Raw genomic sequence first — 144179 nt, forward strand, 5'->3', positions numbered from 1 at the left:
TGACACATTCTACGTAAAGATAAAAGTGTGAACAACTCTTAAGATCGAAGAGGGGAGATTGAGATCATCAACTTACCAATAAGTGACTAAGGAACGATCGATCACAGGATCCACAGTAGGCTCCGAAATTTGAGTATAGGACAACATTTTAGAGGGCGTTGCAGTCGCTACAACATGATCCAATAGAAAAAGAAGAATAAGAAGAAAATGTAAATTACTTATATTTTTTTTATATATATGTGAACTATTTTGAATGGTGAAAACTCATTAGTCAAAAATTTCCACACCTTTGTGTATCTTTTGTATTCAATTCCTTTCTTTTATCATATAAATAATTTTACCATTGGATAGAATGTAGTTATTAGAAAACCATCTTTGGTAAATCCACCATAAATGGTTAGGTAGCTAATGTTTAACATATTATATATTTGAGAAGTATTTTGGAATTTAACTAATCTTCTCACATAAATAGTGTGGTTATTCTTTAGCATTTTTGTATTTAGGTATAGATCCTTCATGATTATATGTACATGATTTTTCTATACTAAAATTGAAATTTTAACATTCATTTATATATAAATATTTATGATAACGAAAACATATTGAGTTAATTGATTTGTTTTAAAAATTTATTTTTATATTTAAAAATGTTTATAAGAAAATTATCTTTATAATTTTAATGAATTATGAGGTTAAGAAGTTCCCTTTGTAAGCTCCTCTTTCCTTGCCTTCAAGTTGTTTACAAATTTGGGGATGGAATCCATTTGGTTTCAACAGTTTTTGGAAATTTTGGTTTTGGGGGTCCTTATCCTTAGCCCATGGTCACATGGGATGATAAGGAAGTTGTGAAAATTAGCTAGTTGAAATTGCCTTAAGCTCGGGAGGAGGGGAGGTTTAATGTCTGGGTATTAGGATACGCTACCAACAACATCCATCTCAAACTCTTGATACTAACAAACTTGAGAAGATCCAATGTCTAATGGTGAGTTTTGTCATCCTTTAACTACAATGCATCGACCTATCGACATGTTGATTATCAGAGAATCATGAGTCGGGTATCAAGGAAATAATTTAAACAACTACAAATGTGAATCCCCAATACTAATAGATCTCGATAATGGTTGTCAGTTGAAGAAGAACCTCTCGTTGGATGGCCATTAAGGGAATTTTGAGATATAAAATGGGCCTCTAAGAAAATAATAAAATAAGTGTTATAGGCCATTTTTTCGCATCTGGTCAATAGGCTTGAAAACTGGATCAATCAATATCCATGAACACTTTGTCATCATCCCTTCACAAATCCCTAATCATCACCTCTCCAAAAGGTTTGAGTCTCTAGGACAATTAGCTCAAAAACACTATTTTTAGCCCCAACACACCTTATCTCCTTATATTCCTATATTCAACGCATGTTGTGCGCTTGTCCACCTTCGTTGACCAACACTTGTTGTTCCCTTTTGCAGGTGTGCTGATTTTAGAAATTGGGGAAAATAAAAATAAAAAAATTTCAGAAGCTTCCAAGGTAGTTTAACCATTTACCATGGATAGAGAATTTGAATCGTATCTTGGAGACCTCATCTCTTATACCTTGAGCTCATCGTCCCATCATAAGTGGATCTTAAGCCTAGATTGGTAATTCGATAAGGATTCCTAAATTGCCACACTTCTACTATAAATTTATTGCCTCCCATAAGGTATGGGTTCACTTTTGGAGATTGATAGCACCCTTATGTTTTTGCTTTGATTCTAAAGGGGTCATCATATTCATGCATGGGGGTTGATATTGAGGTGTGTTTTATGAAAAGGAAGGACACGTCAACTTGAGGAGACATCTACAAAGTCAACTTCTATTTATGGTTGTAAACTCTCTCCTATTTATATTAATACAAAGAGTATTTTGCTTTCATATATTTGTTGTGTTATATTTGCACTAATGTATTTCAATGCCATGTTGATTCATTGAATATAGACTTTACAATATGCTACATTGATGTTGTGGATCCTTTGCTTGTTTTAGTCATGTGTGTGAGTTCTAATTATAGCACTTGGAGCTACAATTGGAGCTTACAAGCAAGGAGGAAAGAAAGGCTTGCTTTCGATTCCAAGTAGGATTCTTTCCCATTCTCTAATTTCTCTAAGTAAAAATTCATAATTTTTGTATTCTACTATTCTAGGTTAGACCACTAGACCTAGGGAATTCACCTTTGTCACAATCGTGAAAATTTAATTCTGCATAACAATAAGACATGAATTTTTAAAGAAAAAGAAAGGGAACTACTTATTTTTTATTATATTTTTGGCTTATTTCCTTATAGGTTTACTCAAATGTCAAGTGTAGACACCCCTTTAATCTGGAATTAAATTCCACATCTAGAAAGTACCCACTCTACATACTTCTGAGAAGACCCACACCGAAAAAAGTTGAAGATACATTAAAAAATCATGTTAACATTCTTTCTAAGTTACTTATTCTAATGAATATCTATGATCTTCCAACCTTGGTTGATTTGCAATGTTCTAGCATATCATCATTTGAATATATGGCTCCTCCTAAGAGAAGAGCTGGGAAAGACCCTACAGAGGAAGAATTTGAGTACATTCTTATCGCATCGATACCTCCCTATGCTGATACTAGGTGTTATATTGATAAGTAATTTTTTTTGGAATGATCATAACTCTACCATTTGTTTGCAAGGAAACAATACATGAATGGGGAGAAAGACATCAGGGTGTACCATAATGTCAGGAAGTCATGGATGCATAAAATGGCTTCTCATCTGATGATATTTCCATGTGGTGAGACCATAGAATGGGTAGTCAAGTGTATTGATACAAGATATATGACTATTAGAAATAGTCATGGAAATGAAATTGTTGCGCTTACATATCCTCATATAATTTATTATTACAACTTACCAAAACATCATATTGTATTCTCAATGGTTTGGTACAACATGTTTAATTTGAATAGCAAGGACATCCTAAGAAGTTGGTGGCAATACCTCAACAAGTATAGAAGTAACCCAAACAAGAGATATGTTGGCTTAGGGGGTCTTGACCCAGGTTCAGAGTTAGTTGTGCCAAACAAAACCCTACACTACTGGCCCTATCGGCATCAACTTGCGTAGCATGGACTGAAGTCTCACCCGAAGCAGTATGTGGGGATGCTGGAACCAAGTTTCTGCACCCAGATATCAGTGTGATGTCCTTTTATGTCCTAGATTTGCCTTCGCACAAATCTCTAAAACCTCAGGGCTTGGCGTTGTAATTTCCTTCAATTGGCCCCTAGACCTCTGCGAAGGTCTACGATCGGATTTTGTGGACCTTTAACAGATAGATTATCTACTTACGCACATCATAGACTAGCCTTAGATCGTTGTTAGGTAAACTTGACTCAGGATAGAGTCAAAGTTGACCAGGTTAAACAATGATGGTTTGGGGCACATGGTATTGTGCACCCATAGTATTCTACCCATGGTATTATATGTAATGGAGCTTATAAAAGACTAGAAGGACTTCATTGTAATGCAAGACCTGGAGGTGAGCGGTGAAGGCTCACTTGGTCGAATTGGCCAGGGTTTTGGCCAATGCTAATGAGATCTTATTAGGTTGGGTTTTTCCCCGGATTTAGGGTTTTCCCGGATAAACATTTGTGTTTATGTGTTTATGGTTGTTGCTAGTTATTTTCTTATATATATTCTTCTCAGTAATTATTTAGGTTATGCAGTGAATTTTTTAACATCTGGTATCAGAGCCAAGTTTTGGCTTCAAAGGGATTCTTTGATGCGAGGGGTTTATAGTGCCTGATGAGATCAATGCAACCTTTTAATAGATTTGGATCTGGAAAATAATGGTGGAACAATCGTACACGGAAGAACCTCGAGGAGAATGTGCAGAAGATAGTGCTGTAACTGCCAGGGATCGCAGTGCATTTGTGATATTTACCGATTTGGAACATGCTAATGAATTGTTTGGGATTCATGCGGCTATTTAAAGAAGGTCAGCAGAAGAAAAATTTTCATGCGGCTTCGTAAATTGTTCATTTTCTACTACGTGAGGCCATCGGTGCTGGAATCTACGAGGTTCTCGAGCTGGCAGTTGGAGCGGTTTGATAGAAGTTTTTGAGCAAATCAAATTGACAAAGGATGGAATCGCAGCAGCAATAAACAAAAAAAAAAATAATGAAGTCAAAATTATTGCATGTAAATGGGCATACTACTGTAATACCTGGTAAGGCATGTGTACCCCTCAGTGATCACCGGTAAAGTCTGGGTTAGACCTAGGTGATAGGGGGGATGTCGGGTTAACAATACCCCGGGTAAAAACTCTGAGGGTGGTAAGGGCTAGAGTGAGCAGATTGTCTCACTTAGCAGGTTTGGCTGGAGTTAGTCAAGGAACCCCAAGTCAAGTTTAAGGGGGAATTGTTAGGTAAACTTGACTCGGGATAGAGTCAAAGTTGACCAGGTTAAACAGTGATGGTTTTGGGGCACACGGTATTGTGCACCCATAGTATTCTACCCGTGGTATTATATGTAATGGAGCTTATAAAAGGCTGGAAGGACTTCATTGTAATGCAAGACCTGGAGGTGAGCGGTGAAGGCTCACTTGGTCGGATTTGCCAGGGTTTTGGCCAATGCTAATGAGATCTTATTAGGTTGGGTTTTTCCTCGGATTTGGGGTTTTCCCGAATAAACATTTATGTTTATGTGTTTATGGTTATTGCTGGTTATTTTCTTATATATATTCCTCTCAGTAATTATTTATGTTATGCAGTAAATTCTTTAACAATCAGAATCCATGCATATTAGCTTAAGTTCTTAATAAACATAATAGGAAGTATTATAACCTTTGCGTAAATACTTAACATGTATTGCGTTCAATTAACAAGACTTATCCAGTAGATTCATGCATCAATACATTATTATTTCATAAAGGCATTCTTTCACCATAGCATAAGTTGCAAACATAAATAACAGAAGTAAACAAGTAAACACATGAATTTCTCCAACAGTCTTCTTTATTGATCTTCAATGTAAGGTTACAGAGTCAAAACTTCCCTACGCACTCAGATGCAAGGGTCCATGCGCTCAGCTACGGAATCTACTCTAGGCCTCTACATACTTAGTTGCAGATCCTTTTCCTCCTCTAAGACTTCCCTCTTTGTGCTAACTCTCTAAGACTCCATTCGTCGTACCCATAGACAAAGACATAGATCTGCCTTAGACTCATTAAGGCACACATATTTATACAATCCTATGGTCCGTGAACCATGGGTAGATCTCAAAAAATGACTCAACTTTACATAAACGAGGGTAAAAAAACCTTTTTGACTCCTAGCTAACTACGCGCTTCACATCCACATTTCGTGGAGACTTTACATCTTTTTATCAAACTTTGCATCAAAACTTGGGCTTTTACCCCAAAACTGACCCAGGGGACCCCATCCCAACGAGATATAAAATGAATTCACTTAGGAAATCATATTAGAGGGTCACAACTATGTGTTGTAGGCTATATGGCAAAGCAACAATAGAATTCTTCGAGGAAAGTTGGGTCCCACTCATGTACACGCACTCATGGTGGGGTCAATTGGGCTAAAATTATTGTTTCATCTATCCAAGCCAATGTGACAAATTCTTAAAGTCTGGTAGAATGGAAGCAACCTGTGTTTTACATGGCTTCTGACCTACTTGATGGCATATGTGCTAGATGTGAGTTTGAGATGATGGGGTGGAGGTGGACTCTAACTCCAGAAATTTAGCCCATGCATATTTACTGTAGGAATTTGTGGGAGAGACAATATACAATATCATATATAAATATAGTTGAAGGCTTCATTTCACCACTCTTCCATATCTTATTTGATCACGATTCACCATGCATGTTTGATCATGCTAAGGAAGTAATTCAAGAAGTTGTTGACTAGTTCAACCCACTAGATTCATCATATATCAGAGCATTTGGCTCATGGAAACCACCACACCAACTCCCACTATTTGTAATTGATAAGATAATTTTATAGGAAATTGCATATTAGGTGACCACAAGTGTTGGTGGCATGCTAGCATGACTAAAGAAGGAACCATGGCCTACATATCCCTTTTATGTAGGTATGTACAGTGTGAAGAACTATAAAGAAGCATAAGTAGAAGTTGTTGACTTGGATCATTTTAAATTTGGAGAACTGGACTTCCACATGTATGACCCAAGGGGTGTAGTCTTAGCACATTATTCCAAATATAAGTGCAAGTGGTCTTACTTGTCACCAATAAACAAAGACGAAGAAAGAATTAAAAAATCTCACAATTTTATAGAAGCCTTAGGAAGAATGAATGACTCTAATCTTGCATCAGAAGATCCTTCCAAAGAAAAGAATGCTAAAGAAAAGAAAATTGCACAGAAAAGGGTAGTGAAAAAGGAAGGTATAAAGAAAGAAAAATAGGAGAAATTAAAAGATCTTAAGTTAAAGAAGGATAAAGAGAAAATATAAAAGGAGAGGGAAAAAAATGGCAAAGGAAGAAAGATAAAGACTGCAAAAATGAGGAGCAACAAAGAAAATAGGAAGATGCCCAAGAAAAGGCAAGGAGAAGAACATCTTGAAAGAGAACAGTTGGAAAAACAAACCCAAGAGGAAGCATGGTTGAAAGAACAACAAGGACAAGAATCCCAAAATGGAAACAATGATAGTTTTCCTAGAATGGACATTGATCTAAAAGCTTTAGATTCCATACCATTGGCAGGCACCCATTTTTTGATTGGTGAGATGGGAATCACTTTAAGAAATGATAATGGGGTTATGAACTTGGAAAAATTATACTTTGATAGGGACACTATTTGGATTGTCCAAGAGAGGAGGAAATATTTGGCTTGAGAAATGAGAAATCCCATCTCAGTGACCATGGAAAGAAATATAGTGTCTAACACTTCATATAATTCATTAGTCATAGCCTCTGTGAAGACTAGTTTTTCCTCAACAACAGAAAGGAATTTTGAGCATTTGATGGAAAAGGTAAAAGAGCAAGATAAGAGCTTAAAGAAATCCCACCAAGAAATTGAAAGGTTGTGGAATGAAAACTAAGTTTTATCAGCAAGCTCTTATGATAAGAATTATTAGAGTGCAACAGCAGAGATAAATAAATTCCTAGAGGACATCCTCGAGAAATTACGAAGAACTCAGGAAACTCCAAAAGGTGGCTTCTATACTCATTTCAATACAAAATGTGTTTAAACGAGAAGGTGTGCAACTCAAAGACACCTTGTTGACCATCGATCAAATGCATGCATGGAGTATGGAACACCTTGATTCACCAAAGCTATAGTTGATAAAATATGAGCTCTATCAGGAAAGAGATAAGGTTGCAATCAGAATCACTATCCAAGCACATGAAAAGCTTGAAAAGTATGTGATAAGAACCATGAACATCTATCAACATCATCACATTATTATGGGGAGACTAGTACAAGGTCATGGGTTAGTCTCCATCGGATCTCAAGGAGAGGTGAGACCTGAGGAGGATATTCAACTTGAAATATAGGCAATGATTCTTGCATGACAATAGCATTCATGAAAAATGATATAAATCCAACCAAAGAAGCATTGACGCAAACTCTAACGAAGCCCACTAAGCTGCATACCATGCTCACTTCGTTATTTCACACGATACAAATTTACTTGAAGACAATAATATCAAATACATGTGATTATGAGGTTACAAATAAAATTTATCATCGAGAAAAGTTAATTTTATTGCAACAAATTATAAGGCTTGGCACACTCATGTGACCCAAGAGTTACAAATCCAAGTGCAAGCCTTATCAATTTTGGGGTTGGGCTCAAGTTAGATGTTTATTTTATTCAAAAAGTTATTTTGGAATTTTGATGTAATTATGAAAAGTAAAACAAAATTAGAAAATAAAGTGAATTAAAAATTAGAGATGAGGGTAGGTGAAAAGTCATGGAAGGTGAAGAACCACCTCACTTTTATATAAATATAATTTTCTAGTAAGGAGGAAAGGGGGAGCTTAGTTTTTTTTACTCTTGGAGAACTCTTGAAAGGGAAAAACTTGTAATCACCTCGAGGATTAGTTTTCAACTTTATTCATTCCCACTATTGGGATTTTTGAAGACACTTTATGATTTGGCTTCGAATTTTTAGTTATAATATTTAGAAGCCTAGAGGGCCACAACAATGACTTTCTTATTATGTTTTGTCGACTGTTATACGACTTTTATTTATTATTGTTTATTAATATATGATTGTTGTATTTTTGTGGCAAGTTAATGAACTGTGTTTTAGTTGTAAACTCTTATTATTCTAAGATGTTAGTTGTAAACTCTTATTATTCTAAGAATTTCTTATTGATCTTTGCATATGTTTATGTTGGTTATTGATTGTAAACTATTTCACAATTAATAACTAGTATACTTTTAGTTGTCATGTATCTTAATTAGATATTTCTATCACTCTTTCTTTGAGATACATGCTTATTATAAATATTTTGTAGCGCTCCTTGTATAGATTCATTTAAAGTATTTTCAATGAAGCTAATTTTACTTTCTTTCCATCAAGGACTTACTTTAGGTTTCCTTTTCATAGCTCATTCATCCAAAAATCTAACATTTGTAAAAGTATAAAATGGCAACCATGCCGAAAAACTAGATGGGGCTCTCATCCAAAATGGTGTGAAGCCTAGTTAGGGCCTCATACCAGAGAGATCCCCTTAAGACTGTAAGAAGTGCATTTAGCCTCGTTAACACATAGTTATTAAAGATTGTGATCCAACATAAAAAGAAAAATGAGAAGCTAGAGGTTGACTATGGTTGGTTTTATAAATTGGTCCTAGGTCTAGCTAAGAGCTCTTAATTTAAGTATCATATACAAGGATGTCAATTAGGCATGTCGTTGACAAGGAAAGATGTGAAGAAAATCCAACAAGCAATAGGGGATTTGGGAATGGAACATGTGAATCAAGAGGTCAAAACCTCAACAAAACCCTGCAACAAGCCTACAATGGGTATGCTTTTCTCTAGTTTTAGGTTTATCTATGCCTTTTAAAATAGCTTTCATTTTAATCCAGTTTTATAGAATTTATACTAGGAGGTCTCTATCTTATGCTTATGTAATAGTTAGAGCAGTTAAGTCTCTTAGAACTGATTTTAAATTTTGGGCAATATTTAAAAGACTAACTTCGCAAACACTCTTTTATCTCTATATTATATATTATATAAGGTAGCCACATTATTTTTTTTAATACATCTCATTTAGCTTTTAAAAATTAGAAATTGTTGTTGTGCTTAACATCAAATAACTTGTGGCTTGATAACCAATTGTTGATATACTAGAGATTGATGATATTCCCTATTGGTTGACAGTTATCATCAAGGTTTATTAGTATCAAGGATTCACATTGGTAACTAGTTGAAGTATTTCCCAACTCTTTCAAAGCCAACATTTTGATAGGGTGGTGTGTCACAATTAATGGATGGAAAAAATCCCCGTTAGTTGACGAATGTCGTTGGTGTTTATTAGCATCGAGAGTTTGAATTTTTTGTTGTTGGTAGTGTTGCCCGATACCAATAGCCCAATAACTCAACATTATACCTCTCGTACTCCCAAGTTTAAGCCCCTTTTTGATAGCTCTTGCTCACAACTCCCTTATCAGCCCATGTGACCATGGCTCGAGGCTAAGGACCTCCAACGCCACATTTCTAAACAATCTGAAAATCAAGGAGAATCAATCCCCAAGTTTTTCCAAGGTAAAGCATGCTTGCAAAGGGAATTCCTTAGCATGTCCCAAACATTGACAGAGACTTTGATAGCACAATGGACTACCTAAAATACTTTAGAAATTGTAAGTTCCTCACTAGCCATGAAGGCATCCCAAAATCCTTCATCTCACTGTCATTAAGAGCCTTTCACAACTAACTAGCCATCCTTGCTACCTAAGAGATTCACAGGTTAATCTCCCCTGTCTTCTCAACTATAACTTCCTACTTGATAAAGGCCCATAACAACCATAAACATTCACAATAACCAAGACTAAGAATCTATCAATCCCATGCTCAAGTGAATTGTATTGCCTGACACACAATTACTCGATAGTTGATAGCATAATAATTTACCACTCAACTACTCTTGATCCTCTTGTCTTTGTTACTGATAGATATGTTGGGATTTATTAGTGTTGGGGGTAAGACCCAAGATCAGGTAACTTGATTCTCGATGCTTGATTTCTTGAAAGCATAACATTTAATAACTTATGGCCTGATAGTTGATAGTCAATATAACGTAGATTCATGATGGGAAAGTTCCATGTTAATTAATAGTTATTGGCGTGACTCATTAGTGTTGGGATTCACATTGAAAACCTGTTGAAGTATTCCTCAACACATGACTCTCAACTCTTCGATACTCGATATTCCAATAGGTAAGTGCACCATAGTTTTTTTTATAACAAAGTCGATCACTAGTTTTATATACCAAAAAAAAGACAAGGAGGGAGACAAGCTCCCATTACATCAAGCCAAAATGGGTGAGGGCATCCTGGAAGAGAAAAAGAGGACCAACAATCCTTTTCTTCCAAACTCCTCCCCTTTAGTTTCTGAGAATACAAAATGCACTATCCTTATAAATACTTACATACTGATTCAACAACAATTTACACCTACAAAACATAAAGAGCTAGTAGCAGAAAGACTTAACAATACTGAAATGAATGAGGCGTTTACAATTACTTTTTGTTGACTGAGGGTTCTTGAGGCCAATTCTTGCTGCTCTGAACGTTGGAGTTTTCTCCGATCTAAGTAATAAGTAAGCTCTTCAGATAATTGATCGTTTCCTCCAAATTCCTGCATTTGTGTTTTAACGCATACATTTCTTTCCTATGTTATTCTATTTGTCTCATTAGGAAGGAATTCTCAGATTTTGCTTCAAATTTGTAGTCTTTGATCGTTTCTCTAACCAGCTCGATCATGAATTTGTTAGCTCAACAAACTGCCAGTTTTCGCACTTTGGTACATGTGCAAGCGGGTTCAGTTCCATATTTCCTGAAGGGAGAGGGCAATCAGTCAAACATATTAGAGATGTGAAAATAGGAAACAAAGAGAAGAGATGAAAGTAGTCACTAGATAGTCCTGCGAAGACACACAACTGTCGGACGAAAGCAGTAGTGGCAAGAGCTGCGAAAGCAGAAGAAACTGAGATGCAACAGGAGCTCCTCGGTGTTGGGGGCTACAGGAGTTGTGTGGAGGTGGGGGCAACAAGAGCTGTGCAGTAGCGGGGGCACTAGAGCTGTGTGAAGGAAAAAAGATTGTAGATGCCTCCAGAGCTGCATGAAGGCTAGAGCAGTGCAGAGGCTAATGGAACAGGGAAATACCCACCAGAGTTGCACAAAGTAATAAGGCAAGGAGAGATCAGAGCAGATAAGCTCAGTCCCCAAAGGGGTGCAGCTATGACTATTTGAAAAGAGAAGGTTACTACTGAGACTGAGGGGAAGGAGAGGGAGCATGAAGATGGCATAGGTAGGATAAGATGAACTGAGGGGGAGAATATATAGTTGCGCAACTTGCCTCCACAGAGATGAGAATATATGCATTTCACGGGAAGCTTGAGAAGCTTCCAGACGCTTGTTAGCCGTAGACTGACTGTCATGGCTATTCTTGGGGATTTCCTTTGATTTCCTGATCTTCAAATATCTACTCATTCGAGTCAAAGTGATTGTTGCCCAACTTGATGTTCCTTCTTTGATTTTTATTCTCTGCACATTGTGGCAGGAGTTCCTCTGGAACCAATTTCTAAGCCATCGCATTATCAATTCTAGATTCTCCCATGGGAGGGTTGACATTCAGATTTACCTTCATGTCAACGATACGATTATTTTCTCTAAGAATATGCTTGAAGGTGACTTCACCTAGAAACAAAAAGTTCTTTTCCACTCTTTTTGTTACTTGTTTCACGGCCTTGTTCTTGGGGATTCTTCTTTCCACCATCGATTGGATTATTATTGAAGAGTCCCCCATTATGACCGGATTCTTCATACTGCATTGCCTTAGGATTACTGTTTCCAACAGGAGGCCATATGCTTTTGCTCTATTATTGGATAGTTCTCCTAATCCCCATTCAAAAGTAATAGTATTTTTCCCTCCTGGGTCAAGAAGAACACCTCCCACTCTAGGCTTTCCTAGGTTGGACTTTGAAGCACCATGAAACAGTAAGTAGGGCCTATTTAAATTTTCAATCCATGTTTTGAATTCCTCTTGTTTCATTCCTATTTTCCAGTTCTGCATATTACTAGGAGATTTGCTTATGTATATTTTTTGTTGCTTGCTCATCGCGAATTCAACCCAGACTCTTTCCTCATGCTACAGTTGTTGCACATCTATTACTTTAACTCCTTTAGAGTTGATGAAATCAGATGACATGCTCCATGTTTGGCCATGATTGTTTTGGTATTTGGAGTGTGAACTTTAAAGATCCTCTGATTTCTTGCTATCCAAACTTGCTAACACATAAATGAGGGCAAACTCAGCCAATGTCTTTAACCGTTTCTTTGTTTTTGAAGGAATATGGATATATTTTTCCCCAGGTTGAAAGAAGCTCATGATAAGGTAGCAAATGTTGGATGCTAACCTCCAAGGGGCTAACAAGCCCTTTCCAGCAATCCCTAACAAAGGGGAATTCCGTGAAGAGATGTTGGATATTTTCTTCACTTCCATGACACATAGCACAACATGATGGGCCTTCATATAATTTCTTTTTAAGATTATCAGCGGTTAGTATTTTTCCTTTGAGAAACATCCACATGAATACTTTGATTTTTGGCAGTGTTTCAATTTTCCATGCCACCCTCCAGAATCTCTAGTCTCGATTTTCTTGCTGATGTAAAGCGACATACCCTGATTTGACTGGAAAATCTCCTCCATCAAGATCCCAATGGAAGGAATCTTTTGAATCTATACTTAGCGGAGCAACCCCCTTAAGATTTGAGATAAGGGACTTCCATTGAGGGACAAGGCCATGAGGGAGGATGGGGATCCTCCAATCCCCCCATTCTCCATCTCTCCAAAGAGATATATCATCCAGCGTAGTGATTCCTTTTGTTTTCATCCATCTTCTTAGATCCTGAAGATTTTCTTGGCAGGCTATGGGCTGATTTCCCATTATTCTATCCTTCCATATTTTTATGGATTTACCATTACCAGGTATCTTAGAAGAGTTTTCTTTAATGAGGGAAATGGTTTTTTTTATCAGATTCCATACCTGGGAGCAGGGCCTGATTGGATAACCTTTTCTCAATAAGAGGTTTCTATTGTGGTTCATGTATTTTGCTTCTAGGATTTGCTTCCACCAGCTGCTCTCTCTTGTTATTAGTCTCCATGTTATTTTTTCTCCTAGAGCCAAGTTCATTATTCCTGGTAGTCTTATTGCCAACCCACCTTTCTCATAGGGTTGAGTTACTTCATCCCATTTCACAAGGTTGTGCTTCTTTGTCTCCACTTTACCTCCTTGCCATAAGAACCCCCTGATTACAAGCTCAATTTGTTTGTGTATACTTGTCGGGGCTAGTATAGCAACATACTGATAGATTGGGAGAGTTGTGAGTAGGGCCTTTATTAATACCACCCTTCCTGCCATATTGAGCCAGATCATGCCCTAATTCTGCACTTTTTGTTTCATTTTCTCAATGTACTTATTCCATATGTTGGTCTTCAAATTTTCTTTTGAGATCGGGAGTCCAAGATATTGGAAGTGGCTCCACTTCTCTTGAAATGGAATTTCCAAAATTTCTGATATTTTTTGGAGAGTGCGAGATGAAGTGTTCCATCCATAGATTCTGCATTTCTGATTATTTAGAAGCCCCTCGAAGGCTTCCATAAAATTGTTTAGTACCTTTTTTATTCTTCTTGCCATTATGCAGGAGGCCCCTCCCATAATCAAAGTGTCATCTGCAAATAGGGAGTGGTTTATACTTTTTACTTCGGGAGAGATTGAGAATCCTGTGATAGTCCTCTCTTGTCTACATTTCTCAAGACTTCTGCTCAGGGAGTCCACCATTATAATGTATAAGAAAGGAGAGAGAGGACAACCTTGTCGTAGCCCCCTTGAACTCTGAAAATATTCACTTGGTCTTCCATTGACCAATGGAGCAATCCAAGGACCCACAATACAGGCTTTTATTATATCTATTGCCTTTTTGGAGAAACCAAATCTCTGTAGGATAGCCGCGAGAAAACCCAGGTTGACCCTATCAAAATCATTAGCCATGTCCAGCTTGACAATCATTCCTTTTTATTTTTTCATTAGGCTAGAGTGCAAATCTTCCTGCACTATTAGAATGTTGTCCAGAATTTGTCTTTTAGGGACAAATCCTCCTTGGTTTTCTGATATTATTTCTGGAAGCAATACTTTGATTCTGTTTTCCAGGATTTTTGTTGTGATTTTGTAGGAGGAGTTACACAGAGAAATAGGCTTGAATCTACTAAAGGAGTTAGCATTTGACTCTTTTGGAACAAGAGCTAGGAAGGAAGAGTTTGTGAATCCTCCAACCTTGAATTTCCCAAAAACATTTCTTATCATTCTTATCAAATCTTTTTTAATAATGGTCCAGTTGTTTTTTTAGAAGAAAATGGGGAACCCATCTGGACTAGGAGCCTTATCTAGATGCAAATCCTAAACAACATCTGCTACTTCCTTTTCTTCAATTATTCTTGTCAGTTCATTATTTTCTGCTTCACTGATTTTCCTGGGTATGTGCTGAAGAAATTCTTCATACTCGTTATTTGATGTTGGGGATGATAATAGATTTTTATAGTATTTGTAAGCCTCCTTCTTTATTTCCTCTTGTCCTTTGACTACTTTGCCTTCATTACTTTTTATGTTGTCTATTTGATTTTGGTTTCTTCTTATCTAGGTCGTATTATGAAAGAAAGTTGTGTTCTTGTCTCCTGCTTTGAGCCATAGACTTCACGATTTTATATGCCACTCTTCTTCTTCCTTTTTGTTTTGTCTATACATCTCCCAATATGCTTCTTTTTCCTGCCATATGCTCTCTTGTGTTTCCTCTTGCTGCTCCTTTTCCATTTGGATTCTGTCTATTTTTTCTGCTATTTCTAACTTTCTTTTTTGTGTTTCTATATTGTTGATCCTTGCCCAATGTTTTAGCTCTCTCCTCAGGGCTTTTAGTTTAGTTTCCCAAACATAGCTAGGTGAGCCATTAATTGGTGTTGTCCACACTTCAGTTATGATTTTTTTGACTTCTTCTCTGTCGTTCCATGTGGAGTTGAATCTAAAAGGAATTGGGCCAAGATTATCTAACTTCCCGAGGGTGATAGCCACTGGTTTGTGATTTGATGCTATATTGTGGATGATTTTGGATTTTATTGCATTGAACTCATTGGCAATTTTGTCTTGTATTAGGAATCTGTCCAATCTTTCCTTGATGTTATTTTTCCCAATTGTTTTGTTGCTCCGTGTGTACTTTCCATTGCTAGGAGGCATGTCCATCAATTTGCAAGCTTCAATAATAGATTCTAACATTTGCCTATAAGGGTCAGCGTTGTATTTTCCCCAGAATTTTTCCTCTGTTCTCAATACCAAATTAAGATCTCCTCCTATGATTATACGTCTATTTTGGTCTTATATGAGATGATTTTTAGGGTGGACAAGCAGACTTCTCTTTTGTTTTTTTGTTTTCCATTTCTATTTTTATCCAATGCAGCTCTTTTTTTGTTGAATGAGCTCCTAATTTTCGGTTTTCCATAGTGTGCATATTCCTCCTGAGGCTTCGGTCGCTGGGATTGAGGTTCCTTGATAATTTTTGGTTTTTTGTATCATTGTTTCCATTTCCTTTTCATTTTCCTTTGTCTCCTGGAGCATAAATATATCAGGTTTCTCTAAAGTTATGATATCTTTCATTGCCTTAATTTTTGGCATACTTCCCATTCCTCTGCAATTCCAGGAGACTATAATCATTATCACTTGATGTTAAGGGTTGAGGGACCTTTCCCTTTGTTAGGGTGGGCAATTTTCTCCTTATTTTTTTCCAGGAAAGTGTCCATAGGTTGTTGGGTGCCCAGAGCCATTTCTTTTGCCGTTGCTTCATCTCTAATTTCTCTGTTAGTTTTTTTGCCTGCCTTTTTAGGGTGGTCGTGAGAGGAGAGGAGCTCTTTGGAAAGGGTGTGAGTGATTATGCGATCGAAGGAGGAGGGGTGAGGGATTTGGGAGGGGATAGGCGAGGAAGGGGAGGGATTAGAGGGGAAGGGAAGAAGAGGGGGGGAGGAAGGGAGAGGGGAGGGGAGATCATGGTTCGCAAGAGATCCAAAGGGATTAGAGACCAATAGATCCAATAAGGGGGGAGGGATAGAAGACGGAGGGAGGGGAGCTGAGGGAGAGGGGGGGTCTTGAGATGAAATAGGCCTGGAAGGGAAGGATGGGGGGGAGGGACAAGGAAGGGGGGAAGGTAGCTGAAGAGGGAGGAAGATTGGAAACATAAGAGGTTTTGGGTTTGGTTGCTGACTTTTTCTTCTTGACCTGCTCCCATTTTGGTTCCTGGTTTTCTATTTCTTCTATTTCCTAATTTTTAGTACATCTATTTACAAAATGACCATATTCATGACATACCTTACATTTGAATATTATTTGTTCATAGTCCAGCTATTGGATGTGAATCTAGTTATCCACTTTAATCTCGATTGCTTTCGGAAGTCCTTTCCCTAGATCTACTTCTACACATATTCTCGCGTAGACATGCATGTTTTCCTTTGGCTCACTTCTATCAATATATTTCCCCACAACATTCCCTATTTCTTTAATAGATTCATCTCCCCAACAATGAAGAGGAAGATGAGGGAGCCTCACCCATAATGACACTACATTTGGCACATCTAGCTCTGGATCGAAGTCCGGAGTCCATCTATTGAGATAAAGCCCTCTTGAATCCATGAAATATGGCCCGTTTCTGAAGATTAAGTCTCTATCCTCTTTCGTTTCAAAATGGAAGGTAAAGTATCCCCTTTCACAAAATCCGATGGAGATTTTCCCATGATAGATGAGGCCCAATTTCTTTCTACCCATTTGAGGACTGAACGGGGAGAGGGCTAGAGACCAGTGAACTGTCCCACCAAACCTCACTCAGAGAGAGATAGAGCTGTGTGGCGAGGAAGAGTAGGAGGAAGGTTTATTTCAGGCATTTCATCGATCTTCTTAACAAACTTTGATATGGACGGTCTGGGACGAGACGGTCCCAAGGAGGAGAGCAGTGAAGCGAAGGCTTCCACATTTTCTCCCAGCTGTGCTGAAGTTCCAACAGATGGGATAGGGATCGAAGCACCCTTAGGAGGAGGCTCCGCTTGATCCATCACGAACCAGGCGAGGGCTGAAAGCCCCAGGAGCAGGAGGCCCCGGGAGCCAAAGGAGGACGTTCACAGAGTTTGAAAGCTACTGGGTGGGAGCAGAGTGCGCTCAAAAATCCACTCTAGGTCAGTGCACCATAGTTAATGGACAAGAGAACTCCCCATTAGTCGAAGAATGTTATGAAGATCTAAATCATAATAGAATGAAAAATAATTGAATAGGGCAACAAAATGCAAAAGTGCATATGTGGAATTTTGAAAAGAATGGAGTTTTTGAAAAGAGTTGGAATGGCTGCAAGAGGACATGTTGGGGTATCATTAAAGGATGCAGTACCAATGTATGCCTTATAGACAATTTTAGGTGTAGCGCGTAATCTAATTGACTCCCAAAATGGAGGAGAAATAAAGGAAACAAATCATTGGAATGAAAAAAAAGAATCATAGATCATGAAATCATAATTAATTATGTTATGGTACAAATTAATTAAGTTATTTAAAGCATAAGTATAGAATCCTATGGTCATTATTTAGTAATTTTTAGGTTTTATTTTTTAAATTCATTTTATTTATTTGACAAATATATTTTAAATTAGTAAAATTAGTTAAATGACCATCTTTATCTAATAAGAAAATAAAGTATAAAAATATAAAAATAAAAATAAAATAATATTTTTAAAATCTCTCAATATTTAATTTTGTAATATAATTTTTTCTATTTAAATCAATTAATTGAAAGTGAAAACAATTTGACTAAATGACATGGGTCATATGGAAAGTTCGTCACCAAGGGATTTTCAAGGGTCTTATTGTTAATACTTCTAGTATCCTTCCATAGATTCTAGGCATCTTCTTTGAATATATCACATCTATGAAGCTTAAGAAGTCTCATTACATTTTCAAGGGTCTTATTGTTAATACTCCTAGTATCCTTCCATAGATTCCAAGCATCTTCTTTGAATACAGCACAAGCTTAAGAAGTCTCATCACTTTTTCAAAGGTCTTATTGTTAACACTTCTAGTATCCGTCCATAGATTCCAGGTATCTTCTTTGAATATATCACATCTCTGAAGCTTAAGAAGTCTAATCACTTTTCTTATCCCTCGATCTTACAATCCAGCAATGTGACTTTTTTTATGGTGCCCAACAAGATGGTATCTATGGAGTTGGGGTCTCTTGCTTCTCCAAGAGAATCACTAGTATCATATTTGACTAAATATTGGCACTAGTACCAAAAAAAAAAAAGCCTTGTATAATATTTAGCTGAATATTGATCCTAATACCAACACAAAAATAGAAATCCTTATTTATTAGGCCCTTCTTCATTTAAGAAAACCATTTCCATACTCTCTTTTTTTAACACATGAATGTAATCATGTGACAAACTCTCTTTCTAAAAAAGCCCTCCCTGACAAGGAAGGCTATATATTTTTGAAGAGAGTCAGGGCATCCAACTTTTGAGGAGAGGGAGACTCCTTATCCCCTATGACACTTTTACTGGTTTTTTTTTGGTATTATTGTGTCACTACAGATATGTAATCTAACTTTTTTTTTGTTTTGAATATTATGTTTTTTTTGCTTGATTGGCTTTGTTATATAGGTTAATATTTTCAGTAGATAATGTATTAAGTTGCTGTTTATATTGTTTTTGATTAATAGTCTCTCTGTCTATCTGTAAATATATATAGAAGTCTCATATATTTTTTTTGGTGACACACTGTACTCTTTTTGATTTAATTAAAAAGATGAGCTTCCTTTACAACGAAAAAAGGTCAAAAAAAGAAGAGGAGGAAGTATCCAAAGTCAAAAGATTTTTTTTTTTTTTTGTAAGCTAGTGCGGTACTCGATTTCCATTACTATAAAAACATTGGACAAATACATAATATGGACAGGTCATCGCCCGCCCTTAAGGGAAACCAGGCTAACCATATGAAATGTTTGAAAGCCATCCAAAAACAAAAGATAACCAATCTTTCTATCCATGCGATATAAACAGCTAAGCTTACTACTAAGTCAGAGTCCTTGTCTTTCAGCATATATATAAACAAAACAGGAAAGAACCAACCAGATTAAAAAACTGCTGCACTACTGCAAACATGGCTGTTAATACTGGGTCTACTGCAACGAAACCTCTTTCTCCTTCGTCGGCAACCTCTCCTTCTCCAGCTTAACCCCCAAACCGCCCGTCTGTAACAGCGCCACAATGTCATCCATTTTCTTTTCTTGCATCATAAGAATAATCTGAATATTTTTCAACTCTTTCTTCATGGTGGGAATGCCCTGAATCAACTCCGCCATCTCAAGAGCCACCTGTTCCATGGCTTTAGCTAGTAACCTCTTCATCCCCCAGTACACGTGCAACGACTGTTTGTAAAGTGACCGTCTGCCACGGGTATGCCCAGGATCAGGTAAGTATTGTTCCCAATCGCCCATCTCAGGCTCTGAATAACCCTGCAAAGCTTCATCTTCCATTTGTTCAATCATCGTGCGGATATCCGGATGAGTATCTGTGACATACGCAGCTTCTGCCTCCTGCAGTCGATGCCTGATATCCTTCTTGCCCCGTTTATATCGTCGGCCCTCAGTGGCAGCCCCCTCGCCAAGATCATCCAACTGAGTTGCGCTTCTACGTCCCCCACCACCACGACCTGCTGGGCGACCTCTCCCTCGCTGTGACCCTCTTCCTCGCATTACCCCACGACACCCTCGTTCAACATCACTCCACTCTTGACTGTCATCCTCACTATTCTCCACAGTACACATCGGTGGCCTCCGAATACCCACTTTCCCTTTCCCTCCGCCGCGAGGAGCAGCCTCTGCAGAAACCCTCGGCTTCTCCAATTCCTCATCCGAATCCCCCTGAATATCAATAAACGCCTTCTTCATGGTATCCCCCACAGGGCTTTTGCCCTTCTCCATGAAGTTGGTCGTTTGACTACGCGTAAGCCTACCTCCGCGCCCCTGATACTCCATCACCTTAAAGACGCCGGGCTGATAGAATTGAACTATGAAATGGCTATCAGTTATACAATGCAGAGGAAAGTTAAAGAGACTGCATGCAATGGTAGAGGGCCCGAGATCCTGCCACCTTGCTAAACAAGCCCACCACGATCGATCTAAATCATTAATTGCTCTGCCTAAAACACCACCATCAAACAAGGATAATGGGGATACTTCGCCGTCATAATATGCACGTCGTCTTGGTACCCTAACCCAATGGCCGCTTGGGAATCGCAATCTCCCTCTTGGTGGCATGCTCTCCTTAGTACTGTCATTAACCATATTAAATCGAAAGGCTGGATAATATGATCTTGTCTTGAATGCTCTGTCCTTCCGTCTACAAATTAACCTGCCCGTATGTGTGATGGCACCTGTGGGAGGTCGTTGTAACATCATATTCGATGGAGAGTGAAATCATTGCGTTGAGCGCCTCTGCCAGGCAACCGCATCAGCATGATCTTGATGCAGGATGTTATGTAAGTCATGCCAGCTGGGGTCATTTTGTACCGATGCCCAGCTGCAATCCATTCGTCTATTTGGCCCTCCACCCCCCCAATTAGCCAATAACTAAGAAAGCACGAGAAAGAATTACTACATATCTGAAGTAGACGAGGTATAAAAACATAAACTTTCACTTCTCATAGTAAAACTAAAATCTCGTTGGATCTATCTAAAAAGATGACTCGGTACTAACGTTGACTATGGCCATGTGCCGTAACTTTAGACCTTTCAAGGTCTTCAACTCCCTTTTCTTGTCACATCGTTGGAGTTTTCCTTCTTTGTTGTTCAGGGATCTAGCTGGGTTCCTTCCGTTTGCTGGGGATAGTCCGACGCTCATTGGGTGCGTTAGAAAGGAAATTTCAGCCCTCAAATCGAAGATTACTGTGATGTCAATCAACCGGCAGCAGCGGATCATGTAATCTACTCCACTGCAGAGCTTGAATTTTTTTTTTTTTAGCTGCATGTGGCTGTTCTCTTTAAATTTTTCTGTGTTTCAAACTTGAAATTAGTTTGCGTTAATTTTGAACGGATTTGTAGGTGAAGGATTGATTTTTAAGCGAAATTGTTTTACAAGAATACGTTTGAGGTTTTGTAGCAAGGATTGATTTTTAAGCGAAATTGTTTTACAAGAGTACGTTTGAGGTTTTGTAGCAAGTTAAAGGTAGGTTTAGAAGAATTTTGGATTTTAACAGTGATTAAACAGAGCATTTTTGGAGGTTTGATGGAATTTTGCCGAGATTAAATAAACAAGGAAAAAAAGAGTGTTTTTGGGTGAAGTTTTCTTTATTTATGGTGTGAATCTTGATGGGTTTTGATTCACGCTGCTTCTGTAGTCCTGGCCAGCCACATTCATAACATTGGTGCCCAATAAGCATAGAGTCCTTCACCCACTCTAAATTATTTTTCTTTCGCCTTTGCAAGGATTGTAGGATCTATTCCATTTGAACTGAGCAGTCTAAGAATAGAAGTCTAGATGTTAGTGTATACCGAAGACAAACAAATTGGATTTTTAAGTGGACTAGCCTCTCTATGTATGTTGCTTGTTTCTGAAAGTGATAAAATGATGGCATTACTTTGTAATTTTGAATGGGGTTGTTTTGATTCAGTCCAATCATGGTAGATCCAACAATCTGGTCTTTGACCTGGAGCTTTTAGCAAGCTAAGTGGTTTCAGGGTTATAGAACATCAGTTATCCAATTTAAAAGCTAGTTGTGTGCATGTATAATCTTATAAAATGCCTTTTCTGTATTAATTTTTCTTATCTCTTAGTCTCAGGTAATGTGGTACGTTTTTTTAAATCTGCTGATCTCCTCCGTATCTCTTGATCTATGCAAAACTGATGTTTGATGTACACAAATATAACTTGAGGAGTCAAAGATCACTTGTCCATATCTCCAGATTTGCACAATTCTGCGAATTTCCCATACTTAATGCAGACAATTCTCATTGAGAGTAGTCCATTCTTACGTGCCCTTATGGTGCTAGTTTACAGAATGTTGCAGGTGTTGGTTAGGAAATTGCAACGTTCGTTGTTTCATGTGGTATATTGTCTGTTATCTCTCAATCTCTCCGTACAAAGAAAAGTCCTAACCTTGTCCAGGCAGAACCTAAGTTAACTATAAAGCAAATCACCTACTGTCACTTTGGTGATTTGTTCCTCTTTAGATTAAGAAAAAATTAACGAACGGGAATCTCTGTATCAACCTAAACTTAGTCGTTGGTATAAACCTAAACTTAATCGTTGGTATAAGGGGAAAAGTAACTCAGGAACCTCACTTAATCAATTAACTCACTTTGAGGATGGAATCTCCAAATGTGTATGTGTAAGAAAACTTCCTATGGTTCAAGGGTCATGTGTATGTGTAAGAAAACTCCCTATGGCTCAAGGGTCACAAGAAGCTCAGCAATGCTAGTCCAAGTTGCCCAATTTGGGTAGGTTGAAGTAGAAAAGTGAGCAAATCGTGAGGTGGTTCAAAACCCAATATTCTCACAGGTAGCTTGTGAAAGGTGAACATTACAAGCCGAAGAGTTGAAATGGAGTTAAATGTTAATACCAAACAATACCAAATCTTTAGCATTGTGAATTTAAGAAATGTGATTAAGAATTCCCCAAAAGTAAATGCTAATGCTTAAGATGTTGGAAAAGTGCCAAATAAATAGTAGTTCTGAAATTGAAATGACCATTGACCATGAAATTTGTTACAGGTTTGCATTCATATTTAAGCATCATCCCATTCAACACATGAAAATTCAAAAGAGTATTGAGAATGACCCTTTGCAAAAGAAAGAAATGAGAACTTCGGAAAGTGGAAAGAAATGAGAGACTTCGGAAAGAAATATCATGAAATGCTTGACCAAATAGGTGTCCAAAATGAATATCATGAAATGCTTGACCAAATAGGTGTCCAAAATGAAGCTTGTTGTTAAACTTATGAATTCTTCAACAATGAAAATAATTATCAGATTTTTACCCAAATGAATTTTTACCAGAATTCAAGCTCATCTGTGAGTTTAGCAAGTTAGTGTTGAGTGATTAGACCATTAACCTTTCAGATTGCCATCTTAGGGGCCTCGACAGCTCAGAAATATACTTAAAAAAAATATGCAGTGAATTAGATTCACAAATGTATATGTCATGAAGGTAACAAAACAATTTTCAGTGTTAAGACTTTGTGTATTAATGTTGCAAGATAAATAAATCCATGATTGATAACCCAAATGTTTAGTCACCAGACAAAAGAAATGACCAGTCAATTATATTACTTCTGTGAGAGCATTTACCATGATTGTTTCAAATTATTTGTGCACAATATACTTTTGATAGTGCCCTTTATTGGGTGAAAAATCGTGAGAGCAGTGAAAATGTCGTCATCCATGTATCTCAATTATGTTTTGGAGAAAACCCACAATGTTTATGCCATTTAACTCAAGGAAAAACTCTGTTGTTCCCAAAAGTAACTCAGTAAAATTGCAAATGTCCCTAGCAAACGATGTGTTAGATTAGGGTCACCATCTGACTCCAGGGTTTCTTATCCATTCTATTAAAGAAAAGACAGCAATCCAGAAGATTTAATATTTATTTACAGTGGGCGTAGACTCCTTCCACAAACTCCTGCTTAATATCTGTTCCAAGTCAAATTAAATAAATGAACATTAAACTCCTGTATCACAACAAAGTCATAAAACATTTCCATCTTTACCATAGATTTTCAGAATGAAAGAGCTGTAAGTTACCTATTCGATTCATTCGATTCACCCAAAACAAGCAGGTCAAATTAAATGAATGAACATTAAATCCCTATATCACAACAAAGTCATAAAACATTTCATCTTTACCATAGAATTGCAGAATGAAAGAGCTGTAAATTACCTATTGGATTCACCCAAAACAAGCAGGTCATACCACCTCGCAAGCCATTGATTTAATGTTTTATGTCTTGGAAACACAGGAATTTGGAACGCTGAGTTAATATTCAGATTTAGTTCAGGAAAAGAGATCTGTTTTCCATGTGTATTCAGATTTAATCTTACGTTTAAAGCTGAATGGAAACCTGAGCAAGTGAGTAAGTTAGATTCAAGTGAAGATTTAGGTGCCAGAGTTATGTGAGATTAAAATTGAAATAAAATCCCAAAGGAACTTTAAAAAAGTCGACCTTCTTCAGAAAAATCAGGTAGATTCAAGTTGCTCTTTACTTAAAACTCAAGTTATAAAATATTTAAGCGAAGGTCAGTAACAATACTTGAGTGGAATGATCTGTATCAGAAATTTATCTTGAAATGAAACCCCAGGTCACCCTAGAAAAATCTGAAAAATGAAAAGAAATTAAAGAATGGTGGAAGAAGTAGTGAATAGTGGTCCTTACCATCGGGCTATGGATTCTTGAAGTTGCTTAATAATCTCCAGATTATTCAAGTGTTTGAAGTCCTACAACATTCGTAGAAGAATTGGAAGAGCATCACACTAAAGCCATAGAACTTCACGGTTCAAAGGAGGGAAATTAGGTATTACTAAAACTAAACCCTAGGCATTAGAAGGAAAATTAGATCAGATTTATTAGTGGTCCTTACCATCGGGCTATGGATTCTTGAAGTTGCTTAATAATCTCCAGATTAGTCAAGTGTTTGAAGTCCTTCAACATTCGTAGAAGAATTGGAAGAGCATCACACTAAAGCCATAGAACTTCACGGTTCAAAGGAGGGAAATTAGGTATTACTAAAACTAAACCCTAGGCATTAGAAGGAAAATTAGATCAGATTTATTCTTATTGGTGATAACCTTTTTCCTCTTCATTTTCCACAACCAGTCTTATTGGTGATAACCTTCTTCCCTTTATTTCCCACAACCAAAATGAGAAGAACCACCTCCTTTGATAAGAATAGAAACCTCGTAAACCAGCACTACAATACCATGCCCTAGATGACAGAGTGTGCTTTATACAAGAGGAAATCATAACTAACTTTTAACTAATTCACATGTGTGTGGACATGCATGAAGGCCAAGTGGTGCCCTCTCCCCACAATGAGTAGAAAGATAACTTGTTTCACATGTGTGGGAGTCAAATAGGTCAAATAATAGATAGATGGAAACACAGTAATTATGGATATATATCGAACATTACGAAAGTGACGAGGCAGCCCATGGTCTGTACTCGGTCCAACCTTTGAGATTGGTAATTTCATCGTACAAAGATTGATGGTATAAATTTTAGATTGGTGGGTGATTCACGATATTCCATTAAATTTATTATAAATAAGTGCATATATATTTTAGGTCTCCATAATGCAAGATAAAGCGTCCATTTTGGAAACGGATTGGTTTTTTGTTTTCAAATGAAAAGACACGACCTAACCAAGTCAATGTGATAACTTGGCTGAGTCATCAGTGGTAAAGATTATTTTTTTTTCAAAAGGAAAAATATAAGAATAAGAAAATAAATTAATAATAATAATTTGTTTAGGTTATTTGATTTATTAAAAAGCCTTGAAATAAAGTCAATAACCAACTTGCAATGAAAAGTATATTAATATAATTAAATTTATGTAGCTTATAAATGCAAATAAATATGAAAACTAAAATTAAAAATTAATATTTTTATTATTATTAATTATAAAAAAATTAATGTAAAAATTAAATTTATGTACATTTAAAAAACTATATAATATATATTATATACTAAGATAAAAAGTTTTGAAATAACATTACTTTTAATATAATATAATAGTATATTATATAGTGTATGAATATTAAGTTTGAAAATTATGGATATTAATATTATATTATATAATAAAGTGAGGGGGAGGGAGAGAGATGGAGGAAGAAAAAAGGGAAGGGAGAGAGATGGAGGAAGAAAAAAGGGAAGGAAGAGAGACATCTAGAAAGGTGGTGAGAGAAAGGGAGTTAAAGGGAGAGATGGAGAGAGAGTGAGGGAGATTGATGTTAAAATTTGAATTTCTCTTAGAAGAAATCATATCTTTCAGGTTTGTTTGAACCACCATTAATAAAATTTAATTTTTGACAATTATAATATGACTTTCCAAAAATAGTAAGTCACATATCAATTTGGAAGTGATCTTCCAAAAATAGAAATTCATGTCAAAATGATCAAGGATGATCTCGACATATGGAATCCACTTTAAAATCAAATCAATCATGATTATACTAGTCAAGAATTAATATTTTTATCCTTATTATTATTATTATTATTATGATACTATTATTTATAAAATAGCCTAAAGTCATTCACCTTTAATAGATTAATAAAAACGAATTCTCTCATGGAATAAGTCAATTAAATTGAAAATCTCTTACTTAGAAAATCGAACCTCTCTCTTGGAATAAAATAGTAACTCCACATTTAAAGATAATGTAACTCTTTCTCACTAATTCAATGTATGACAAAAGTGTAACTCCTTCTCATTTAATGCTCTTGTAACTCCCTCATTCAATTTGATTTTCAACTTTCATCAAATATTCTCACTTGTCTAAGTGTAACTCTCTCTCTCCCTAATTCGAATTGTAACTCCTCAAGACAAATGTACATCTCTCTCTATTCTTGGGATGAGTTACACTTCTCCTCAAGTACCTGCTTCAACATGGAATTCGATTATCCTATTATTGGCTCAAGGAATGAATTCATTTCATAACTCTTCTCTTTTCTCATTTATTTAAGCAAGAGCAAGTGAGAGTTGAGAGCAACATGTTCATTGTGAAGAAGAAGAGTTAGTGTTAAGTGTGTGCAAGAGAAGTGTGAAAGCAAGTGAAGAGTAAGGGCAAGGGAAGAGTTGAAGCAAGTGTGAAGGACAAGATCTGATCAAGAGAAGGAAGAGATCTTCAAGCAAAGAGCAAGAGCACTTCAGTTGCAAGTTGATCAGACATTGATGACTTTATTTATTATCATTCTCTATCTCTCTCTGTACTCTGCTGAATAATTGAAGAAATCTAATAGAAGAAGAATCATTTGGGTTTTCCCTTTGTGGGTTTTGCCCTGGTTATTGGACCTAACTCTTAGTGTCCCATATTTGTGTTTGGTTATATTCATATAATCCTTAAGTTTATGTTCTATCTACAACTGCTGATTTGAAAAGTTGTGAAGAAGAAATCCGCATTCTAAGTAATTATAACAACATAGAACATTCAATTTTCTGACATTCAATTTTCTCCGAAGTACATTCAACTTTTTGCAAAGTACATTTAGTTTCATTGAATTTTCTGTAAAATATATTCAATTTTGCAAGTACATATAGTTTTATGCATAAAACTTTCAAGCTTTTGCAAATTTTTTAAAAATTTATGCATAGAACTTTTAGATTTTAACATGGTATCAAAGTCTTGGTGAAGACATGTCCAAGGAGACCAGAGATTACCTGAAGAGACCCCACTTGCTACAAAAATTTATGATTAAGATGACTTAGTCCTATTTCAAAATAGAGAAAAAGTTGAATGATGCTTCAAACTTTGGTCCATGGAAAACAAGGCTAGATATCGCACTCGAAAAACACGAAGTTTTGGAGTATGTTGAAGACACAATAGCTGATCCATTAGACAATTCAAGTACTACTGTCAAATCCAAATATAAAAAGGGGTAAAATCAAAGTTAAAAAATTATCCTTGATTCTCTTAGTGATCATCTTATTACTTATGTTTCTGATTTGAAGAAAGCTAAATAAATATATGACAAACTAACTGGTATATTTGTAATTAGTAATTTGAACTAGATTATTGCCTTGAAGAATCAGCTGAAAGACATTAAAATGAACAGAGGAGAGACTATTCAAGCATTCTTCCTGAGAATGACCAAAATCAAGAATCAACTATTAACAGTTGGTGAAGTTGTACCTGACAAAGAAATGGTGTTGATTATGCTTGGAGGCCTTTATCCTGTTTGGGAGACTTTTATCACCACCATCAACAATATCAACATTATTCCCACATTTTATGAGGTCCTGGGAAAGTGTATCGAAGAGGAAGCTAGAATGATCTCTAGAGGGAGAATTTCACATCATGAAGAAGAATAACCTACTGGATTTTCACCCTATGATAAGAGAAAGAAAGGTAATAAAAAAAATATGCTTTCAAATCAAATAAACGGAATCTAGACATGTCAAAAGTTAGATGATTTGTAGAATTCCTGTAGAAACTTCGATAGATCTAGAATTCTAGTTAAATTAAACACAAGTAATTTGCTGATATTCAAGAGAGGAGAGAAAGAATTTGCTCCATAAAATCAATGTATTAAATTAATGAACAATAGTAATACATGAGCAACCAAACCTCTAATCCCAAAGGGAGGTGGTTATATAGAAATTGCCGAATTTAGAAAACTAAGAAAAAACTAGTAAAAAACTAAAAAAGGCTAAGAAAAGCTAAAAGGAGTACTAAAATAGCAACAATGACTCAAGACAACCTATGCCAACTATCAGCCACGAGGAAAACATGAAGAGGGGCACATTTCCCAAGGAAGGCAATTTTAAAACATGCTAAAATGGTCCGGGGGACCAAATCCCTTGATTTAAGGGGTAATCTTCATGTGCGGCACTAATCCTCAAATAAATCAAGTGGATGAGGTGTGGTTAGTTGTGAACATGCACTTAGATTTCTAAATGGTTTACGAAAGTGGTTGGACCAATATTTCCATAATATTAAGCCTTTAAAGGTAAAAAACAAGGGAAAGTTGGTCCATCGAGCTAGTTTACCAAAAGTCAAGTGTGAACATGATTTTCAGTGCATGTGGCTAAGTCAAGGATTTTTAGGCTAAAAAATAAATGTAGATGTTAGGATTATATTCCAACACCCCCCCTTCATCCTAACTCACTTATCTAAACTGAGTCCCGACCAAGATGCCATGTTAGGTACTCAGGTACAATAAATAAAAGATCCTCATAAAATGAAGAAAGAGGGAAAACCTCGTGGGAACCCCCCCCCAAAAAAAGAGGGAAAACCTCGTGGGAACCCCCCCCCAAAAAAAAGAGGAAAAAAGGGCTAAGTGGCCAGAAGGGCCTACTCAACTGTCTCCACCACTCCAAGCATAGCTCTCAGTTCTGAAAATTTCTTTTCAGTGAAAGACTTGGTGAAGATGTCTGCAACCTGCTGCTCAGTGGGGCAGTACTGTAGTGATATGACTCGGTCACAGATCAGCTCGTGGATGTAATGCATGTGAATCTTGATGTGCTTGGTCCTCTGCCTCTGAAATGGATTAGTCAATATCTGAATGGACCTCTGATTGGCACAAAATATGACAGTCAGAAGTGGATACTGAATACCAAACTCGAAGAGAAGCCCCTGCAACCAAATAGCCTGTGTAGTTGCATTCACTGCACCTCTATACTCTGCCTCAGCTATAGATAAAGCAATCGTGGATTGCTTCTTGCTAGACCAACAAAAAGGCCCTGAACCAAAGCTAAAAACATAAATAGAGGTGGACTTGCGGTCTGTACCATCGCCAGCCCAATCAGAATCTGTGTACCCAATCAGTGAAAGTGGGCAATCTGCAGCATAAAAAATACCAAAACTGGAAGTACCTTTCACATATCTAAGGATTCTCTTTGCAGCTTTCCAGTGAAGCTCATGGTGCTCCTGCATATATCTGGAACAAACTCCTATTGCAAAAGATATATCAGGTCGGGTGTGAGTAAGATACAACAAACTCCTGACCAACTATCGGTACAGTGTACTGTCCACCAAAGGTGTAATACCCGCATCCTCAAATCTGATCCCCGAAAGAAAGGGATATACTGCTGGCTTGCATTCTATCATCTCAAAGTGGACAAGTAGATCTGGTGCATACTTAGACTGTGCCAACTTGATCCCTGAAGTAGACTGAGAAACTTTAAGACCAAGAAAGTAGTGCAACTGTCCCAAATCTATCATGGAAAATTGATCGTGCAATGTTGATTTTGCCGAATCAGTAGCTGAGGTAAGGTTCCCTGTCATCAGTAAATCATCAACATAAAGTACTATCAGCAAAAGAGAATCATCATGTTGCAGCAAATAAACATTCGGATCAAATTTGCATCGAATGAATCCAATGGAAAGCAGGAAAGAATCCATCTTTGCATACCAGGCTCTCAGAGCCTGTTTTAGGCCATACAAAGATTTCTTTAATCTGCAAATGAGGGAAGAGTTTTGTATGTATCCATGTGGCTGCTCCATATATCTCCTCCTTGAGATCTCCATGAAGAAATGCACTCTTCACATCTGCGAGAAGCAGCAATGGCTAAAACTAGTCAAACGAAGTCCATTTTTGCAACAGGTGCAAATGTCTCTATGTAGTCTATGCCATGTACCTGTGAGTATGCTTTTGCAACAAGTCGAGCTTTGTACTCTCTGATCTCACCATCTGTAGCAATCTTTGTTCGATATATCCATCGACAACAAACAAGCTTTCTTCCTTTCGGAAGTGGAACCAAGTCCCATGTGTTGTTTTCCATGAGAGCAAAGTACTCTTCATCCATGGCAGCCTCCCAAAGCGGGTTTCCAGCAGCCTCAGAGTGTGACTGTGGATCTGAACCAAGTTTCATATAGCAATGTATGGGAAGCAATGATTTGGTGGCAGCTAGGGCTTGAGGAGCCCCAAAAAATTGTGATCTAGTCCTTCTCGCATCCGCAGGATCACTGACTAGTTCACCTGCATCTTGCAGGGTTTTCTCTGCCCAAGTTGGCAGCTGAGTTGGAGCAGCCATGACTTGCTCCTCATCCTCTGAATCAGACCCAAGAGGCTTCTCCGATGGCTGCTCTGAAGTGCTCAAAGAAGTTTCATACTCCTCATCAGGAGGCGCAGCAAGCTGCAATGGATCATCTCTCTTAGCCCACAAAACTCGTTATAAATCCTTTCAATTACTTCGAATGGAAGACAGAAATCAGCTTTACATGGTAACAATGGGAACGGACACTGAATCGACTTCTGCAGTGGAGAAGATCAAGTATTTCAATAAATTAGATGAAGCAATTGGGCTGATATGTCTATCAATTTCCAGATAACTCCTCTTTCATGTCAGCGGAGCCACTACTCCTGATGCAGTATGGACCATATTGGAAGGACTATTCGGCAATCAGGATGAAATGAGAGTGCATCAACTGGAGAATGAACTCATATCCCTTAGTCCAACTCATTTCAGCAACATGCAAGAATATTTCACCAAGTTTAAATCCCTACTCGTTGAACTTGATGCATGTGGTGTCAAGAAAGAGGAAGATCAACTCATCCTTTCGATTCTCTCAGAATTCCTGTAGAAACTCCGATAGATCTAGACCTGCAAATAAAACTGTGTATAATCCACTAGATTCAAACTAGCTCTGATACCATGTAGAATTCCTGCAAAAACTCCTATAGATCTAGAATTCTAGTTAAATTAAATACAAGTAAGTTGCTGATATTCAAGAGAGGAGAGAAAGAATTTGCTTCATAAAATCGATGTATTAAATTAATGAATAATAGTAATACATGAGCAACCAAACCTCTAATCCCAAAGGGAGGTGGTTATATAGAAATTGCTGAATCTAGAAAAGTAAGAAAAAACAAGTAAAAAACTAGAAAAGGCTAAGAAAAGCTAAAGGGAGGCCTAAAATAACAAAAATGACTCAAGACAACCTATGCCAATTATCAGCCACGAGGAAATCATGAGGAGGGGTGCATTTCCTAAGGAAGACAACTTTAAAACATGCTAAAATGGTATGGGGGACCAAATCTCTTGATTTAAGGGGGAATCTTCATGTGGGGTGCCAATCCTCAAATAATTCAAGTGGATGAAGTGTGGTTAGGTGTGAACATGCACTTAGATGTCTAAATGGTTTAGGAAAGTGGTTGGACCAATATTTCCATAATATTAAGCCTTTAAAGGAAAAAAACAAGGGAAAGTTGGTCCATCGAGCTAGTTTACCAAAAGTCAAGTGTGAACATGATTTTTAGTGCATGTGGCTAAGTCAAGGATACTTAGGCTAAAACATAAATGTAGATGCTAGGATTATATTCCAACATGTTTTAACTCTCAAAAGCATGGTGACTTTGCTCATGACTGTAAAGAAAGAAGAAGAGAACCTAGATTCAAAAAACAAATTTGATTATAGAAAATACACTTTTGAAAAAAAAAAGAAAAAAAGACCATCCTAGGAAAACAAGAAATCTAAGGTATAAAAATATTGCAACGGAAACTCAATCAAAATATTTTCTTGTTTTTTCTCTTTCCAGTTCTTTTTCTGCAGATTCATTTGATAGTTGGTTAGTTGATAGTGGTGCGTCCAAATACTTCACTAGTTACAAAGAAACACTCTTTAATCTATTTGAGAGGGAGACTAATTTAAATGTTATCTTCGGAGATAATTCTACTCACCAAGTTAATGGTTATGGTTCAGTTTCATTTCAGTTAGATGATGACAAATCTATTTTTTCTGCAAGAAGTTTTGTATGTATCTGGTTTGAAAAAGAATCTTGTATCCATATCTTCTTTAGAAGATAAAGGAATGAAATTTGCTTTTATAAATGGAAAAGTTTTAACTTGGACATTGAAGTCAAGTATGAGAAAAGCCTTCACTCTCAGATCAAGATGTGAAGGAATTTACAAAGTCAATGGTAAACCCATTCATGCACTGGTTCATGATACCATTCTTTAGTGTGAGATATGGCACATAAGATTTGTTGGAATGCCTAAGATCAAAATGTATCATGAAGGAGTTTTCTTAGGATGTGCAAGTGGAAAGCATATAAAGGGACCATTCACTTCAAGTAGAACAAAAACTAGTCAGGTACTTCAACTCATACATTTTGATTTATGTGGACCTATGCCTAGTGCTTCTCTTGGTGGCTACTTGTATTTCATGATTTTTGTTGATGATTTTTCTTGCAAGACATGGATATTTTTTTTGAAAAACAAAGGGGAAACATCTGACATGTTCAGATATTTCAAGGCTTTGATTGAAAATCAAACTAGAAAGCTAGTCAAAGCTTTCAGATCTAATAATGAGAGAGAGTTTATCTCCAATGATTTTAATGATATTTGCAAAGGCGCTAGAATAAATAAAGAAACCATTGTGTTGTACAATCCACAACAAAATGGTGTGGCTAAGAGGAAGAATAAAACCATTATGGAAGCAGTTAGAGCCATGTTGCATGATTAAAAGTTACTAAAGTTTCTATGGAGAGAAGCTACAAATATTGTTGTTTATGTGCAAAACAAAACTCTTCATTAGGCCTTAAACAATAAGACTCTTTAAGAAGTTTTCACTAGTAAAAGGTTTGAGGTGAGTCATTTGAGAATCTTTGTCTGTCATGTGTACTTCCATGTGCCAAACAAGAAAAAGAACAAACTAGAAGCTTCAGGTAAGAAAGGTACATTTGTTGGTTATTGTGATAATTAAAAATCTTATAGAATTTATGTACCTCGTCAAAGAACCATAGAGTTTAGCAGAGACGTAACATTTGATGAAGATGCAACTCTTAGAAAAGTGAGAGACTCTCCTCCTCCTACCATTGTTGAAAGACCAGTTGTTAATTAAAAAGAGCGTGCATCTGAGTCTGGACCGGAACCTGAGAATGAACTTGCTAATAATCCAATGGGTTCAATGGATCCTCTAGATCCTCCACCACATCATTCTCCTATCAGAAAAAGACCACTATGGCTGCGAGATACCTTGCAAGATACTAAATAACATGTTGCCCCAAGAGGAACATTAAGAGAAAGTAAGAAGCCAAGTTGGTTTCAAGGGTATGTTGCTGCCATGAGAAACATCATTCAGGCATAACCATGCACCTTTGAAGAAGCTGCAAAAGAACAAGTCTGGAAAGATGCCATGACTGAAGAATACAAGTCCATCATCTAGAATGATGTCTAAGAAGTGGTTCCTAGACCTCAAGGTAAATCTATTGTCACTTCCAAATGGTTGTTTAAGATTAAACATGGTGCAGATGGTAGTATTGAAAAATATAAGGCTATATTTGTAGCTAGAGGTTTCTCTCAGAAAGAGGGAATAGATTACGATAATATTTTTCATCCGTAGCTCGATATACTACTGTTCGATCTGTTGTTGCCTTAGCTTTTAGCCAAGGATGGTCTCTTCATCAAAAACTGCTTTTTTGCATGGCTTCCTCAAGGAAGAGGGATTTGTGGAACAACCACAAGGCTTTGAAGAGCATGACAAGGAATTCATGTATGCAGACTGAAGAAAGCCTTATATGGGTTGCAGCGAGCTCCAAGAGCTTGGTATGCTCACGTTGATAGCTACTTGATAAAACTTGGTTTCACAAGAAGCAGTGCAGACCTAAACCTCTACTTCAAGACAATCCAAGGTATACCTTTCATTTTGGTAATGTATGCTGATGATTTATTCTCGATAGGAGGAGAACCTCTTATCTTTCAGCGTAAGAGGGAGTTAGCTTTTGAATTTGAAATGAAATACCTTGGTTTGATGCATTACTTTCGAGGTCTAGAGGTTTGCAAAGACTTGGTGAAATTTATCTTTCTCAAGGAAAATATGTTGTTAAGCTTCTTAAAAGATTTGCTATGGTAGAATGCAATTCCATGCATACTCCTATGGAAATGAACTTTAAGAAATTATGTGGCAAAGCTGCAGGACCTAGTCTGGCAAATCTAACATAGTATAGACAACTCATTGGTGTTTTGATGTTTTTGGTAAACACTAGGCCTAACATATGCTTCGCTGTAAACACTTTAAGTCAATATATGATTGATCCATTTCGTGCCCACTGGATCGCTGCAAAACATGTACTCAGATACTTGCATTGAACTATCAATATAGGATTGAAATACACTGCTAAAAATGTAAGACTCCATGGATATACTGATGCTAATTGGGCTGGTAACTCTGTTGATAGAAATAGTACATTTGGGTGTTTCTTTAGCTCGAGATCTGCCAGGATCTCTTGGATGAATAGAAAGTCGAAGTTTGTTGCATTGAGTACAATTGAAGCCGAGTAAATTGCTGCTAGCGTGGATAGCTGTGAGGTAGTTTCGCTGAGGAAGCTTTTTGGGGAACTATTTGAGCAAGTTCTAGACACAATAGTGATATATTGTGACAATAAGAGTGGGATTCTTCTTGCAGAAAATCCTGTGTTTCATTACAAGTCCAAGCATATGGAGATCAAGTATCATTATATCCGGGATATGGTGCAGAGAGGAGCAGTGAGACTCCATCGCATCTCCACAGATGATCAGATAGCTGACATTCTTACCAAGCCTTTACTGTAAGGAAAGTTCTTGGTTTTTAGAGAGTAGGTTGGACTTATGGATGTGACCCTTTCTGGAAGTGGTCACAGTTGATTGAGAACACTGAGCTGCCTTTCCCCCCGCTAGAACTCATAAGATTAGTGAAAGATGCCAAAAAGCACCTGAGGATGAGGGACCTCTTGTGTAGTGGGTGCCACAAGAGTAGGCCTTAGTATGCATCGGACCCATAGTTTGGATTGTGGGAAGAGGCACCTATCTGGCCAATAGGTGTAGTGAGACGAGTCTATGTGACTTGTCTAGGATGCAGGCGTTCCACCACTTGACAAAACTTGGTTGTGTTTGATTTGTGTATGTGTGACTCGTTTGACTCTTGTTGATGTGATGCAAGTGTTCTATCACTGAATTTTTGAGATGAAAATTGGTTGAGTGTAATCCATGTCTATGTGAAATGTGATATCGTTTCCTTTCCAAATTTGTGTCAAGTGGATGGTTCTTCTTTAAATTGTGACTTCATTGTTACAAATGTTACAAAGCAGAGTTGAACTGAGATGAATGAAAGAGATCAGAGGAAGCAAGGATCTTTGATGCAAAAAGAAATTCCTCCCTCGCTGAAAGAGAGTATTAAAATTTGGGAGCTCAATGATAAATTTCTCCTAGAAGAAATTATATTTTTCAATTCTGTTTGAACCACCTATAATAAAATTTCATTTCTGACAATTCTAATATGACTTTCCAAAAATAGGAAAGTCACATCTCAATTTGGAAGTGACTTTCTAAAAATAGAAAGTCATGTCTAAATGATCAAGGATGATCTCGACATATGGAATCCACTTTAAAATCAAATCAATCATGATTATACAAGCTAAGAATTAATATTTTTATCCTTACTAGTATTATTATTATTATACTATTATTTATGAAATAATCTAAAGCCATTCGCCTTTAAGGTATTAATAAAAACGAATTCTCTCATGGAATAAGTAAATTAAATTGAGAATATCTTACTTGGAAAATTGAACCTCTCTTGTAATAAAATAGTAACTCCACACTTAAGAGAATGTAACTCTCCCTCACTAATTTAATGTATGACAAAAGTGTAACTCCTCATTAAATGCACTTGTAACTCCCTCATTCAATTTGATTTGCAACTCTCACCAAATATTTTCTCATGTCTATGTGTAACTCTCTTTCTCCCTAATTCGAATTGTAACTCTTTAAGACAAATGTACCTCTCTCTCTATTCTTGGGATGAGTTACAACTCTCTTCAATTAATTCCTCCCTCATGGAATTTGGTTATCTTATTATTGAAATAAGGAATGAATTCACTTTGTAACTCTTCCTTTCTCATCTATTTAAACAAGAGAAAATGAGTTGAGAGCATCATGTTCATTGTGAAGAAGGAGTGTTAGTGTTGAGTGTGTGTAAGAGAAGTGTGAGAGAAAATGAAGAGTAAGAGCAAGGGAACAAATAGAGCAAGTGCGAAGGACAAGGTTTGATCAAGAGAAGGAGGAAATCTTTCAACAAAGAGCACGAGCACTTCAATTGCAATTTGATCAGACATTAGTGACTTTGTTCATTCTCGTTCTCTCCCTCTATCTATGTACTCTGCTAAATAATTGAAGAAATCTAATAGAAGAATCATTTGGGTTTTCCCTTCGTAGGTTTTTCTCTAGTCATTGCACTTAAGTCTAAGTGTCTCGTATTTTTGCTTGGCCGTATTTAGATGATCCTTAAGTTTATTTTCTATTTACACTTACTAATCTGAAAATTTGTGAAGAAGAAATCTGCATTCTAAGTGATTGTTGTTTAAATCTGAAAGTTTTATGTATAAATTAACAAAATTATTTGCAGAAACTTGAAAGTTCTATGTAGAAAATGGAATGTACTTGCAAAAAATTAAATCTACTTTGTAGAAAATTGAATGGAACTAAATTTATTTAGTAGAAAGATGAATGTACTTAACAGAAAACTGAAATTTCTTTGCAGAAAGTTGAATATACTTTGCAGAAAACTGAATGTACTTTGTAGAAAATTGAATTTTCTATGTTGTTACAATTACTTAGAATGCATATTTCTTGTTCACAACTTTTCATATCAGCAATTGTAGATAGAACATAAACTTAAGGATCATATGAAAACAACCAAGCACAAATATGAGACACTCAGAGTTAAGTCCAATGACCAGGGCAAAACCCACAACGGGGAAAACCCAAATGATTATTCTTCTATTAGATTTCATCAATTGTTTAGCCGAGTACAGAGAGAGAGAGAGAGAGAGAGAGAGAGAGAGAGAGAGAGATGAATAAAGCCACCAATGTCTATCAATTTGTAGCTGAAGTGCTCTTGCTCTTTGCTTGATGATCTCCTCTTTCTCTTGATCAGATCTTGTCCTTCACACTTGCTCCAACTCTTCACTTGCTCTCACACTTCTTTTGCATACACTTAACACTAGCTCTCCTTCTTTATAATGAACATGCTACATTAACTCTCATTTGCTCTTGTTTAAAGAGATGAGAAAAAAGAGAAGTTACAAAATGAATTCATGCCTTGAGCCAATAATAGGATAATCGAAATCCACAAGGGAGGAGTTACTTGAGGAGAACTGTAACTCATCCTAAGAGTAGAGAGAGAGGTACACATGTCTTGAGGAGTTACAACTCGAATTAAGGAGAGAGAGTTATACTTAGACATGAGAGAATATTTGGTGAGAGTTACAAATTGATTTCAATGAAGGAGTTACAAGTGCATTTAATGACAAGAAGTTACACTTTTGTCATACATTGAACTAGTGAGGGAGAATTACATTCTCTTAAGTGTGGAGTTACTATTTTATTCCAAGAGAGAGATTTGATTTTCCAAGTAAAAGATTCTCAATTTAGTTTACTTATTCCATGAGAGAATTCGTTTTTTATTAATCCATTAAAGGTAAATGACTTTAGACTATTTTATAAATAATAGTATTATAATAATAATAATAATACTAATAAAGATAAATATATTAATTTTTGAATTGTATAATCATGATTGATTTAATTTTAAAGTGGATTCCATACGTCAAGATCATCCTTAATCATTTAGACATGACTTTCTATTTTTGGAAAGTCACTTCCAAATTGAGATGTGACTTACTATTTTTAGAAATTCATATTAGAATTGTTAGAAATTAAATTTTATTATAGTTGGTTCAAACAAAACTGAAAGATATGATTTCTTCTTGGAAAAAATTCATCTCTCAGCTGCCAAATTTTAACACTCCCTCTCATCTAGGGATGAATTTCTTTCTGCATCAAAGATCTATGCTTCTTCTGATCTCATTCATTCATCTCAAATCAACTCTGCTCTTAAACATATATAACAATGAAATCGTAATCTAGAGAAGAATCATCCACTTGACACAAATTTGGAAAGGAAAGGATCATCACATGTCATATAGACAAGGATTACACTTAACCAATTTTCATCTAAAAAATGAGGTGATATAACACATGTTAGGTAAACTTGACTCAGGATAGAGTCAAAGTTGACCAGGTTAAACAGTGATAGTTTTGAGGCACATGGTATTGTCAATCCATAGTATTATGCCCGTGGTATTATATGTAATGGAGCTTATAAAAGGCTGGAAGGACTTCATTGTAATGCAAGACTTGGAGGTGAGCGGTGAAGGCTCACTTGGTCGGATTGGCCAAGGTTTTGGCCAATGCTAATGAGATCTTATTAGGTTGGGTTTTTCCCGGATAAACATTTGTGTTTATGTATTTATGGTTGTTGCTGGTTATTTTTTTTATATTTATTCCTCTCAGTAATTATTTATGTTATGCAGTAAATTTCTTAACAACCGTGACCCCTTCTTGGAAGGGTCATGTCCATAAGTCCAAGCTTCTCTCTAAGAACCAAGAACTTTCCTTTCGGTAAAGGCTTGGTAAGAATGTCAATTATCTGAACATCAATAGAGATATGATGGAGTCTCACCGCCCCTCTCTGCACCATATCCCAGATATAGTGATACTTGATCTAAATATGCTTGGACTTGTCATGAAACACATGATTTTCTACAAGATGAATCCCGCTCTTATTGTCACAATATATAATTGTTGTGTTTGGAATTTGCTCAAATAGTTCCCCAAAAAGCTTTCTCAACCAAACTGCCTCACAGCTAGCCATGCTAGCAACAATGTACTCAGCTTTAGCTGTACTCAGTGCAATGAACTTCTTCTTTCTACTCATCCAAAAGATCAAGGGAGATCCCAAGCTAAAACAACAGCCAAAAGTTCTCTTTCTATCAATAGAGTTACCTTCCCAATCAATATCAGTATATCCTTGAAGTCTTACATTTTTAGTAGTATATTTCAATCCTAGATTTATAGTTCTATGCAAGTATCTGAGCACATGTTTTGCAGTAATCCAGTGGCCATGAAAGAGATCAATCATATGATGACTTAAAGTGTTTAGAACAAAGCATATATCAAGCCTAGTGTTTACCAAAAACATCAAAGCACCAATAAGTTGTTTATACTCGGTGGGATTATCCAACCTAAGTCTTGCAACGTTGCCACATTATTTCTTAAAGTTCATTTCCATAGGAGTATACACGGACTTACATTCTACCATAACAAATCTTTCAAGAAGCTTAACAACATATTTTCCTTGAGAAAAATAAATTTCACCATGTTTTTTCCATACCTCTAGACCCATAAAGTAATGCATCAAACCAAGGTCTTTCATTTCAAATTCAAAAGCCAACTCCCTCTTACACTAGAGGATAAAAAATTCTTCTCATGTCAAGAATAAATCATCATCATACAATACTAAAATCAAAGGTATACCTTGGACTGTCTTGAAGTAGAGGTTTGGGTCTACACTGCTTCTTGTGAAACCAAGCTTTATCAGGCAGCTATCAATGCAAGCATACCAAGCTTGCTTCAACCCATATCAGTCTTTATTTAGTCTACATACATTAGTTTCCTTGTCATGCTCTTCAAAGCCTTGTGGTTGTTCCACAAATACCTCTTCCTTGAGAAAGCCATGCAAGAAAGCAATTTTCGCGTTCGTTTGGTGAAGAGTCCATCCTTGGCTAGCAGCTAAGGAAAAAACAGATCAAATAGAAGTATATCGAGCTACAGGTGCAAAAATCTCATCGTAATCTATTCCCTCTTTCTAAGTGAAACCTCTAACTACAAATCTAGCCTTATATTTTTCAATACTACTATTTGCACCATGTTTAATTTTAAACAACCATTTGGAAGTGACGACAAATTTACCTTGAGGTCTAGGAACCACTTCCCAAACATCATTCTGGATGATGGACTTGTATTCTTTAGTCATGGCATCTTTCTAGACTTGTTTTTTTGCAGCGTATTCAAAGGTACATGGTTATGGCTGAATGATGTTGCTCATGGCAGCGACATACCCTTGAAACCAACTTGGCTTTTTACATTCTCTGAACGTTCCTAACAAGGTATCTCGCACCCATAATGGTCTCTTTTTGGTAGGAGGATCATGTGGTGGAGGGTTTAGAGGATCCATGAAACCCATTGGATTATCAACAAACTCATTCTCAGGTTCTGGTTCAGACCCAAATGCAACCACTTTTTCATTGACAACTTGTCTTTCAACAATGGCGGGAGGAGGAGAGTCTCTTGCTTTTCTAAGAGCTGCATCTTCATCAAATGTTACGTATCTGCTAAACTCTATAGTTCTTTAATCAGCTACATACATTCTATAAGCTTTTGAATTATCACAATAACCAACAAATGTACCTTTCTTACTTGAAGCTTCCAACTTGTTCCTTTTCTCTTTTGGCACATGGAAGTATACTGGACAACCAAAGATTTGTTGGAAATAATACTGAGAGGGGGGGGGTGAATCAGTGTTATCAGATCAATATAACTTTTCACTATCCATATTAAGATTCATATGTGATGCAACAAGTATATATCCAATAAACATATGATTCAGTTAGTTGATCTCTAATGAGTGAATCAGAACATTATTAACAATATGAGTAATAAACCGGAGCAGTAAAATAGAACAGGTCATCACACACAAGAAGCACACATGAACACCATGATATAATGTGGAAACCCAATGTGGGTGAAAACCACCTGCTGCAAGTCGTCTCTATCTTCCTTTAATAAGAAACTTCATTTTACAATCTTTTGTACTAGTGCAGTCTTATACCAGTACGCAGGCTACAACTTGCAGAGGGCTACGACCCTCTCTCATTTTCCAGTCTCTCCTGGATGGGAGCTACAACCCCCTTAGCTCTTGTACTAGCTGATGTACTAGTATGTAGGTCCCTGCCTACAATCTCCTTTCATCCTCCAGGGACCACATTTCATACATTTTCGGACTGGATACTCCTGAAGCACAACACTATAATCTGAAGGCCACGTTTCATCAAATTTTCATACTGGACCCATAAATATCATTGAAGCTCAAAACAATCAATACTGAAACACTGAAACCATGTCAACAACACAGTCACCAGAACACAGAGCAGACACAGAACTCTGCAATAACAATCAGAACCAACTGTATCATCAAAATCCTGCATCAGAGTGCATACGCTACTTGGAAGTGCAGAACCAGTGTGTATACGCAACTTCACCCAAGTGAACTAGCGTATACGTCATTAATTACTTATTCATAACTTCACTGCACTTACTGACTTCAGACATACCCAGATCATTACATATACACGGATAATATGTGTGTTAGCACCCAGATCTAGTCCATCAGATCACATAAATATGAGTCATTATGATCCTGATCCAATATTAGTTCTCATCCATCAATACTGAAGCTAAACACAATCAACCAAACAAGATATGCAGAATACTGTTATCAGAACACATCAACAACCAGGTCCACCTGTAACTTTAAACATCATAGCTCAAATGGTATACGCTACTACAATGAACCAAACCTGCGTACATACGCGCTTTCACCAAAGCCAACCCGCGTACAGATCTATAAATATTCAATCATGACTTGCAACAATTTCAAACTTAAGTTATACCTAGTTCAGATCATTACAAGCGTCAGTAGACAGATTTAGAATAAGCATAATCAACTATATAGAGATAGTTCATTTCAAACCAATTGATCCCGATCTATCCTTAGATCTTGTTCTCCATCAACCGGTGAGATCCCTCTTTAGCTCAGATCCAGATCTGCACCATAACCCAATCACAGTATTCCAGATCTAGCACTTTATCAGATATTCAATCATTCCGAAGATGCCTTGCCAAATGATCTCCTTCCTCTTTTATAGTCTTAGGCCTTCCACAATACCACGGTCCAAAACCATAACAATTCAATACCATGGACCCAATACTTGGGATCAACACTTTTGGATGCAATACCACGGACCAAAACCATAGGATCAAAAACTGTTGGACTAATACTATGAACCAACCATGAAAGTGCGTGAACTTTTTTCTACATGAAAGAAACTTTTCTCTACATGAAAGTGCATGAACTTTTCTCTACATGAAAGAAACTTTTTCTCTGCATGAAAGTGCGTGAACTTTTCTCTACATGAAAGAAACTTTTCTCTGCATGAAAGTGCGTGAACTTTTTTCTACATGAAAGAAACTTTTCTTTGCATGAAAGTGCGTGAACTTGAAAATAACTTTACTGCACTATAATTTATCATCTGTGTGATTTGCCATCAAGGACAACACTTGTTTCATAATGCCAACAAGATTCTCAAATGACTCATCTCAAGCCTTTCACCAATGAAGACTTCTTCAAGAGTCTTATTGTTTAAGGCCTGATGAGGAGTTCTATTTTGCACATAAACAATAGTATTTGCAGCTTTTCCCCACAAAAACTTTGGTAGCTTTTATCATTTAGCATGGCTCTGACCACTTCCATAATAGTTCTATTCTTCTTCTCAGCCACACCATTTTGTTGTGGGTTGTATGACATAGTGGTTTATTTCTTTATTCTTGCATCTTTGCAAATATCATTAAAATCATTGGAGGTGAACTCTCACCCATTTTAAGATCTAAAAGCATTTATCAACTTTCTAGTTTGATTTTCAATCAGAGCCCTAAATCTCCAAATATGTCAAATGATTCCCTTTTCTTTTTAAAAAATAATATCCATATCTTGCGAGAAAAATCATCAACAAAAATCATTAAATACAAGTAACCACCAAGAGAAGTAACAGGCATAGGTCCACATAAATCAGAATGTGTGAGCTGAAGTACGTGACTAGATTTTGTTCTGCTTGAAAGGAATGATCCATTTATATGATTTCCACTTGCACATCATGGGAAAACTCTTTCATGATCCATTCTGATCTCAAACATCACAGAAACCATCTTCTTTACATGAGGTAAGGCTTTGTAGTGTAGGTGAGCAAATATTTTGTGCCATAACTCACACTGAAGATCAGTATCAAGGACCAGTGCATGAATTGGTTTACCATTGACTTTGTAAATCCCTTCACATCTTAATCCAAGAGTGAAGGATTCTCTTTTACTTGAGTTCAAAGGCTAGGTTAGAACATTTCCATTAGTAAAATCAACTTTCATTCCTTTATCTTCTAGAGTAGATATGGATACAAGATTCTTTTTCAAACCAAGTACATACAAAACTTTTGCAGAAAAATAGATTTGTCATCATTTAACTGAAACAAAATTGAACCATAACCTTTAATCGTGTGAGTAGAATTATCTCAAAAGATAACATTTAAGTTAGTCTCCCTCTCAACTAGATTAGATAGTGCTTCTTTATAACTAATAAAATGTTTGGAAACACCACTATTAACTAACCAACTATCAAATGAATCTGCAGAAGAACTAGAAAGAGCATAAATAAGAAAATATTATGATTGAGTTTTTGTTGCATTATTTATATATCTTGGATTTCTTGTTTTCTTAGGATGCCATTTTCTTTGATTTTCAAAAGAGTTTTTTTTTATAATCATATTTGTTTTTGAATCTAGGTGATCTTCTTCTTTCTTTACAGTCACGAGCAAAGTGACCATGCTTTTGATAGTTAAAACATCTAACTTTTGACATGTCTAGATTCCCTTTATTTGATTTGAAAGCATATTTTTTTATTATTATCTTTCTTTCTCTTGTCATAGGATGAAAATGCAGTAGGTTCTCCTTCTTCATGATGTGAAATTTTCTCTCTGGAGATCATTCTGGCCTCCTCTTGGATACTCTTTCCTAGGAGCTCATCAAGGGAGGGAATAGTGTTGATGTCATTGATGGTGGTGATAAAAGTCTCCCAAACATGAGAAAGACCTCCAAGTGCAATTGACACCATTTCTTTGTCGAGTAGAACTTCACCAACTTCTGACAGTTGATTTCTAATTTTAGTCATTCTCATGAAGTATGCTTGAACCGTCTCTTCTCTATTTATCTTGATGTCCTTCAGCTAATTATTCAAGACAATAATCTCGTTCAAGTTACTAATTACAAACATGCCAATTAGTTTTTCATACATTTCTTTAGCTTTCTTCAAACCAGAAAAATAAGTAATGAGATGATCACTAAGAGAATCAAGAATAATTTTCCTAACTTTGATTTCACCTTTTTTATGTTTGGATTTGACAACAATACTTGAATTCTCTCATGGACCAACTACTGTGCCTTCAACATACTCTAAAACTTCATGTTCTTCAAGAGTGATATCTAGCCTTGTTTTCCATGGACCAAAGTTTGAAGCACCATTCAATTTCTTCTCTACCTTGAAATAGGATGAAGTCATCTTGACAAAAAAAAAATTGGCAACAAGTGGAGTCTTTTCAGGTGATCCTTGGTCTCCTTGGACTTATTTTCACCAAGGCTTTGATACCATGTTAAATTTTGAAAGTTCTATGGAAAAATTTAAAAAATTCTTTGTACAAACTTGAAAGTTCTATGCAGAAAACTAAATGTACTTGCAGAAAATTAAATGTACTTTGCAGAAAATTGAATGGAACTGAATGTACTTAGAAGAAAGTTGAATGTATTTTGTAGAAAACTGAATGTACTTTGCAAAATGTTGAATATATTTTGTATAAAATTGAATGTACTTTGCAGAAATTTGAATGTTCTATGTTGTTACAATTACTTAGAACGTAAATTTGTTCTTCACAACTTTTCAAATCAACAATTGTAGATAGAACATAAACTTAAGGACTTATGAAGACAACGAAGCAAAAATATGAGACACTGAGAGTTAAGTCCAATGACTAGCAAAAAATCCACAAGGGGAAAAACCAAATGATTTTTTTTCTATTAGATTCCTTCAATTATTTAGCAGAGTACACAGAAAGAGAGAGAGAATGAGAATGAAGAAAGTCACAAATGTCTGATCAACTTGTAGCTGAAGTGCTCTTTCTCTTTGCTTGAATATCTCCTTCTTCTCTTGATCAGATATTGTCCTTCACACTTGCTCCAACTCTTCACTTTCTTTCACACTTCTCTTACACACAATCAACACTAGCTCTTCTTCTTCACAATAAACATGCTACATCAACTCTCACTTTCTCTTGCTTAAATAGATGAGAAAGGAGTGGAGTTACAAAATGAATTCATGTCTTGAGCCAATAATAGGAGAATCAAAATCCACGAGGGAGGAGTTACTTGAGGAGAAGTGTAACTCATCCCAAGAATAAAGAGAGAGGTACACATGTTTTGAAGAGTTACAATTCGAATTAGGGAGAGAGAGAGAGAGTTACACTTAGACATGAGAGAATATTTGGTGAGATTTACAAATCGAATTGAATGAGGGAGTTACACTTTTGTCATACATTGAATTAGTGAGGGAAAGTTACATTTTCTTAAGTCTGGAGTTACTATTTTATTCCAAGAGAGATTTGATTTTCCAAGTAAGAGATTCTTAATTTAATTCACTTATTCCATGAGAGAAATCATTTTTTATTAATCCATTAAAGGTAAATTACTTTAGACTATTTTATAAATAATAGTATCAGAATAATAATAATACTAGTAAGGATAAATATATTAATTCTTGACTTGTATAATCATGATTGATTTAATTTTAAAGTGGATTCCATATGTCAAGATCATCCTTGATCATTTAGACATGAATTTCTATTTTTGTAAAGTCACTTCCAAATTGAGATGTGACTTATTATTTTAGAAAGTCATATTAGAATTGTCAGAAATGAAATTTTATTATACGTGGTTCAAACCGAACTGAAAAATATGATTTCTTTTGGGAAATAATTCATCCCTGAGCTGCCAAATTTTAACAATTGTAACAACATAGAACATTTTGTTTTCTGCAAAGTACATTCAATTTTTTGCAAAGTACATTCAACTTTTTGCAAAGTGCATTCAGTTCCATTCAGTTTTCTACAAAGTATTTTCAATTTTTTGTAAGTACATTTAGTTTTCTGCATAAAAATTTCAAGTTTTTGCAAATAATTTTTAAATTTCTGCATAGAATTTTCAATTTTTTACAATAAGAGAGTAGGAGGGAAGAGATAGAGAGAGAAGGAGAGGGGGAGAGAAAGGGAAGAGAAGGAGAAGGAGAGGAATAGGGAGGGAGAGAGAGATAGCTAGATTGAATAAGGTGTGCATTTGGGGTGTGAGATAGAGAGATGAAGGGAGATATAGATGGAGGGGGAAGGTAGGGAAGAAGAGAGAGATAGAGAGACGAAGTGAGGGAGAGATAGATAGATAGATGTGGAGAGAGAGAGCGTGTTTGTTTGGGGGGGTGAGTTAAAAAGTCAAAAAAGGAGAGATGAATGGAGATTTTATATATATATATATCGTGGGGGGAGAGAGAAGGAACAAGAGAGATAGATAATGAGAGGGAGACAAACTCTTTTATCTTATGAATATTTTGGGTTTTCACTAAAGTAGATGCATTGATTTTAGTGTAGATGTTAAATCATAATCTTATTTGATTGGAGAGGGAGGGAGGAAAAAATAAATTCATATAGAGAGAAAGGTGAAGAGAGAGGGGGAGTTACAAGGGAGAGACGAGTGTGAAAATTTACAAGTCTAATTGTAGCAACTAGAAATTTATTCTTCTAATGGTTAATTATGCATTTTATTTGCTATGACAAGCATTGAATAAATCACATTGCAAATTTTCACCATAAAAACGTTGCAAAAAATAAAATGTTGGAAACTGAATAAATACTAGCACACACAAAAGTTTTGACATAGTTATTTTTGGACAAATGTCTATAGAAAAACCCAATGTGAGAAAACCGGTGCAACAACTGAGAGTTTTTATTATTATGTAGCAATGAATTATAAATAAGATGCCAAACTGACTTTTCTATCTAAGAGAAATACTGGCAAAAAATATCTGAGGGAATTTACCCTCTTCTCCAAGCAATCTCGGCTAAGTTTGTCCACTCGAACTAGCAAACTCAAATCCTCTATGTAGCCTCTGCATCACCCTTGTGCAGTCCAATCCTGCCACGAATCTACCTCTGATTGACTGTTGCTACTTTGGAAAGAATCCTTCGGCCCTTTGGAAAATTATCCTGGACTCCGACCACTAAATCCTCCTCTTGCTCAGCTAAATCGAACCGCCCTCTCATGCTACTGCATAGTCCTTACGTAGCCTCCTAGAAAATAACTCAACCTCCTCTTTTGACTCTTCGGAACTGGAAACATCCTATGGAATCATTGTCTCTTCCCCTCTGCGTCCCTTTGGTTCAAACTCTCTTACTTTGTTCAACCTCTGAAACTGGATAGCTCGATCTGCCAAGGAACTCGCATTATTGGCTCTCACTTGTGTGTTCCCTTGAACCCCATCAACCTCCTCTTACAATCTCCAGTTGAGTCTTCAACGACCATGATTTAATCCTTATCAATGGTTGAGATCATTTTTGAGTTGATTCTTGTGAGCCTTTCTAGAGAATTTTCACCTTTCTCAATTAATTACCCTTAATCAACAAGTTTTCCTAAGTTAGAGATAGGAAAAATTTAAATGATGGTCAATTAATTTAATTGAGCTATCTCTAAGTGGAATTTTCAGAAATGATTTCTGGGTTTTGGAGATCTATTGTCTTTTAGCCTCTCCACAAAGTTTAAGACTAGAACACTATCAAATGCTACAAAAACTAACACTTCCTCATAGCGAGAAAGGTGTTCTCCCAATCTCCATAACATCCTTCATACATGCTGTTGATGTCTAACATTTGTGGCTACCTGCCACTGTCCACCAACTACTGCGCAACTCTGATAATGCTTCATTCATGCTGCTATTGACACTACACTGCTACCAACTCTACTACTGCATTGCAATTGGTCTCATGTTGTTGTTGTTGCTGCAACTACTGCAACTACTGCAACTACAATACCAAGTCTCAATCAACTATGCGCTCATGTTGCAACTGTTTCCTGTGTCTTTAATTACTACTAGTCTCTTTTTTGTCCATTGAGTAACTCTCTGCACTGCAACTGCTTTGCGCCCCTCAATACCTGATTGCAACTAGCATTACAACTGTTGCTCAAGAACTGACTGCATCGATTTGACATTGATCCATCTACTACTGGAATGGGTTCTCCACTATACCCATATGTTCTCTGAAATAGACGAACTCAGCTCTCCCTAGAGCTTTCATGAGTATATTTGCAACCTCCTCTTCTGTGGGAACATATTGTAGTTGGAGTGCTCCACGTTGCACACAATATCTAATGAAATGAGATCGAATATATGTGTTTCCACCTTTCATGGGACACTGGATTTTTAGAGAGCTTGATGCAACTCTGATTATCACAGTAGACATTGGTCGCCTCCATCCTCTGCCTGAACAAACTTACTAACTGCTTCTGAAGCCATATATTTTCACATGTAGTTGTGGTACCTGCCATATACTTTGACTTCTACTTTCAGCTGCACCAATAAACTATCCCTAATCCAACATTGAAGCAGTACCCAAAGGAACTTTTCCTATCCACTCAACTGCCTGCCCAATTTGCATCTCTGAATCCACATAGATTGGCATCATCACCTAGAGTATACCTCGACCAATACTCGATTGTGCTGTGCGAATATCTTAAAATGTGCCACATTGTTTTCCAATGCACTCTCTTTAATTTCACTCTAAACTGACTAAAAGTGTTGACTGCAAAGAAAATATCTGGCCTAGTGTGGACCAGATACCTGATGGGACTGATAAGCTATCTATACAAGGTGGGGTCAACATCTTTGTCCTTTGATGTATCTATATTCCTCCAGTTTGTGATTATGGGCATAGTCATGGGCCTACAATCTTGCATTCAGAACCTCTTCAAAATCTTTGTAGTATATCTCCCTTGACCAAGGAAGATCTCCCCACTCTTCTGCCGCACTTCCAAGCCTAGGAAGTAATGCATCAACTCCAAGTCCTTCATGTCAAACTATGCTACTAGGTTTCTCTTGCAGTCCTCTATGAGCCTAGATGACCTTGTCAAGAAGAGGTTATCCACATACAACACTAGGATGAGTGGCTCATCCTCTACCATCAGGTAGTAAAGGTTAGGATTTGCGTCACTCTTGACGAAACCCATCTACTGCAAGTAGTTGTCAATCCAACCATACCATGCCATGGGAGCTTTCTTGATTGCGTATAAAGCTTTCTACAGTCTGTACACATATGTGCCCCTCTCATGTGTCTCGAAGCCCTCTAGCTGCTTGATATGTACCTCCTCCTCTATCACACCATTCAATAATTCTTTCTTGACGTCCATCTACGAAATTTGCCATCCCTTTTGCGCTGCTAGGGATATAACTGATCGGATAGAAGTATATTTGGCAACTGGGCCGAAGGTTTCCTCATAATCTATCCCTTTTTCTGTGCATACGTATTTTCCACAAACCTAGCCTTGCATTTCTCCACGTTGCTATCTGCAATGTACTTAATCTTGTAGATCCACCAAGAGCCCACAAGTGACCTTTCCACAGGCCTTGACACCACCTCCCAAACATCATTCGTCATGATAGAACTGTACTCCTCTACCATGGCATCTACCCACACCTAATGCTATGTTGCCTCCTGATAGCTGGAAGGTTCTTCAACTAGTGCCACCAATGCTTGGTACTTGTTTGGCTATCTGTGTTCTCTCTTGTTTGTCCTAGGAGCCCCAATGAACTCCTCTACATCTCTCAATGTCTGACGAAGTTCTTGCTGGTTCGGCCACTAGTGGTGGGAAGCTCAATAGCTCCTCATCTTGCCTCTGCGGCTTTGTCTGCTGTGAACACACTAGATCTTCTGCACCCGAGAATATGCTGGTATTGGTAACTATACTAGATTCTTGTGACTGTCCAATTAACGATCCCACTAGCTTCCCCTATTGTTGAACCAATGGAGCTTATGCTGGCTTACTCTGATATCTTGCTGGCATCTCATGAGACCTCATGAAGTCTTTATCCTCCATAAACTTTACATCCTCTTTCACAATGATCTTCCTGCTGCCTAGAACATAGATCTTGTATGCCTTAGAGGTTTCACTATACCCAATGTAATAAACAGTCTCTGCAGTCTAATCCAACTTGGTGCACTTCTCATCTGGTACATGGCAAAATAATGCTATCAAAGATTCTGAAGTGACTCACTCCTGACTTCTTCCCTGTGATGACCTCTTTTGAAGTTGTCTTCCCAAATGCCTTGTGAGGAACTTTGTTATGAATATACACAACTGTGTAACATGCCTCTTCCGACAAGAACCTGGGCAAATCCTAGTCATATAACATTGCCTTTGCACACCAACTATAGATTTGTTCTTCCGATCCGTTGCCCCATTCTACTGTGGATTGTATGGAGTTGTCCACTCCCTCATGATGCCTTCCTTCGCATAGAAATCTATGGTTTCACTATATGTGTACTCTCCTCCATTATATGAGCAAAGTATCCTGATCTTCTTTCCTATCACATTTTCCACTAGAGCTTTAAACTCCTTGAAGCGATCAAAGACCTCATCCTTGGCCTTCAAGAATTAGATCCAGGTTTTCTTGGAGTGGTCATCAATGAAGTTAATGAAATATTAGTACCCCCCTGGAGATCTAGTGGACATAGGGCCACAAATGTCTGAGTGTATAAGTTGTAACACACCATCTTCCTTGTTGTCACTACTTGAGAATGTTGCCTTAGCATATTTCACAAGCATGCACCCCTTGCACACGTCATCGTGTTCCATGCCTAATTATGGAACACCTATCACTGTCTCCCTGAGCATCCTAAGTGCTCCATGATGCAAATGTCCCCTTCTCCTATGCCTTAACTCATTTAGGTCCTTGCCATTGCTACTACTACTGCCAACTAGTGCCATTGTTGTGTCAAACTGTAACCTATATTAATCTGTTGCTTCATAACCCAATATGTTTCACCTTCTTCCAGTTATGGTGTTTGATGAACACCTTCTTCCCTACAAAGTGGACATCATATCCCTTATCCTGCAATTGGGATACTGAAATCAAGGTCATACCCAATCCTAGCACATGTAATACATCTGTAACACTGGTGCTTGCTCCTGAATCCTTCTCTATATCAATGGCACCTCTCCCCACTAGAGTGCATTTTGTCTTGTTACCCATTGTTATTTGGGAGTCCACATTCTCCTCATTGTAGTTGGATAAATATTCTCTAACTTCGGTTATATGAGCTGATGCTCCACTGTCTATATACCAGACTCCTTATGAAGTTGAGCTAGTCAAGCAAGCAAATTCATCCTCAAACTTGGAAGACAATTTTGAGGCTCCATGAATGTCAAATCTATCCATGGCCATGCTGGAAAACTCTGGTGAATTTACTTAACACATCCTGAGTATAATTTTGTGTGCTATTTCTCTTCCACTCGACAATATGAATTTTCTACTGTAAACAGCTGCAAACCCTCTATGATCGGATCAAGACTCTGCTCTGGGGAATTATGAGTTGTTTCTCCCTTTGCCTATTGGAATCACTTTCCCGGACAAATCGACCCTTCCTACGGCATGCAACTGGAAAATCGAACCTTGTTCAGCACTTCCCACTGCCTGGCTAAGCAATTTGTAGCCCCTGGGAAGTTCGTTCTACTGGTCCCTTTAAGCAGTGAATTTCTCCCTCTTCATCCTTAAGGTTCTGATCCTTCAAGCATGCTCTGGAACCATGTGAAAATTTACAAGTCTAATCAACTAGAAATTTATTCTTCTAATCGTTAATTATGCAGTTATTTGCTATGACAAACAACGAATAACTCACATTGCAAATTTTCACCATGAAAACATTGTTGAAAATAAATTGATAGAAACAAAGAAATGCTAGCACACACAAAAATTCAGACAGTTATTTTTGGACAAATGTCCACAAAAAAACCTAATGTGGGAAAACTTGTGCAACAACTGAGGGTTTTTATTATTATGCAACAATTAATTTATGAGTATAATAAAATGGACGCAAAAATGGCATTTTTATCTTAGAGAAATATTGGCAAAAAATATCTGAGGGGATTTACCCTCTTCTCCAAGCAATCCTGGCTCATTTTGGCCACTTGAATAGGAAAACTCAGACCCTCTGTGTAGCTTCAGTGTCACCCCTACGCAGTCACTCACACGCTCAGCCCAATCATGCCCCGAATCTACCTCTAACTGATTGTTGTTTCTCTAGAAAGGATCCTTTGGCTGTCTAGAAAATTATCCTAGACTCCGGTAATTGAATCCTCCTCTTGCTCAACTAAATTGAACAGTTCCCTTGAGGCCATTGTGCAATCCCTATGCAGCCTCTTGGAGAAATAAATTGGCCTCCTCTCCTGACTCTTCAAAATTGGAAACCTCCTCTGGAATCACTCTCTCTTCCCCTCTACATCCCTTCTAGCTCGAACTCTCTTCCTTTTCTCGACCTTTGAAGCTAGACAACTCGATCTACCAAGGAACTCGCACTATTGGCTCTCACTCATGTGTGTTCTCCTCAACCCCATTGACCTTCTCTTATAATAATCAGTTGAGTCTTCAATGACCATGATTTAATCCTTATCGATGGTTGAGATCATTTTTGAGTTGATCCATGTGAGTTTCTAGAGAATTTTCACCTTTCTCAATTAATTACCATTAATTAACCAATTTTCCTAAGTTAGACATAGGAAGAATTTAAATGATGGTCAATTAATGTAATTGAGCTATCTCTAGGTGGAATTTCCAAAAACAATTTTTAAGTTTTGGAGATTTCATGTGTTTTAGCCTCTCCACAAAGGTTGACACTAGAAAAATTGTAGTGTGATTTATTCGTTGTTTATCATAGAAAATAAGCTACATAATTAACAATTAAAAGAATAATTTTCAGTTGTTGCAATTAAACTTGTAAATTTTCACATGGAGAGTGGGAGGGAAGAGAGAGAGATTGGAGAGGGAGGGAGGGAAGAAGAAAGACATAGAGAGAGAAAGTTGAAGAGAGAAAGGGAGTTACAAGGGAGAGATGGAGAGAGAGTGAAGGAGAGGGGAGAGTGGGAGGCAAAAAAGGGAGAAGGAAAGAGAGGGAGGGAGGGGGAGAGAGATAGATAGATATGCAAAGATTATCCATGTGGATATTGGTGGCCACCCGCCCTTTCCACTTGGACCCCCACCATTGTTTCTTTCATTTTTTCAGTTTCTTTAATTGTAGCACAATTTACTATTTTTGGCATTTTTTAGGTCCTAAACTTTTGAAGCCGTTTTGAGACACTAAACAACGTTTTTAGAAAAATGGGAAAACAATGGGCATCAACTAATGTTTGCCACCAAAATTTATAGTCCTCATATAGATATTTCTAACGAGGTATCATGCGTGTCAAACAAAGATTGTATTCCAAATTTACGACCCCAGGAAGTTGATGTACCAATTTACCCCAATAGGGCCCATAATTTTAGCACTTCATCTCCTAGGGTTAGGTTTTTGTATGTTTAGGGTTTTCCATTGTTTCTCAATAATAAGTAGGCCTTCAAGCCTCATTGTAACACAATTCAGAGGCATGTAGTCGCCACATCTCTTCTCAGAGATAAGCTACCATTGCCTGAGCTAGTTTATTTCCAGCGTGTATGTAAGCATATTTCAATTCTTTGATATTAATGAAATGCAGTGTTATTTTGGCATCTCTATATTTATGGGTATAGTTGTATTTTGTTGTATTTTTGTTTAAGTTCGGATCAGTGGTATCAGAGCGGTCTGCTCTTTTTCTGCTTTTCTTTGCATGTTCCCGACAAGGTCAGGGTATAAGGAGTTAGGGATCGAACTGGTTGAATCTTTGCAAGACTAGCATTTCAAAATATTGCTCGAGGAAACCCTCAAGCGATAGAGGAACGTGATGATGGACAACTTTGCTAGATCCTTCAGCGGTTACCAACAGGTGGCGCATCTTCTTCCAGCAGCCACTCGAGAAGCTCCATTCCCTTTAACATATAAGTTAACTTCGACATCCCCATATTTGAAGGTCAGATAGATGCAGATGCCATAGATAAATGGTTAAATCTGCTAGAAGGATATTTTTCGGTTCATGATTTTTCTAGCTGGGAAAATATTACTTTGCACTCCTCAAAGTTACCCCCTACGTCAGGACTGGTGGGAAACCTACTGTGAGAAGAGGGACGAGAGTGAACCCTCACTATTTTCAGCCACACTCACTTGGAATTCTTTTTAGGACGCCATCAAGGAACAATATTACTCTGTTGGAAGCTATGAGGAGAAATACATAAAGTGGACCACGCTGTGGCAGGAAAGGGACCAAGACGTGCCAGAGTTCACAAATATATTTCATACCCTTCTCACGAAGTTGGGTATCAAGGATTCTTAGCGACATTTGGTACTCAAGTACCGTGGTTGTCTACACAACGACATCCACGATGAGATGAAGTTCCTGGACATATTCTCACTCAGCGCTACGTATCAATATGTTGTTAAGATCGAGCATAAATTTAAATAGAAGAAGCAAAACTTTTGATTTGCGAATCCGAGGCAAGGGAAAGGCGCCCCCAAACCGCAGAACGAAGGACAAATCCAAGGCGGGGTGACCTAGGACAACCCACTAAAGCCACAAGCAAAGAACAACATCACAAAGACAAAGAAGGACACACGAAAATTGTAGTTCCATATGAGCCCCACTCACAACACAAGTGAGTGTTGGGCCAAGCAGTGACTGGTGGCCGAGCTGAAGGCTTCCGAATCAGATGCATGTTCTGACTCTCAGTCAGAACATGACAAGGGGAATGACAAAGGGAAGTAAATTATTAACACGGAGCCTCGTGCCACTGTTGCCACCACCAAGATATAGAAGAATGAGCCCAAAGATCCACAGGAGGGGGAGCGCCTCTTCCACTCACAAGTGTGGGTGAAGGGTTCTCCATTGCAGTTCATTGTCGATAGTGGGAGCCAAAATAACCTTATTTCAGTAGGGGTCGTGAAGCGACTAAGCCTACCGACCTCAGCACACCCACAACCATACACCATCGAGTGGCTTTACCAAGGACTAGATCTTTGTGTCAGCCAGCAATGTCGCATTCCCTATAACATCAAGTCCCTAACAGATGAGGTACTGTATGATGTTGCTCCTCTTGAAGTTTGTGATGTATTATTAGGTCAACCATACTTGTGGAAGTGACATGTTGTGTATGAGTCTAGGTATCACATTGTTATTATTACTTTGGGCAATAAGTTGTACAAGAAACTAGAGGTAGCACCACCTACCACCATCTCTTTGATCACTATGAAGCAATGCAATGAAATCATTTCCCAGACTGGGAAATTTGTTTTCCTTATGATTCGTCCTCAGGGAAAGAAGAAAATTGTGGCCACGACCTCCAAACAAGGCTCATTTTCACAATAACAACAAATGGACAATGTCATGGAGGAGTATAGGGACATATTCACCTTACCCCCAGGGGTGCGTCTACACTGTTAGGTCAAGTGCTTCATCGATCTGACACCAAGCGCGCCGCTACCCAATGGACCAACCTATCAATGCTCTATTTTGGAGAACGATGAAATCAAGAGGCATATTTAGGAGATGTTGTAGAAAGGGCACATCATGCCAAGTTCATCACCTCGTGGGAGCCTGATCGTGTTGGTACAGAAGAAGGATGGGACTTGGAGACTCTGTATTGACTATCGGGCACTGAACAAGATCATTGTCCGGAATAGGTATCCAATCCCACAGATTGATGACCTTTTGGATGAGCTCAAGGGGGCCAAATATTTCAACAAGATTGACTTGAAGTTTGGTTATCACCATGTACCAATCAAACCCTCTGGTGTGTGGAAGAATGCCTTCAAATCCAAGGAGGGCCTTTTCGAATGGCTGGTCATGCCTTTTGGGTTGATGAATACCCCCGCAACCTTCATGAGACTGATGGAGAACATCTTGCGACCCTTCATCAACTCATTTGTGGTGGTGTATTTGGATGACATCCTGATCTTTAGCCAAAGTTGGGAAGATCACCTCCACCATATTTGACAGGTCCTTCAAACCTTGCGACAACACAAGTTCTGTGCAAATTTGGAGAAATGCACTTTTGGTATGACCTAGGTTCAATATCTGGGGTACGTCATTGATGAGTGGGGTGTGCACGTGGACCCAACCAAGATACAAGTATGGACCCAACCAAGATACAAGTCATTCAGGATTGGCCAGCCCCAACCACTCTAACAGAGCTTTGTAACTTTCTAGGTCTTGCCAATTTCTACTGCAGGTTCGTGTTGGGGTTCTCTCATATCACTTGGCCTCTGAGTCAAGTCACCAAGGGAGGAGTGAAAGAAAAGTTCTTTTGGTCTAAATCCCAACAGAAGGTGTTTGCCAAGTTGAAGCATCTCCTTTGCTTTGTACCAGTGCTCTCTTTACCAAACCTGTAACAACCATTTGAGATCGAGACAGATCCCTCCGACTATGGTATTGGTGCAGTTCTTGTTGATTTGTGTATCTTAGGAGGTACTCCAAGCCCTAGGGTTCGGGGGTTTGGAGGACAAAGCGCCACAAGGGCAAATTGTTGGCTTGGAACCCAAGAATGAGGTTTTGGCACCCATCGTATTTTGGTGCACAACCATGATGGATTCACGACATGGGATGGACAAGGATGATAATGCTCAAAAATACAATTCCAACGCATCGAAAATCGTCCGAATCTGAGTTGTCGTTAGGGAGATATGAATTTTTGAAGTTGGCAAATTAATTTGGTTGTCAAGTAGGCCGACTTGATATGTGTCACTTCAAGTGAGACGTTGAGCCATTGTATGTGTATAAATACAAGGCATATTGGAGTCATTTAAGGCATCCATTTGTGAGCAATACATCTCCAAGTGAGCTTTGAAATTTTGGTGGAGAAAAGAAGCGTAAAGAACATCGTGGAGATGCCCTAGGAACAGTGGGGAAGATTTCAAGTGGCTATAGGTACATCGTGGAAGTTTTGGGGCTGCTTGTGTGTGTTTTGGTGTTGTTCTTGGGTGTTATTGTAGACAACAAGATTGAAGTTTAGTAGAGGCTACGCTGCAGCAAAGGAGGGCCAAAGGGACATCGTGAAAGAGCCTAAGGAGCAACATGGAAATTCTATGGTAGAGGCTGAGTGTTGTAGAAGACAACAGACTATTTCAAGGGCTAGATAAGGGTCGTTTCAAGGCCGGTTTACTGGGCAGTCAAGGCCGAGATAATCTAAGAGGAGAACACAAATGTTGATGGAATTTGTGTGTGTCTGTTGTGGAGACAAAAGCTACAACAAGTTGCTGAGCTAGGCCGCAGGCTGTAGCCAACAACTTGAGGTTGTTCTAGGTTCTGTGTTGAGGGTGGTGGAAAGGTATCACCTTGGAGAACCAAAACCCTGGAGGCTTGAAGTGTTGAAATTTGTGAAGGTTAGAGGGCTGATATGTATGCCCTAACCAGTGATGCAGTGACAACAATGCAACAAGGTGAACAACAATGTTTTGAGGTGTATTGGGTCAAAGTATTTGACCAGTTTGGATCAGATTGTCAAGCAACCTGTTGGAGCAAATTTGAGGATATTCTGAGGTGGTGTAATGCCTTCCTAGGTGCAGATTCAACAACAATAATATTGGGTGTCATAGAGCTCGTTGGAGGGTAGCGTGTTGGCTACCCAAAGTAGCCCTAGACGAGTTATCTTGAAGGACGAAGAGCAGTTGAAGGTTGGGTGAAGGACAGTACCGAAGTGCAACATTTTGATGGACGAAAGTTGTTGCTAGCCGTGGCAGATTGGTGCTCGGGAATTAGGCCTACCCAGAGAGCAGTTGATGAGCTCATGTTCATTGTAGCAGATGTGACTTGTAGCAGTGATAGGAGGCAACCCTCTTGGAGTCTCGATATGTAGATGCCTTGATGGACTAAGGCACTACTAGTGAGCTGTACGGGAGCAAAGGAACGACAGGGCAAGATACAACAAAGAAATTGCGCAACGAAGTTTGTCATTGTATCTTGTAACTATAGACTGTTGTATTTATCAAATTTGGATTAATATAGCGAAGATTGGTGATCGTAAATTATTATACAATTTTGTTTAAAAATATGTATATTGTGCATATGTGATTTACTACTTTATATCTTTGCTGTGCAAAGTAGTTTATGGTTGAGATTCTTGGTTTGGTAGCATCATTGATTTTAAGACTCTAACTTGGACCCAAGGTCGTGGAAATTCAACATGGTATTAGAGCGTGTTTGAGCTACTTGGGAAGTAAGTAAATCAGAGTTGTGCGCAATGAATTACAGCGTGAGAGGGAGTTGGTCACATTGTGAGTGAAGGGTTCACTACAATGTCGAAGTTGCAGGCAGGTATCTTATATGAGGACAGGTTGGAGGGGTTGTCCAACTATAGTCCATGGAAGGAAAGGATCAAGTTGATATTGTAGGTAAACGGTATCTGGGATTTTGTTGAGAAAGAGATCAAGAAGCCAATTGACCCTAAGGAGATGTAAATTTGGGAAGATTTGGATGCGAGGGCGAGATTGATCATCCTTGATGGTGTGAGGGATGCCATAATACCTCATTTGTCCGGGAAGAACACTGCACATGAGATGTGGGTGTCTCTTCAGAATTTGTTCCAGAATAAGAACGAGAACTAGGTATTGGTATTGGAGGATAAGTTGAAGTCCACCAAGATGTTAAAGGGTGAAAGCTTGACCTCATATCTGACGAGATTGTCTCAGGTCAAAGATGAGCTTACTGTCATCGGTGTGACTATCTCAGATGGAGATATGTAAGGATTGCCTTGAAAGGGTTAACATAGGAATGAAAACCCTTCATCAAAGGAATCGTTGCCAGAGAGAAGCTACCAGATTGGGATAGGTTGTGGGATGGCTTCATTCAGGAAGAGTTGCAAGACGAGGATCTTTAGCCGAAGCAGAAAGCTTCATATGATGACGTGGCACTTGCATCACGAATGAAGGGTAAGCAAAAGAAGGACTTGAGTAAAGTCAAGTGTTTTAACTGTGGTGAGATGGGTCATTTTTCGTCAAGATGTCCGAAGAAGAAGAAGGGAGATGATGAGAAAAGAAAAGGGAAGCAAGCCACCCTTATTGCAAATAAAGCAAAGATGGATGAGCTCGCTAGAAGATTGGAAGACGAAGAGGAGGGTTTTGCTATGATTTCTCATTTCTCGCACAATACTATCAAAGAGGGTGGATGGTACGTGGATAGTGGTGCGACGAAGCATATTCCAGGGTCACAAGATATTTTTGAGACTCTAGCTGGATGGGACTCGAAGTTGCACATGGTGTTGGGCAACAAGAGTCAGTTGGAGATCTGAGGATTGAGTGTTGTGGCATTCAGAATGGAGACAGGACGTATGATGCGGGTCCAGGATGTATTGTTTGTACTAGGACTCAGATATAATGTGCTCTCCGTCTGGATGATGGAGAAGAAGGGGTTTGAGATCTTGTTCCAGGATGGGAAGGAAAGACTTAGGGTTAGAGACTCTAAGTCCGATGGGATTGTACTCGGAGTTAGAGAGCATGGTCTCTACAAGTTGATTGCAAAACCTGAGCATCATGGAAAGAAGTAGGGATAGGTGCAGGTTCCAGAGAAGCAAGAGCAAGTGCAGGTGCGGGTTCTAGAGAAGCAGGAACAAGTGCAAGTGCAGGCTTCAGAGGAGAAGGCACAGGTTCCTGAGAAGCAGTAACAAGTGTAGGTGCAGGCTTCAAAGGAGAAGGCACATGTTCCCGAGAAGAAGGTACACTTTCCTGAGAAGGTCCAGGTTCCAAAGACTTAGAGGGAGTCTAGTTTAAGAGGGAGCTTGTAGATTTAGAAGGAGACTCTGCAACCCAAGAAGAGCGCGTGGTCAGTGGTAAGCAAGGGTGCTCCTTCAACTGCCAAGAAAGAATCATGAAAAGGGTGGAAGACGCTATAGTATAAGAAGAAGAAGCAGGTTGCTTCTGGCAGTGACATCGACACTTACGAGAAGGGTGTAGTTCACTGTATAGGGATTGCTACGATTCTGAGCGCCAAGAGTTGGGCAAGTGTTGCGAGCAGTGATGATGATGACGAGATACTTCCTAGTCTTGGAAGTACCTCCCTCGCTAAGAGGGAGTGTTAATTTGTGTAGCTTGGGAGGTACTCCAAGCCCTAGGGTTCAGGGTTTGGAGGAAAAAGCGCCACAAGTGTAGCTTGTGGGCTTGGAACACAAGTATGAGGTTTTGGCACCCATCGTGTTTTGGAGAAAAACCATGATCGGTTCAAGGCATGTGATGGATGAGGATGATAGTGTTCAGAAAGACGATTCCAACGCATTGAAAACCGTCTGAATCCGAGTTATCGTTAGAGAGATATGAATTTTTGAAGTTGAAAAATTAATTTGGTTGTCAAGTAGGCTAACTTGATATGTGTCACTTCAAGTGAGACGTTGATCCATTGTATGTGTATAAATACAAGATCTATTGGAGTCATTTAAGGCATCCATTTGTGATAAATACATCTCCAAGTGAGCTCTGAAATTTCGGTGGAGAAAAGAAGCCTAAGGAACAATGTGGAGATGCGCTAGGAGTAGCGTGGAAGATTTCCAGTGGCTGTAGGTACAACGTGGAAGTTTTAGGGTTGCTTGGGTGTGTTTTGGTGTTGTTCTTGTAGACAACAATACTGAATTTTAGTGGAGGATGATCTACAGCAAAGGAGGGCCAAAGGGACAACGTGAAAGAGTCTGAGCAACATGGAAATTCTATGGTAGAGGCCGAGTGCTGTAGGAGACAGCAGGCTGTTTCAAGGGCTAGATAAGGGTTGTTGCAAGGCCGAGAAAATCTAATAGGAGAATGCAGCTGTTGAGGGCATTTGTGTGGCTCTATTGTGGAGACAAAAGTTACAACAAGTCGCTGAGATAGGCTGCAGGCCATAGCCAACAACTTGAGGTTATTCTAGGTGCTGCGTTGAGGGTTATACAACCAGCAAGGAGTAGCATGTTGGTGGAAGGGTCTCATCCTGGAGAACCATAGCCCTAGAGGCTTGAAGTGCTGAAATTTGTGAAGGTTAGAGGGCTGATAAGTATGTGCTAACCAGTGATGCAGTGACAGCAGTGCGGCAAGGTGAACAACAATGTTTTGAGGTGTATTAGGTCAAAGTATTTGACCAATTTGGATCAAATTGTTAAGTAGCCTGTTGGAGCCAATTGAAGGATATTCTAAGGTGGTGTAATGCCTTCCTAGGTGCAGATTTAGCAATGATAGTATTGGGTGTCATAGTGTTGATTGGAGGGAAGTGTGTTGGCTACCCAAAGTAGCCGTAGACGAGTTATCTTGAAGGACGAAGAGCGGCCGAAGGTTGGGTGAAGGATGATGCTAGTGTGCATCACTTTGATGGACGAAAGTTGCTAATAGCTGTGGCCAGTTGGAGCTCGGCAATTAGGCCTACCCAAAGAGAAATTGATGAGCCCGTGTTCATTGTAGCAGACGTGACTTGCAACAGTGATAGGAGGCAACCCTCTTGGAGTCTCGATGTGTAGATGCCTTGATGGACTAAGGTAATACTAGTGAGCAGTATGAGAGCGAAGGACCGACAAGACAAGATACGACATAGGAGTTTCACAACGAAGTTTGTCATTGTATCTTTTAACCATAGGCTGTTGTATTTATCAGACTTGGATTAATATAATGAAGATTGGTGATTGTATATTATTGTACAATTTTGTTTAAAACTGTGTATATTGTGCATATGTGATTTACCGCTTTATATTTCCGTTGTGCAAAGTAGTTTATGGTTGAGATTCTTGGTTTGGTACTGTCAGTGATTTTAAGACTCTAACCTAGACCCAAGGTCGTGGAAATTCAACAATTCTTACTCAGCAGGGGCATCGAGTGGCATATCACAGTGAGACACTTTCAGACACAGTCCGAAAGTATCCCACCTATGACAAAGAGATGTATTCCATTGTGCAGGTCTGTCGACATTGGAAGCATTACATTATGGGGAAGAAAACGATCATCCACACAAACCATCGACCCTTGCAGTTCATACAGACACAAGGGAAGTTGCAAAACAATCTCCATCACAAATGGTCCACATACTTGCAACAATTCCATTTGAACATTAAGTTCAAGAAGGGCAACACAAACAATGTTGTTGACTGCCTCAGCCGACTACCATCATGGCGCTGAACACTGTGCTCGACTCTTATGGGCACAAGACTTCGGGGTGGCCGCATCTTTATAAGAGCTATCCAGAATTCAGAAACACATACCAGATGCTCCTAAAGGTAAGAAATTTCTAGATTTTCACCTCCAAGATGCATTGTTATACTACTTGGGACACCTTTGTGTTCCTTTAAGCGAGTGTGTCAAGATCACACTACAATCGAGTCGATGGACATTTCAGGGTAGAGAAAATAGTGGCAGTGCCGCAAAAGTATTTTTATTGGTCGAACCTTCGACAAGGTCTTGGGAAGTACATCAGATCCTGCACTGCCTGTGCCATTGCTAAACCGACCATCAAGAAGTAAGGACTATATACTCTTCTACCTACTCCTAGTCAACCTTGGGAATCCATCTCCATGGATTACATGTCGGGGTTTCCTTCTACTAAGCATGGCAACGACTGAGTTTTCGTGGTCATCGACAGATTCTCTAAGATGGCAAATGCTAAGTACAAGCAGTGACATGATCAACATTGGGTGCCACACAAATTTTAGGTGGGCGACAAAGTTCTGTTGCATTTGCAGAAAGAATGCCTTACCAGAGCCCATCAGAAGTTCAGACCACTCCGATATGGGCCTTACACCATTACCAAGGTTGTGGGAGACAATTCCTTTAAGCTCAACATTCCCCCATTTCTTGGCTTGCACCCAGTGTTCAATGTGCACTGCCTTTGACCATACTTTCCACCATTACTGGACACATCATACATTGCAGAACAACTCACATCAATAGAGTTAAACCCAAACTGCATGGAACAAGCCACAACTGATTGGATCATGGACACACAAATCAAGAACACTCGCCAACAGAAGATCCAACTGTATTGGGTTGTCAAAGCTGGCCAACTCCTACACCAAGGCAAGTGGCTTGCCACACACTAAGTTCAGCAAAAAATTCCCCATCTCATGGAGGCACTCAACGCAATGGGGAACATTGTTTCCTAAGGTGGGAGGATTGATCTAGGTGGATATTGGTGGCCACCCACCTATTCCACTTGGAACCCCACCATTGTTTCTTTTAGTTTTTCAGTTACCTTAATTGTAGCACAATTTACTATTTTTGGCAGTTTTTTGGGTCTTGAACTTCCAAAGCCATTTTGAGGCCCTAAATGATGTTTTTTTTTGGAAAATGAGAAAATATGTGTTTTTGATTGATGTTTACAGTCGAAATATATAGTCCTTGGATAGATCTTTCTAATGAGGTATTGCGTGCGTCAAACGAACACTGTATGCCAAAGTTACAACCCCGGGAAGTTGATGTTCCAATTTACCCCAACGGGGCCCATAGTTTTGGCATTTCATCTCCTAACGTTAGGTTTTTGGATGTTCATGGTTTTCCATTATTTCTCAATAATAAATAGGCCTTCAAGCCTCATTGTAACACAGTTCAAAGGCATGTGGCCACCACATCTCTTCTTAGAGATAAACTACCATCGCTCAAGCTAGTTTATTTCTAGTTTGTACGTAAGCATATTTTAGTTATTTGATATTAATGAAATGAAGTGATATTTCTATTGCATCTCTGTATTGTGTTGTGTTCTTGTTTAAGTTTGAATCAAGAGAGTTTGTATGTGTGGGGGGTGAGATAGAGAGTTAGAGAAGGAGAGATGGAGGGAGATAAAGATATAGATGGAGGGGGGGAGAAGGAAGAAAAGAGAGACAGAGAGAGGGAGGGAGGGAGAGATAGATAAATAAGGAGAGTGTGTGTGTGTGTGTTTGGGGGGTGAGATAGAGATACAAAGAAGGAGAGATGGAGGGTGATATGGATATAGATGATGAGGGAAGAGAGAGATAGAGAGGGGGAGGGAGAAAAAATCTTTCATCTTATGAATATTTTTGTTTTTCACTGAAATAGATGCATTGATTTCAGTGTAGATGTTTATTCCTAATATTATTTGATTGAGTGTACAAGATACATTGATTTCAATGTAGTTGTTGATTTCTAATCCTATTTGATTGCTTGTACTAGATGCATTGATTTTAATGTAGTTGCTGATTCTAATTCTATTTGATTGCTTGCACTAGATGCATTGATTTCAGTGTAATTGTTGATTTCTAATCTTATTTGATTGATTAAATTTGGAGAAATCTACTATTAATATTGAAGAGAAAGAGAGACAAGGTAAGATGTTTACTACAATAGCTTGAGTTAAAAATTTGAATGTTCTACAATTTCAACTGCCCTTTTCATATGATTTATATGAACAGATGACAAAACTAATAGGTGTGACAATAAGAACAACAAAAGAAAATATTTTGACTACATTCTTATTATTAACATTTCCTATCATTCAACATTCTTATATATCCACTTTGCATTCAAAATAACACTAAAGAAAGAGATAAAATCAAAATTGTGTGTAACGCATGATTGAAACCAACGTAGATCAATGTTAACCCTAGATCTATCAAGTGCCAAGAGGGATCAAGTATCTCAAGGTGCAAACCTTTCCTCAAGTTTTACACTCTTAAGAGGTTTGTACCTTGAGATATTCGAACCCTCCCAACACTTGATAGATCTGGGGCTAAGATGGATCTACACTGGTAAATAATCCCATTTAACATTTCATAAGATAATTTTATAATTTTTTTAAGTTCACCATGGTGGTATAAACTTACCCTCATTATATGTGTTATATTCCTAGGACATAAGGTATTTCCTATGTCACTTGGCTATAAATGGTAAAGATGATATGATTTTATAGAAAGGGACAAGGAAACCTTATGAAATGACCCTCAAAGTCATAATAATGATGTCTAGGGTAAGTAATTGGTCCAACTAGCCTTTTTAGCTAGGATTCTTCCTTGTATTTTTTGAAAACTCTTGAGAGGGAGTCTCTTTCTTTGTACCACCACTTTGATACCTTATTTCTTACCCCCCTACTTTTTTTCTTTAGATATGTTTTTTTGCATAGGACTTTAGGTGGTGTGCATTTTTAATGAAGTGTATATATTTTTTCTTCATTATTTTGTCATTTTATTTCATGCTCTTCATCTCTCATCGTTTTTTGGCTTTATTTGATTTAGGCTTGCCTTGATTTTTCCTTTAATTTCTTTATTAGATCCTATTGGATGACATTTGATAAGCCATTGATAAACAACAATTGTAATTTTATGTGAAGGGGATGGTAATGTAAGGGAAACAATGGAAAATGTTATGTATGCTTAGGATATGGGGGAGCTATTTAGCTTGATATCCAGTAGTACCTTTTGGTCTAAGCCAAGACACACATATCTAAGGACACTTATGTCCCTGCATGGTAGACGAAGCAAAATAGTAAAATATTTACTTAATTAAGAGTGTTATTAGTTCAAACCCAATGTTTAGTACTTTCACAACAAGTTACAAACCGTCAACATCACTTATAGACAAGGAAATCACATATGAAATCATAGCAGCTGAAGAGATATCATCATGAAGCACCATTTGCTAGCACACATATGATTTGAAGTGCAGGGTATAAGAGTTGATATATCAATGTAGAATCAATTTGAAAGAACAAATATATGTATATGCTGGAATGCAGTGCAAGAACAAGTATAAATTTGAGAGGATGAGCGAGAGATCTCATCAGAGTAGTGACATGACACCCCATTGAGTGTGTCATTGAAGGTAGTTACCCTAAAAGGAAAACACTATACAAGGCTTGGGAAGAGTCACATCTTGCATGCAACTTCGAGGGGTTTAGTCTGGATGAGTATGAAGGTGTTGCATATGTTGCCTTCCCCGCATTTCATAAGATAGGAGATTTCATTGTGAATGAGAGAAAATAAGGAGCTGACTATGTACAAAATGGCAAGAATCTCTTATGTGGCTTCCTTAAGGGTAATGATGGTCAATTGATGCAGAAGAGATATTTCTAAGAAAAGGTAAATTAATTTTTCTAAGTACCACTGTCAAGACAAAGTGATCTTGGTTTCATTACATGAGGGTTTACTTAAGGTATTAGAGGGTTTACTTCACTCATTAGATATGAAATTTCAGAAAAAAGGAAAATTAACATTCTGTTGAAGTTTTCTATGATCAATCAATTGCAAAGTTATCCAAACTCAAAGCAAAGGAAACTCAAACCCGTTATATGTTTAGGTCATTCCCTAAGAGGAGTTGCAACCTTGGATACGCTATGGGTATTGGAAAAGACGTAGAGGCAAAGCTCTCTTTTTTTTTGTATAACATTTGGTTTTCCTTTAGTGGGAGATGTAAGGCATGTTGACACAATTGACCATGAAAATGGAGAAAACAACTTTTTTCATATGGTTTCTATTGTCACTCACAGCTTCACAAGTTATCAGTTGCCTCAAGTGATAAACAGTAGTGAAGTTAAAGCCATTTTTCAGGCCATATAAGCTATCAAGGCCAAATGGGACCCTCTCCATTGCGCAGTGCTTGAAAAGATCTTTCCAACGGTATATGGAAGTCCAAAAATGGACTTTTGGAGCAGAAGTTAAAGGAAATTGAAGATTACCTTGGAAAAGCCTATCAAACCAAGAAAATGGCTAAGTATGGAGGGCAAATCACAATTGGAGGTCGAGGGCCTGGGGCACAGTGAACCCCACAATCCTGCATTATCGACACACTAGCAGATCCATGGGCTGAAAATCTAAAACCTTGCAGGGGCCGATTATGCGATACGGTGTAAAAGCTCTAGGGGAGGGCTGAAAACCAAATACAAAGAAAATGGGTAACAAAATAGGAGTAGGCCACCCCCCTTCTCTCCCCTCCATGTGGCACAATCCCGCATCCCGCATCTTGCATCACAACAGTGCCGTAATCTAAAACTTCAAAGACCTCACGGGGGTCGATTTGCTATTTTTTTGTAACATCGCATGGGGGCCAAGAAAACCGTTTACAAAGGAAAAGCGCGACAAAACAAGGGTCGAGCCGCCACTTTCTCTCTCCACATGGCATCAACGATCGACTATTGACGGAGTCCCAGGGTTCACACTTAACGATATCAGCGGTTCTCAGTGCCGAAGGCTGATATCGCAGTTCAGTCCTACGATATCGGCGTATCGGCTGGAATTTAACCTAAAAGATCTGTAAGCCTCTGATCGTGCGATAAACTGGTGCATCGCCGGGGGGGGGGGGGGGGGGGGGGCACATGGTGGCATGTGATTGGTTCTCAAAGCTGACATGGCAGCTGACGTTAGTAATGACATGGCAGTGCAGATGATGACGTGGCGGGTGGACACGTGTCACTCGTTTTTGGCATGTTTAGGGGTCCAATGGGGCTGTTTTCGGGTGCCACGTGTCACCACTCATATGCTAACACGTGGCAGTGATGATGTCAGCAGTGACGTGGTAGTGATGACATCAGCAGGTTTATCAGCGATCGACGATTGGTGGTTCACTGGTTCCTGATTTCAGGTTTATTGACGATTGCTATTGTGATATGGACAGGCCCCAGATGCAATATATTATGAGTTGCGATCTATAAAGATTTCGGGTCCGAGAAATCGACCAATGAGGGATTTCTGAGATATAAAGAAAAAGCCCCCCCCGCATAGCCATTGAGAGCTTTAGTGCCAAAACACATGGGCCCTTGGTTCCAGCTCCCAGTCACATGCGAAAAACTATAGAGGGGGTTGTAATAAAAGGAGCCTAAGAGAAAATCAAAATTGCCCGCCTGTTCGTCGGTTTTAAATGATTAAATGACCCCTGGCCGTGGCGCACTAATAGCACTGTTGTAGAGATTAAATGGGTGGATGGGTCGGCAGTGGTGATATTAAATAAGGCATGGCGCACCTGTAGATCAGTATGGGGAGGATTCAGGAAGTCTTAATGGCCTAGCATGGTGCTCCACTTCGTCATTCAGAAAATGACTGCTTGGGCGCACGACTTTCACACTCCATCACTTCTCCACTGAACAACTCACTCAAGCAGTTAAGGCAGAATGGACAGAAACCGACCAAGCAACAGTGAATCGCCTCAAGAACAGTAAGAAGCATGATGATAGTAGGGACGTGGCTAAATCAGGGACTTCCACTGAAACAACAAGGGGACACCTCCTCCTTCCCCTTTCCGTTTTCTTTCTCTGTGCATTTATTTCTATTTATTTCCAAGAAGGGATTTGATCCCGATTGTAATCTTTTTGGGGCAGTAGAGCCTTAGATTGACTGAGACAACTAGTCTAGCATGACAGCTGGGGCTTGGGCTCAGATATTTTGTAAACTATAATTCCAGCTTCCCCTCCTCTTATAAATAGGGGGAAGCAATATTATACAGAGGCCCCATAATTTCTCACCTGCGCGGGCTGGACTCTGTGATACCATTTTTGGCTCATAAATTTGTAAGTGCAGGAATTGTATTTCAGACTGTGTTACTTCACACAGGCAGATCTTTTAGACATAGCAAAGAAATGGTGGTGATTCCCCCTTCTAAGTATTATAGTATGTTATCCTCCTATTAATTCCATTATGTTCATATTCTTTGCCGCATTCATGATAAATTACCGTTGTTAGAAATATTTCAAGACCTCCTCAAAAATTCGCTTGTATCAATATGTTATGCATGTGCGTGTAAGTTCCTCACAGATTCATTTGCATCGACGTTGTTAATGCTAGTGCTTGTATGGATTATTGAAATTATATCTTTAATAGTTGCTCTTCATGAACCATAACACACAACCTCTCTTCCTCTCATTATATCTCTTTCTGACTCAGATAAGTATAGGAATTCTTAAATATGCAAGCTCTATGTGTTATGCATGGAATTCTTGATGCCACAAGCTCCATATGATGAGTTACTCCTCCTCCTCATCCTCTATCATTTACTCAACAAATCCTATTAGGCTGTAATCACCTTTGAAGTAATCGGCCTCTGCTGTTCTATGTGATACTTCTGGGAACTGTGTGTGTGAGGGAATACCTAAAATACATAGCTTATACCTTTGGAGGAATGAACCAAGCCCCCTTATTATCTTTTCATTACATGACAATTGGAGTGTTGCAAACCCTCACATATAACCTTACAAGCACTCCTATATTTAAGATGTCCTAGGCATTGGTCTACAATCAACCCAGAGGCTGTCTCTAGGGAGCTTTCCTTGCCTCCTGCTGCACTGGTGTTGGAGGAGAAAGATTTAACCACAACATATTTATGGTGCCATTGCTGGGGAATGGATTAAAATATTTTTCTCTGGTTACGAAAAAACATTTCATTTCCTCTGTTAGGTGAGCATAGGAAGTGTGGGTTGAAGATCTCTCACCTTGGAAACTCCATTGTCAATTTTATGGTAAACATCCTGGCGACTCCACTGTCCAAATCTCTATCTGATCATCTTGGCTTGAAAGCAACACCATACTCACTCTGATGCTATAGCAGTTGAAACTCTGCTTACGTTTGAAGCTGAAATCAATCACATAGGGAGGTTTTCAAGATGGACCTTCCTGCATTCCTGGACAACCAATTTTCCCCACTGGATTTCTCTTCCATTGCTGGTTATCCTAACCATGTTCATTTCATGAGTGGGATAGATATTTGCCTAAATTCAGTGGGAACTCAGAGAAAAGGCCTAACTAGCACCTCAAAGACTTTCATGAATGCATGGAGCAACAAGGTATTCTTCTTGAAGATGTACAAATGAAGTTGTTCAAATTGTCTTTAGAGGGGGATGCTAGGGTTTGGTTTAAAACGATGCCTCGTGGCAGCATATCTTCCTTGAAATGTTTCCATACAACATTCCATCAATATTACCAAAGATTTTATTTACCGAATGCTACGTTTGAAGAGTGCTGCAAATTTTGTAACGATGAAGACATTCCTGAGGTTGAAGACCTCGTTGAAGATGTTTGTGCAGCTCCGCTCCAAGAAAACATCCACTCGCATCAAGAGGCATCACCCACTAAGCGAGAAAGAGAGGAAGGAAACATCTTCACCCTTCAAATAAGCCCTCAGGGGTTTGATTTGGCCAAGTTTAATGTTTCCCCTTCCTTTGATGAATATGACTTTGATAGAGAGTCAAGTGTATAGAGCCTCCACAATCCTTATTATGGGAAGCTGCACAAGAAGAGGAGGCCAGTAAAGAGGCTTCAACCCACGATGCACATCTTTCACATGGAGAGCAAGATCAAGACCCTCCTCTAATTGGTGATTCAGATTATTCGGAGGAGGAAGAGATGGTCGCAGATGTTCAGAGGGAGTTGTTTTCCAGTAAGTGGAGAAAAAGCTCCCAACAACAAGGTTTTCTTGAAAAGGCCAAAGCTGAAGAGCTGGATAATGTTTGTGGTTGCCATGACCAAAAAGACATCGGTTAGCAGACTGCATGTAAAGAAGAGGTTGCTACAAACATTCCTTGTCTATTCCATGACCCTGTGGCTGAGCACATGAGCCTATTCTTAAGTCAGCACAAGAGCTCATTTCAAGAGCATGTATCAAGTTCCTTGTTTTAAATTTTTTCATGATGCATGCTCATTTTAATTTTTTGTTTTTTAGCAATTTGAAGGCATAAGGCCTAGTACTCTAATGCTGGTCTGGCTCCATTGGAGGGTTGAACTCACTTAGCTGAATTGAGCCCTGTGCATAAGTAGGAGTGTATATAAATAAGATCACTAGCTGAGCATTTACTTTCTAGTTGTTAGAGTTTTTTTATTTCTGCATTTTAGATTGAGGAGGAAAGTCCCATGGAGATTTTTCTGATTTCAAAGATTCATTTATTACTGACTCCATGCCCAATGGTGAAGGATACTGGTCTGCAGGTTCTCAACACCTTGCTAGCAAGGCACTGTCCCCAGTAGGAGCCAATGTTGTCACTCACTGCTTCACAAGTTATAAGTTGCCTCAAGTGCCAAACAACAGTGAAGTTAAAGCCATTTTTAGGCCACAAAATCTATCAGAGGCAAATGGGATCCTTTCCATTGCACAGTGCTTGAAAAGAGCTTTCCAATGGTATATGGAAGTCTAAAAATGGACTTCTGGAGCATAAGTTAAAGAAAATTGAAGATTACCTTGGAAAAGCCTAGCAAACCAAGAAAATGGTTAAGTATGGAGGGTAAATGGCAATTGAAGGTCAGGGGCCTCGGGCACAGTGAATCCCGCAATCCCGCATTATCTGCACATCGGCGGATCCATGGGCTGTGATCCAAATGGATCCTAGAAAACCCTCTAAGTCTTCAAACACTTGAAACTATCACATGAGAAGGACTTTTCAAAAAGTTGGATTACACTATCGGGAGGCAATAACATGAAGAAATCAGTGAAATAAGGCTTATTGGAGGCTTAAAACAATGTTGCATCGGAGCCGTCGGATCTAGCTGATCAACGGCCCAGATTCGATCGGCAAATCACAATCAGCGGTGGCAAGCAGAGGCTATCGGCAGAGACCACAAGGAATACACGACAGTGATCAATGGGGTCAACAAGGACTGTCGATCAAGCGTGCAGATCGACGGCCCAAGTTGAATTGCGATATCACAATCGGCAAATACAGAGGAGCGCTTACCAAATGGCTCGGGGGTCTATGCGATATGCGATTAGCGACAAGTCGCAATCGCAACATCGCATCGGAGCATTTCAATGGAGCGGGGCTGATAATAACTATGACTGTGATAGCCAGACCCGATAAAACTATGAACGACATTTGATATATTTTGAGATCCGGAAAACAGGGTTTTCCTTTGTAAATCGCATTTTCGTTAAATAAACGAAAAACAAAAGAAAATGTGTTGATGCGATGAAACCGGACCCGAAAGGGTTTGTTAATGCAAATATATATTGTTTCAAGTCCGATATGAGTGGGTTTCATATTTTAATGTATTTTTAAATATAAAAGGGAAATCACGATACAAGCGGGATTTCGGGCGGGCCAAAGGTGGTAAGTGGTTTGGGTCGGGCTCTGCCCGATCCCATACATTGGCTGCCACGTGTCCACGCACTAGAGAGAGAAAACCACCCTTATCAGGCAGTTAACCCCTGTACGAAATAGCCCCCCGAAATGAACCACAACCGTTGGATCGAGATCTCCCAGATCAATGGTAGAGATGCGATGCGATTAAAAGGCGGACCCGATAGGGGTTATAAGGCGGGATTCATATTATTTCAAATCCGATAAACAAAAGTTTGAGGATTTTTCACAGTGTTTAGTGTGTTTCTCTGTGAATGCAAAGAACGTTGTTTCTGGGGTTTTCAAAGGCCCGATGACCCATTCTGTTACAGAATAGGTGGCCACCATCCCTGAAAGCATTTAGCAATGATTGCTAACGCTCAGAGGGGGGATCTGAGTGGATAGAGCCCATAGAGCTAGAGAGCCCGAGAAGGTGAAATGAACAAACAACACCGATTGGCTTTAAAGCCACAGATTGACAGAAAACAGGGTAGACAGTGCTGAGACAGAGCAAAGACAGAAACAGGGAGTGATAAAAAGAGTCTGTGTACTCAGAGAGGCTTGAGGGGTTCAAGCAAAACTCTTGTTGTTGTATCTGTTGTGTTGAGACTCAAATTGAGCTCATACTTTTGTAAAACTCTGTTTTTGAAGACATAATAGAGAGGTCACCATTAAAGGTTGGACCAGGAGACGTAGCCCAAGAGTGTTGGGTGAACTCCTTATTAAACTTGTTGTGTTTATGTGTGTTATCTATTATGTTCTTTAACTTCTTCATTGTCTATGTATTTCACAATCTTATCGATACATTACACAAAGTAACATAGGCATATCCATGCACATGAGTCTATAATACCTTAATAATTGTCTAAGATCACACAATCAGATCAAGTGGTATAAGAGATTTAGGTTTGCTAAGGTTAGACAAGCTTGTGCTCGGTTGTTGAATGCTAACTAGATCAAAGCTCAAACTAGGAGAAGGAGAACTTGTCAAGGTTAATCCAGAAATTGGAAGAGTCTATCCTAGGAGGAGGATGGCAGAACAAACCTCATCAGAATCAGACTCTTAGTTCATGGATAGTTTCATGACCATGAGAGCCATGGTGGAAGAGATGTATAGAGAATTTAAGAAAGGCAGAGGTGAAAGCACTTCAGCATCTCAAACAGAAAAAGGAGCAGAGGAACCTCTTCTAGATGGCCATCTAGAAGGCAAAGGGAAAGAAGAGAATCCCTCTCCACCATCTACTCCATCATCACCATCCTCATCATCTTCTTCACATAAAACTAGCCCTGAAAAGAAAAAGAAGAAAGTTGTTGTGATTAAATTAGATGTGAAATTTGATTTACCAATTTATGATGGTGAATTAAATGCAGAAAAGCTAGATAACTGGATTAGACAGATTGATGTATATTGCAGGGTGCAGAACATCAATTCACAAAGGAGAAAGATTCAACTGTCTAGCCTTCACCTTGGAAGAACTGCCTTAGTGTGGTGGGAAGGCAAGACACAAGCTGATTTGAAGAAGAATGGTAAAATTCTTTCTACCTGGAATGAATTTGTTTTTGTGATTAAAAAACAATTCTATCCACTAGCTTATATGCAGCAAGCAATGATGAGTTGGCAAACTCTTCACCAATTAAAGGGCCAAAGTGTACAAAGCTATACCCAAGATTTTAGAAAAAGAATTTTAATTCTAGGCATTTCTCTAGACTCACCTGAAACTTTGTTGAAGTATATAGGTGGTCTACACAGCTATTTGAGACACACCATTCTCATATTTAACCCCACTAGCATAGATGAGGCATCCGTTCAGGCTACACATCTAGAGGCTAGAGGCAAAAATGTGAACCCAGATATGGGGGGATCATCAAGACCCACTATAAGCAAGAACAAGGAAAAGAAGAAACAAAAATGGAAGGAGAGGAAGACAAACACTGTACAGAAAGACAAACCTTCATGCATTCACTGCAAGAAGGATGGGCATGATGATGAAAACTGCTGGTTTTTGCATCTGGAGCTAAAACCCAAGAAGTTCGGTGGTAAGAAGAAGAAGAATTCTGCTGCTATTCAAGAAGAATTGCCAGCCAACAACCCTATGATGATTCACAAATACCCATGCCTTATAGCTCTCTATATATGCTCTCGTTATTGCTTTCTCCCATCAAGCATACTTCTTGAAGGAAAGTGGGTTATCTATCATAAGGTACACCGACTATTTCTGTAATCATATGCTTTCATTTAATGTTAAGGGAATTCTAATATGAATCACAGGTTGAGTTGGATGATTGATCACTCTTGATTGTATCCTTGTCCCCACACTTCACCTGGGAGGTTATCCCTTGCCCCTAGTCCAATGTGATATTCCTTGAGGCCTTTTTTTTAAGAATAAAAAAGCATAATCTTTATTAGTAAACAAAAATTACATTCTGCTTGTGCATATGAATACCTTAAAAAGGGCTTGTAGAGGTATCATCCAAGAAAAGAAACATAACCATGTAGTTGCTCATTGTATAGTCTATAGACTACAACTATATAAGACAAGTTGTAATTTTATATCACCCTATCAAGCATTTTATCTACATCAAAATATCATCATATAAAGCCATAAAGTATAATGTCTGCCAAAATCAAGACGTCATCATAACACCATTACTAAATCTTTGTTTTGTGGGATGTCTAGTTGAAGGCCCTTTATGAACGGTCTGTGGTAGTATTTTGAAGTGTCCCCATTTAGCTGCTCATAAATTTTCCATACTCCCATAATTTGTGTAGCACCAGCCTTAGAGAGTGCATATGCTGTGTGGTTTTGTTCCTTGTAAATGTGTTGAAAAGAAACTTGGTCAAAAGAATGTTTAAACTGTAATACCTCCTCTAGTGTGTGCATGTGGAAACACTATAGCTCGTTAATCCAATTTATAATAATCATTGGATCTCCAAAAATATGCAACGTATGACATTTTTTTCAATAGCAAAAATAAGGAGGAGCTTGAGACTAAGTAGTTCCCTTGAGGCCTTTCTTTATTCTCCCTAGGAGGGGCACAAATAGGAGGCATTGATTGATATAGCTTGCCGATGGTATTCCATACTTATCACTTTCCATCTGTCCCTGGTATTCACCTCCATTCTTCAGGTTGATTGTCATCTGTCGCAAGTGCTAGTGTGCTTTATCCTCATCTTTGAGTAAGAGCCTAGAAACTTTTCCCTTAATAGGTTGATGCCACTGAAAGAAAGAGAAAATCATATATAGCCACATATGAAAGAAAACGTAAAATGAAAAAGGTGGTTAGGATAATTAATAGTGCATGGACCAAAGCCTAGGCTGAGTTCTGACCTCCCTGATTAGCTCTCATCCATCTCCTAGCATATCTTGCCCTATTTAAATAAAAGGAACTTATGAATGTCCCAACCTCGATGAGAAGTAAACCACTACATCTTTAAAGGGTATCATAACGCATCAATCAAGTTGGTTACCCAAGCTATGTAATAAAGTAAAAAGAAAATCCTTGAAGTAAAAGGTGCATCAGATGGGTGGTAAAAATAGGCTAAGGAAAGGGGTAACTTAGGCACCCCCACAATTGCTCCCTCTTTTTATCATTACACTCAAGATTTTGGATCTCCTTCAGGTGGTACCGAGGGCAATGACATCTTCCTTGAAGTCTTTCCCATTCCATGTCCACCATTATCACATGCGCCATTGGATTGATGTGTCTTTCTAGGAACTACCCTTCCCCTTACAGTTAGAAGCACCTAATATGGCTTTGAACAACCATCCGAGACATAAGTGTGCTAACTTGCTTACAAATCATTAGCTAGAGAGACATTTGAAGGCAAGGCTTATGTGAAGTGTTTTATACCTTAGCAGTAAATATGGTCCACTGTGATACTTTTATGGTTCCTTTACCTAATGATGTTCATCTTATTTGATCTTGAGGAAAGGTGGTTTCTCCTAGATATATTGGATACCCTTGAGGGATGGCTTGACACTTACATAACACTTTGAAGAGTGTCTAGCTTAACATGAGAGCTCTCATGACCTTGCAGCCACAACATTTCCCCCACAGAGAAGATCGTTGGCTCTTGAGGAGCCCTCACATGGACGTATGATCCGTTTTACATCTCTAAAAGTTGAAATGTTAAGCAAATAGGTTATGGCGTTGACATGATTGATGATGTATGCTAAAAGACCTAGGATGCCCCTAGGCTTGCCTTGCACCTTCTTGATGGGCATTGCCTTGTTCTAAAGCCCATGTGAGGATGATGATGACTTTAGATACCTTGGGAGGGCTGGTACACTCCTTGATGATGTCATCATGCCCTGGGCTTGTCATGTCACCCTTGCAAGCCCAAGAATGATGATGTGTGGCTTCTTGATGAAACATATGGTTGAGGGGTTGTGGCTTGGAGATGCACCCTTTCACATTGACAAGATGTCTTGGAGTGAGGAGCACACTTGGACCCTTCTTGGCACCTTGCTTGATGGAGATGCTCATTTTATGGAGTTGGTGTCACGTTGGAGAGCTTCTTCTCCCACACATGGAGAAAATGAGTTATTTTATCATGTTTTATCATTATGAGAGTATCGTATAGGTTTGATTGTGACCTATTGACCTTGTGAACTATTAGAGTCATGTTTTAGGGATTTTACTTATAAATTTTTCCCAATTTGACTTGTTTACCCTCCTATAGATAGAGTGGAGTTGAATTGGAGGATTCATTGTTACACTCAAATCTTTCTCTTACAAGGAGCGTGCACTAGTTTTCTATATTTCACTTGAACACAATGGCTAATTAGGATAGAAAATTGTCTTAGGGAGCATATGTTTTGCATGGAGTGACTTCCTTGGATTGATGAAGTGATGCTTGGATGAATGGTGTAAATTTAATGCTATATTTCCTTTGTTTTTCTATAATTGTAGGAATTAAGGTTTAAATGCTATATCTTTTATGAACTCTTATTTATTCATATGTAAAATTTGTGATCAAGTATCCATCAAGGGAACTAGATTACATCCTTTGACTTGAAATATCCTAAAGTGAAAGTCCTATATTTGGAAGAGAGCAAATTTTCTCTCCTTCCTCTGTGTCCATGGTCCTTCCTCATCGTCTTGACTCCATATGTTTTGTTACCCACCAAAAATGGGTGACCCATAGGAGAAAATTTTTCTCCTAATTTGATAGCTAGCTAGCTAGTAGCCCCATGATGTTCTGCACATAGCACTATGCTAGAGTTCTCCACCCTTGGTCAGGTCAGATCTCTCTCCCATCTAACATTATTCTTAAAGGAAGGTGGGTCATCTCTCGACAACTATTGTAACCATTCTCGCAATCATGTGTTTTCATTTAATGTTATGGGCATATTGATATGGATAATGGGGAAAATTGGATGATTGACCGATCTCTATTGTATCCTTGTTCCCACACATCACTTGGGAGGTTAGTCGTTGACTCTAGTGTAGTGGGATGTCCTTTGAGGCCTTAGGGTTTAGGAAGGGTACTACTGGGGAGGCACTAATTGATGCGGTGTGTCCAAGGTAATCCATACTTACCACCTTCCATCCCTCTTGATTATGTTGGGCATGGAGCTTGATTATCTTCCTAATTGTTCATAGGTTTTTGTTTTAGTCGCGTTGGATCCTTGTTCCTACAGGGGCGACAACATCGCCGGGCGGGTTAAGGGGGGGCGACAACGACTTTTATGAGCCCCCCAAAACTAAAAATAGATGAAAAGTTTCCTTGTAAAATATTGTAATTTTGTAGCCAATCTGGGCTATTCATTAGTCGGATGATCTGACAGTAGAATTTATGTTAATTTAGGGTTTTTTGCACTAGAAGGCACCCCTTGGTTTATACAGGGGAATTATATTGCGGCTGTGGATTATTCTTCTGAGTGAGAGCGAGAGAGGAAACTGTGTGAGAGTGAAGAGGAAATTACAGTGGATATGTTGTTGGTTGTATCTCTTCATTTTGCTGGATAATATAAAAGGAAAGGCTGGATGTTTCTTCGTGGACGTAGCCTAAATTGGGTGAACCACGTATATCTGTGTCTCTCTTGTTTTATGTGTATTTGTATTTGCGTTTTCATAATATTTTGTTGTTGCATTAATTAATTTTCTAACAACTGGTATCAAACCCGAAGGTCTATTTGGCTAATAAAATCACAGGAAAGAAGGGTTCCTAGTTCAAGTGGGAGCAATGAAGGAGGATGGTAGGTTTAGGGTCGAGAAATTTAATGACCAAAACTACTAGTTGTGGAAGATGCAGATGGAAGATTATTTGTATTAGAAATATCTTTACCTACCATTAAGTGGCAAATCAAAGAAGTCAATAAGTATGACGGACGCAGAATGGAAGATTCTCAACAGAAAGGCACTAGGAACAATACGGCTCTGTCTCGCAGCATCGGTGCCATTCAATATTTCAAAGGAAATGACAACAAAAGGTTTAATCACAACATTGGCTAAACTATATAAAAAACCCTTGGTCTCAAACATTGTTTTAAGAAACGACCGTTTCGAAACCGAAACGGCCGGGTTGATCCGAGCCAATACCTTTTTCTATGACCCGGCCTTTGGAACGGTTCGACTGGCCGAGTTAGCCATGACTCGGCCAACTCGGCCGTTTCTGTTATGACTCGGCCGAGTCACAAAAAAATGCCCAACATCATGACAAACTGCGATTTAATAAAATTTTAATGGATTTTAAAATTGTTTTTTGGTTGGTTTGGAGTCCAAGCAGTTATAAATTTTCATGGTAATGTTAAATTCTTAAAGTAAAAGTGACATTCTCCTTAATCTTCATTTTCATCGTTTTACTTAAATTTTTAACATTACCATGAAATGACTCAGGATGTTTGAGAGTGGTTTCGGCCTCATTGGATTTCATATGGAGAAAGTAGAATTTTAGATTTCATTCAAAATCCAGCAGACTTATCAGTTTTTCAGGGTTTCAGGATTGGAGGATTGCAATGTTTCCATTGAATTTTGTCATGTATTAGGGTATGGATTCTGGAACTCGTATTTAATCAAGAGCACCAATCCCTCTATGTACCTTGATGTTAGTGACATTGGTTGTCGAACTCCTCTGGGATTCGCTCCCAAATCAAGAGCTTCTCAAAATGTCGCTCCCGCTCCCGTTTTCGCTCTCGCTCCCCACTTTCACTCCTGCTCCCAAGTAACACTAAGCCAGATGATGTTGGCAACTCTAGTAGTAGCCAGTAGTACTGGTCACAGAGTTTTGTTGTAGAGGCCATTTATAGCCTCCTTGGTTATGTGTTTTTGTTTTGATCTCTATATCATCATCGTGTATGTATTGGACAATGTACTGGGTGACATTTTGATATAATGGATATATTCATGAGCCTACTTTGATCATATGTTGTCTTCTATCTATATTCTAATGCTGTGTGTTTGGAAACATGAATGAAAATCTTTAAAATTATGTGTTTTTATAAAAAAATAAATATTTAATGTATTTTTTACAAGGACTGAGTCATTGAAATCGAGCCGGCCGAGTCGATACCGAGTCGGAGTCGGAGTCGGAGTCAACCCTCGGCCGAGTCGGAGTCGGAGTCGGAGTTTTAAAACATTGGTATCAAATAAGGTATTTCTTATGAAGCGTTTATTTAATATGAAGATGTCAGAAGGTGGATCTGTTGCTGGTCATTTAAATGAATTTAACATGGTTACCAGTCAATTATGTTTTGTAGTGGTAAATTTTGATGATGAAGTTAGGGCTCTGTTATTTCTGTGCTCATTGCCAAAAAGTTGGAATGGCTTAGTTATGGCTATTAGTAACTCTGTCTCTGGATCTAGTACTTTAAAGTTTGATGATGTTGTTGGTGTCATCCTTAGCAAGGAAATGTGATGGAAAAGCTTCGATGAGACATCAGGTAATGCTTTGACTGCAGAGACTAGGGGAAGAAAAATGGAAAGAGGAAGGATCCTAGGAAATCACAGTAAGTCAAGAAAAGGCAGATCCAAATCTAGATCAGGGATAGTGTGCTGGAAATGCGGGAAGAAAGGACACCTGAAGAAAGACTGCAAATCTCATAAGGGAAAAGAAGGAGATGGACATCAAGAGAATAATCATGAAGCGAATGTGACAGGTGATGTGTTGCAAGATGCTTTGATTATTTCATTAGAGAATATTATTGATGCCTGGGTGGTAGATTCAAGGGCCTCATTCCATGCCACACCTGATAGGAAACATTTTCATGACTATGTTCAAGGAGATTTTGGACAGGTTCGTTTGGGTGATGATAAACCCTGTAAAATCATTAGAATGGGTAAGGTTTTTATAAAGCAACAAAATGGAAACCAATGGCTATTGAAGGAGGCAAGGCATGTTCAGATCTGAAGAAAAATCTAATTTCAATAGGGCAGTTAGGTGGTGAAGGCTATGTAACTGCATTCACAGACAAAACTTGGAAGGTCACTAAAGGATCCCTGATAATAGCAAAAGGAGAAAATGTTGGTACATTGTATATATGCAATAGTATTTCTAATTCTGTTAATGCTTTAACCTCCACAGGAGCAGATACAACACTTTGGCATCATACACTTGGGCACATGAGTGAGAAGGGAATGCAGACTCTTCACTCAAGAAATTTGTTTCCAGATTTGAAGTATGTTGATTTGGATTTCTGTGAAAATTGTGTTTATGGAAAATAGAAGAGAGTTAAATTTATTAGAGTTGGGAAGGAAAAGAAGAGCGAAAAATTAGAGCTTGTGCATACAAATGTATGGGGACTTGCTCAAGTATCATCTCTTAGTGGTTTTCGCTATTATGTTACTTTTATTGATGATGCAACTAGAAAAACCAGGTTTTATTGTATTCAAAATAAATTTGATGTATTTGATACTTTCAAGAAATGGAAAGATTTGGTTGAGAATGAGACAGGAAAGAAGTTGAAGTGTGTTACATCAGATAATGGTGGTGAATACTGCAACAAAGAGTTTGATAACTATTGTTCAGAGCATGGAATTCATAGAGAAAAGAAAATTCCAGGAAAACTACAAGAAAATGGTGAGCCAGAAAGGATGAACAGGACAATCATGGAGTGTGCGAGGTGCATGGGATTACATGCAGGATTGCCCTTACAATTTTGGGAAAATGTTGTAGATACTATTGTTTATCTAATAAACATGGGGCCTTCAAGCTCCTTGGATGGTGGTATTCTAGAGGAGGCATGGACAGGGAAAAAGGTAAACTACTCATTTTTAAAGAATTTCGGTTGTGAAGCTTTTGTCCACATTAATAAATAAAATAGAACAAGGCTTGAAGAAAAATCAAAGAAATGTACCTTTATTGGATATGGTGTTAATAAATTTGGTTATTGCTTATATGATTATGAAAATGACAAAATCATTAGGAGAAGAGATGTCATATTCAATGAAAAGGCCTTGTATAAGGATCAAATGTAGGGAAAGAAACAGGAAAACAAAAACAAAGAATACGCAGTGCTTGATGAGATCACAAGAAAAGTAAAGGTGTCTGAAAATCATAATGATCGACAGCGATAACAACAACAACAACAACAACAAGCACCTCAAACACCTAAAATTGGTGCTAGAATATTAACTAGGATAAATAGACCCCCTAAACGATACCTCCTCCATTATTTTATGTGTTGTTGACTGATTCTAGTGAACCAAAAAGATATGAAGAAGCAATGCAGGTAGAAACTAGGAAGAAGTGGGAGCAAGCCATGGAAGAAGAGATGGACTCATTGACGCATAAGTAGACTTGGGACTTAGTCAAGTTGCCTACAGGTAAAACAACATTGCAGAATAAATGGGTTTACAGGTTGAAGGAAGAAGATGGAGGTAAATAGAGGTATAAGGCTAGACTCATGGTGAAGGGGTTTTTTCAAAAGAAAGGTGTAGACTTTGATGAAATTTTTTCAATCAAAACTATTTTAAGTCTAGTGGCAGCAAAATATTTGCATCTTGAGCAGTTAGATGTAAAGACAACCTTTCTCCATGGGGATTTGGAGGAAGAAATATATATGCAACAACCAAAACGGTATGAGGTCAAAGAGAAGGAGAAATTAGTGTGCAAATTGAAGAAGAGCTTTTATGGTTTAAACAGACTTTAAGGCAGTGGTATCTAAAACTTGAAATCTTTATGTCTGAACAAGGTTATACTAGATGTCACTCTCACCATTGTGTTTATCTTAAAAAGAAAAATGTTGGCAGCTATATAATATTGCTATTATATGTAGATGGCATGCTTGTTGCAGGGTCTAACATGCAAGAAATAAATGTGCTCAAAAGAAAATTGGAAAATTCATTTGCAATGAAGGATTTGGGTGTTGCAAAACAAATCCTTGGTATGAGAATAACTAGAGATAGAAAAATCCACAAATTAACATTGTCTGAGAGTGAGTACATAGAAAATGTGTTGGAAAGATTTAATATATAGAATACGAAATCAATTAGTACCCTTTTGGCTAGTCATTTCAAACTAAGTAAGGAGATATGTCCCAAAACCGAGGAAGAGATGGGTTATATGTGTAAATTTCCATATGCATCAACAGTTGGAAGCTTAATGTATGCAATGGTCTGCACAAGGCCTGATATTGCACATGTAGTGAGAGTTGTAAGCAGGTATATGAACAATCCAGGAAAAGAGCATTGGATGACAGTGAAGTGGATTCTCAGGTATTTGAGAGGTACCACGAATCAAAAATTATGCTTTGGTGGTTCAAACATTGCTCAACAGGGATATGTTTATGCAAATATGGCAGGTGATAGAGATAACAAGAGGAGCACCATAGGGTATGTGTTCACTGTAGGTGGAACAATTGTCTGTTGGGTTTCAAAATTACAAAACATTGTTGCACTTTCAATAATGGAAGCAAAGTATGTTGCTGCTACAAAGGCTAGTAAAGAAATGATTTGGTTATAAAGGTTTATGGATGAGTTGGGCAAGAAGCAGGAGATGGGTAGGTTATACAACGACAATCAGAGTGCCATTCATCTTGCAAAGAAATCAACATTTAATTCTAAGACCAACATATACAACTCAAGTACCATTTCATATGGTGAGTGTTGGAAGATGGACAATTGAAGCTGGAAAATATACACACTAGCCAAAATCCTACAAACATGTTAACAAAAGTTGTAATCAGGGAGAAACTGAGTTCCTACTCAGTTTCAATTGGTCTTCAAGTATGATGATGAAGATGAGAAACAACTAGGTCCAAAGTGGAAGCAATGTCCAGCAAGTGAAGAAGCGGTGGAGTTTCTATAATTAGTCTCCAAGTGGGATATTGTTGGGTGTGAAGCTTAATTATCTTCTTGATTCTTTAGAGGTTTTTGTTTCAGCTGCATTGGATCCCTGAGGTTTTTGTTTCAGTCACATTGGATCCGTGTTCCTAACAGGGCGTGTTGTCGCACAAAATGTCTAGGCACAACGGCAAAGCTGAGAGTAAGGATTGGCACTCTAATCCTTACTCACTCTGTTTAGACTCTCTTCTAGACAAGTCAAGGGGGGTAGTCCCTAGGATGAATGAATGACAATAGCATGTGGAACACAGGCTCTAGGAGACTTAAAGATGAACAACTTGATGAATGTAAACAATTCTTGGTTAACTAAGATGAACAGATCAAACAATTAATAAGAATAAGACACAACCACAAGATAGAAATGGTTTTAGACCAGTGTTTTTATATTCAATTAACCATAGACTAAATAGAAACAAGTTATCTAGATCAATTTATAAATGGGGCGAAAGTGGCGATCATAAATGATTAAATGTAAATGCCCAAAAATTTATCATGCAAAATTTTCTAGCAATTAAATCCCATGAAGAATTGTGAAACTTAAGTACTAATCGTTCTAGATTTGAAAAAAATTTCATCAATAACCCAGATCTAGAAAAAATTATCTTTCTCCTATAGTCAATGATTTTAAAACATTAATCGCACTTGGCAATAGAGAAGTCAATGCCACAAAATTTAAAATTTTACACTTAACACAAAAAACACCAAGGAACTTTAAATTAGAATTTAATTATCACTTAGGTAAGTTTAATGCGCTAAGCTTATGAAGCAAAGTTTAATGTGGCAAATGAATTTTTTATGTGACCCAAAACCAAATCAAAAGACCTTAATTAAATTTAATTTTTTATGGACCGTAGACCACATAAAAATAAAAATTCTTAAATATGAAAGCTTAAGTTCTGCTTTTGATTTATTTCATTAGGAATTCTAAAGTCACCAAACAATTTTTTAATTTTTTAATTTCATTTTTTAGATTTTTAATGTTTTTGAAATATTTTTTTAAATTTTTGTTTATAAAAAATAAAAGAAAGAAAAGAATCAAGCATAAACAAAATTAAAGTCATAAAAAAAGAAGAAGTGAAAAGCCCAACAAAAAAAAATTAAATCGAATTTAGAAAAGGCCTAAGTAAAAAAATCAAAGTAAAAAGATATAAAAAAAATCAAAACAAATAAAGCAAAAAGAAAGACCAAAAAGATGAAATCAAATTTTAAAGTACCTAACCCTAATGCATAAAACATAAAACAAATGAAATAAAAAATAAATAAAATCGAATGTTAGTGTATCGAATGTTTGAGTTTGTGTAGGTCTGGCGGCGGCAAGAGTTTCGACAGAGGAGACAATACACAAGCAAGGAAGAGGAAGCAACGAAAATGACTGCGGAATGGAGCTGAGGGAAGGGAGAAGCAACTTGAGCGGATGGCAGTAGGGACTCACGTAGGCCAGGAAGAGGAGGAGTCTACACGGAGGGTAGAGATGCATGCAGGTGATTTTCGTGAGTTTTTTGCAAGTGGATAAGGAGAACGCGAAAGGGAAGAGCTCGAGGAAATTAGGCAACGATGAGGAAGAGAGAATGGCAGATCAGATGAGGAGAGCTTGGAAGAAAAGGGACGCAGGTTGATGAGGCTGTGGGCTGCAATGGACGCAAAAGGAGGTAGGTTTGTAGGGCAAGGAAAGGGAGCTGTGGGTGGAGGTTGATGGAGACACATAGGCAAAAAGGATGACTAAGTGAACTCTGGCAACACACAAGAGAGAAAAGGATGAGGGGCATGGAGTAGTGAGGGAAAAGGGGTTTTGATGGCAGTGAAGACAAGGAGCTGCAGAAGGGTTTTCTTAAAAACAATTGAAATTTTCTGTGAACCCAAAAACCCAGTCAACAAAGAAATGGTAGCCCAGAAACTTAGAAAATATTCAGAAAATTTTGATTTAAGATGATGTGTTCCTTTGCTTCAAATATATCCTTGAAACCCTTATGAAAATTTCCAGATCTAAGAATTTTTAAACCCTTGGATTGCAAAAAATTAGAATAATATCCCTGCAAAGTGATATTGAAGCCTTCTCTTACCCTCTAGAGCCTAGATCTGGCTTCAAACAGGAATTCTCCTTCAGATTTGTACCTGTAATGGCAAAAACAAAACACCTAGAAATGATATATACAATGATAAAAAACTAAAAACCCAAAAAAAACAGATAAATAATTACAAAATTTACAAACTGAAGGCTCTAAGTAGCCAAATCTATCATTACGCTGCACATAAATTAAAAGGTTTTTTAAATTTTAAAGGAGGTACTAACTTGAAACCCTTCATGAATCACTAACAAAAAACTTATGATGAGCCCAGAGTTAATTTAGTTGGGCTCTTCAGAAAAAGGAGATCGAGAGTTGGCTGATCCAACTGAAAACTTCCCCTAATGTCTGAGGATCTAAAATCAAGATTTCCCTGCAAAACTCAATCCAACCATAAAAAATAGAGCGAGAAAATAATAATAAAATTCATACAAATAGAGATACCTACTATTACGTTCAAAATTTAAATTATTATTCAAACCCTAACGATTAAGCAAGATACCTGTACTCAAATCACTCTTCAGAAGCTATCGTTAATGGCTTTAGAAAAAAATATGCATGAAAATAAAACATCTTACAGTATTCCCATGAAGAGTAACACTAGCAGAATTTAACCCCAAACTCTTTCTTTATTATTCAGAAAAGATTACACAAGGGCTTCTTGCTAAGCACACGACTCAAAGATCGGATAGATCAACTGACAAGTGACCTCTTATTTAAAGATAAATACTCCGATGGCTAGCTCAAGTGATCCTTGTCAAAGTAATCTCGACCATTGATGAAGATCAAAATTTCTTTCAATCTCATCCGTCGAAATATTTAATTTTTGAGGAAATTCAAAAATTTCATTTAAATGGACTTTAATTAACGCAAAAATTAAATTTTTGAGTTAATTTCCCAAAAAAATTGACTTTGACTTAACCCCAGGGATCAAAGGTTTAAAATTGATGAAAATAATTAATTTACTTTAGTCCTTGGACCTCTTAAAATTTAATTTTTTAGGACCAATGAATTTTGTTTTTGGAGAATTTAAATTTACCTAGAATTAATTAAATTTTTGGCTAAAAAGTTTAATTAATTAACCTATGAGGGAATAGATTATTTTTCCAACCCTCAAGACACTTGACATTACGATTTTCATACTTTTTACATCATAAAGGGGAAACCCATTTGTAAAAGACCCTCATAGACTACCTATTTCTGCGACACGAATATAATCCAGCAGACCAAGCAATTTGTAATAAAATAACATAACCAAATAGTTAAGATTATTTCCAAATAACTTTTACATAGACTCAATCTAAAACACTAGGACGCACCTAACATCCTAGCGACAAAATCCATTCCAGCTTTGGGTAAGACTGGAGGGGAGAACTCTGTCGACCATTTGAGAATGGATCGGTGAGATTAAAAACCTCCTGGAATGGAGATCGTCACTAGAAAGATAGGTTTACCTGGGTCGTTACATACATGACATGGGTTTGTTGAGATTATTTACATTATACACATGCAGAATGGGTTTACATAATATCTTGGAAGTCAAGATGATGATGATAGTTGGATGGCACAGACACATCGATCAGGTGTTATCCCTTTTGCGAAAAAGGGGGTGTACTGCTATGGGTCGTTGACACGTAGTGGTCAATATCTGGCTCTACTTGGGGACACGTTGCTGCACCGGAGGAATGTGAGTATCCAGAATCTATATCCATGCAACACACATTATAACATAAGTAGCGCCCATCTGAAAATCATCATATAACATTATACATAAGAAAGATATAAGCTTTTCATTTATTAACTATCCTAATAACATGAAAAAAATAAATTTAACTAAGAAATGAAATACTGAAATAACATGATATAAGGTTAGAAATACAATACAAAGATGCCCCATGGCATCATATGCGTTCAATATAATGCATACTAAGCATTTGTCTTCTTTCAGGAAAATCTGTTGGCTGTTTCTCGAATGTGCCATGTCCAATCCTGCACACGGTAGAACTTTTTCCTATCCAAAAATCAAGCTGCTAGCACCATCTGATGGATCAAACCTCTTTCTCATTCTCATTCTCTTGCAATTTTTCTTTGTGGCAGGATGTATCACTGATGATGTGGAAATGTTGCTTGAAAATTCTCAGATGAAGTATGTAAGATATGCATGACATGTCTTTCTTCATTTTGCTTCTGCTCTGTCAAGAATGATGGACCAGTCTCACAGGTGTCATGAGTTATAACTTGATATTTTTTAATTTCTTCTTTGATCATTTCATTCTTAGTTAAATATTCGTTAATAGAGTTAGTCTCTTTCTCGAGATATTCACAATAAGACGGGGCCTGTGATTTCCTCTCTTCTAGCCTCTTATGTAATGAACTCATTTCTCTGGCATGTCTTATTATTAACTTCGCTTGATTGAGTTTAGTTTTCACGAATCTTTCTTGGAGAGTGACATGATTAGCTTGCATAGCCTTTATTAGATTCTGAATAATGGACATCTGATTAGAATGATTAATTTCCATTATTTTAATCTGTTTTCGATGATATCTATTCCCTTTGTATTTATGACACATGGTACCTTCTTTTCCTCTATCGCCAATAATCTATTATGAAGAGATCTTTGACCAACTTCCATGTTCTTTATAATTTTATCATTCTTTGCTTTCATGGCAGTCACTTGATTTGATTTGCTTGCATGGTAGCTAACTGATTATTATAATCGAATCTCACGATGGTTATTTCTTCATCCATAGTTGACAATCTATTCCGAATCGAACCTATTTCTTCTTGATAACTTGTTTCCATGGCAATCACTTGATTTGAATGATTGAATTCCATAATCACCATCTTTTCCTCTAGGGCTAATAACTTGCTTTGCATAGAATGTTGATTAACTTTTACATTCTTGATTACTTGAGCCCGATTTAACTGTATGTCTTTAACCATTTGAATTAAGTCCTTGAAATTATTTTCAACTTCTATAGTTTCCTTTACTTCAACTTTCGATTTGACCTTTTCTTTATCTCCATAATTATCTTCAAAGACATCAATGATTGATTGTAGAGAATCAAAAGTGTTATCAAGGAACTTAATAAACCAACCTAAAGCATCTCCAGATGAGGTGAGAACGAAAATATTCATCTTCACAGCTTCATATTTAGAATATGGGCGACACTTGCTTATACAGAGGTTGACACTCTGAAGGTGATTTTCGACAGTAAAATCATTGTTACCTTGAAAAGGAAGAAATTCATCGATGGCTTCACCCAAAACATAATAATAACCATTCGGAGCTCCCTAAATGTTATTAAAATCACAAGGAGCAAACAAGTCAAAATCCATGATAACCTGCTTAACGGGAAAAATATGGGCCAAATGGATATCAGAGAGAGATCCCTGGTCAAGAAAATTAAAACACATACAAGAAGCGAGCTTCTAGCAGAAAATCCTGTAAGAAATGGAAAAAGTGGAGTCACCACTTAAGAATGAATCTCTCACAAAGTTTCCAAAGGAGAAATTGAAAAGTTAGTGGATGGAGGCAAGATGGATATTCAGGGAGGGTTCCTTGTCTGAGATTAAATGAATGAATAAGTGGAGTCGCCACTCAAATAGGAAACCAACCAGAATTTCCAGGTGCAGAAAGTGAAGATGAAAGGATTAGATGAGAGAAATGACAAGAATTAGGATGGTGAGAAATGAAGAGACGAAATGACGCCAGAAAAATGAGATGAAATGCCATAAAACCAAGGTCCAATAAATTGGTCTTTGGTGGCAATGCCAAGAAGTGTTGGCTTTGCCGGCTCGAATGAGAGATGAGAAATGAGAAGAATGATGAGGAAATGTCATTGAAACGCCGAGAATAAAATGTCCCTGACAACGACGCCAAAAAATGTTGTCGCACAAAGTGTTTAGGCACCACGATAACGTTCAAAGTAAGGGTTGTCACTCTAATCCTTACTCACTCCTTTTAGACTCTCTCCTAGACAAGTCAAGGGGGGTAGTCTTTAAGAATGAATGAATGAGGATAGCTTGTGGAATACAGGCTCCAGGAGACTTAAAAGTGAACAACTTGATGAATCTAAACAAGTCCTGCTTAATTGAGATGAATAGATAACTGAGATGAATAGATCAAACAATTAATACGAATAAGACACAACCACACAATAGAAACGATTTTAGACCAATGCTTTTATATTCAATTAACCATAGACTAAATATAAACAAGTTATCCAGATCAATTTATAAATGTGGCGAAAGTGGCGATCGTGAACGAGCCCAAAACTTTATCATGCAAAATTTTCTATCAATTAAATCCCATGAAGAATTATGAAACTTAAATACTAAGCAGTGATTCTAGATTTGAATTTTTTCTTCTTCAATAATTCAGATCTAGAAAAAATTATCTCTCTTATAGTCAATGATTTTAAAACATTAATCTCACTTGACAATAAAGAAATCAATACCACAAAATTTAAAATTTTACACTTTACACAAAAGACACCAAAGAACTTTAAATTAGAATTTAATTATCCCTTAGGCAAGTTTAATGTGCTAAAATTATGAAGCAAAGTTTAATGCGGCAAATGAATTTTTTAATGTGACCCAAAACCAAATCAAAAGACCTTAATTAAATTTAAACTTTTATGGGCTGTAGGCCACATAAAAATAAAAATTTCTTAAATGTGAAAGCTTAGGTTCTGCTTTTGATTTATTTCATTGGAAATTCTAAAGTCACCAAAAAATTTTAAAAATTTTAATTCCTTTTTTAGATTTTTAATCTTTTTGAAACCTTTTTTAAATTTTTGTTTATGAAAAAAAGAAAAAAAATAATCGAACTTAAACAAAATTAAAGTCATAAAACGAAAAAAATAAAAAATAAAAGTGAAAATCCTAACAAAAAAAATAAAATCGAATTTAGAAAAGGCCTAAATAAAAAAATCAAAGTAAAAAGATACATTAAAAAAAATCAAAACAAATAAAGTGAAACGAAAGAACAAAAAGATGAAATTGAATTTTAAAGTACCTAACCCTAAGGCATAGAATATAAAACAAATGAAATAAAAAAAATCAAATGTTAGTGTATCGAATTTTTGAGTTTGTGCAGGTCTGGTGGCGGCAAGAGTTTTGACGGAGCAGGCAATACGGAGACGAGGGAGAGGAGGCAGCAAAAATGACTGCGGAATGGAGTCGAGGGATGTGAGAAGCAGCTCGAGCAGATGGCAGGAGGGACTCGCGCGGGCCACGAAGAGGAGGAGTTTACGCAGAGGGTAGAGATGCATGCAAGTGATGGCCGCGGAAGGGAAGAGCTCGAGGAACTTATGCAACGAAGGGGAAGAGAAAATGGCGGATCAGATGAGGAGAGCTTGGAAGAAAAGGTTAAGACGTAGGTTGATGAGGCAACGGGCTTCAATCGATGCAAAGGGAGGTAGGTTGGTAGGGGAAGGAAAGGGAGCTACGGGTGGAGGTTGATGGAGACATGTAGGAAAAAGGATGGCTAAGTGAACTCTGGCAGCACGCAGGAGAGAAGAGGATGAGGGGCGTGGAGCAGTGAGGGAAAAAGGTTTTCAATGGCAGCGAAGACAAGGAGTTTCAAAAGGATTTTCTTAAGAAAAAATCGAAATTTTCTGTGAACCCAAAACCCTATTAGCAAAGAAATGGTAGCCCAGAAACTTAAAAAAAAAATCTGATTTTTTTTATTTAAAATGGTGTTCCTTTGCTTTAGATTTATCCTTGAAACCCTTATAAAAATTTTCAAATCTAAGAATTTTTAAACCCTTGGATTGCAAAAAATTAGAATAATATCCCTGTAAAGTGATATTGAGGCCATATCTTACCCTCCATGGCCTAGATCTTGCTTCAAATAGGAATTTTCCTTCAGATCTGTACATGTAATGACAAAAACAAGACACCTAGAAATGATTATATACAATGATAAAAAACCCAAAACCCCCAAAAATAAGATAAATAATTACAAAATTTACAAATTGAAGGCTCTAAGTAGCAAAATTTATCATTATGCTGCATAGAAATTAAAAGTTTTTTTAAATTTTAAAGGAGGTGCTAACTCGAAACCCTTCATGCATCACTAACAAAAATCTTATGATAAGCCCAGAGCTAATTTAGCTGGGCTCTTTAGAAAACATAGATTGAGAGTTGACTGGTCCAATTGAAAACTTCTCCTAACGCCCGAGGATCTAAAATCAAGATTTCCTTGCAAAATTCAATCCAACCATAAAAAATAGAGGAAGAAAATAATAATAAAATTAAGACAAATAGAGATATCTGCTATTACATTCAAAATTTAAATTATTATTCAAACTCGAGGGATTGAGCAAGATACTTGTACTCAAATCACTCTTCAAAAGCTATCATCAATGACTTCAGAAAAAATTATGCATGAAAATAAAACATCTTATAATATTCCTATGAAGAGTAACACCAACAAAATTTAACCCCAAAGTATTTCTTTATTATCCAAAAAATATTGCACAAGAGCTTCTTGCTAAGCACGTTACTCAAATATCAGATATATCGGCTGACAAATGACCTCCCATTTAAAAATAAATCCTCCAATGGCTAGTTCGAGTGATCCTCGTCAAAGTAATCTTGACCATTGATAAAGATCAAAATTTCTTTTAAGCTCATCCATAGTAATATTTGATTTTGAGGAAATTCGAAATTTTCATTTAAATGCATTTTAATTAACTAAAAAATTATTTTTTTGAGTTAATTTCCCCAAAAAATTGACTTTGACTTAACCCCAGGGATCAAAGATTTAAAATTTATCAAAATAATTAATTTACCTTAGTCCCTAGACCTCTTAAAATTTAATTTTTTAGGACCGACGAATTTTGCCTTTGGAGAATTTAAATTTACCTAAGACTTAGAATTAATTACATTTTTCGCTTAGAATTTTAATTAATTTTTGGCTACAAAATTTAATTAATTAACTTATAAGGGGATAAATTATTTTTCCAACCCTCAAGACACTTTACATCATGATTTTCATATTTTTTTACATCATAAGGGGGAAAACCCATTTGTAAAAGACCCTCACAGAGTACCCATTTCTGCGACACAAATATAATCTAGCATACCAAACAATTTGTAGTAAATAACCTAACCGAATAGTTAGGATTATTCCCAAATCACTTTTACGTAGACTCGATTTAAAACACTAGGACTCGCATAAGATCCTAGCAACAATCCATTCCAACTTTGGGGTAAGACTGGAGGGGAAAACTCTGTTGACTATCCGAGAATGGATCGGTGAGACAAAAAACCTCCCAGAATGGAGATTGTCACTAGAAAGGTAGGTTTACCCAGGTCATTACATACTTGACATGGGTCTGCTGAGATTATTTACATTGTACACATGCAGAATGGGTTTACATAACATCTTGGAAGTCAGGCTGATGATGATAGTTGGACGACACGGACACATCGATCAGGTGCTATCCGTTTTGTGAAAAAAAGGGGTGTACTGCTATGGGTCGTTGACACGTAGTGGTCAACATCTGGCTCTACTTAGAGACATGTTGCTGAACCTGAGGAATGTGAGAATTTAAAATCTTCATCCACGCAACACACAATATAACATAAGTAGCATCCATCCAAAAATCATTATATAAATGGAAATATATAGGCTCTTCATTTATTAACTATTCTAATAACATGAAAAACACAAATCTAACTACAAAATGAAATACTTAAATAACATGTTATAAGGTTAGAAATACAATACAAAGATGCCCCATGGCATCAGATGCGTTCAATATAGTGCATACTGAGCATTTTCCTGCTTTCAGGGAAATTTGTTGGTTGTTTCACAGATGTGCCATGTCCAATCTTGCACACGGTAGGACTTTTTCCTAACCGAAAATCAAGTTGCTCGTGGCCATCAGATGCATCAAACCCTTTTCTCATTTTCTTTCTCTTGCGGTTTTTCTTTGTGGCACGCTGTATCACTGATGATGTGGAACATTCTGCTTTCAAACTCTCAGATGAAGTATGTAAGATGTGTATGACATGTCTTTCTTCATTCTGCATCTGCGATGTCAAGAATGATTGATCAGTCTCACAGGTGTCATGAGTTATAACTTTATCTTTTTTAATTTCTTCTTTGATCATGTCATTCTTAGTTAAATCTTTGTTAATAGAGTTAGCCTCTTTCTCAGAATATTCACAACAAGACGGGAACTGTGATTTCCTCTGTTTCAGCCTCTTATGTAATGAACTCATTTCTCTGGCATGTCTTACTATTAACTTTTCTTGATTGAGTTCAATTTTCATGAATCTTTGTTGCAGAGTGACATGATTAGCTTGCATAGCCTTTATTAGATTCTAAATAATGGATATCTGATTAGAATGATTAAATTCCATTATTTTTAATCTGTTTTAGATGATATCTATTCCCTCTATATTTATGACACATGGTACCTACTTTTCCTCTATGGCCAATAATCTATTCTGAAGAGATATTTGACCAACTTCCATGTCCTTCATAATTTTATCATTCTATGCTTTCATGCCCATGAAACAGTTTTGCATATAGTTTATCTCTTTCTTATGATTTGTTTGCATGGTAGCTAACTGATTATTATAATCGAATCTCATGATGGTTATTTCTTCATCCATAGTTGACAATTTGTTCTGAATCAAACTTATTTCTTCTTGATAACTTGCTTCCATGGTAGTCACTTGATTTGAATTATTGAATTCCATGATTGTCATCTTTTCCTCTAGGGCTAATAACTTGCTTTGCATAGAATTAATTTCCCTTGCATGATCAACTGTTAATCTTTTTTGATTAAGTTCCATATCTTTAATAAGTTGAGTCTGATTAACTTTTGCATTCTTGATTACTTGAGCCTGATTTAATTGTATGTATTTAACCATTTGGATTAAGTCCTTGAAATTATTTTCAACTTCTATAGTTTCCTTTACTTCAGCTTTCGATTTCACCTTTTCTTTATCTCCATATCTATCTTCAAAGGCATCAATGATTGATTGTAGAGAATCAAAATTGTTATTAGGGAACTTAATAAACCAATCTAAAACATCTCCAGATAAGGTGAGAACGAAAATCTTCATCTTCACATCTTCATATTTAGAATATGGGCGACACTTTCTTATACAGAGGCTGACATTCTGAAGGTGAGTTTCGACAGTAAAAGAATTGTTACCTTGAAAAGGAGGAAATTCATCGATGGCTTCACCCAAAACATAAGAATAACCATGCAGAGCCCCCTAAATGTTAGTAAATTCACAAGGAGAAAACAAGTCAAAATCCATGATGACTTGCTTAACGGGAAAAAGGTGGGCCAAATGGATATCAGAGAGAGAGAGATCCTTGCTCAAGAAAATCAAAACATCTATAAGATGTGAGCTTCTAGCAAAAATTATTGTAAGAAATGGAGTTGCCACTTGAGCATGAATCTCTCACAAAGTTTCCAAAGGTGAAACCCAAAAGTTAGTGGATGGAGGCAGATGGATATTGAGGGAGGGCTCCTTGTCTGGGATTAAATGAATGAATAAGTGGAGTCGCCACTAAACAGAAAGCCAACTAGAATGTCCAGGTACAGAAATTGAAGATGAAAGGATTAGATGAGAGAGATGATGAGAGTTAGGATGGTGAGAAAAGAAGAGACAAAATGACGCCAGAAAAATGCGATGAAATGTCGTAAAGTCGAGGTCCAATAAATTGGTCCTTGGTGCAATGCCAAGAAGTGTGGACTTTGCCGGCTCGAATGAGAGATGATAAATGAGAAGAATGATGAGGAAATTTCGTTGAAACGTCGAGAATAACATGTCCTCGGAAACGGCACCAAAAAATGTTGTTGCATAAAGTATCTAGGCACCGCGACAACGCTCAGAGTAAGGGCTGTCACTCTAATCCTTACTCACTCCGTTTAGACTCTCTCCTATATAAGTCAAGGGGGTAGTGCCTAAGATGAATGAATGAGGATAGCATGTGGAACACATGCTCTGGGAGACTTAAAGATGAACAACTTGGTGAATGTAAACAAGTCCTCGTTAACTGAGATGAACCCAAAAACCCAGTTAGAAAAGAAATGGTAGCCCAAAAACTTAAAAAAATTAGGAAATTTTGATTTAAAATGATGTGTTCCTTTGCTTCAGATTTATCCTTGAAACCTTATAAAAATTTCCAGATCTAAGATTTTTTAAACCGTTGGACTGCAAAAAATAGAATAATATCCCTGCAAAGTGATATTGAGGCCAGATCTTACCCTCCAGGGCCTAGATTTGGCTTCAAACATAAATTATCCTTCAGATTTGTACATGTAATGAAAAAAAAAACACCTAGAAACGATATATACAATGATAAAAAGACAAAAAACCTCAAAAAGACAGATAAATAATTACAACGTTTACAAACTGAAGGCTCTAAGTAGCCAGATCTATCATTAAGATGCACAGAAATTAAATAATTTTTTAAATTTTAAAGGAGGAGCTAACTCGAAACCCTTCGTGCATCACTAACAAAAATCTTATGATAAGCCCAGAGCTAATTTAGATGGACTCTTCAGAAAACATAAATCGGGAGTTGGTTGGTCCAACTGAAAACTTCTCCTAATGCCCGAGGATTTAAAATCCAGATTTCCTTGCAAAACTCAATTCAGCGATAAACAATAGAGCGATAAAATAATAATAAAATTCAGACAAGTAGATATACATGTTATTACGTTCAAAATTTAAATTCTTATTCAAACCCCAGCAACTGAGCAAGATACCTGTACTCAAATCACTCTTCATAAGTTATCATCAATGTCTTTAGAAACAATTATATATGAAAATAAAACATTTTACATTATTCCCATGAAGAGTATAACACCAGCAGAATTTTACCCCAAAGTCTTTTTTTATTATCTAGAAAAGATTACACAAGAGCCTCTTGCTAAGCACCTGACTCAAAGATTGATTGACAAATGACCTTCTATTTAAAGATAAATCCTCCAACGGCTAGTTCGAGTGATCCTCGTCAAAGTAATCTCGACTGTTGATGAAGATCAAAATTTCTTTTAATCTCATCCGTCGAAATATTTAATTTTTGAGGAAATTCGAAATTTTCATTTAAATGCATTTTAATTAACTAAATTTTTGAGTTAATTTCCCAAAAAATTTGACTTTGACTTAACCCCAGGGATCAAAAGTTTAAAATTTATCAAAATAATTAATTTACCTTAGTCCCTGGACCTCTTAAAATTTAATTTTTTAGGACCGACGAATTTTGCCTTTGGAGAATTTAAATTTACCTAAGACCTAGAATTAATTAAATTTCTGGCTTAGGATTTTAATTAATTTTTGGCTAGAAAATTTAATTAATTTACCTATGATGGGATAAATTATTTTTCCAACCCTCAAGACATTTTATATCACGATTTTCATATTTTTTTTACATCATAAGGGGGAAACCCATTTGTAAAAGACCCTCACAAACTACTCATTTATGTGACACAAATATAATCCAACAGAGCAAATAGTTTGTAATAAAATAACTTAACCAAATAGTTAAGATTATTCCCAAATCACTTTTACATAGACTCGATCTAGAACACTAGGACTCGCCTAAGATCCTAGCGACAAAATCCCTTCCAACTTTGGGGTATGACTAAAGGGGAAAACTCTGCCAACTATCCGAGAATGGATTAATGAGACAAAAAACCTCCCATAATGGAGATTGTCACTAGAAAGGTAGGTTTACCTAGGTCGTTTCATACATGACACCGGTATGGTGAAATTATTTACATTATACACATGCAGAATGGGTTTACATAACATTTTGTAAGTCAAGCTGATGATGATAACTAGACGGCATAGACACATCGATTAGGTGCTATCCCTTTTGCGAAAAAAGGGGGTGTATTGCTATGGGTTGTTGACACGTAGTGGTCAACAGGGCAAAAACGCCGTCCATTTAATCGCCATCAGGGGGAGCGATGGCGAATTTTATGAGCCCCCCCCTAGCAGGGGTTCAACGACAGTGCCTCCAAAGCTAAAAATAGATGAAAAGTTGCCTTGTAAAATATCGTATTTTCGTAGTCAATTTGGGTCGTTCATTAGGCGAATGATCTGATGGTAGAAGTTATGTTAATTTAGTGTTTTTTGCCCTAGAAGGCACCCCTTCAGTTTATATGATGGAATTGTATTGCAGTTGTGGATTATTCTTCTGAGTGAGAGAGAGAGAGAGGTGACAGTGTGAGACTGAAGAGGAAAGTATAATGGATTTGCTATTGGTTGTATCTCTTCATTTTGCTAGATAATATAAAAGGAAGGACTAGTTGTTTCTCCGTGTACGTAACCCAAATTGGGTGAACCACGTAGATCCGTGGCTCTCTTGTTTTATGCGTTTATGTATTTGTGTTTCCACAATATTATATGTATTTCATTTCTCCATTAATTAATTTTCTAACAAATTATCCATGTCCATTCTTCAAGTTGGTATTCATTGGGATTAGCACCCTATATCCATATCCTTGAGTCAAGGCCTCAAAAACTGACCATGGAGGTTGATGCAATTGAAAGAAAGTTAAAAGCATATGAAGCCATAATGAACGTAAAATGAAAAATATAGTTGAGGCAATTTACTTAACACAGACAAAATCCTAGCATGTGCTCTACCCCACCATTAACTATCACCGAGTTCCTTAAGAATTTAATGCTTCATCTACAAGAAATGAACTCTTGAATGTCCCAACCCTGATGAGTGAAACAGTGCTACATGTTCAAGGGATATTGGAAAGACATAAAAGCAAGCTTGGGTTCCTAATTTATGTACCAAATAAAGATAAATTAATAAAGTAAAAGGTGCACCAAAGGGGTGGAAAAGCAGGCTGAGGAAAGGGGTAACTCATACCACCATGATTGTTCCCTCCTTACATCGTTATACTCGGGATGTTGGACCCCCATTAGGTGGTCTCATGGTTGTAGCACCTTACTTGAAATCTCTACCACTCCATGACCACCATTATTACACACACGTATGGATTGATGGATTGACTTGGGACATGTCACTCCCCTTGGGTGTTGAAAGCATCTAATAGGGTTGTTGACCTAATAATTCCTAACATAAGTGAGGTAGCTTGCTTACAGATCTTGATCTAGTTAGACATTTGAAGGTGAGCTTTATGTGAAGTTTTCCTATGCCCCTAACATTAGATATGGTTCACCATGATGCTTTAATGGTTTTTATGTCCCTAATGAAGTTGATCTCACTTGATCTTGAGAGACTTTTTTCAGGTAGTGTTAGATATGTAGAAGGGATCCATTGATGAATGGTTTGATTCTTCTTTAGCACCTTCTAGTGGGTTCTTTAACCCTTTCTGATAGTAGACCCGACTTTTTGACCACATCATTAGCCCTCTAGAGATGAGCATTGGGTCTTGAATAGATTTCACATGATGCCACACCGCTTGATGAGCCTCTAGATGTTGAAATGCTAAGCCTAAAGGCTTGGTCTTTGGACTATTTGACGATGTATCTAAATGGACCCAAGACGCCCCTAGGTTGCCCTTGACCTTGTTTGATGGGTGATACCTTGTTTCAGAGCTCAAATGAGGAATTGGGAGGGCTAGTACATCCCTCTTTAATGCCAACACTTGCCCTTAAAGGTGACATGTCACTCTCACATGCATGAAAGGACGACATTGTGGTGGAGACTACTTTTCTCCCACATATGTGGAGTATTTTTGGCATTTTGTTATGTTCTAGAGCTATTTCAAGGTTGGCTTGTGATCTTTGACCTAGTTGAATGCTCAAGTAAACTTTTTTAGCGGATTTTTCTTGTAAAACTAGTGAAATAAGGGTTGGTTATTCTCCTATAAATAGAGGGAAGGCTTGTTTACTTATTCATCATCATTCATTATCACACTTCTCTCTCTTTGGAAGTGTGCACTAGTTTGTCTCTTTTCTACTTGGCCACAATGTGATTCTATGGTGCGAATTGCTCTTGGAGGAGGATTTTTGTTTGAAGTTGGTTTCTTGGGATTGATTGAAGAGATTCTTCTGGAAATTTTGCAAGTTTATTGCTTATATTCTATATTTTGCATGTTAGATTGTGTAAAATAGGGTTTCTATATGTGCCATGGTTAGAATTGCTACATTTATCTTGAAATATTGATTCCTTATCACATGCAAGATTGTTTTCCTTGAATCTTTCAAGAGAACTCTGAATTGTGCATCTCTTGAGTTTAAAATTTCCCTATTAAGGAAGTCGCTAGGGTTTGTAAGAAGAGGTTGTATCCCACTCTCCCTCTTCATCAAGGTTGTCTCCAATAAATTCACCCTAGGTAACTCCTTTGCCCATTTAGATTAAGGCACTAGTCTAGGTGGTGGTGATCGATCTCTCTACTTTAACTATTTTCTCTCCCTCATATCTAAAATTCTAGATATTTAGGGTTACGGTTAGGGTTTCTTTGAAATATTGCTACAAAGTAATTTTACTTGATGTGTTATTTCCCGTTAATTAGGAATTACATTAAATAATTGCGAAAAAAGGAAAATCTAGCATTTTCTTGCATTATAAAATCTTATTTCCAGGGATGACATCATCATTATATCATTGTTTTATGCATGTTTAAGCCGTAAAAACCCCATTGCAAGTCTTAAACCTTGCATATCTAACTGATAATGTCAATTCTTTGTTGATTGATCATTATAAGACTATTTATTCTAGTCGTTATATGACATTGCATACCCTATCGTTGAAAATCAATAAAACCCTCAATTATAGCAGCCCTCTAATTTGCTCGAGTGATATAAGGATAGAGTGCTTGTACTTTGGTAAAGGACATCTTAGCCCTCCTAGCTCTGCCAATACCCTATCTCAATCATTAGATATTATCCATCACATTGTGATTTACTTACCACTAAATGGCTGGAGAAAAGTTGTGGTGATAATGGTGGCTGATCTCTTGCTGCCACACGCTCTAGATTTTCCAAGTGAGGCTTTGCACTAGGTCTGCGCGATTTTGCAATGACTTGCCCAATTGATTGAAGGCAGTAGTCCTTGTGTGTCATTGAAATAAAATTTTCCATTTTTCTTATTTTCATGGTAAACTAGGGTTAGGGTTTGGTTAAATCGGCATTTTATAGCTTAATTACACCTATATATTATTGTCCTCAAATTAGGCATTGCATATGTAAATATTAAAAAGGTAAAATCTATCATTGAATGCAATTTTCACCTCTAGTTTTAGGGCTGATATCTAAGCTTTCTTTGCTGTTTTGTGCATTTTTAGCGATTAAAAACCTAGTGTTGAACAGTTGACCTACTGCTTGTTTACCCCATTTAATAGCCTTGAACCTTTTATTGACCACACCTTTAATAGGTTATATTCTATTGCTGTTGTAAACCTTTAATAGGTTATATTCTATTGCTGTTGTAAGTTTACATGATGTAAAAGGTGCATTCTCCCGAAACCCTAATTTATAACAACAATTCATAATTTGATGGTGGGTGGTGGGAAAACTAACCTGAAAATCTATTGAACCTATCTCAGCCTCCAAGGCTTAGCCAGTGGTTTCCTTCAATCCATCATCTCTCTCACCCCGAGCCTTTCTTTATTGAAGACCTTTCTAGAGTGTGTAATTTAGCAAACTCCTTAGATTCTAGAGAGTTGTTTGGCTAACTTCTAAGTTTTTCCAGGAAAGCCTCCCTCTTGAAGAAAATATCCAACTACAAAACAGCAGGTGAGAGGCCATTGAGATGACAGTGGTGGTTGATCTTGTTGTTGCCCTAGTCTTAGAGTTCCTAGTAAATATTTGCATTAGGGTACTAGATTTTGCAACAGGGATACAATTTTTTTTTGGGGTGCAAACCTCTACATGAACTGAACCTACTATGTCCTAGTTAGCATAAATCTGTCCTAGTGCATGGTATATTTTATATTGATAGGAATGATACACATAAACACCTGCAGGAGCATCTCTCTCACCTGAGATGTAAATCTTCTTGCTTCTCTCAAGGCGACAAGATTGCAATCTGATAAACTGCGAGTCTTTATCCTGAACATTGAGCTTTCTGCAATAAACAGAAGATATAACAAAATGAAAAGCTTATTATTTATGTCCACTCTTCCCATGAATTCATGGCTATCCTATCAGCTCATATGGAAACTCTGCTAGTTGCGTGTTGTGTAAGAATCGATATTAGCTTCTCATGCATCATTTCCTTTATATTTCTAAATTTTATTTCTTCATTCAAGTCTACTAATTGATGTTTTAAATATGTTCTTGAATTGGTTGTGTCAACTTTCTGCAGAACGATCATTCAAGGATTTCCTCACAAAAAGCAGGAAATGTTGAAAACAAGCATAACACAAACATTGCTAAGGTACAGCATAGTATGGCAGAGCTTGAGTGGTCTAAAAAACGTTACGGTGAGAAGGAAGATGACATCACATATTATGATTCCTTCAAGAAACGTGACAGCAAGGAAATCGAGGCGAATTTGCGGATGGTAAAGCTCGCCTTATTTTTGGATAATAGTATTGAAATGTGCGAGAAGCATGATTTTGCCAGTGATTACCATTCCCATCATAAGTGGATATATTCTGGCCGTACTTACAGTTACAGCAGACATGTAGAGCCACTGGATATTGCACATTATTATCTCACATCTAAAGGCATGGAAATCCCACTGATCTTCAGAAATGGATGGAAGAGAGAAAAAAACTCGCAGTTCAAGAGCTCATACAACTCGTATAAAGTTTGCATTCATGCTTTTGGGCATATGTGAAAGAGGCTTTGAAACACCTCAAACATTCAAGATTTCTAGCTTTTGGTGTTGGAAAAGACTTCTAGCTTTGGTGTTGGAAAATTTCAAACAAGACCAACACCAAAAGCTAGAAATTCTTGAAATGTTTGAAGGCTACAAGGATGATCTATGACTGCAAAATTTCTTATTGCACATTATTATCCCAAGGTAACAGAAACAGCAAACTATCTTTCAGATGAAAAACCCACTTGTCATGAAGTTCTTCATAACTGGATGAAAGAGAAATAAAAAACGCGCAGTTTAGGAGCTTATGCTTCACTCAGGACTCTTGCTTTACGTAAAAGAGGCTTTCAAACATTTCAAAACTTTCTGGCTTTTGGCGTTGGAAAAGGCTTTCTAGCTTTTGGCGTTGGAAAATCCCAAACAAGACCAACACCAAAAGCCAGAAAGTCTTGAAATGTTTCAAGGCTATATGACAAGGATGACCAATGATTGCTAAATTTTTTCATGCGTTCTTGTACGGCGGAAGCAAGCAGTTTCATGATGCGGTGGACAAAATAAAAAAATTACAAGAAAATCAATCTGCTATCCTTTATATAAGCTGATCCAAATTGAAATTTGGAAGAGCTGAATTTGCAAGCTATGTGAATGAAAAATCTATTTCTAATTTTAAGGGCCTTCCAATTAGAATTGTTTCCTTGCTTTTGAGATGTGAAGAAGAGGACCTCTTAATTAGGCTGTTTGTTTAATTAGGTTGTTTGTTTGGTTGTTGAGATATAATTTTGTTGTGTAACTTTGAGAAGGGGAAATTTCTTCTGATGAGGTCGTTAGTTTTCTTGAGGAAAACAACCATTTTCCAATTAGGTTACTTGATTTGCTTTTGAAATGCCATTTGTCCTTGAGGAAGAGGATGTTTTTTCAATTAGGTTGTTTATTTTATTTTTAATTGCTTTCCAATGGTTAATAATATATTTTGTTTTAAAATGTTATGATCCAAATTTATAGAGAAATAAACTATATACATTTCTGTAAATTTGGAATTTTTTTTGCACACGACGAATTTCTTACCCCCACAAATAAAATAGTCTCATGTAATAATTTAATAATTAACTTCACCGTAACTTTAAAATTAAGTTATTGTTATTATTTTTCATTAAATATAACTCCTCTCTAAAAAAACCCTCTTAATCAGGTTGGTTTGTTTTCAAGATTGAATTTCCTTTAGTTTGTTTAATATAACCTGATGCTTGTAATGTTTCTCTGGGCCAATTTTAAAATGTGAGAGATCATTAAAGATTGGAAAATATTTGTGCATTGCATTTTTTCATATTCCCAAATTATTATTTTTTTTTCTGCAAATTTGTATAATGCAAGATTGTATAATGCAAGATGCTGAGAAAGAGAAAGAACAATTTTTTGGATCATGTTTTCATATTAAAAATTGAGATAGTTTGAATATTAAAAGTTCTACGCTCTAACAATGTCATTTTAATAAATACTTATATTTACATCTATGTTTTAACAATGTCATTTTAATAAATACTTATATTTAAACTATGTTTGTTTTTTTATTTGTGTGTTTAAAATATCAAGAATTGACATTTAATAAATACTTATATTTACATCTATGTTTGTTTTCTTTATTTGTGAGTTTAAAATATCAAGAGTTGATATTTTTGTTTAATCTTGGTAGGTCGAAAATTATTTAATAGTTTTTCTATTGAGAAGTAAAACCACATTGTTTTTTTTGAGTTTGTGGTTCACAGACACTTTCGGTCAGCGGGTGGTGTAACGCCCTGCGGTTGTGCACAGGCGCGCGCACCTTCGAACCTTGAAAATCGACTAAGTATGACCGCCATCGTGTGTGAGCGCGCGTGTAGTGGAGAGTTTGCGAAGTTTATATGCGATGGGCGGACAACACCCACACTTGGACGAGCCGACATGGGAGGCGAACGAAGTATGGGCGCTTATGTTAATATTTAGGAGGTCGGCCGACGATGGAGTTGCGACCTCGCTCTCATATATATTGGAGAGGATTGCGATTCATTTAACCATCGACGGAACAACCAACGCACTTCGCTACATATCGCACAACGGTGTGCGCACTTAGGTGAAGGCGCAGGTTGATATCGCTGCAACTCGGGTATGAGCCCGCCGAGACGGGCGAAGGTATTGGCCGCGGTAGGGTAGTGTGTGTGGGCGCCTACCGCACGGAAGTCGCATTGGATTTGGGTTGTGGCTTGGGCAAGGGTCGTGCACGGGTGCGCCCGCCCGCCCAACGCCGAATTACGTGAACTTGTAACATTGTATTATTGTATTCTTGGTGGAGTCTTGACAGACCGCCGTGCGCTCTTGCACGGGCGGGCGCCCTCCCTTTTATTGGACGCCGGTTGAGCGCGGCTCCCGGTCATGTAAAATTCCGCATATATAATAAAAGATCATTTATTATTATTATTGCCGAGTTGTATTATTATCTTTATATTGTTGATGGTTTCCGCACATTAATAATATGAATTCATGTTTATTATGAATTGTTGAAGGCGTAGTTCGCAAAGTTAATTAACGGTGAACAAGTTATTAACTTAGGCGGTGCCGCACCCGCTCAATTAAACGAAAAAAGAATTGGGGGCGTGACAGGTGGTATCAGAGCGGATTCAGGGTTGATGAAGCTTGATAGAGCAGGGTTGCTCATGACAGGTGAAGCTGATTCAGGGTTGAAGAAGCTTGATGAACAAGGAAGAGTTATGGAGAAATCGTGGATGAACAGTCTGGGTTTCGTGGACTTGATGGTTCATGGCAAGACCATTCAAGCTCTGGTGGACACGGGGGCCACTCATAACTTCATGACGACACGGTTGGCAAAAGAGGTTGGACTGATGATCTTCCCATCGAATATGGAAGTCAAGGCAGTGAACTCTAGAGCTAAAGTGGCGGGTTTGGTACACGAAGTACCTGTGCAGATAAAAGACTGGAAGGGTCAGTTGGACTTCACGGTGATGGAGATGAACGACTTTGATATGATACTCGGACAGGATTTCTTGAAGGGCAACAAGGCTATTGTTGTCCCCTTCTGTGATGAGGTGGTGCTGGTTGGACAATCACAAACTTGGACTTTTCCCACTCATAGGCAAAGGAAGGAAGTCAAGGTGCAGCATGTTTCGGCACTGAGTTTGGAGAAGGCTATGAAGGAGTCAGATATGGAGACATATGCGGTGATGTTCAAGGATGTCGAAGGTGATGGAGTGGGGACGCCTGTTCCAGCTGAGATATCTGATGTGCTTACCAAGTATGCGGATTTGATGCCTGATGAGCTTCCGAAGAAACTTCCACCAAGACGTGCAGTGGACCATAGCATTGAGCTTGAGCCAGGAAAGCAACCCCCGGCTAAAGCACCTTATCGGTTGTCAGGGCCTGAGTTGGAGGAATTGAAACGACAGTTAAAGGAGTTAACTGAGGCAGGTTTCATTAGGCCTTCAAGGTCCCCTTATGGAGCTCCGGTATTGTTCCAACGGAAGAAGGATTTGAATGAGCTATGGATGTGATGTGATTACATTGAACAAGCAGATGGTAAGGAACATGTATCCTTTGCCATTGGCTGTTGATTGCTTTGATAAGCTTGCGAAAGCCCAAGTGTTTTCCAAGCTAGACTTGAGGCATGGGTATTATCAAGTGCGGATAGCTGAAGGAGACGAGAAGAAGACCGCGATAGTAACAAGGTATGGTAGCTTTGAGTTCCTTGTTATGCCATTCGGTTTGTGCAATGCTCCTGCTACGTTTTGCACTTTGATGAACGATGTTCTACGACCATACTTGGATTCGTTCGTAGTAGTGTACTTGGACGATATAGTGGTGTTCAGTGACAACATGGAGGATCATAAGAAGCACTTGGCGATGGTGTTCGAGGCACTGAGAACAAATCAGTTGTTCTTGAAGAAGTCTAAGTGTGTGTTCGCTCAGACCGAGATTCCGTTCCTTGGGCATATTGTTGGTCAAGGGTACATACGGATGGAGCCGAGTAGGGTGAAGGCGATTGAGGACTGGGTTGAACCGAAGAATGTCCATGGGATGAGGGTGTTTTTGGGCATGACCAACTACCAACGGAAGTTTGTAGAGGGGTACTCCAAGGTGACATCGGCACTGACAGACTTATTGAAGAAAGACAAGAGGTCGAGTTAGACGAACAAATGTCAAGAGGCATTTGATGACTTGAAGAAGAGGATGGTTACAACACCGATACTGAAGTTGCCTGACTTCGAGAGACCATTTGAGGTGCACACTAATGCTTCGGATTTTGCCATAGGAGGAGTTCTTATGCAGGATGGGCATCCAGTGGCATATGAGAGTCGGAAGTTGCAGGATAGAGAACGAAGGTATCCGGTCCATGAGAAGGAGATGACTGCCATCATCCATTGTCTTCATGTGTGGAGGCATTACCTGATTGGGAATTCGTTTGTTGTCAAGACAGACAACGTTGCCGCAAGTTATTTTGCATCACAACCAAAGCTTTCTGCGAAGCAAGCTTGTTGGCAGGACTTCTTGGCAGAATTCGACATGACTATTGAGTATAGACCGGGAAGGCACAATGCGGTAGCAGATGCCCTTAGTAGGAAGGGACAACTTGCAGCATTGGAAGGAGAAGACCGGGCAGCTAGGAGTAGGAGTCGAGTTCAGATGTCAGAAGAGATGCAGAATAAGATCAAGGAAAGTGTTGAAACCGATACTTTGGCGCAGAATATAGTGAAGCAAATAAAGGAAGGGAAGACACGAAAGTTCTTTCTATGAGACGGGTTCTTGTTCTTTGGAAACCGACTCTATGTTCCAAAGTCATCTGGGCTCAGGAGGCACCTTTTGAAGGAGTGCCACGATTCTCCGTGGGCTAGCCACCCAGGGTAGCATCATTCTTTGGCATTGTTGGAGAGAGGATTCTTTTGGGAGAAGATGCAGGAGGATGTAGAGGAGTATGTACATACGTGCATCATTTGTCAGCAGGACAAATCGGAGACTCAGAGGCAAGGAGGACTGTTGCAGCCTTTACCGATTCCAGAGAGGCCATGGATGAGTGTCTCGATGGACTTCATCACTCAGTTACCACAAGTTCAGGGGTATAATGGGATTATGGTCGTGGTTGATCGTTTTTCCAAGTATGCTGTCTTTGTTCCTACAAAGGTACCTTGTGGAGCCGAGCGGACTGCGGGGTTGTTCTTTAAGAACATAGTGAAGTATTGGGGGATGCCATTGAGCATTGTGTCGGATAGAGATCCGCGTTTTACAGGGAGATTTTGGACCACATTGTTCAAGCTGGTCGAGACAGAGTTGTTGATGAGTTCGAGTTACCATCCGCAGACAGATGGGCAGACCGAGAGGATCAACGCGTTGCTGGAGGACTACTTGCGACATTATGTGACGGTTGATCAGAAGAATTGGCCCGAGCTCTTGGATATTGCTCAATTTAGCTACAATATTCAAGAGTTCTGCGATGGGGTATAGTCCATTTGAGTTGGTGAATGGACAGATGCCGGTTGCACCGCATACCGTAGTGACGGGAGGCTTCTTGAGAAGTCCTCATGCGAAGAGGTTCATGAAGGCTTGGGAGGAGACCTTGGAGTTAGTACGGTTACGCTTGCACGATGCTGCAAGGAGGATGAAAAAGTATGCTGATTGTGAAAGACGGGAGGCACACTTCAGTGTGGGAGATATGGTGTTTCTCAGGATTACCGGGGAGCAGTTTCAGCCAGCTAAGGGGACGACGAGTAAACTGACACGGAAGTATGAGGGACCATTCCAAGTGAAGAAGAGAGTGGGAGAAGTTGCTTACGAGTTGGAGCTTCCACGCCATATGCACATGAAGCACCCAGTGTTTCATGTAAATCAGTTGAAGAGATGTAGACTTGATTCGGACCATCCGGAGAGAGTTGAACCGACGAGAGGACCAGTCGGGATTGTGGACAGACCAGGGCTAGAGTTGGAGAAGATTTTGAGTCTCAGAACTACAGGAGTTGGTTGCCACATGCGACGGGAATTTCTTTGCAGATGGAAGGATGCACCAGAGGAAGACAGCTGGGAAACGAAGGATTCACTTTGGAGATGGAAGAACAAGATCGAGAAGTACGACAGGAAATTGAGAAGAAGAGCAGGAATTGTCGGGACGACAATGACTTCTGGTGGGGGAGGATGTAACGCCCTGCGGTTGTGCACGGGCGCACACACCTTCGAACCTTGAAAATCAACTAAGTATGACCACCATCGTGTGTTAGCGCGCATGTAGTGGAGAGTTTGCGAAGTTTATATGCGATGGGCGGACAACACCCACACTTGGACGAGCTGACATGGGAGGCGAACGAAGTATGGGTGCTTATGTTAATATTTAGGAGGTCGGCCGACGATGGAGTTGCGACCTCGCTCTCATATGTATTGGAGAGGATTGCGATTCATTTAACCATCGACGGAACAACCAACACACTTCGCTACATATCGCACAACGGTGTGCGCACTTAGGTGAAGGCGTAGGTTGATATCGCCGCAGCTCGGGTATGAGCCCGCCGAGACGGGCGAAGGTATTGGGCACGGTAGGGTAGTGTGCGTGGGCGCCTACCGCACGGAAGTCGCATTGGGTTTGGGTTGTGGCTTGGGCAAGGGTCGTGCATGGGTGCACCCGCCTGCCCAACGCCGAATTGTGTGAACTTGTAACATTGTATTATTGTATTTCTTGGTGGAGTCTTGGCAGACCGCCGTGCGCTCTTGCACGGGCGGGCGCCCTCCCTTTTATTGAACGTCGGTTGAGCGCGGCTCCTGGTCATGTAAAATTCCGCATATATAATAAAAGATCGTTTATTATTATTATTGCCGAGTTGTATTATTATCTTTATATTGTTGATGGTTTCCGCACATTAATAATATGAATTCATGTTTATTATGAATTGTTGAAGGCGTAGTTTGCAAAGTTAATTAACGGTGAACAAGTTATTAACTTAGGCGGTGTTGCACCTGCTCAATTAAACGAAAAAAGAATTGGGGGCGTGACAGGTGGCGCTACGTCCACTGAAAAATCTGGGTTTGACGCCCCGCGGCCTACTGCAAGACTTGACCCCAAGAACTTTCGGGAATTGATCCTATGACCTCCCATCTAGTGAGGCCCCATCTTGACCGATTAGGCTAACCCTTGGAGCTATAAAACGACATTGTTTATTTATATAGTATATTAAATTTTTATTTTTAAATAAAATTATAAAATAAATTAGGTTTAAAATATGTCATGAAAAATATTTATGTATATTTTCAAAATTTATATTGATTTTTTTATATATTACAGATTTTTTTATTGATTCACTTATTATACTATATAAAAACTAGTTTTATCTATTTATAAAATTAGATTATTGATAATTATATCTATTAATGTCTTTTGGTGACTTAGAAGAATTTAGTAGTCATTTTAAGACATAACTATTAGTAAATCTTTGGAATCTATGACTTGTCCTCGTCTCCATAAACTAGGTCGCAAACAAAGAAGTTTGAATGTGAATCTCACATATCTAGGATTATCAATTAAACTTCCCGAAACAATAAATCTATTATTTTAAGAAAAACATTTAACATTATTTTATAATTTGGTACTACAAAACAAGATAAGTAGCAATGTGCTTATATGGTCACCAGTGATCCCGCCTCTAAAAATAGAAGTTCTGAGTGGTGGATTAATAAAAGAGTGAATCCACCTTTTAGTTCAGAATTTTTTTTATTTAAGTGGAAGAAATTTATTTAATTATTAATTTAAAGGTTGTAATTTGTAAAAAAATTAATTACAACTATTAAATAAATGTAAGAAATTTAGTTACTTATAATTTGAACCATAAGTAAATGTTTGTTTAACAGTGAAGATATTATTTTTTTAAATTACAAATTAAGTACTATTTTGGTAATTCAATAAAAAATAAGTTTATTATAAAGATGTCTGAGAGAAATACTTTTTTGCTATCTTAATTTTGAGTATTCAATAAATCTACACAATAGTTAGAATTTGCTTTCTTGATTTACATTCTTTCTCACATACTAATCATAATTTGTAAAAAAGTTTAGTCACTCTTGATTTGATTTACAAAAAGTGGTTTTAATAATTTAGTGAAAAAATAAGCTCTCCTCACCATGAAGAAGATCTTTGTGATTATAATGTTGAAAGTCAATTACCTTTTATAATTGTAATTTGAATACTCCATAAATTTATGTAATAGTTAGAAGTTTCTTTATGATTTAATTTTGGTCAGTAATTAGTTCATTCTCTTTATTCTTGTTCTCCACTTGTTTATGTTTATGCCCCTTTGATTTAAACTATTTATATTGGTATTTCTCTTTTTTTCCTATTTCAAACAGTTAATGCCCAAATTAGTTTTTCTTAATGTAGAAAGTATTACCAATTTTTCTAATAACCTAATCACATAAATATATTTAAACATAATTTTCTTTAAATGCCAATGTCTTCAATCCATATTGTGAAATATTTTTCAGTCTTAAGTTTTTTGCAAATCCATTTTTTTGTTCAATTAGCTCCACTAGTTGTTGTTCATGTTATTTGGGCTAGACCTTTGTTAATAGATGCTCAATCTTCAATTATTTTTGGCGAGATGCATTAGTTTACATCAATGAGTTTAGTAAAATGTCATCCATAAATGTGAGAAAGTATTGGACTTTTCTATGAGTTTTGCAAAAAAATTCACTTTCCTCTCTATAACTTCTTAACTACCCTATATATGCTGGAGTTTTTGTTATAATTATTCTTTTTGCCCAAGTGTCCAAAGAGGCATTCCTTCCTCATCCTTTGTGTCCTGTAAATGAGTGACAACTTAGAAAATCTTCCAAAAGTTACTTTATCAAATATTGGTCAAAGCTCACATTCCAACCAGTTAATACATAATGCATCTAATTTAAATCTAATTTATTCTTGACAAAATAATTAAAAACATATATTTAAAAAAAAAAAATCATAAATTCAAATCCAAAATCTCATACACCAATAGTATTCAACTTAATTATAAATTTAATTTAATTTAATGTAAATCATATTTTGTGTTTCATAATAAAAAATAAATTTAAATATATCACTATAACCTACCAGAGGACTCTTCCATAATGATATGCCAGTATCTAACTATTTTTTAAAATTATACTTAAAGAACCTATGCCAACAAATAAAAAACTCATTTTGAATAAGTTCGTATAATAATGAAGAGTGTTTTTTCATGCTTGCACATAAAGGGTTGAAAGGGTAAATTAGAAAATAAAAAGCTATATAAATGTGCATATGGTAATATATAAAAGGTTGGTCGTTCCAAACATATCACAATTACATATCTTCAGAAAAGTGAATCTTAAAAAAAACAATATAAAAAACATTTATGAATAAATTTTTACACTAAATTATTATTTAAGGAGTTTATTCTAAATGTGTATTGGTAGGTGTATTATTGATGATTTGGGAAAGGCCTATGATTCAAATCTTTCATTTTCATGTTAAAGTGGGTGTGTCATATTTTAATTTGTAAGTTATTATTGATCATTTAAAAGCCTTAGCCTCATCTATTTTGAGAAAATATGTGCAATTGATTTATAATTGTTATAGATATTTCATCGTAATAGTTTATCTCAATGAATTTTATTTTTTGAAATCTCCATCATGTAGTGTTTTACTTTAGGACACATATTTAGTGGGTCTAATGCTTGAGAGCAAGTATTTCCTACTAAGAGGTCACAGGTTCAAAACTAGAGGGGGTAGAGTATGTATGTCTTTGTAGACTTAACAGACAAATCATTGTGCGGAGGTGGGTCCCTTGTCCCACAAACAAGGGGGTCTCATACACCAATGTGGTGTCTAGCTTGGTCGTGACCTTAAAATTGCATAATAATAATAATAATAATAATAATAATAATAATAGCTCAGTGGACAAAATATTGAAATTGAAATGAAAGAAGCTAAACAATTTACACACATGCACACAATCAACCCAAGATGCACCTTGGGAAAATCTAAAATAGGAAAAACTCAGCTAGAAGGAGAGGTTTATGCTTTACTCTTTTTCTCTTAGTTATGAAAGGCACATGCAAACAAAGGACCTTTCACTGTGTACTTTCCATGAACATAGTTGTCCTAATGGCTGCTACATGATCTAGTTCATTTGTTATGCTTTAACAACCTACTCTTAAATGCTCAATCCAACTGTGGAATACTAAACAATACTATAAGAACGCAAACCTTCCTTTCCTAGTGGCCTAATATTTTAACAAGGCTTGGTAATTGTCTGGGGTTAGGGTCATCATTTTTGCTTTCTTTGATTCTCAAATAAAGTTAAGGTTTTGAATCCTATAAAATATTCTTGAAAGTCTATATTGACTATATACATGTGTTAGTAATGGGAACTGATATGACATATATTGGGTATTATGGTGGTAAATAAGGTAAGTCAACTTGTTGAAAGCATAATTTCCTCATATGAACTTTGATTAAGGTTAGTTTCATTCCCTTAGAAAGCTCTTAATGAGTAGAACAATATCCAGAGTCTAGGAATTGTGTTTGTGAAGTTTTGACTCAAAAAACAACCATTTAAGATCTCAAATGAGTTCCAAAATTTTCTTATGCTGCCCTAAGCTTATGTTCATTGTAGATTTGGGCATCTAATGGACATGGAGCAAGGTCAATGGTAGAAAAGTCAATTATTGGTTTTGCTCCATTTCCACTTGATGTACAAAATTTGCAATGGACACAAGGATGACCCTTAAAACCCAAATTACCAAAGTGAGACTCATCCCTAAAATGACCCTACAAGCCAATAGCTCCAATTTTTTCACCTAGAAAGTACCAAAATAAATAACAAATTATTGCATCGAGAGATGTTCTGTTTTACAATTAAGTTTGGGGCTGAACAGGGAAATGTTATAGTGGTGCATTAAATGAAGTGTTGAAGAAAAAATTAATAATAATAAAACATAATATTCACTAAATTAAATTAGTAATATAAATAATAATCAATTCAATTCAATTTATTATAATGTAATTTTGTTTTTAAATAAAATTACAAATATTTTTTTCAAGAAAAAAATTATAATATGCATGTCATATTAAAATAAATTTCGCATCATGCTCTCCAGACCAATATGGTAGAGACATTGTAATGTTTAATATTTTGGCTCAGTAAAAAATAATAAAATATATAATTATCAATAAAATATTTTAACTCGATCAAATTACCTGAAACTAAACATAAAATATAACAAAATAAAATAAAATACATAAAATTGATAATTATAATGTTTAACATTTTAACTCAATAAAAAATAATAAAAAATATAATTATCAATAAAATATTCTAACTCGATCAAATTACCTAAAACTAAACATAAAATATAACAAAATAAAATAAAATACATAAAACTGATAATTATATTTATATTTATAATTACACGGTAGACATCTTCTATATTAGAATTTGACCCGAGGAATTTCAAATTTTCAATTTTTGAGGAATTCGCCATTATATTTTTTAAAATATCATGGTTTTTTATCTTAACAAGAATGAATTTTTTTTGAGAGTCGGCAACTTTGAAATATTGGTTGCCAAAATTGTTTTTTGTTCTTTTGTTTTTATCATCTAAGTCACACAATTGAAATATGATGGTTTAGTATATTCTTTGTCTAAGTCACAATCAAATGGATTAAATTAAAGTTTTGAAAAGTATTTGTTGCCAAAATTGTTTTTTGTCCAAGTCACAAACAATTGAAATATGATGGTTTGGAATATTTTCTTCTAAGTCTCCATCAAATAAATTAAATTAAAAATTTGAGAAATAAAAAGTCACAATTTTCAGTTTCAAAAACAAAAATAACCAATAAAATTAATTTATTATTCCTTTTATCACTCGTTAAGAAGTTGTTTCCACTCTCTTTCACGGGGTGTTCCGATTTAACTCCTCATGGAGAGTTGACCGAGTTCCCTAGGTTGCTTCTTATTATTCTAGGAGGAAGAAAGCTCTGGTACTTCTTACTCATCCTCGCTGGATTCTTCCGATGCTACCAGGATACCTGCGTTACAACAACTAAAACCAAGCCTCAGAAAGGAAGCACAATATGTAATCTTTAGTCTAATAGTAGATTGTGTGTAATTCAGAGATAAAAAGTGAAAGATAAAACACTTGAACACCACTGAACAACGAGATGCAATAAAGGTTCTGGATGTATGATAAAAGATTAGAGTTTAGTTATTAGTCGTTAGGATTAAGGTTTTAGAAGTTTGTATTTTTTAGTGAAAGATTTATCTATATGTTTATATGTGAATATCAACCAAATTTATTAATGTGGTTGTGCTAATTATAATCAATAAGTAAGTCAACTTAGATCCATTCTAACTCTGTATCTATCAAGCACCAAGAGGGATCAAATCTCTTGAGATACAAACCTTTTTTAGAGTGAAAAGAGATTTGATCCCTCTCGACGGTTGGTAAATTCAGAGAGTTAAGATGGATATAGGCTGGTAAATAATAATGATCCATATTAGTAACCATGAAATTTTAAAAATTCAAAAGGATCTTAGCTTGAGTGATTTGGTGAACAAGGCATTTTTGAAATAGTTGTATCTCGTGTAATGACATTTTTGAAATAGTTGTATCTGTGTAATTTTGGCAGTTGATATTTCGAAGTTACCAACTCTAAAAAAAACCGTTCTTAGTTAGAAAAAATAACCATGATATTTAAAAAAATATAATTAATAAACATATAAAACATAATAAATTTAATTAATAAATACATAATGAAAAATAAGAATAGTTTTATATATAAAAAGATGGCACACACAAAACAAACATAAATAGTAGTTATAAATTAATATTTATTTTATCATATAAATTAAAATAACAAACAAATAAAAACTCAATACTTACAATAAACTATTTTCTAATATATATATAACCAATGCCATATATAATATTACATTAAAACATTAAGCTATAAAAATGATAAAATATTTCAAAAAAAATGTCAAATTTACATATTAGGGTTTTGATAAAATTTAAAACAAGATTCTTATTTATTATTATCTATATAGAAATATGAAATTTATATGAATATAAATAATATTATTAAGAATTAGCATAGACTTATTTAACCTTTAGAATTACCAAGTATTAAAAAAGGAATCAAATATCTCAAAATACAATTTTGTTAGAATTAGGTAGCATTGATGTCAAAAGAAGTGTTATTTTTTCAATGTAAGTCATTATTGTAGTGTCATTAATGTCCAAAATGTAAATATGTTGTTATTGATTGCAGTGTTAATGTAAGTCATTATTGTAATGTCATGGATGTCCAAAAATGTAAATGTGTTGTCATTGATTGTAGTGTTAACGATATTAAATGAGCAAAATAAAAGAGTAAATCAAAGTGATCCAAGTGTTGTTAGTGGTGACCCTTTAAGTTAAAGACCAGCCCCATATTTGAAAAATGAAACCCCAAATATATTTATTAATTGTACTCATCAATGGCTCAAATTCCAAATTAAAATCCGAGAAGTAAAATCTATCGAGGCTCCCATGAGTTTGCTTGTGTTCGAAGGCATGTTGTATCTGTATATCTAGTCAAACGACAATAATTTTTTTTTAATCTGGATTCTAGATTCTTGTCATGGCTACAAGTGGTAGCATTACAAAAGGAAATTGGCAGTGGACAATGACCCTCAAAATTGAGCATATGGTGGTTTGTAACTTGGCCTTTTTGATGACTAATTGGGCGGTGGGCGGTTTGCAGATGAAATGGAAAACAACACATTATAATATTTTAAAAATATAATTAATAAATATATAAAAACATAATAAATTTAATTAATAAATATATAATGAAAAATAATAATATTTTTATATATATAAATGTAATATATATATAAATTAATATTTTTTTATTATATAAGTTAAAAAAATAATTTTAGAATTTTCATATTTAAATTTAAATATTAAACACATAAATATATATATATAATAAAAAAATATTTCAAAGGAAAAAAATCAAATATATATATTTTTTTTCTCTGTAAAAGCTATCTAAGTAATATATTATATGTACAAAAAGATTACAAACAGCATGACATTCCTTCCAGAGCCTAAAGAATAGCCCTGGGACTCCTGACTGTAAACCTTAAAGCTCCCTCGCAGGGGCAGCTTCTCCAAAACCAAACTGAGATGTCCAAGAAAACAAAAAACCACTCAGGGGCGGCAATGAGCTAAACTCTCACGACAATGGACTAGACATATGAATGCCCACGCAGGGGCTAGCAGCAGATATAGTCTGACTAGTATATCTGACAAATGACAACGTGACTGTGTTACAGATGTCAGATATCCAATTCGAATTCCCAGTGATGAGGCAAAACCAAAGACATGACCACAAACTCAGAATTAACCAGTACCAAGATATAAGAGGCGAATGCCAAAAGACCGAGACAGAGGAAGCATAAACCAGAGGACCAAAAGACAAAATCCAGACGTTACCCGCCATAGCTTCAATCTTGGGGTCGAGCTGAAGATGGCTGGATGGACGCGAAGTGTGCATCTGCCGCTTCAGCCAGGCTCGGATCTTCCACGACATAAGCCCACCCGTCACCTTCCTCGCGCCCTTCCCACATTTTCCGCCATGTGTCTTCGTCGACATCTGGAGGAGGTGGCCCCACCGGAGGGAAACGGTCTTGCCGACTCGTTTCCTCCAAGCTTCCAACAACAGACGCTGGATGCCCCTCAGCAGCATTCTTTTCCACGGACGAGTGTTCCTTTCCAAGACTGATCTCCCTGCCCATGTCTTCCAGTAGTTTTTCCTGGAGATGTTCTTCATCTGGAATTTTTGTGAACATGATGGAGATATGGGCGTTAACGCCTGCATTATCCTCGGTGCTTGGCAAGGTGAAAACCACAGAACCGAAAGCCGGGAGCTCCGTTGTCCCTTCACAGGAACCCCCAACCTCCACATATTGTCGAATGGGAAGCGGGGTTGCTCTAGCTCTCCGGTGGCAGTAGCAGCAGCAGCAATGGTGGTGCTCATTTGCTGCAGGTGATCTTGAGGAGGACCCTCTAGATGGACCTCTTCTACATGGCTGTCGTTCGCGAAGTTTAGCCATTGTAAGTCTAAAGCAACCTCTGTATACTCGATGTTGAATCTGGAATTGGTAGCAGCAGCAGTTTCCTTCCAATTCACTCTCAGATGCCCAGCTTTCCCCTTGGCTCCCTTCGCTTGATAGCCAACAATTCCGCTTCCAGACTCGATGTTGCAAAGCATCAAATTGCCCTCTCTTCCCCACCCAGCAACCAGAATGGCCGCAAGGACAATTCTCCAGGCTGCAGGGGAATGAAACAGTGCTTGGCCGGAGCTTGCTATGCTTCCACGACCGCCAACTTTCCTCAGGCCAGAATGCCTTGAGCGAGCCATGAAACCTGTAATATTTTCCCCTAAATTCTCGTTGCAGGTGCACATTAATTCTGCCCTGCTCCTCCATCTACCCCGCCTCTTCTTCATTGAATGCATTCTCAACTTGGGTGGCTTAATTGCCGTACGACGGCCTCCATTGGGGAGCTAAGGGATTTACACGGGGCAGCCCATGCGCTGCATGTGGCGTGCCTGTACATCTCGCCTCGACACCCGCATCCGGGGAAAAATCAAATATATATTAAGATTGTGATAAAATTTAAAATAAAAATACATGTATGAAAATTATTTGAATAAAGATATATATATATATATATATATATATATATAATAGTTATAAATTAATATTTATTTTACTATATAAATTAAAAGAATAATTCATATTTTCGAAATTTCATATTTAAATTTAAATATTAAATAAATAAAAGTGCATATATATATATATATATATATATATCACATTAAAATATAATAAAAAAATTCAAAGAAAAAAGTCAAGCATATATATTAGGGTTTTGATAAAGTTTAAAATAAGAATATATATATGAAAATTATTTGAATAAAGATAATATTATTAATAATTAGCATCCATGAGTTTTAAGTATGGATTTGAGAGGAATTAAATTTATCGAAATGCAATCTTGTTGAATCCTGTTGTCATTGTTGTCAAAGGAAGTATTATGTTTTCATCGATGTAGGAAATTGTTGTAGTGTCAGTGATGTCTAATAATGTGCATGTGTTGTCATTGATTGTAGTGTTATCGATGTTGTGAGCAAAGAAAGGAGGAGATCAAGGTGATCCAAGTGTTGCTAGTCATGACCCTCTTTGAGTTAAAGGCAAACCCCAAATTTTAGAAATAGAACCCTAATTTTCGAGGCATAAGGAGCAAAAACCAAAATTTGTTGAAGACTACACAACTTTAAGAGGCAAATTGTGAATCAAGTCAAATTATTTGTCCACATTGATAGTGGATTCCCTCCACTTTTTTGACATTTAACATAAAGAAGCATCCAAGAGTACAAAAAGAGTGTACTAATCAATTTACCTAGATTCTGAATTAAAATTCAAGAAAGAATACCTATCTAGGCCTTCGTGAGTTTTCTTGTGTTTGAAGGCATATCCAGTCAAATGACAAAGCAACCATTTTTTAGATGATTTGGATTCCAAATTCACATCCTAGCTAGCATATGTATAGGTGGTGATCAGTCAACTCACAAGTGGTAGAATGACAAAGTAACAATTTTTCAGATGACCTGGATTCCAAATTCACATCTTGGCTAGCATATGTATAGGTGGTGCCTAGTCAACCCACAAGTGGCAAAATGACAAAAGGAAATTGGCAGTGATGTGGATGGCAACTCGCATAATCGATGATATGGTGGCCAACAACACATAGCACCTGATTTTTACCATTTTGATGGACAATTGGGTGCTTTGTGGATGAAACATGGCAACAAGAAATCACAATATTTAAAAAAATATAATTAATAACATGTAAAAACATAATAAATTTAATTAATAGATACATAATGAAAAATAAGAATATATTTATATAGAGAGATTTGATATACATATAAAACATAAACAGTAGTTATGAATTAACATTCATTTTACCATATAAATTAAAATAATATTCATATTCTCAAATTTCATGTTTAAATTTAATTAATTAACAAATACAAACTCGATACTTGCAATAAACTATGATATATATATATATATATATATAGATATATCGAGAGAGAGAGAGAGAGAGAGAGAGAGAGAGAGAGAGAGAGAGTATTATTAAGAATTACCATAAATTCATTTTAACTCTTAACTTACCAAGCATTAAGAGGAATCAAATCTCTAGAAGTGCAACCATGTTGGAATTGTGTTGTCATTGATGTCAAAAGGAAGTATTGTGTTTTCATTGATGTAGGTCATTACTGTAGTGGCATTGATGTCCGAGAAAGTGCACGTGTTGTCATTGATTGTAGTGTTATTGATGTTAAGTGATCAAAACAAGAATTGAGAAGATCAAGGTGATCCTAGTGTTGTTAGTGATGACCCTCTTTGAGTTAAAGGCAAACCCCAAATTTTAGAAATAGAACCCCAAATTTTTGGGTATAAGGAGAAAATTCCCAAATTTTGTAAAGATTGCACAACTTCAAGAGGTGGAACGTGAAGCAAGTCAAAATTACTAGTCCACATTGATTATGGAATCTTTCCACTTTTTTGACATTTAACAGAAAGGGGCATCTGGGTGTACACAAAGAGTGTACGCATTAATTTACCTAGATTTCAAACTAAAATGTGAGAAAGAAAACCTATCTAGGCCCCCGTGAGTTCGCTTGTGGTCGAAGGCATGTTATATCTAGATATCCAGTCAAACGACAAAGTAAGCATTTTTCGAATGAACTGGATTCCAGATTCTTGGCATGGCTGGTAGGTGTATAGGCGGGGTCCAGTAAACTCACAAATGAAAAAAATACAAAGGGAAATTGGAAGTGATGTGGTCAACGACTCATAGTTTTCATGATATGGTGGCCTGTGACGCATGACACTTGGTTTTGGCCTTTTTGATGGCCAATTGGGCAGTTTTTGGATGAAATATTGTTGCAACAAGAAATCATGACACATGGTAGTAAGGTGACTTGGATGAATATGTTTAAAGCCTCTATGGACTTCGAATTTAGATTGGAAAACATGCTTAAAAGTAATCTGAATATCCTTGTTGTGACAAGGTCCCCTAAGCTCAATTTTGGGGCAAAAGCCCAAGTTTTGGGGCTGAAAGTCCAAGTTTTTGTATGTAAAGTGTAAAGTCTCCACAAGTTATGATCGTAGAGCGCGTAGATGTAAAGTGTTGTAAAAGGGTTTTACCCTTTGTTTATGTAAGTTGTGTTGGCTTTAGTGGACCTACCCATGGTCCATGGACCATGGGATTGTATAAAAAGGAAAGCCTTAGAAGAGTCTAAGGAAGTAGTTGTAGCGAAGAATGAATCTTGCTGGGTCATGTAGTATGCAGACAAGGATTAATGGTGGATCTAGCTAAGATCGTCGTTATAATCAATTTGGAGGCACCAAGAAGTGTTAAACAACTATGCACAACATTGGAGCATACTGGTTATTACCAAAAGTTCATCAAGAGGTATGCCCAAATTACCGCGCTAATGGAAAAACTGTTGAAGAAGGATGCTACATTATGTTGGAATGAAGAATGTCAATGGAGATTGGATGTGTTAAAGGAAAAGATGGTCACCGTGCTGATCCTAGTCTTCCTGGATTGGAAGAAGGAATTTCATGTGCATGTGGATGCGTCATGTATTGCACTGGGAGCAGTACTGACACAGGCTAGTGAGGGAGAGTTGGATCACCCTATCACGTTTGCAAGAAGGAAGTTATCTAAGGCTGAGAAGAATTATTCGACGACAGAGCATGAAGGTTTGGCTATGGTGTATGCGCTCTAGAATTTCAGACACTACTTGCTAGGCAGACACTTTAAGATGTATATAGACCATTCTGCATTAAAATACCTGGTCAACAAGCCTGTGTTGGGGGGAAAATATGCAGATGGTTGCTGTTGTTTCAGGAATATGATTTCGAAGTCATTGTGAAGCCAGGGAAATTGAATGTAGGACTGGATCATCTATCGCACATTGAAACGTGGGAGGAGCCTACCAATTTAGAGGAGGGGCTGCCTGACACACAACTCTTTGTGATTCATGTAGCAGACAATTATTTGCAGATATCATACACTTTCTAACTACAGGAACAACTCTAGAAGGGTACACCAACCAACGAAAGAAGGAATTGGTGGTGTGCACAACAGATTTTTCTGTTATCGCAGGTCACTTGTATAAGATGGGAGCGGATGAGAAATTGCGACGTTATGTGCCTGAGTTTGAACGAAGCAATGTCATAGCCGAAGCTCATGGAGGGGCTGCGGGAGGCCATTATGCAGGGAAATAAACAACGCAAAAGATTTTATGTGTTGGGTTGTGGTGGCCAACAGTGCATAAGGACTCAAAAGCATATTGTAGGGCATGCGATGCATGTCAGAGGACGGGTCAAACATCATGGAGGGATGAGTTGCCTCTGAATCTGCAAGTGTCGTTGCAGCCATTTAAAAAATGGGCAATTGATTTTTTTGGACCAATTCAGCCTCTAAGAAAGAAGACGGGAGTATTTGACTAGATGGGTGGAGTAATAGCCTATAGAGGATTGTATAGGGCAACATTAGCAAAGTTCCTATTTGAATATGTGCTGACTAGGTTTGGTTGCCCGAAGATTTTGATGAGCGATCACAGTACACATTTCGTTAATGAAACGATCAACGCACTGATGGAGATATTCCAAGTTTATCATCAAAGGAGCATGCCATATCACCCTCAGGTTAATAGGATGGTGGAAGCGTTTAATAAGATATTGGAGAATGCGTTGAAAAAGGATTGCAATGCGCAGAGGAATGATTGGGAAGTGCGCATACTAGTGGTGTTATGGGCTTATAGAACTACTTGTAAAAAGATGACTAGATAGACACCTTTTCAACTGGTCTATGGCGTAGAAACTGTGATGCCGATGGAGTACATTGTGCCTAATCTATGGATAGCGGCATTCACAGGAATGGCAGACAACAGAGCCTTAAAAGAAAGGCTTGCACAACTGACAGAGCTGGAGGAAGATAGATTCTTGGCTGGATTCCATCAACAAGTTCAGAAGGAGCGCGAAAAGGTGTGGCACGATCGGCACATCAAATTGTGCACCTTCAAGGTAAACGATTTAGTTTTATTATATGACAGCAAGTTTGATAAATTTCCAGGAAAATTTCAGATGCATTGGCTGGGGCCATATGTGATCAAGGAGATTATCGATGGTGGAGCACTTCAGCTGGGGAAATTGAATGGAGATCCATTTCCCGGAAAGGTAAATGGAAGCTGATTGAAGCCATACACCGGGGATCTGCCCATATTACTATATGATGGTAGCACAATCTTACCGCTCCAAGCAGCTGCAAGGAGGAACGAGACTATAAACTACACTGCCTGGGTTGTAGAGTTGTGCGATGAGGGGCCTGCGCTTGATAGATGGGTGTCATAGTGTCAGCAAACGTGCGAAGGGAGCTATGCTATAGGACAATAGACCACACAGCATCACTAGAAAGTGATTGTTACAGTCACTGTTCATGATTTGACAGTGAGAAAACGGCTAAGAGGAGCGGGGGGTGACATTTAAGGCTAAATTTAAGAGTGAGATATTTGAAAATCTGCTGCCAACCTAGCATTTATGAGCAGATTTTGGGGCGAATAGTCGAATTTGAATTCGAACTTGCCTATAAATTACAGATGGCCACCCAACAAGAGACACTTTGAATTCTGAGAGTTTATGTGTCCTGCTATCTAGTGTTCATGAACCATGCGTTCTTTGAGGACTTGGTTGCTAGTTCTATGTTTGACAGGTTACATAAGGAAACCCAACAACTTATTAACAACTTCATGTTTGAACCTGTAGAAACTACAAGTGCTAGAGGGTCTATTGCCTCTGAAGGAGCTGCCCCTGAGGTCGTAAGTATGGAGGTGTCTATAGTAGCACCGAAATCTCTAAGGTCACCTAGGTCGAAGCCTATGCCGGTAGAAGAGATTCCCAAGCTGAAGAAGGATAAAAAGAAGAAGGCGCTGCCGGTGCACGAGTCACCAAGGAAACATCAGAAAAAAGAAAATCAAACCGTGCAGGAAAAGGGAAAGTGGTCGACCTAGAGGGCAATGAAGGTGTAGAGGACATTGATATTTAGGGCGTAGACCCTATTTCGAAGCTGCCAGAATACATCCCTCTGCGCCAAGGCAAGGTGAAGGTCCCAAAGGACCCAGATGAGGGAAAGTTTATCCTTCATACACCCCTGCTGCCAGAAAATATCACGTTTGAAGGTTCGCGCTTGGCGTGCATCCCACATCTGAAGCTTGAATATTGGGACTTGGGGGACACTGAGCGGTTCCCCCACCTAGAGTCTGGTGTCACCATGCTGGAGCCGATGAAATGGATTTGTGGGGTGAAAAAGGTAGGATTGTTGAATCTGCTATGGGTGTTGCATTACCACTGCACTGGAGTTGATGAAATGGATTTGTGGGGTGAAAAAGGCAGGATTGTTGAATCTGCTATGGGTGCCGCATTACCACTGTGCTCCCATAAATTTGATTGTTATCAAACAATTGTTGTGCCTGGTGCACAATGGGTGCCTGTGGTTGGAAGAGACAATCCTTAGAGCCAACATGCTGATCCATAGGATCACCTTACCACTGCATTCATGGCTAAATCTGGCTAAGGCATTTTGCAAAAAGATGGGCGAGCGCAACCTCATCAAAAGGATGAAGGACAAGTTTAAGCTTGTCAAGAAGTCATGCGGGTATTCAATTTCAAGCATTACAGACCCTGCAGTGAAGGTGGTCGTCCATATCTTGGCTAGAAAAATAATGAGAAAGTGTCGCGTGAACGAGGTGCCGACACCAGTTGTTTCATAAGCGGCCTAGTGTAAGGAGGGCATACAATTCAACTGGGTGCACTACCTGTGCAGTGAGTTCCTCACAAATCGCAGGGAGGCACAGGACCAGAGAAAGATGTTTCACTACTCATGGCTCTTACTTTCGATTGTGCTGGTCACGTGGGAGCTACCGGAGGACAATTGATTTCCTCCGATCATGCCAGATTTTCTAGAAGCAACGAAGTTTGCTTTGCTATGGGCCACAAAGGACGCTGAGTGGGTTCGGGAGAGCAAGGTGTTTTGAGTATTGATGGAGATGAGCATTAAGATGGCCATCAACTGAAAGCCACGATTGTTACCAACCATCTTCAAGCAGCTATATGGGTACGCAGAGTTCAAAGAGAACTTCCATTGTATCTCCATCCGGGCATGAAAGGACCCAGAATAGAAGTGGTATGATTTACCATACCTCGCGATGGATGATGCCATTTTCAGCGGTCCTCGATCATTAGCCAACAGATTGGCACACATCATCTGATTTTTCCGCTTGGTCTAGTAAGTTCGTGAAAAAGCAGAAAAAGGAAGCGACCCAGTTGAAGGTTCAGCAGTTTGCTGAAAAGCAGAAGAAGGAGACTAAGGACAAGGCCTAAGCAGAAGCGAAGTACCTCGTGAAGGAATAGGAGGAATAACGACACTCTAACATAACTCAGAAATCTCCTTCGCGGAAGACAGAGGAAGAGGAGCAATCAGAACAAGGTGGTGGAGATCTGGAAAGCACTCCCTTTCGGGTAAAGCAGAATAGGGAGCAGGAGAAGGAAGGGCCACACAAAAAGACCAAGGCCACTAAGTTGTCCCTAGACCCGATCACCTTGACATAGGGTGACTTGGATGACATTGGGGACAAGGTAAGGGATACGACCACAAAATTGTTGCAACAATTTGAGCAGTAGTAGACGCAGGCGTTAAGTGTCATTCAGACAGGTCTGCACGAGCTGCAGATCCAAGCCACTAGACTACAAATAGGTGCAGGGTAGAGCAGCGTGGCCTCCACCAGTTTAGCGTCGGGGACAACTGAAGCAGCGGAGTTGGTTCGCTCTTTGGATCTCCGGGCAGTCGCGCTGCTCGTTGGAGCTCTAAGCATGGAGGCGGAAGCTGACAAGGCTACTGTCAGCATGATGAGGAATGTTGGCCTCAACTTGGAATCGTTCCCCAATGAATTCCTTCACACCTTACAAGTAGGTGTTATTGAAGATCTTAGGGCCTAAGAGCAGCGCGTGCTACACATGATCAGTGAGCAGAAAATCAACAATGAACAGATATTTGTTGAGAAGACAACCATGCTAGAAGCCTGGAAGAAGGTTTAGGAGAAGAATGAGCACACTACCACAGTAGTAGCCGAAGCATGTAGAACCATTTCAGAACTGCATATCCCAGAAGAAGCACTGGTGGAAGCCAAGATTCGGAAGTTGGCTGCAGGTGTGCGCGACGCGAAGACCGAGATGGCAAAGGTTCAGTTTGAGCTGAACCTGAAAATTACAGAGCTTGAGTTGAAGACACAACCTTCAACTCCACCAGAGGTCAAAGAACAACATGAAGCTGCTATGAGGGATGGAGTCGTTGCAGTAGATGCCGCGGTGGCAGAATGCACTGCGCTCTTCAAGCAGTCTATGGAGCTAATCACAAGTTTGCAGGAAGATTCTAACCTGCAGAGGTTGAACACAAAAGCCTGGGAACTGCAACAAATTTATTATGAAGCAAAGGCGACAACGTGTACCATCGTTGTCACGCAGATATTGGCAAAGCTGTAGGAGGAAAAGCAATTGCAAGAACATGCGGAAGAAGCGCAGTGGAAAGAGAAGTCCTCAAGGCTAGATTGGGGCCTTGGTTGGAGGAGGCCTATGTGATCTCCACCACTATTGTGAAGAAGTTGGCCAACCTGCAAAGAACAAAAAAAAATATCCAGGAAGATAGCACAGGATCAACAACTGAGTAGTTGGTGGAGCAGGTCAAGCAGGTAGCTATGCAGTGCACAACTGAAGTTGTAGTGGCGCAAGTGGAGCTGAGAGGTCTTAGCAGGAAGATCTCCACACCAGCAGAGTGACTTGGGGCGAGTCACGATATTTGTGTGGGGGCCTATTGGGGCAAGGTCCCCTAAGGTCAATTTTGGGGCAAAAGCCCAAGTTTTTGTATGTAAAGTGTAAAGTCTTTGAAAGTTATGATCGCGGAGCGTGTAGATGTAAAGTGTCATAAAATGGTTTAACCCTTTATTTATGTAAGTTGTGTCAGCTTTAGTAGACCTACCTATGGTCTGCAAACCATGGGATTGTATAAAAAGGAAAGTCTTAGAAGAGTCTAAGGCAGTAGTTTTAACGAAGAATCCTGGTATCTAGGAGTCTCCAACAGTGGAACCCCTTCAAAAGACCCAAATTCTAGACTTATTGGAGAATTTTGTTTATACCATGGTCACAACACATGGTCATATATGTTTGCTGGTTCAAACCCTAAGCTAAAGGGTCATGGGAAGTTAATTTGAGTAGTTTGGATATTACACAAATCTAGGTAATTCATATGTCTGGTCCTTTTGATATTTTTAGAAGTGTTAATGTTGATTAAGTCCATGGTTTCTAGGAGGCTCACAATATTAGCCCCAGAAGGGCCTCCAAGACTTCCTGTTGGCCCAGATCATAATTCTATGATGTGCTGGTCCTGATCAAAGTTTTTTCATGTAAATAAATCAACATAAAAGTCATAAGAGGGGATATTGAAAGTGATATAACATATATCTAATGTAAAGAAGAAGAAAAAAGAAGTTTTAAGTTTGTAGGGTTGAGTACAAAGAAGTTTAAGCATGTAGTTAGAGGAAGATGTTTAGGGTGTGGGGAACCTATGCGTGGAAAAGAGTGCAATTGTCAAAGAGAAAGAGTATTGCGACTAACAAGAGGAGAAATATTTGAAAAACAAGGTGCACAATGAAGTCTGTGGTATGCAAAGAAGATTTAATGTTGTATGAAATAATGTTGTCTAAGGTGATCAGGATGAGGAATATTTATGGTTAAGTAAAAAGCTGCTATTTGAGGTGCACAAAATAAGGCTGAGTGTTGAAGTGAAAACTATTGTTACAACAAGTTAGAGGAGCAATGTTTAATCTATGCAACAGATCAATATTGTGATGAGAAAAGTGTAGTGACAGATATGTAAAGTACAAAGTAGAGATTAGATTTGTGAAGATTAGAGTTAATACTATGTGGAGAGTTGTGAAGAAGAAACAAAACATGACTCAGAATTATCTAAGATCATAAGCAAATCAAGGGATCAATGGCTCCTTTAGGTTGGTTCCTGTAAATAAGAGGATTAGTGTTTCCTTTAGGTCGGTGCCTATAAATCATGGGATTGGTGTCTCCTTCTCATTGGTGCTAGTAAATTGATTGTAAAAGTAGGTTGATACCTACAAGAATATTCATATAAATATTTTTTCTAGTTTTTTCCCTTAATGGTTTCCACTTAGATCTAGTGTTTTCATGTGGTTCTTATGTAATTGATGTTTATTTGGTTTGAAGTGTTTTAAATTGTTAAATTGACCATTATATTGATTCATGCCCCCCTTCTTCGTATAGTCATAATTCCAACAATTGGTATTGGAGTAGGTTCCTTGAGATACAATCTAACCAATTGAAGGTAGATGAAAATGAATCATGGCCAGTCACAAAGATTCTTCCTTAAGAAAATCCCCTCTATTTGATGGAACAAACTATATCTTTTGGAAGGTAAGGGTATCTAGGTACTAACATTTGGCTATTTATTGAGAATGGTTATCTGGTTCTAGCAACTCCTCTAATTGATTTGGATGATAAAGGTAACTATTTGAAAAATGCAAAAATAAAGAATGCCAACTTGTGTGGGCTAACGTATATAGATTTTGTCAAAGCAATGCAATGCAAATCAACAAAAGAGATTTGGGACAAACATCAAGGTAACTATGAAGGAGATGAAAAGGTGAAAAGAACAAAGCTTCAAACACATAAAGGATAGTTTGAAAGTTTGAAGATGGATGAGGATGAAAACACTACAACCTTATTCTCTACGTTGATAAGATTGTTAATACTATAAGACATCATGATGAAGCAATTTAGGAATCAATGATTTTTCACAAAGTACTAAGATCTCTTCCCTCAAGATTTAATCCAAAGGTCTCATCCATTGAAGAAATGACAAATATTCAAAATCTAATTATGGATGCTCTACATGGAATTCTCATTGCATGAGAAATGAGAACAAAAAATTAGAAGTTAGGATTAAAGGAAACATCATCTAAAGCATCAAAGGAGACAAACAACCAAAAGTACATGAATTTTTGAGTTGTGAATAATATGAAGAAGAAGCTCAACTTGTAAGAAAGCTTACAAGAGAGACTGGAAAATTCAAAGGTAAGCTTCCATTGAAATGCTTTGAGTATGGTAGAATAGGACATTATGCATCTAAGTGTCCCTATGCATAATTAAGTGATGGCGATGATAAAAGGGGAAATAATGATAAATTCAAATCTCATAATGAAAACGAAATGGTATATAAGAAATAATAGTTTCTATTACAAAAATACTAGTGATTTATCTGGTGAAAGTGATGAATGTGTGTCTGATGATGAAAAAGGAGAAGTCTTGTTCATAGCTATGAATAATCAAGATAAAGACTAGAAATATCAAAGAGAAAATATAGATTCTAAATAATAATTTGAAGGACAGGTAGATCTTGAAGGAGAACTTGTAAATTCCTTAGAAGAAGTAAAATGCTTAAAGAAACAAGTGAAACAACTAAAAGAAAATATATAGAAATATGAAAGTCAAGATTATGATGAAGCATCGATCACTCTCCTAAAAATTGAACTAGAAGAGACTAAAAGAATAAAAGAGATACTGACAAGTCAACTAAAAGAAAAGGAAAAACATTGTGAAAAGTTAGAAGTTGAAGTTGTTTCCTTAAGAAAGGAACTAGAGAAAGAAACTATTCAATTGAATCAAAATTTAAAATTTGTAAAAGGAATTGAAACATTAGATCATATTCTCAGTTGCCAGAGGTATCCTTTAATCAAGACATGTCTTGGTTATAGAGAGAATCATGAGAACCAATTGATACTTGGATTTTGTCCAAGCCAATAATAGGAGAAACTGCTTCATCAAGGTCCCAAATCACACCTTATTTTGTTTAGGATGGAAATTCTCACCGATATGTGGGCTCAGTTTCCACTGAGGTGTTTTTCCCATTGAAGGGGGGATTATGAATAATTTTATAAAATCTAAAGTCAATATTTTGTAATTACCTAAATGAATACAGATTAAATAGTTTTAAAATAAACTATTCTTAAATTCAAAAATAGTGAAGGGATCTCTACTTGAATGGTTCACGAGGCACAATACTTGCTAAGGTTTTGCAAATGGGATAGCAAGCTAAGTGGGATTGATTGTGGGGAAAACTCCACAGTTAAGCGCGCTTGAGCCAGAGGCGATATGGGATGGCTGACCTCCTAGGAAGTCCTGGTTACCGAGTGCAAGCCCCAGAAGTGATGATTGACGCTATGTGATTCATTTCACTAGTTTCAATCCCACTTCTTCATCCCTGTGAGCATCACCCAATGCAATGAGTGTTAAGTGAACTACTCAAAAATCATGAGAAACTAGTCAGTTATGACTACCTATCATGGAAATGGTCATACGTGAATGACTTACTTAACGCAGTTGAATCCCAAAATGATATCGAATATAATTCACTGCGTAAACCCCCTAATACTTAAATTCAAAAAAGTGAAGGGATCTCTACTTGAATGGTTCATGAGGCACAATACTTGCTAAGGTTTTGCAAATAGGGTAGCAAGCAAAGTGGGCTTGATTGTCGGGAAAACTCCACAGTTCAACGCGCTTGAGCTAGAGGCGATCTAGGATGGGTGACCTCCCGGGAAGTCCTAGTTACCGGGTGCAAGCCCCGGAAGTGATGATTGATGTAATGTGATTCATTTCACTAGTTTCAATCCCACTTCTTCACCCCTGTGAGCATCACCCGATGCAATGAGTGCTAAGTGAACTATTCAAAAATCATGAGAAATTAGTCAATTACGACTACCTCTCATGGAAATGGTCATACATGAATGACTTACTAACGTAGTTGAATCCCAAAATGATATCTAATATAATGCACTGCGTAAACCCCCTAATACTTAAATTCAAAAAGAGTGAAGGGATCTCTACTTGAATGGTTCATGAGGCACAGTACTTGCTAAGGTTTTGCAAATGCTGTAGCAAGCTAAGTGGGCTTGATTATGGGGAAAATGCCATAGTTAAGCGTGCTTGAGCCAAAGGCGATCTGGGTGGGTGAGCTCTTGGGAAGTCCTGGTTACTGGGTGCAAGCCCCGGAAGTGATGATTGATGCTATGTGATTCATTTCACTAGTTTCAATCCCACTTCTTCACCCCTGTGAGCATCATCCGATGCACTGAGTGCTAAGTGAACTATTCAAAAATCATGAGAAATTAGTCATTTATGATTACCTCTCATGGAAATGGTCATACATGAATGACTTACTTAACGCAATTGAATTCCAAAATGATATCTAATATAATGCACTGTGTAAACCCCCTAATACTTAAATTCAAAAAGAGTGAAGGGATCTCTACTTGAATGGTTCATGAGGCACAATACTTGCTAAGGTTTTGCAAATGGGGTAGCAAGCTAAGTGGGCTTGATTATGGGGAAAACTCCACAATTAAGCACGCTTGAGCTAGAGGCAATCTAGGATGGGTGACCTCCCAGGAATACCTGGTTTACCGGGTGCAAGCCCCAGAAGTGATGATTGATGCTATGTGATTCATTTACTAGTTTCAATCCCACTTCTTCACCCGTGTGAGCATCACCCGATGCAATGAGTGCTAAGTGAACTATTCAAAAATCATGAGAAATTAGTCAGTTACAACTACCTCTCATGGAAATGGTCATATGTGAATGACTTACTTAACACAGTTGAATCCCAAAATGATATCTAATATAATGCACTGCGTAAACCCCCTAATACATAAACTAATCTATCATAGGAAGTGATTTGGAAGTGTCTGAACTTCTAAATATGACTACTTAAAAAGAGAGACAATTCATCTTATTTAGACAAACTTTATGAAACACAATTGCAAATCATAGATCATTCACATGAAAAGTTAAATGAATAAAATGAAAATTAGAATATTTATACAATAATTATTTATTGGATCAATTCATAACAAGTGTGAAAAAGAACTAGTAGTTAACAATGATGCAACAATAGTATCATTCACAAATAACAGTGATAAAATGATAAAGTAAATAAAGTGATTTTAATCAAGAATAAAAAAATAAGTATGTGAATAACAATGCCACACACACATATGAAGAGGAGAGTAAAATCACAAATGGCTCTTTGATTCTTCAAAAATAAGGTTTGAACAATAGTGCCAAATGTTTTAAAAAAATGAGAATCCCTTCTCTCTCAGAAGGGCCTCTATTAAATAGATTACAAAAAATAACTTCAAAGCATAAGTTGTTGCTATTAAATTTGAAAGCAATAAATTAAAATATAGGTGAAACTATAATAATGGAAATTGTTGACATCCTCAAATCATGAAGATTTGATTCCCTTCATCTTTTCAATGTAAACTTTCCATTGTTCATGGATATACATGACTTTGATAATTAACGATGGAGGGTCAATCTCATGTTAATTTCACAATCATACACTTTTCCTTAAATGTTGGGGAGTTCAACTTGTAATCTTGAGGACGTTTTTTTTAAGATTTTGATGCAACTCCATTGATGTGTAAACAATTGATCAATTGATTCAACGTTGACTTTATCCAACTTATTAATCATATCCTCATCTTCCTTCCTTTGCTTATGTACATTAGAAATGCATGTATCGCCTTTATCAATTCACCCAGGAACTAAGTGTTGGGAAGGTCAAAATCAATGATCAAGTCCATGGCCCCATCAAATATTATGAAGCTATCTTGTTGAGCTTTGTCAGATGAGAGTTCAACACTGGTGAGGATTCCTTTCCCAATTGCCTAAAGCTATTTTGTTTTTTTTAGATAGTCACCCTCTATGATATTTGCAGGACACCCTAAGGCCAATTTGTGCTTGAATTGCCAATGCAAGAAATTTCTTGAAGTCATTCCACACTTGTGGATGATAAATTAACTTTTTGGAGACAAATTGATAAAAATTATTTAGAAAACTCTACTGAACCTAAATTAAATTTAGATTTTGATAGAACTTTTCTTATGCTAACTTGAGTTGTTCATTAGCCTTTAGGGATGCTTCTTTGAAAATTTTAATATCAATGCTGCCAATTTGAAGCTCTGTGATTTGTAGCTTTAATTGTGGAATTTTTTCGTCTCTTCCTGTAATGGTAGTAGTGGAAACATGTGGAATTTTTCTCCATTTTGATTTTAGTATTTTCTCTAAATCTTCCATTGGCTTATGATATTATTGTTGTAATTCAATTATTATTTGATGTAACTATTCTTCAATATTTAATCGCTACTGACTTAAAACATTTTCAAGTTCAACAATTTTATTTTCCTTTCGTTTTAATGTCCACACCAAATTATTAACAGACCAAATACTTGTGAAGTGAAGGTACCCATAGAGTCAACAACTTTTATTGCAAAGTATTCATCGGTATGTTTTGAATCATCCCAAATTATTGTTTTTTAAACATGAGGTTCATCCTTTTAATCAATCCTTTTCCTTTTAGGCTTGCCTTTAACAATTGATCTTGTCTTAGTTCCAAAGAAGCAATCATGAGATGCAATATACTCTTCTTCTATGGGTATCAAGGAATCCACATGAATTACATTTGGGGATGGAATCCCAGGAAGGTGAGAAAAAGAATTTTTAGAATTAGTCTTTGAAATAATAATACTTGTTGTTCTCCAAAATTCTCAATATGAGTATCTCTTAAAGGAGTGAAAAATTGTAGATTTTAGTTTTATTTAAATGATGAAATTTTCTGATTATGATATTCTTTTGTTTCAGGTTGTTTCAATTATTATTTTTTGACTTTGTGCCTTGCTTTGGGGCTGAACAACTTGAAAATTTTCCAATAAGGTTTTCTCATACAAAGCCCCATTGAGTATGTAGTCTCAACTACTCAATGACTTTCTCAACCTGTAGTGTTATATTCTCCATTAGAATCTTTTGAACAAGGATTTCCTCCATTAATGTTGATTTATGGAGGTCAATCTATTTGGACTCTTTTTTGCTTCAGTCGTCGTGAATATATTTCTAAATAATGTGAGGTTATTGGACTGATTCCATTTAAGCTGGAGTTAAATATTTCTCTATTAGTCCTACCTATGTACAAACTAAAATTGAAGGTGAACCATTGATTGTTTCCTAACTTAGTATCTTGCATTCTAATTGGACGTATGGACTTAATGACATCCTCCTCCTTTGGAAAACATAAAATTTTGTAACCAAATATTTGGGGTTTTGCTGAATTCTTGTCAAAACCTCTTCCCATGATCCAACTTTTTTGAAAATATCGTGAAAAGGTATATGTTCACTAGCATATTTCTTGAAATTTGTTAATATAGTGTCACAAAAATTTTGTGACAATATTAAGAGGATCATGCTTTCTTAATATAGTAGATGATAGATTAATATCGTCTAGTGTTGTAGCTTCTATTATTGCAGGGTTAACTTTTGACAATGAGTAAATTCCAACATGAATAGGGAATATGGGCCATATCCTTTTTTATCCTATTTGTAAATCTTTTGTAATCCTTGTCCCTGTAATTTGATGTGTTGTCTCCCTAAGAACTAATATGTCAGTTGCATATCTTGGCAGGACATCAGGTGATGCTTAACAACCATAAGTTCAAATATAGAAGAAGGTTTCATCAACATACCAATCTCCAATCTCATCAATTTGTTGCATTGCCTCATTTGTAAATCTAAGAGGTGGTTGTCTAAAGAATTTCTTATACAAAGGAATTATAACATTGTGACAAGTTTCATAAAAGTGATTCTTAGAATTCTCAACCCAAATCTTGGAATGATAACCATAAATAGGTCTAGCGCTAGGTGTCCATTACCAATATATTAAAGGAACAAAAGTATGAAAGAAAATGACATCCATGAGATATGAAGACATAAAATTCTGAGATACCCCTTGACTCTAATATAACAAAATTTTTAATTTGTTTGATGAGATTAGATGATAAAATAATAGACCAATTAAAGACAATGCCTCCTGTTACACAGTAATTTGTCACCATTTGTCACCATCTCTGTTACCCCTTTCCCGCACTTTGGAGGACTCATTCCGGGACCTGTGAGAATGACATAACTTGAAAACACTTGCATTATGTTCCCCTAAGTATGGACTTCATATGCCTTGAAGACATCTCCTGCAGAATATCCTTAAAAAGTCCCCCTTTTCCATTAGCGCGGATCCCCAATGTATCACCCGCACCAATGGGGAAAATTCTCCAAAGAGGGCGCGCCCGTTGGCGCTCTGTCTCAGAGTCTTACCCGCGCCAACCAAGTTTGGGAAAGCTTTTTAACAAACGCACGCCCGAAAGTTTTTTCCTTTTGACTCATGAGGCTTTTCAAGGATAATGCCAATCTCATGGATGTCGAGATTCATCGTATCTCTATCCATAATTGATTTTCAAGGATAATGCTTATCCCATGGATGTCTCGATTCATTGTATCTCTTCCTCCTCCTCCATATATAAAAGCTTGTTCTCGTGCATTTGACAAGCTAGTTTTGAGCATAGGGAGAATGATACTGTCAGAAGTCTGAGAGATTGTTGTTGAGTCTTATTTGCAAAGAGAGAGAGAGACTTGTTCCTGATCCCGACAAGCTTTGCAAGACATATGTAGATGATCACCCAGCTAAAGGACGATTTGACGTCAGAACTTCGGTTGTATACTCCTTTGTTGATTATCAATAATAGATGACTATCATTATGGTTCCATTCTTGCTGTTCATTATGATGATGATTGAATTATATCTTTTCTGACCGATATATAATTGCATCTATTGGATTTTATTCTTGTATTCGTGTCGTTCTTTGCATGTGCAGGTGTCCATTCATGGAGATCGTGAGGATCGTGACCGGCCGGAGCAAAGGAACAGGAGTGTCAACTCTTCTACAACACTAGCGTTGGAATCCAAGTAGGTCCTCGTAATCCACCTTTAATTTGCAATTAGGAACCTTCATGATAGCATTGTTTGATTGTTGCTAGACCCATTTCGGGCTAGTGGGATCGCCTCTATCCGTAGAGGGGATTTGCCTATCCAACACCTCCTTTGAGTACTTTGCATATAATAGGCACCAATTCTTCCCTAAAATGAGAGGGATTATTCTCTCCAAACAACATATACAACATCTTGGCTATCATAATTATGGTAGCTTTGCAAGATGAGGTGGGATATAAGTGAGAGATTTCTAAATGAAATTTATTTTCATGCCACCACCATTCTTTAATCACTCTACCCATTTCTCACTGATAAGGTGTGAATTTGTTTTCTTTAACTTTTCAATGTATTCATTATCAAAAAATTTCTTAGGTGTTGGTACATGTACATCACTTGTATCTCCTTAGGCCTGAAGGAGCTGACCACATTCCACTGGTTGTCAATAATTGTGTGGGTTGGAAAGTCAATGTGTTTTATTGCCCAACAAATCATGTCTGTGTAGGGAATCCAAGATGATATGGCTGCTACTTTGTGTAGAACAAAACTATGAATGTCTTCAAATGAGGGTATATATTTTTTATGCTTATAAAAAGAGAAGAATTAGGATTCCTAGCTCTTGAATCCTTAAGCTGTTGTTGGTTTAATTTCTTTTATTATGTGGGAAGCATGATTGAAATATCTTATTACTGAAAAGAAAATCATTATAAACCAACTATTTTTGCATAAAAGAGAATCTAATCAACGTAGAGGGTTATGGAATTTACCTCTTTGATGACTTTAACAAAAAAAGAAGAAGTTTGCAACCAAATGTTAGAAGTTTTTTATAGAGCATATAAAGACTTCAAAACAAGCTAACTTTGTGAAATGAATTTACCTCTTTGATGAATTTAACCAAAAAAAAAGAAGTTTGCAACCAAATGTTAGAAGTTTTTTCTAGAGCATGTAAAGCTTTCAAAACAAGCTAACTTTGTGAAATGATAGCATGAACACTATAACCGAGGGTCTTTTAAAAAATTCATGAACACTAAATGAAATTTTTGGGTTAAGCTGTATAAGGAGATCAGTGATAGTTTATTGAATGCTTCACTGAATTCATGAAATGGCTTGTGTTTGGGTATAACATGTTTTCCATGTAAAACCCTGTGATCAATATGCACGAGATTAAATAATAATCCATTAGTAAGATGTGATTATCTTAATTAAATCATAATTAAATAAAGTATATGGGTTTAATGGTATTGGAGCATATTTGTAACGCCCACAAGTTGCGGTTGGCGGACGAGTGAGGGTGCACAGGGTGAGGGCACGGACGAGCGAGCCAAGCCACAAGTCATACGAAGAGAAACGAAGAAAGTGCGATGTATTTTGGTGGAGACATGAGTTTATATCGTGTGGGTGGTCTCAGGCGAGCCGACGGGCGAACCACCACACGAGTGGGCGGTCCTGGGTGAGCCGATGGGCAGGCAGTCCTGAGTGGGCCAACGGGCGGGCAGTCACCCACATAACGGGTGGGCCGACATGCAAAAGATGAGTTAAGCCGACAGATGTATGTTGGATGGGCAGGTCGACTGGGCGCTCATACAATGGGCGAATGAGAATATAAGCATATGGATGAGTTGTGGAGAGGATTCCTTCAACCAACACTTGGACATATATCACTTGGACAAGATAAGTGAAGTGTGAAGAAGTGCAGTGCGGATGTGCCCGCATGATGAGCAGAACGGGTGAAGGTGTCGTGTAGAGCTGAACGATGGGCAGACTGTTCAGGGCATTCGTGTAGGGCTGAACAATGGGTGACCTGGGTAGAACGTCTGTGTAGAGCTGAACGACGGGCGACTCGGGTAGGGCGTCCATGCAGGGTTGAACGACGGGCGATCCAAGTAGGGCATCCGTGTAGAGCTGCACGATGGGCGACCCAGGTAGGGCGTTTGTGCAGGGCTGAACGATGGGCGACCCAGGTTGGGCGCCGGGTGAGCGAAGGTGTTTAGTTTGTGAACGGGAGGTGCGATCGGCGTGCGGAGGGAACCCAGGTTGGGTGACATGGACACGAGGAGCGCGCCCAAGTTGGGAAAACGACACAGAGGTGAAACGAAGTGCGACGGGTTGTGACCGAAGGTGACCGATGTGCGAACAAGCTGGGTAGGCATGCACGGTGACACAGGTGGGAGCCCAAGTTGGGAAAATGACGCGACAAGCTAAATTAGCGCATTTAGGGGTGAATGAACAGTTGGGCAGAATGTGCGGTGACCGTTCAGAGGTGCCAATGAGGTTGGAAAACAGAGTTTTTCGAAGTAGTGAAAATTTGGCTAAGTGTAAATTTGGGGTTTCCTCCAATATTTAACTTATATTGTGAAAATTGAAGATTATATATGTATATTGATATACGGGCAGACTTACATCAGGGGAGTTGCCCCTCCCTTTATACTGTTGTTTAATTGTTCATGTTATTGTTGTTTATGACGAATGTGTATGGGTTTCATCTTGTATAAAGGATAAATATAATACTAAAATAAACTAAGTATGAATGTTAGGCATAGTCCATGATCATAAGTATTGGTGAAAAGAAAGTGGATAATCCGGATCATGCTACTCCAAAAAAAACTACCACAAAAGCTTAAAGTCTAACAGAAAAGAAAGTGGTCGGTGGTGCTAGTGCGGTTGGAAGAGTACTACCAGTGTAGGGGCGTGACAGGTGGTACCAGAGCTGATTTAGGTGGAGTGTAAGTGAAGAAAGCTGATCTCACCGTTCCTTCGTGATAGGTGATATCGAGAGCTAGTTTAGTTTTGCAAGGAGAACCTGGTGAATGGTGGAAGAAGTGTAATACATTGTGACAAGTTTAGTAGAGGTGAAGCATCATGCTTGGGGAAAGATGAATGACAAGGCATGGCAGGTTTGGAAGAATGTAAAGGGAATCTCTTGCTGACCTTATACAGGTTGAAGTGGATGAAAGAGGAGAACCCATGGATTCGAGATAAACTTGAAGTCTTGGAAAGGAATATTGAAGACAAACTTCTTCAACTTGGATTGACAATAGAGCAAGATGAAGTTGCAGATTGTGCTGACAAGGGAGAGGAATCCGTGATGTTTGAGGATGTTGCAGATATGACAATGATAGAGGAGGAAATTGAAAGTGTTCAAGTTGGACCAGGATCGTGTAGTTTGCAGACATTGGTATATGAGGAAACTCACATGGAGGGCCTCATGATGAAGTAAGTATTATTGATACTTGTGTTTTAGTTTAGCATTTGGTAGATGAACCGTATGCAAGGAAGTGCAAAGTCAGTTTGTCGATGCAAGGGGGGATCTTACCATGGACGTCTACGATGAGACCTTGTATGGAGAAACAAGGACCATTGATTGTTGCAGGACTTATTGGGGTTGTTTGTGACCTTTTGGTAGAAGGTACAAAGGTCCGTGACAAGGGAGGCACATGATGATCATTGTGGAGGAACGGGTCATGCTTTAGCCACATGGAGAATTGGCTAAGTGCCTGGCATGACTCATGGATAGATTGGAGGAGGGCACACACTTGACTATGATGATACTTGGGTGGAATTCTCGTGCCCGAGACCAAGAGGTAGTCTTGGTGGAACCTTTAGTGGGGGAGATATGATGGAAGAGACTCATGATATGATGATATGGTTGGGTGACCGAGTTCACTAGATCGGATTTTCAGACTTGAATGAGGATGACCGATTGTTGTGATGGATCTACTTAGTTGGACAACATGGGAAACTTAGTCATAGACATCAGGTTCGAGACATGGAGCTTGGCAGTCTTATGTAGGGACATTATGCAGGAACACTTGTAGAGGTGTCACTTATGGGCATCCAATGATGAGTGCCAAGGCAGGGATGTTGTGCACGGGGATTTTCTGGTGTATCATGGAGGTGTTTTACTTATGAGCCGATGGAGATGTTGTGCATTCTTGTACAACAAGGCCATGGACTTGGATGGATTTGTGAGCAGACTATGGAGCATTTCTACTACATGGAGAGTTGAGGCATCTTACTGAGACCTTTGGGCCGAAACTTGTATGCTTGCTAGAGTGTTGGTTGGAGATGACTCATGGAGCTCATGATGACATGAGGTTGTGACTCGTGGGGACTTTATATATGGTGGACTTGGATGATTTGATGCATTGAAGAACTGAGGTTAGAGACTTTGATGCAGGATGGGGTGCATATTTTCAAGTACATGTATGGGCATGCTTGAAACAGTGACTTGATGTGGACGATCAATATGAGACACTTTGGAGTGATGGAGTTACAACAATGATGATGCCTTGGTGCCAACACTTGGGCATGGGTTGAGTCGAGACTTAACCACTTTTGACACATGGGAGATGAGACAGGTGTATACTTGTTTCTATGGTAGACTTGAGGGATGACACATTGCAGAGATGATGGAGGATACTTCATGGATCTGGATGTGGCACATCGAGAGTCAGAGTTTGAGGAGATGGATGTTTTGCAGATGGATGATGATGTTGGGGTAGATGTGGTTGATTTCATGCAACACACTGGTACCAAACATCATGGACAACATGTTGCAGATGAGATGGAGACTACTTCATGGACCTGAGCATGGCTTACACTTATATGGAGATGGATTCTTGATTGAGTTAGTGATGTGATAGGATATTCTGAGAAACGACTAATGATGGCATGAGTATGTGCATTCTCATGGTTTGAGCGTGATGGTTGGATTAGCTACCCAACTAGTTCAAAACATGGGGTTGCGAAGTGTGTAGAGATGTGTTAGCATTGTGTTGGAGTATCATGGCAGCAATTCACACGATGACGATGCATGATGAGCTCGACACGATATGTTGCAATGGGCATGTAACTTGAGATGGAGGGACCAACCTTCCATGATGGGAGTAGCATGTGGAGATTGCGACGGATGTGGTTGATGATCATGGATTGAGGAGACATTCCGATATATGACATACTGGTGGGTTATATGACCTTGGTATGGGTATCTTGGTGACAGATGGTTACTAGGATGAGGAATTGTCAAGGACGACAATGATTTCAAGTGGGGGAGAATGTAATGCCCACGAGTTGCGGTTGGCGGATGGGTGAGGGCACACCAGGCCAGGGCGAGGACGAGCAAGCCAAGCTGCAAGTCGCACGAAGAGAAACAAAGAAAGTGCGATGTGTTTTGGTGGAGACATGAGTTTATATAGTGTGGGTGGTCTTGGGTGACCCGACGAGTGGGTGAGCCGATGGGCGAACCACCACATGGGTGGGTAGTCCTGGGCGAGCCGATGGGCGGGCAGTCCCGGGCGAGCCGATGGTCAGGCGGTCACCCACATAACGGGTGGGACGACGTGCAAAAGATGAGTTAAGCTGACCAATGTATGTTGGATGGGCAGGTCGGCTGAGTGCTCATACGATGGGCAGATGAGCATATAAGTATATGGACGAGTTGTGGAGAGGATTCATTCAACCAACACTTGGACGCAGATCACTTGGATGAGATAAGTGAAGTGTGAAGAAGTGCAGTGCAGATGTGCTCGCATGACGGGCAGAACGGGTGAAGGCATCACGCAGAGATGAACGACGGGCGAACCATTCAGGGCGTTCGTGCAGGGCTGAATGACGGGCGACCCAGGCAGGGCATCCGTGCAGAGCTGAATGACGAGCGACTTGGGTAGGGGTTCCATGCAGGGCTGAATGACAGGTGTCCCGGGTAGGGCTTCCATGCAAAGCTGAATGACGGGTGACCTGGGTAGGGCGTTCGTGCAGGGCTGAATGATGAGCGACCCAGGTTGGGCGCCAGGTGAATGAAGGTGTTTGGGTTGTGAATGGGGAGTGTGACCGGCGTGCGGAGGGCACCTAGGTTGGGCAACATGGACACGAGGAGCATGCCCAAGTTGGGAAAACGACACGAAGGTGAAACGAAGTGCGACGGGCTGTGAACGAAGGCAATCGATGTGCGGACATGTCAGGTAGGTGTGCACGGTGACACGGGTGGGTGCGCAAGTTGGGAAAACGACGTGACGAGCTGAACGAGCGCATTCAGGGATGAACGAAGAGTTGGGCAGAACGTGTGGTGACCGTTTGGAGGTGTCGACGAGGCTGGGCAACTGAGTTTGCCAAAGTAGTGAGAATTTGGCTAAGTGTAAATTTGGGTTTTCCTCTAAGATTTAACTTATGTTGTGAAAATTGAAGCTTATATATATATTGATATACGGGCAGACTCACATCAGGGGAGTAGCCCCTCCCTTTATACTGTTGTGCAATTGTTCATGTTATTGTTGTTTATGATGAATGTGTATGGGTTTCATCTTATATAAAGGATAAAGAAAATACTTGGTAATGAAAAATAAACTAAGTACGAATGTTAGGTGTAGTCCACGATCATAAGTATTGGTGAAAATAAAGTGGTCGGTGGTGCCGCACCTCGCCATAGTGCGGTTGGAAGAGTACCGCCAGTGTAGGGGCATGACAATATTGGTACCGGGGGAATGATACCAGGGTACTGGGCACTAGGTATATAATCGTTGAAATTATGGGCTGGTATCATCATGGGGGAAAGTCAAATGATTTTATTGAAAAACCACTTTATTAATCCCAAGCACTAATCATAATTAAATGATTTAATACATTGTGATTAGTATTAAACCTAAATGATTTGTATGACATCAAATACCACATGATTTATTAATAGAGCATTTCATACAATGGTCGATATTTGGTATGACGTGGCAGGAAGTCATGGTAGGATGACGTAGATGGTCCACATGGATGAAACATGTGATATAGAAAAGGCATTTTATGGGGTGAAAAATGACAACAAAAAAATTGAGTGATATGTGATGATGCATGGTATGGTGGAAAAGGATCTAGTTTGATAATTTCTTTTCTTAATGAGAAAATATACTAGAGTAATGGTATAATATAAACTTGATATTTAAAATTGGGTATTGAGAAATGAATTATAAAGGGTTTTCCCCTTAAATCACACAAAGACAAATAAACTGTATGTACAAGTTTTACATATCAATGAATAATATTAACAACTTCAAATGTATTTACAACCTTTCAAAGTTTGAATGATTTTAAAAATGCAACTTTCACTAAATTAAAATTTTGATGGTACTCATTACTACAATGATTTGTTGTTATATGGCAAAAAATGGCTACACATTCAAAGAAGCAATTATCTTTGTCATTGAACATAATTTAGAAAAAAATAATAGTTACACAACAATAGAAAATATTCTTCAAACTTTCATAAATAAATAAGTTTACCTTTTGTACCTAATAAAAAAGATATAGGACATTCACTTTTAGTGTAAATAAATCAAAAGCATCATTCTTCATAAGATAAAAGTTAATGGAGTTCAATTTTCTTTAAAGATAATATTGGAATTTAGTGATGAATTAAAATTACATGGCAAAAATTTATATATTATTATTATTATTATTATTATTTATGTAATCAGTTAAACTTGTCTTTCTCTAAAGTTAACATTTCTTCATTACCAACAAGCATCCATAGCCTCGATGAAGGTTTCCATAGTATCATATATACATTGACCCACTGTCAGCGAGCATCCATAGCCCCAATAAGTTTATATATACTTCCACACTTTTGTGCTTGTGAACTTCCAATATTATTTAGAATCACCCTTTAGATTTATATATAGATAATTTCTTTTTATGCAATTGGGTTGATTGGAAGTGTGATCATACAAAGTAGAACCTGTTTTGCAAATTTGTTGGACCCAATGACTATTAGCCAATTATGTGTGTGGATTTGTAGAGTTTTTATTTTTTGTATAATTTTCTCCTCTTTTATTGAGTTGGGTGGCAACCATTAACAAATTCCCCTCACTCCTACATGTTTTTTCAATTTAGTTAGGTTATTTTAATTTCAATTAACCATTAGAAAAAAATGATTTATTTCTTTTTCCATGTGGACGACCTTTAGTTTTTCTAATCAGTTGTAGAATCAATACTAGAAGTGATAAATTCTTTTTGTAGTATGCTCTTCCCCTTGTGTTCATAATGATCTAGGGGAATAAAAAAAAAATTGAATCCCTTGTTTGCCTCCCTTTAGGAATAGAGGTTAAATCACATAG

The 144179-nt window shown here is 37.8% G+C and overlaps 1 long non-coding RNA gene across 1 annotated transcript; it reads left to right on the forward strand.

Annotated features, from left to right (window-relative positions):
- The first annotated feature begins 21005 nt into the window (after positions 1-21005).
- Positions 21006-102557, forward strand: LOC149243841 (uncharacterized). The gene is made up of 2 exons (XR_016245805.1): positions 21006-21264; positions 102505-102557. It is a non-coding gene; the product is annotated as an uncharacterized LOC149243841 (long non-coding RNA).
- The last annotated feature ends 41622 nt before the right edge of the window (positions 102558-144179 follow it).

Source organism: Pinus tabuliformis, chromosome 8 (genome assembly GCF_031772625.1).
Source record: "Pinus tabuliformis cultivar Carrire ecotype Pingquan chromosome 8, CPIR1, whole genome shotgun sequence".
Taxonomy (NCBI): domain Eukaryota; kingdom Viridiplantae; phylum Streptophyta; class Pinopsida; order Pinales; family Pinaceae; genus Pinus; species Pinus tabuliformis.